This window comes from Pecten maximus, chromosome 9, assembly GCF_902652985.1.
Source record: "Pecten maximus chromosome 9, xPecMax1.1, whole genome shotgun sequence".
Classification (NCBI taxonomy): Eukaryota; Metazoa; Mollusca; class Bivalvia; order Pectinida; family Pectinidae; genus Pecten; species Pecten maximus.
This window is the reverse complement of record NC_047023.1, coordinates 38395263-38539441: the sequence shown is the minus strand read 5'-3', so window position 1 is coordinate 38539441 and position 144179 is coordinate 38395263. Positions and strand designations below refer to the sequence as shown.

Genomic DNA, 144179 nt, shown 5'->3' with positions numbered 1-144179 from the left:
TCTATACTGTATCGAGAAGTGTCGGGGTCGATCTACGGGATGTTATAGTGGTATATGTTGTCTATACTGTATCGAGAAGTGTCGGGGTCGATCTACGGGATGTTATAGTGGTATATGTTGTCTATACTGTATCGAGAAGTGTCGGGGTCGATCTACGGGATGTTATAGTGGTATATGTTGTCTATACTGTATCGAGAAGTGTCGGGGTCGATCTACGGGATGTTATAGTGGTATATGTTGTCTATACTGTATCGAGAAGTGTCGGGGTCGATCTACGGGATGTTATAGTGGTATATGTTGTCTATACTGTATCGAGAAGTGTCGGGGTCGATCTACGGGATGATCTAGTGGTATATGTTGTCTATACTGTATCGAGAAGTGTCGGGGTCGATCTACGGGATGATCTAGTGGTATATGTTGTCTATACTGTATCGAGAAGTGTCGGGGTCGATCTACGGGATGTTATAGTGGTATATGTTGTCTATACTGTATCGAGAAGTGTCGGGGTCGATCTACGGGATGTTCTAGTGGTATATGTTGTCTATACTGTATCGAGAAGTGTCGGGGTCGATCTACGGGATGTTATAGTGGTATATGTTGTCTATACTGTATCGAGAAGTGTCGGGGTCGATCTACGGGATGTTCTAGTGGTATATGTTGTCTATACTGTATCGAGAAGTGTCGGGGTCGATCTACGGGATGTTCTAGTGGTATATGTTGTCTATACTGTATCGAGAAGTGTCGGGGTCGATCTACGGGATGTTATAGTGGTATATGTTGTCTATACTGTATCGAGAAGTGTCGGGGTCGATCTACGGGATGTTCTAGTGGTATATGTTGTCTATACTGTATCGAGAAGTGTCGGGGTCGATCTACGGGATGTTATAGTGGTATATGTTGTCTATACTGTATCGAGAAGTGTCGGGGTCGATCTACGGGATGTTATAGTGGTATATGTTGTCTATACTGTATCGAGAAGTGTCGGGGTCGATCTACGGGATGTTATAGTGGTATATGTTGTCTATACTGTATCGAGAAGTGTCGGGGTCGATCTACGGGATGTTATAGTGGTATATGTTGTCTATACTGTATCGAGAAGTGTCGGGGTCGATCTACGGGATGTTATAGTGGTATATGTTGTCTATACTGTATCGAGAAGTGTCGGGGTCGATCTACGGGATGTTATAGTGGTATATGTTGTCTATACTGTATCGAGAAGTGTCGGGGTCGATCTACGGGATGTTATAGTGGTATATGTTGTCTATACTGTATCGAGAAGTGTCGGGGTCGATCTACGGGATGTTCTAGTGGTATATGTTGTCTATACTGTATCGAGAAGTGTCGGGGTCGATCTACGGGATGTTATAGTGGTATATGTTGTCTATACTGTATCGAGAAGTGTCGGGGTCGATCTACGGGATGTTATAGTGGTATATGTTGTCTATACTGTATCGAGAAGTGTCGGGGTCGATCTACGGGATGTTATAGTGGTATATGTTGTCTATACTGTATCGAGAAGTGTCGGGGTCGATCTACGGGATGTTATAGTGGTATATGTTGTCTATACTGTATCGAGAAGTGTCGGGGTCGATCTACGGGATGTTATAGTGGTATATGTTGTCTATACTGTATCGAGAAGTGTCGGGGTCGATCTACGGGATGTTATAGTGGTATATGTTGTCTATACTGTATCGAGAAGTGTCGGGGTCGATCTACGGGATGTTATAGTGGTATATGTTGTCTATACTGTATCGAGAAGTGTCGGGGTCGATCTACGGGATGTTATAGTGGTATATGTTGTCTATACTGTATCGAGAAGTGTCGGGGTCGATCTACGGGATGTTATAGTGGTATATGTTGTCTATACTGTATCGAGAAGTGTCGGGGTCGATCTACGGGATGTTATAGTGGTATATGTTGTCTATACTGTATCGAGAAGTGTCGGGGTCGATCTACGGGATGTTATAGTGGTATATGTTGTCTATACTGTATCGAGAAGTGTCGGGGTCGATCTACGGGATGTTATAGTGGTATATGTTGTCTATACTGTATCGAGAAGTGTCGGGGTCGATCTACGGGATGTTATAGTGGTATATGTTGTCTATACTGTATCGAGAAGTGTCGGGGTCGATCTACGGGATGTTATAGTGGTATATGTTGTCTATACTGTATCGAGAAGTGTCGGGGTCGATCTACGGGATGTTATAGTGGTATATGTTGTCTATACTGTATCGAGAAGTGTCGGGGTCGATCTACGGGATGTTATAGTGGTATATGTTGTCTATACTGTATCGAGAAGTGTCGGGGTCGATCTACGGGATGTTATAGTGGTATATGTTGTCTATACTGTATCGAGAAGTGTCGGGGTCGATCTACGGGATGTTATAGTGGTATATGTTGTCTATACTGTATCGAGAAGTGTCGGGGTCGATCTACGGGATGTTATAGTGGTATATGTTGTCTATACTGTATCGAGAAGTGTCGGGGTCGATCTACGGGATGTTATAGTGGTATATGTTGTCTATACTGTATCGAGAAGTGTCGGGGTCGATCTACGGGATGTTATAGTGGTATATGTTGTCTATGCTGTATCGAGAAGTGTCGGGGTCGATCTACGGGATGTTATAGTGGTATATGTTGTCTATACTGTATCGAGAAGTGTCGGGGTCGATCTACGGGATGTTATAGTGGTATATGTTGTCTATACTGTATCGAGAAGTGTCGGGGTCGATCTACGGGATGTTATAGTGGTATATGTTGTCTATACTGTATCGAGAAGTGTCGGGGTCGATCTACGGGATGTTATAGTGGTATATGTTGTCTATACTGTATCGAGAAGTGTCGGGGTCGATCTACGGGATGTTATAGTGGTATATGTTGTCTATACTGTATCGAGAAGTGTCGGGGTCGATCTACGGGATGTTATAGTGGTATATGTTGTCTATACTGTATCGAGAAGTGTCGGGGTCGATCTACGGGATGTTATAGTGGTATATGTTGTCTATACTGTATCGAGAAGTGTCGGGGTCGATCTACGGGATGTTATAGTGGTATATGTTGTCTATACTGTATCGAGAAGTGTCGGGGTCGATCTACGGGATGTTATAGTGGTATATGTTGTCTATACTGTATCGAGAAGTGTCGGGGTCGATCTACGGGATGTTATAGTGGTATATGTTGTCTATACTGTATCGAGAAGTGTCGGGGTCGATCTACGGGATGATCTAGTGGTATATGTTGTCTATACTGTATCGAGAAGTGTCGGGGTCGATCTACGGGATGTTATAGTGGTATATGTTGTCTATACTGTATCGAGAAGTGTCGGGGTCGATCTACGGGATGTTATAGTGGTATATGTTGTCTATACTGTATCGAGAAGTGTCGGGGTCGATCTACGGGATGTTATAGTGGTATATGTTGTCTATACTGTATCGAGAAGTGTCGGGGTCGATCTACGGGATGTTATAGTGGTATATGTTGTCTATACTGTATCGAGAAGTGTCGGGGTCGATCTACGGGATGTTATAGTGGTATATGTTGTCTATACTGTATCGAGAAGTGTCGGGGTCGATCTACGGGATGTTATAGTGGTATATGTTGTCTATACTGTATCGAGAAGTGTCGGGGTCGATCTACGGGATGATCTAGTGGTATATGTTGTCTATACTGTATCGAGAAGTGTCGGGGTCGATCTACGGGATGTTATAGTGGTATATGTTGTCTATACTGTATCGAGAAGTGTCGGGGTCGATCTACGGGATGTTATAGTGGTATATGTTGTCTATACTGTATCGAGAAGTGTCGGGGTCGATCTACGGGATGTTATAGTGGTATATGTTGTCTATACTGTATCGAGAAGTGTCGGGGTCGATCTACGGGATGTTATAGTGGTATATGTTGTCTATACTGTATCGAGAAGTGTCGGGGTCGATCTACGGGATGTTATAGTGGTATATGTTGTCTATACTGTATCGAGAAGTGTCGGGGTCGATCTACGGGATGTTATAGTGGTATATGTTGTCTATACTGTATCGAGAAGTGTCGGGGTCGATCTACGGGATGATCTAGTGGTATATGTTGTCTATACTGTATCGAGAAGTGTCGGGGTCGATCTACGGGATGTTATAGTGGTATATGTTGTCTATATTGTATCGAGAAGTGTCGGGGTCGATCTACGGGATGTTATAGTGGTATATGTTGTCTATGCTGTATCGAGAAGTGTCGGGGTCGATCTACGGGATGTTATAGTGGTATATGTTGTCTATACTGTATCGAGAAGTGTCGGGGTCGATCTACGGGATGTTATAGTGGTATATGTTGTCTATACTGTATCGAGAAGTGTCGGGGTCGATCTACGGGATGTTATAGTGGTATATGTTTTCTATACTGTATCGAGAAGTGTCGGGGTCGATCTACGGGATGTTATAGTGGTATATGTTGTCTATACTGTATCGAGAAGTGTCGGGGTCGATCTACGGGATGTTATAGTGGTATATGTTGTCTATACTGTATCGAGAAGTGTCGGGGTCGATCTACGGGATGTTATAGTGGTATATGTTGTCTATACTGTATCGAGAAGTGTCGGGGTCGATCTACGGGATGTTATAGTGGTATATGTTGTCTATACTGTATCGAGAAGTGTCGGGGTCGATCTACGGGATGTTATAGTGGTATATGTTGTCTATACTGTATCGAGAAGTGTCGGGGTCGATCTACGGGATGTTATAGTGGTATATGTTGTCTATACTGTATCGAGAAGTGTCGGGGTCGATCTACGGGATGTTATAGTGGTATATGTTGTCTATACTGTATCGAGAAGTGTCGGGGTCGATCTACGGGATGTTATAGTGGTATATGTTGTCTATACTGTATCGAGAAGTGTCGGGGTCGATCTACGGGATGTTCTAGTGGTATATGTTGTCTATACTGTATCGAGAAGTGTCGGGGTCGATCTACGGGATGTTCTAGTGGTATATGTTGTCTATACTGTATCGAGAAGTGTCGGGGTCGATCTACGGGATGTTATAGTGGTATATGTTGTCTATACTGTATCGAGAAGTGTCGGGGTCGATCTACGGGATGTTATAGTGGTATATGTTGTCTATACTGTATCGAGAAGTGTCGGGGTCGATCTACGGGATGTTCTAGTGGTATATGTTGTCTATACTGTATCGAGAAGTGTCGGGGTCGATCTACGGGATGTTATAGTGGTATATGTTGTCTATACTGTATCGAGAAGTGTCGGGGTCGATCTACGGGATGTTATAGTGGTATATGTTGTCTATACTGTATCGAGAAGTGTCGGGGTCGATCTACGGGATGTTATAGTGGTATATGTTGTCTATACTGTATCGAGAAGTGTCGGGGTCGATCTACGGGATGTTATAGTGGTATATGTTGTCTATACTGTATCGAGAAGTGTCGGGGTCGATCTACGGGATGTTATAGTGGTATATGTTGTCTATACTGTATCGAGAAGTGTCGGGGTCGATCTACGGGATGTTATAGTGGTATATGTTGTCTATACACTGTATCGAGAAGTGTCGGGGTCGATCTACGGGATGTTATAGTGGTATATGTTGTCTATACTGTATCGAGAAGTGTCGGGGTCGATCTACGGGATGTTATAGTGGTATATGTTGTCTATACTGTATCGAGAAGTGTCGGGGTCGATCTACGGGATGTTCTAGTGGTATATGTTGTCTATACTGTATCGAGAAGTGTCGGGGTCGATCTACGGGATGTTCTAGTGGTATATGTTGTCTATACTGTATCGAGAAGTGTCGGGGTCGATCTACGGGATGTTATAGTGGTATATGTTGTCTATACTGTATCGAGAAGTGTCGGGGTCGATCTACGGGATGTTATAGTGGTATATGTTGTCTATACTGTATCGAGAAGTGTCGGGGTCGATCTACGGGATGTTATAGTGGTATATGTTGTCTATACTGTATCGAGAAGTGTCGGGGTCGATCTACGGGATGTTATAGTGGTATATGTTGTCTATACTGTATCGAGAAGTGTCGGGGTCGATCTACGGGATGTTATAGTGGTATATGTTGTCTATACTGTATCGAGAAGTGTCGGGGTCGATCTACGGGATGTTATAGTGGTATATGTTGTCTATACTGTATCGAGAAGTGTCGGGGTCGATCTACGGGATGTTATAGTGGTATATGTTGTCTATACTGTATCGAGAAGTGTCGGGGTCGATCTACGGGATGTTATAGTGGTATATGTTGTCTATACTGTATCGAGAAGTGTCGGGGTCGATCTACGGGATGTTATAGTGGTATATGTTGTCTATACTGTATCGAGAAGTGTCGGGGTCGATCTACGGGATGTTATAGTGGTATATGTTGTCTATACTGTATCGAGAAGTGTCGGGGTCGATCTACGGGATGTTATAGTGGTATATGTTGTCTATACTGTATCGAGAAGTGTCGGGGTCGATCTACGGGATGTTATAGTGGTATATGTTGTCTATACTGTATCGAGAAGTGTCGGGGTCGATCTACGGGATGTTCTAGCTTTTGCAACTACAAGCTCTCATCGCCATACCTTCTAAGCAAAACGAAAATAGCTCACGAAAAGAAAGCTGGCGTTGCTAAGCGATTCGGACGCTCTAACCTCTTGCGGTTTAGGACGGTTATGGTGACGGCGAAGACGATGATGACGGGCACACCGACTGTAACAGCAATTGCGATTGGCCAGTAGGTGTCGTCATCCGCGTCACCCGTCTGATGTCTGATCTGGACGCCCGAGTCGCTAATAGATAAAGTCTCCGTGGACGCCTGGTCGGTATTTTGGGATGTATTTAAAGCCTTATTTTGCGTGGTTGTCTCCATTGATTTTGTCGTTTCAATGTCTGCAGTGTTTACCGTTAAGTTTGAAACGCTGCCTGTGACCGATACTGTGGTCAAACTTGTTCCATTTAAAGCTATTTGGTCCGTATTGCTGACTCGGTGAACCGTTGTCTTGTGTTCTTCGGTGGTTCTTTCGGTTGTTAACGAGTCGTTCACATGAGCACCCTTGGTTACAGGTAGTGTGTTATCGGTCGAATTCTGGGCTTCCGTCGAGACTTCGACGTTGGTTAAGTCAACATTAATGTTGGATGATGTCAATGTGATAGTAGACGTGGATTCAATATTAACTGTGTCTCTTGGATTTGTAGTAGTTACTATCCTGCTGACTTCTTGAGTGGCTGGTTTGCTTGTTCTACTGACTTCCGGCGTTGTTGTTTTGCTTGTTCTACTGACTTCCTGTGTTGTTGTTTTGCTTGTTCTACTAACTTCCGGCATTGTCGTTTTTCTTGTTCTACTAACTTCCGACGTTGTTGTTTTGGTTATTCTACTAACTTCCGGTATCATTGGTTTTTCTGTTCTATTGGCATTTTGTGTTATTTGCTCGTCTGTTAAATTGACTTCCGGCATTATTGGATTGTCTGTTCTGTTGAGGCCCTCCGCTGTTGTCGGCGTATCTGTTTGGGTGACGGTCTGCATTTGTGTTTCACCTGTTCTATTCACGGTCTCGAGACGTTCCTGTGTTATTGTTTTGCTTGTTCTACTAACTTCCGGCATTGTCGTTTTTCTTGTTCTACTAACTTCCGACGTTGTTGTTTTGGTTATTCTACTAACTTCCGGTATCATTGGTTTTTCTGTTCTATTGGCATTTTGTGTTATTTGCTCGTCTGTTAAATTGACTTCCGGCATTATTGGATTGTCTGTTCTGTTGAGGCCCTCCGCTGTTGTCGGCGTATCTGTTTGGGTGACGGTCTGCATTTGTGTTTCACCTGTTCTATTCACGGTCTCGAGACGCATCTCCGTTTTTGTTGTTACCCCCATTTCTGTTGTAAGTAAGTTGGTGTGTACGATGTCTGTTTTCGGAGGAATGTTTGTAGATTGGGACAAGTTGTGCATTTTTGTTATGGTGGTAGGTGTTAATTTGTGCAAATTATCTTTTGGTGCAGTCGAAGATGACTTTACTTCCGGCATATCTGGGTCTATAAAGGGCTTTTGCACACTATCGACATCCGGTTTGGTAGATGGTATAGACTTGTTCACGTCATTCATACCCGATGTGGTCGGTTTATACACACTATTCACACCCGGTGTGGTAGGTTTGTGTACACCATTCACACCCGGTGTGGTATGTTTGTGTACACCATTCACATCCGTTTTGGTAGGTTTGTGTACACCATTCACACCCGGTGTGGTAGGTTTGTCCACAGTTTTCACTGTGGTAGAAGCATCTATGCCAATGTTAATCACAGTTTTTCCTTCCGGTGGGGTAGATGTATACACATTTATCCCCTCTGATGTTGCAGAACTATCTTTGTCAATGTTAAACACACTTTTCACTTCCTGTGTTGTAGAATTATCTACTTCAATGCTAGGGTTTGTTTTCACTGTGGTTGGCGATGCCGTCTTTGTCGTAGTTGATGTTGCTATAATGTTGACTTTACCTGTTTGAAAAGTCGGTGATGATGCCGAAACTGAAGACGATAATGAAGATGATACAAATGGTGATGTGAATGACGTCGGCTGAGACGTGTAGTTTATTTCTGATGAGGCAGTAATGTTCCTTTGATCAGGATTGATGTCGGTGATATCGTTGTTTCTCACCGTATTATCATGGAAGTCTTTCTCGCGATCGAGATCTGTCGGCCAGGCTGTAAAATAATTCGATGATGAGTCAATACGGTCAAGTGTCGTAGGTGTCACTGTGTCCCAGTTGGTTTGAGTGGCCACCTAAAACATAAAACACATTCCTAAACATCTTACTAAACACTGAACACTTCAAGAGCGTTATCGATACATGTATACATATAAATCGTGTACCAGTACTTAAAATGAGAAAACATTGGCACCCACCTATACAGGTAGATAATGAAATATGGGAGACGGTTAAATACTGTTAAAGAAAGTCGTCGGGTCGGTAGGGGAGGGGAATATTCAATATCTATATACATTTATCCATTTGACAAGGATCGCCGAATAGAAATTTGATAAGAAATGCAAAGATGTAAATTTTAGTATTAGACACCACATACAGTCATGCGAAAGAAACACAGTACTTGTTCAATACGCTTACGTCATACATATTGTATGACACAAATGAAAAACACCTTATTGTGACGTCATTCAACCAATATTTACATTTGGCCTCACATTCTCCCATTGCCTCAATGTTAATCGGGGCTGCATCTATGAGCGGATAGATGCAGTTAAGGTCACATGACATGATTGTTACGTCATTTTGATCAACATCATGAAAATGCTTTGCTATGCGCTACGAATGAATCAAACGAAGCGAGGATGATGATTGAGAACAATGTTGACATGTACATTGTGTCAGATTGGTTGCAGTTCAATTACAGAAAGAAGTTGATTTTAAAATGCTATTCTTTCAAATGAACGTACATACAAGGAAATGGATGAAAATTAAAAAAAAAAGGATTTATTTAAGAAAAGCAGAGTTTAACAAAAGTATATGTAGGTATAACAATTAAACGCTGGTTAGATTGTATTTATTGTCAATATAGAATCTAAATACAGTATGGGCGACAGATAAATATTCTTATCTTTTACCCAGCTTGCATTTATATGGACAATAACTACAATCTAACAATCATTTAATTAGTAATTGAACGGTCTAAGTGATGGTAACTGACGCCATGAAGATTGCATTTTATTGACAATCAATATAAACTCACATTAACTGTTAACTATTGTATTTACATTTCATAGATTATCTTGAAATATTGTCATGTCTATTTTCTCTACAATTTGTATTTTACTGTAAGAGCTTCCTGAAATCATAACCATCTAATGATTGAAACAGACTATACTCTTTATCCGAGAAGACGTGTAAAGCACTAACATAAAGAGAAAATGGCGTCAAAATATAGTCGTAGTCATCTAAATGATTGATACAAATGTAATATGACCTGTGTAACTGAGGCGACGTTTCAAGCGTTCACACAATGTATTGTCGTCTTAACTGGAGGTTTTTTTTTTTTGCTTGTTTTTGTTTAACGTCCTATTAACAGCCAGGGTCATTTAAGGACGTGCCAGGTTTGGAGGTGGAGGAAAGCCGGAGTACCCGGAGAAAAACCACCGGCCTACGGTCAGTACCTGGCAACTGCCCCACGTAGGTTTCTTAACTGGAGACCACAAAGCAAGATGTAAATAATGGTGTACTAGTTTTTTTGGTTTTTTTTTTGGTACATTTTCTCGGGAGTAACAAATGATCAATATAATGAAAGAATTTGACAGTTTTCGATCGTGTTTTCATTCACATACATAAAATGTACATAATAAACAGAAGTATAGAAGTCAACATCTTGTTTACATGGACTTTATAAAACTAGCTAAACCATTTGATATGATCATAACTTATCAAATATTGAATAATTTAATAATTCATATTTCCTTGAGAACGTAAGACTCCTTTATTCTACATACTTGTGTTATTATTGTATGTCGATCATGATACTTTATAGAGTTTATGTTAGGTAGTTTATAAACTAGCGTGATATCATATAGTGTGACTCATCATGAAGTTGTCATAAATATTGAATACAACAGATAGAAAGCCAAAGTGTTTTATATAATACAGATATTTCCAAGATGATATTATTTGAGTCCTCTGTTCCTGCATTTCCTGGCAGACTCGCCCCAATTCTGATTACCCACATGATCTTGGGCTCGTCAATAATTTGAAATAGTGTTCTGGGCATGCTTGAAAAAATCCAACAAAAATTATTTCTATGTCATAAAAAGAATCTGTTTTATGTCCTCTTCATAAATGCTTGATACGAAATTGTAGTAAACCATTTTAAAGGACTTGCATGTGTAAAACTAAAAAGGTACCAAAAGGTTAGGTACTTGTTCTCGTTACATATAAATATAATTGTCCAGGTGTGAATACGTTAACCTACAATTAACTTTAATTTCCATCAGGCGGTACAGCGGATTGACATTAGTGGATTTAAGAAATCATTGCCTATATTTTATATACAGATATATGATACTATAGATGTAATGTATTATACATGTACTTACCAATTCCGAAAGTATAACAACCACCGCGGCCAGTCGGTAATACTGTTTACTGTCAAATTTCTTCATCATGAAGCACAGTCTTGGTTTAAATGATCAAATCTCCCATTATTGATATTACACTTTAAAACACTGTCATCGAATAGGAGCCATAGTTACTGTTTTAAATCAGGATTCTAGCCTCGGCTGTCAACAGAGAACTAGACGTAGACGATATATAATCCAGGCCGAGTGTTTTGGATTTAGCGGACTCGTGATGATTACATCGAGAGGAGGGCGCGCGTGCCAGGGTTGACCAGGACAGGGCAGGTGTTACGCATACCTATAATCGTTACACCTATAACATCAGACATGTCGACGGAAGTATCATCCCATCCTCCTCATTTATACAACCAACTAATGACCATATAGGGGTACAAAGGTGGGTAGATCTGGTATGTACGGTAGGTACGGCAGGTACGGTAGGTACGGCAGGTACGGAGGAGGGTAGATCTGGTATGTACGATAGGTACGGAGGAGGGTAGGTCTGGTATGTACGGTAGGTACGGTAGGTACGGCAGGTACGGTAGGTACGGCAGGTACGGAGGAGGGTAGGTCTGGTATGTACGATAGGTAGGGAGGAGGGTAGGTCTGGTATGTAGGGTAGGTACGGAGGAGGGTAGATCTGGTATGTACGGTAGGTACGGAGGAGGGTAGATCTGGTATGTACGGTAGGTACGGAGGAGGGTAGATCTGGTATGTACGATAGGTAGGGAGGAGGGTAGGTCTGGTATGTACGGTAGGTACGGAGGAGGGTAGATCTGGTATGTACGGTAGGTACGGAGGAGGGTAGATCTGGTATGTACGGTAGGTACGGAGGAGGGTAGATCTGGTATGTACGATAGGTACGGAGGAGGGTAGGTCTGGTATGTACGATAGGTACGGAGGAGGGTAGATCTAGTATGTACGGTATGTGCGGAGGAGGGTAGGTCTGGTATGTACGGTAGGTACGGAGGAGGGTAGATCTGGTATGTACGATAGGTACGGAGGAGGGTAGGTCTGGTATGTACGGTATGTACGGAGGGGGTAGATCTAGTATGTACGGTATGTACGGTAGGTACGGAGGAGGGTAGATCTGGTATGTACGGTAGGTATGGAGGAGGGTAGATCTGGTATGTACGGTAGGTACGGAGGAGGGTAGGTCTGGTATGTACGGTAGGTACGGAGGAGGGTAGGTCTGGTACATGTATGTACGGAGGAGGGTAGATCTGGTATGTACGGTATGTACGGTAGGTACGGAGGAGGGTAGATCTGGTATGTACGGTAGGTACGAAGGAGGGTAGGTCTGGTATGTACGGTAGGTACGGAGGAGGGTAGATCTGGTATGTACGATAGGTACGGAGGAGGGTAGACCTGGTATGTACGGTAGGTATGGAGGAGGGTAGGTCTGGTATGTACGGAGGAGGGTAGATCTGGTATGTACGGTAGGTACGGAGGAGGGTAGACCTGGTATGTACGGTATGTACGGAGGAGGGTAGGTCTGGTATGTACGGTAGGTATGGAGGAGGGTAGGTCTGGTATATACAGTTGATACGGAGGAGGGTAGATCTGGTATGTACGGTAGGTACGGAGGAGGGTAGATCTGGTATGTACGGTATGTACGGAGGAGGGTAGATCTGGTATGTACGCTTTGTACGGAGGAGGGTAGATCTGGTATGTACAGTAGGTACGGAGGAGGGTAGGTCTGGTATGTACGGTAGGTATGGAGGAGGGTAGGTCTGGTATGTACGGTAGGTATGGAGGAGGGTAGATCTGGTATGTACGGTAGGTACGGAGGAGGGTAGATCTGGTATGTACAGTAGGTACGGAGGAGGGTAGATCTGGTATGTACGGTAGGTACGGAGGAGGGTAGATCTGGTATGTACGGTATGTACGGAGGAGGGTAGGTCTGGTATGTACGGTAGGTACGGAGGAGGGTAGATCTGGTATGTACGGTAGGTACGGAGGAGGGTAGATCTGGTATGTACGGTAGGTACGGAGGAGGGTAGGTCTGGTATGTACGGTATGTACGGAGGAGGGTAGGTCTGGTATGTACGGTAGGTACGGAGGAGGGTAGGTCTGGTATGTACGGTAGGTACGGAGGATGGTAGATCTGGTATGTACGGTATGTACGGAGGATGGTAGATCTGGTATGTACGGTAGGTATGGAGGAGGGTAGATCTGGTATGTACGGTAGGTACGGAGGAGGGTAGGTCTGGTATGTACGGTATGTACGGAGGAGGGTAGATCTGGTATGTACGGTAGGTACGGTATGTACGGTAGGTACGGAGGATGGTAGATCTGGTATGTACGGTAGGTACGGAGGAGGGTAGGTCTGGTATGTACGGTAGGTATTGTGACGTTTACAAATGGGTTCGTCACTACCTCTAATAGATCCTGGTTAGTGACTAGTCTACAGATGCAAATATATACAAATATTACTACTATTTGGTAGCCTTTAACATTTAACGAGAACATAAAACACATAAAATATAAGTTTTATATATACAGTGTATATACAGTGGTCTGTCTGACCGCTGACACTTATAATCTTAATACTATAACTCGTCCCGTACCACTCACAACGGCTAGTTATAATTACTGGTCGCCGGTCTGTGTGTGACCGCTGACTATACGGCTACGGGGATTCAGTGACTAGCAATATGTGTAATCGAACATGATTATACGCTCTGACTGTTCCTATGTATTTTCATCGGCCACCTAACCCCTGGTGTTTGCTGCTGACCACCAACACTACTAAAGTATGGTCGCTGACATGCCCGCCGACTACCTTGTAGTTGCTGACTTGACCGTCGACTACCTGCTTGTAGTCGCCAACTAAATTGTAGTCGCTAACCTATCAGCCTCTGCCAAACACTCTGTGTTAAAACGATTAGTTGATGGATCAAGGAGAAGACCGTGGTCACATCTATCTTTCCATAACTAGCTACCTTTCTTAGGGTCTCCCCGCTTCTGTCTGTACAGTTTGGATGCCGAAATCAGAGTGTTTGTGTTCTGTCAGAGCCGGCTTTTATACCCTCCGATATAGACCATCTGAGTCATTCAAGTGTTTTACATGCAAGGGTAGGATTACATAATCAAGCGTGCGGGAGAATGCACGAGAATAGTTCAGGACCCGGATGAACACATGTAAACAATACACAACGATGCCTGATCGGTATGCGTTATCTATTTTCATTACACTACCCACGCCTTCGAGGTTGAAGCTTCCATGCTTCTTAATTATGTTAGAACGAAATCAAAGAACCAAAGGAAAACAATTATTTACAAAACAAATAAACTTTCTTTATTAATCCAGCAGTGTTGAAACACTAGTGTACGGACACTTCGTTTAAGTGAGGTCCGTCCAAATGTTGTGGGCATCTAGCCTATTCTCTATTTCCAGTGAAGGTATCCAAATAAAAGTAGGTTTCATCTACCGTGGTTTGTTTCACTTGCTTGCCTGCCTCATGATATCGACAAGTGGTCGTGACTGTCCGCTTAGTTTTGTTCATGGCGGGCTCCGTCTGGACTCCAACACTAACAAAACGTCGACTAACCGTACTCGTATGTCGCTTCGTGGGATGATCCAGAGTTACTGGTTTCGGGATGACATGTCGCAGATCTGTGGCACGTAGCCTTTTGCCTGGTTCACCACTTTGTTCTGCTAATCTCTTCTTATGAAATGGCAGTGTAGGTTTTGTTGATTTCCTGATCACCCGACCCATCAAAGAATCATCCGGGGGTACAGGATTTGTGGCCACTGCTGTAGCTGAGGTTGAAGGTCTGTTGTCAGATGGGACAACTGGCTCAGTAGTTTCTTTCTCCGACTCCTCGGACAGTAAGCTCCCAGGGTCCTGCTTTTGCCAATCTTCTGTTTCCTTAGGCGTAGGATAGGAATCATCATACGCTTCCTGACACTGAGGTGTCCAATCAAATTTCCGTCCCTTTTCTGTCAGCTTGTGTAGGCATTTCGCAATCACAGAAAAGTTCCTGACAAACTTTCTGTAATAACTACAGAACCCCAGGAATGACCGCAGTTGTTTGATGTTGACTGGGACTGGCCACTCCGCAACTTTCTTCACCTTATCTGGGTCGGTGGAGATACCTTCCTCCGAGATCTTGTGGCCAAGGTAAATGACTTCTTTGGCAAACAGACAACATTTTCTCGCCTTTAGCTTTAATCCAGCTTCTTGTAAGCGTTTGAACACTTGTTGCAGATTCTCAATCATGTCTTCAAATGTCTTCCCGGTCACGATTATATCGTGTAGGTAAATTAAACAGGTCTGCCACTGTAAACCTGCTAGTACCGTTTCCATCAGTCTCTCGAATGTCGCAGGAGCTGACGCTAGACCAAAAGGCATGACCGTGAACTCATAAAGACCTGTTCTTGTCGCAAATGCAGTCTTCTGGCGATCTTCAGGAGCCAAATCAAACTGCCAATAATCGGAGTTTAGGTCGAGTGTTGAGAACCACGAGCAACCTGACATTTGATCAAGAGCCTCGTCAATACGTGGAAGTGGATACGCATCCGGAATGCTAACAGCATTCAGCTGTCGATAATCCACGCAAAATCGTAAGCTCCCGTCTTTCTTTTTCACGAGGACGATCCCAGAACTCCATGGACTGGAGGATTTCTGTATGATCCCTCTGTCAAGCATATCCTTTACTTGTCTATCAATCTCGGGACCAAGATTGCCTGGCACTCTTCTTACTGGCTGTTTTATGGGTTTGGCACCCCCAGTGTTGATCTTATGTTGAATCAAGTCTGTTCTACCCAGATCGTCGTCAGTAACGGCAAACAGGTTCTGATATTTTAGCAGCAATTCATACCCAGCGTTGTATTGATCTGTTGTAAGATTATTTTTGGAGTCATTCAACAATGTTTGGATATCTGCCCTAAGTCCAGCTACTTTGTTAGGTGTCGGTTCGTCGACGGTTCCCATTACACCATCAATAGTGCTGACCTGAGCAATCGTTGTCCCTGGGTAAAATTGTTGACTCTCGTTGCCCAGATTCATTAATCTTACAGGCACCGTAGTATCATACTGCACAAGTGCCCTAGCGACTAATGCTCTCTCTGTCTTAAGAAAAGTCGCTGGTTTCTCAACTAGAAGTAGGCTGTTTCACCTTCTGGTAAACATACCTTCCCTTGGACCACGACCTCACTGTTGGCAGGAATGGTTACCTTCTCTGTAAGTGAAAGTCGGTAGCAACCCATAGCACCCTCGTAGAATGTCGGTACCGTTACATCATCAAGTGTGAGAACCCCTTTCTTGAAATCAAGAGACCCATTTCTCTCCTGCATTATGTCTAGACCCAGAATACCATCGGTATTAATCTTAGCAATAATTGCTTCCACATAAATGTCTTTTGTCTTATTAAGCCGGATGACAAAACTTCCTTTGCCCTTGACCTCAAGTTTCTCACCACTAGCTGTTAAAACATCTTGGTGAACTCTACTCAGGCGAGGTTTAGCCGATTCTGTAATTTTATCAAACACTCGCTCTGATATGATGGTGACTGTTGGCCCTGTGTCAACCAATAGGTTTACTTTAGTTCCATGAACTTCGGCAGTTATATACATGCCTGCTTCCTGCACGGCTGTAGACAACCCAATGCCAGCTCTTGGTTTCTTTTGTCTCTGTCGACGATGGGTGTTCACCTGCTGGGCCCCTGGTTGTTTCTGACTTTTATTAGGGTCATTCTTTTTGTCAGGCTTGGGACAATTTCTACGAAAATGTCCCTCCTCACCACAGTTAAAGCAGTTCTTGTTCCTGACCACATTAGACCTACTTCTAGACTTCATCTTTCCAACGTCCTTTTCCAGAGACTCTAGCTTTTTCTGCATGTCCTGGAGCAGTTTTAACATCTCTGACCCCTCAGATGTTTCAGTATTAGTATTTCTAAGATATGATTGGCCTTCCTTTGATTTCTTCTCACAGCGGTTGTATGCCTCTAATTCAACCGATAGTTGTATGGCCTCAGTCAAATTCTTAGGCCTCGACTGTTTGATTCTTATGCGCATCTCGGAGTCTGCAAGTGCTTCAATGAACTGTTGCATAGCCAATGTCTCCCTAACATCATTTGGCACTGTGCGATATGCCAAGTTCACAAGCCGTCTAATCGCTTGTCCCAGTTCTGGTAAACTTTCCGATGCTTTTTGACGCCTCTCCATTAACTGAACCCTATAAAGCTCAGTCTGGTTTGGGGGAGCAAACCTCTCCTCCAAGGCTTTGACTAGCGACTCATAATCCTGCTGCTTAGGAATGTCAAGGTCACCCAGTATCCCTTGAGCTTGGCCCCGCAATGCTACTGCTAAGTGGAGACCTTTCTCATTATCAGTCCATCGGTTTATTCGAGAACAAGCATCAAAATGTGATTTGAAGTCAACCCATGGAGATGTGCCGTCATATGTTGCCGCTTTCACGGTAACCATTTTACTTTTATATTTTGTCGACATGTCCCTGACTTCATCATCTGTTTCTTCAGCATCCCTCCTGCTGGCAACTCTACTCATTCTTTTTTTTCTGGTGGTTACATTGTCATATTTGTGACCATCTAGTCTGTGATCATTATCCACACCCAGCGGACATGGTACAGATGTCATTGGTTTAGTGCGAGACAATAGATTGTGACTGCTAGCCTGCATCTGTTTCATTTGTTCTCCGAGCTCTTTAATCTCTTGTTCAAACTTTTGTATACTTTCGTCCCTTAATCCAAGACTATAGTCTGGAGAGAACCTCTCCGGTTTTAGACGAGTATCTTTTTCTTTGGTTCCAAACCCAGAGTCGACAACTGCGTGCTTCCGCATCGGTATATTGGGTTGTGTGATAGGGGTTGAGAAATCAAAATGAATATGACTTGTGTTGTTAAAGTCAAGACCATTATCTGGTTCCCTGTCAGACTGGTCACTGGTATAGCCTTCTGCCATATTAAATCACAGAGAGAATATAAGTAACAAACAATTTTTTTTATTATTATTATTACATCAACAACAGTTTATAAACTGTAGACTACTAAAATGTCACAAACAAGTTGTCAAATAACCAGGATCCCGCCGCTGCCACCAAAATTTGTGACGTTTACAAATGGGTTCGTCACTACCTCTAATAGATCCTGGTTAGTGACTAGTCTACAGATGCAAATATATACAAATATTACTACTATTTGGTAGCCTTTAACATTTAACGAGAACATATAACACATAAAATATAAGTTTTATATATACAGTGTATATACAGTGGTCTGTCTGACCGCTGACACTTATAATCTTAATACTATAACTCGTCCCGTACCACTCACAACGGCTAGTTATAATTACTGGTCGCCGGTCTGTGTGTGACCGCTAACTATACGGCTACGGGGATTCAGTGACTAGCAATATGTGTAATCGAACATGATTATACGCTCTGACTGTTCCTATGTATTTTCATCGGCCACCTAACCCCTGGTGTTTGCTGCTGACCACCAACACTACTAAAGTATGGTCGCTGACATGCCCGCCGACTACCTTGTAGTTGCTGACTTGACCGTCGACTACCTGCTTGTAGTCGCCAACTAAATTGTAGTCGCTAACCTATCAGCCTCTGCCAAACACTCTGTGTTAAAACGATTAGTTGATGGATCAAGGAGAAGACCGTGGTCACATCTATCTTTCCATAACTAGCTACCTTTCTTAGGGTCTCCCCGCTTCTGTCTGTACAGTTTGGATGCCGAAATCAGAGTGTTTGTGTTGATTGATTGATTGATGGTTGATGGGGCTTAACGTCCTTGTTCCGGTTATAACCGAGCCTAGGACACGAGTGTTTGTGTTCTGTCAGAGCCGGCTTTTATACCCTCCGATATAGACCATCTGAGTCATTCAAGTGTTTTACATGCAAGGGTAGGATTACATAATCAAGCGTGCGGGAGAATGCACGAGAATAGTTCAGGACCCGGATGAACACATGTAAACAATACACAACGATGCCTGATCGGTATGTGTTATCTATTTTCATTACAGTATGGAGGAGGGTAGATCTGGTATGTACGGTAGGTACGGAGGAGAGTAGATTTGGTATGTACGGTAGGTACGGAGGAGGGTAGATCTGGTATGTACGGTAGGTACGGAGGAGGGTAGATCTGGTATGTACGGTAGGTACGGTAGGTACGGTAGGTATGGAGGAGGGTAGATCTGGTATGTACGGTAGGTACGGAGGAGTGTAGATCTGGTATGTACGGTAGGTACGGAGGAGGGTAGATCTGGTATGTACGGTAGGTACGGTAGGCACGGTAGGTATGGAGGAGGGTAGGTCTGGTATGTACGGTATGTACGGAGGAGGGTAGGTCTGGTATGTACGGTAGGTACGGAGGAGGGTAGATCTGGTATGTACGGTAGGTATGGAGGAGGGTAGATCTGGTATGTACGGTAGGTACGGAGGAGGGTAGATCTGGTATGTACGGTAGGTACGGAGGAGGGTAGATCTGGTATGTACGGTAGGTACGGAGGAGGGTAGATCTGGTATGTACGGTATGTACGGTAGGTATGGAGGAGGGTAGATCTGGTATGTACGGTAGGTACGGAGGAGGGTAGGTCTGGTATGTACGGTATGTACGGAGGAGGGTAGATCTGGTATGTACGATAGGTACGGAGGAGGGTAGGTCTGGTATGTACGGTATGTACGGAGGAGGGTAGGTCTGGTATGTACGATAGGTACGGAGGAGGGTAGATCTGGTATGTACGGTAGGTACGGAGGAGGGTAGACCTGGTATGTACGGTATGTACGGAGGAGGGTAGGTCTGGTATGTACGGTAGGTATGGAGGAGGGTAGGTCTGGTATATACAGTAGATACGGAGGAGGGTAGATCTGGTATGTACGGTAGGTACAGAGGAGGGTAGATCTGGTATGTACGGTATGTACGGAGGAGGGTAGATCTGGTATGTACGGTATGTACGGAGGAGGGTAGATCTGGTATGTACAGTAGGTACGGAGGAGGGTAGATCTGGTATGTACGGTATGTACGGAGGAGGGTAGATCTGGTATGTAGGGTAAGTAGATTTGGTATGTACGGTAGGTACGGAGGAGGGTAGATCTGGTATGTACGGTAGGTACGGAGGAGGGTAGATCTGGTATGTACGGTAGGTACGGTAGGTACGGAGGAGTGTAGATCTGGTATGTACGGTATGTACGGTAGGTATGGAGGAGGGTAGATCTGGTATGTACGGTAGGTACGGAGGAGGGTAGGTCTGGTATGTACGGTAGGTATTGAGGAGGGTAGATCTGGTATGTACGGTAGGTACGGAGGAGGGTAGGTCTGGTATGTACGGTAGGTACGGAGGAGGGTAGATCTGGTATGTACGGTAGGTACGGAGGAGGGTAGATCTGGTATGTAGGGTAAGTACGGAGGAGGGTAGATCTGGTATGTACGGTAGGTACGGAGGAGTGTAGATCTGGTATGTACGGTATGTACGGTAGGTACGGAGGAGGGTAGATCTGGTATGTACGGTAGGTATGGAGGAGGGTAGATCTGGTATGTACGGTAGGTACGGAGGAGTGTAGATCTGGTATGTACGGTAGGTACGGAGGAGGGTAGGTCTGGTATGTACGGTAGGTACGGAGGAGGGTAGATCTGGTATGTACGATAGGTACGGAGGAGGGTAGATCTGGTATGTACGGTAGGTACGGAGGAGGGTAGGTCTGGTATGTACGGTAGGTACGGAGGAGGGTAGATCTGGTATGTACGGTAGGTACGGAGGAGGGTAGATCTGGTATGTAGGGTAAGTACGGAGGAGGGTAGATCTGGTATGTACGGTAGGTACGGAGGAGTGTAGATCTGGTATGTACGGTATGTACGGTAGGTACGGAGGAGGGTAGATCTGGTATGTACGGTATGTACGGTAGGTACGGAGGAGTGTAGATCTGGTATGTACGGTATGTACGGTAGGTACGGAGGAGGGTAGATCTGGTATGTACGGTAGGTATGGAGGAGGGTAGATCTGGTATGTACGGTAGGTACGGAGGAGGGTAGATCTGGTATGTACGGTAGGTACGGAGGAGGGTAGGTATGGTATGTACGGTATGTACGGTAGGTACGGAGGAGGGTAGGTCTGGTATGTACGATAGGTACGGAGGAGTGTAGATCTGGTATGTATTGTATAGAGAGAAATGTGTATATATGCCAGGTACTCCGTTCCCCATGTTCCGAGCTAGCTATATCAAATAACTTCCATTAAAAGCATTGTCATTATTAAAACATTGTGTTTGACCTGATGGCCTTGACCTTTTGTCACATCATTTCCTGTTAAACTATTTGTTTAGACGGTTTTAGTTACAGATATGAAGCAGTTATTAGAAGGAAAAAATAACTTCCTTACTTGGCCTTTTTAACCCGATGGCCCCGATTTTTGTCTGTGTGTTTTCCCGTTTCCTGATTTTCAATCGAGTGTGGAGAAATTGTAAAAGTTGTACGAATAAGCATATAGGTGTGTTATTTCAGGGAAGTACATACATGTACAAATGTATGTACTTCCCTGTAGGCTATTTGATAACCATTCGGTTGTTTTTAAACTTCCTAACTGTCAAAAATTCGTGTTTTTGTTTGGGTTTTTTTTTTTTTTTTTTTTGGGGGGGGGGGGTATTTTATTTATTTATTTATATTCATAAATAGTATTACTATCGACTTTTATGAAACTTGTTGCAAATTTGTGTTGAAGACAAAGGGACTTGGTATGAATTCACAACCCACGATCCATACGTTTGTATGATAACATGTATGCTGCGGCGTCGGAAATTCGTGCAAAGTCCCTGTGCCTATGAGAGAGACCCTCAATATTGAGAAAAACAGGAATTCCTATTTGACCAATTCTATGTACACCTATTCCAAAATTAAAAGGGATTATTGGAAATGCATTTTTAAAATATTATACTATTATTTTTATTTATATTATTATTTTCATTATTTTACTAGAATTCTATTAATCAAGCAGTTCCGTATTTGTAATCGGTGTCCTTGTCGACTATTAGTATTTCCCGCAATAAACAATATGGCGACGTCAGCTGGTCGTGGGATAACCTCATTGCGGACACTATCAGGTAAATCACTAAAACTTGAACTAATATGAACATTTGTGCATAACTTGATGATTAAAATACACGAAATCATGGCGGTAAAAAGAAAAAAATAACTTAGACTTAGCCTACTAGAGGATTCAGATCAATAACTGTTTCACAGACACAGGGACGTTGGGGGATGCGAGTCGTTATATGCCAGCACCAGGGCAGTTGATGCAATATTTCACTTGATTTCCCCTTTATTTCTACTCTGTTTTGGTAAATGATATGAAACATCAAAAGACAACCAGGAAGTATTTAGTGACTAACGATGCATACTCGTAGAATGAAAACAAATGTGTTCTTGTGTAATGGACATCTTACGTAAGCATTAGAATAACCGTTAACGTTAGGGACGTTATACGTGTGTACCTAACGTTAGCTACAGTATCTGGGTCTTTTGCAATGCGCCTATGCTAGCAACAAATAGATTATTAGTTCAGTAAAGACTTCATACCTTGGATCAAAGCAAAACTTCTTGATTTGGCATACATTTAAAAAAAAAGTTTAATTCGATATTGTGTAAACAATGAAATAAATGTTAACAGTGCAGGGTCTTTGATTACTATACTTCTGTAGTGGGAAATTAAAGCATTGGATAACTTTGTCAGCTTTTCCGCAACAACAGTAGCTAGATTCATACGGACATGTACTGTATTGGGGGTGGACATTTTCTTCCTTTAACATAGGCGAGACATTTGCAATAGTCCATTCCTGAAGTATATCAGAACTGGACCGGGTTGATCATTGGTGACCACATGCACGTAACTCAATTGGCAGAACATCCAGCTAGTGTTCGGAGGTCCCAGGTTTGAACCTCGATCTTGCCGTACATTTCCCCACTCCTCTTACATTTAGTGCCTGTGACCAAACCTTACACTTGTTTCAAGTGAGGTGAATACTTGACAGTTCAGGGGATATCCTAACCTGGGTTGTGACTTGTTGGGTCTTTGGGGTCAAAGACTTCAAAAGGGAGGGAAGAATGTAACAGAACTGGATCCGGTTGATCATTGCTGACGTGTGTGAAAGAGAATCATTAAAAAGTTATTACCTGATATATGTTTAAATGAAATCAATCTAATATACTTCTCATCAATTTAAACAGGGAAGGTGCTAAATTTATTAAAAGGAAGAGAACTGTTGATCCCATCAAGCTCTTTCAACATCGTGTCAAGATCAAGTTCTGATGACAAAAAATCAACTCGCCGTAAGGGAAAGACACCTGCAGGCAAATTTGATGACAAATGGGAAACTGAAGTTGAGGAAACTGTATCACCATATGTAGAACAGGAACCATTAGAGCGTTTCCCTGATGACATTAATCCGTCCACAGGTGAGATCGGTGGACCAAGGGGACCAGAACCTACTCGCTATGGTGACTGGGAGAGGAAAGGACGATGTTCAGACTTCTGATATAAATAATATATATTACTATACCCCTGCCAATATTGTATAATTTACATTGTGTGTATAATGTTTATTGTTGCATTTGATTAAATGTTTTGATTATTACATGTATGTGAATTTAGTCATTTTTGCCAAAAAAAAAGTACAAGTCAAAGTTATTATTACTGGTATGCATGTTAGGGTATGAAATGTTAACTTGGGTGCCAAATTTTCTGTGTCAATATACGTGTACATATATATGCAGTAGGTCTCTGGACTGAATTCTTAGAATCATTGTCTACAAGTTCTTTATCCTGCCAAGAGTATGAGTAACATATATGTATTCACATGTTAAACTTAATTTTATAGATACATATCCATTTTACAATTTATGGAATCGTCGATCACAGATCTAGAGATGTCTATAGAGGCCAAGATTTTGGTCCGCAGAATGCAATGGTGAATCTGCTTCACAGTGCCTATTGAAACTCTTTAATATTGATGAAGTAATATACAAAAAATGTATAACCAAACTAATCTTTATTGGGGTTCATACCAAATACATATAGCTATTAACTAGAATTTGTAGCACTACATCCAATTGTGACAAAGTCAATTAATGAAAATTGGCAGACCCACTGTATCAACGATGGTCACTAAATTAAAGGAGCCCTTATCTTATGCATTAATGCATCATTTACTTAGATGTGTGCATCCTTTAAAACATTCGGCCATTCCCATGATGACCAGACCATAAGGTCTTCTGACAATCACCTGGGTCAGTACATTGTGAATATTTCTGATTAATTATGGTAAAATGACCAATTGTTTATCATGACTTTGATCTTGGGAACAGCAATATGAGTATACACAAGCAGATACATCTTTATAAGAGACCTCGGTAGTGAATTACAAGTTGGGGCTATTCCAGCAAAATATCTACCCAACAAGCCTAGGAGGACTCCAGGTTTATCAAAAAAGAAATACTAAAAGTGATTTAGTTTCAGCATATGTACAATATAAGACACTATTTCTCCAGAAATGTCACCATGCATAGAATTTCTTTATTTCTCGAGTGCTCCCATGAGATAAATATTTAATTGGAATAGCACTACAGTTTAGATCTGGACACAAGTTGAATGTACCAGGGGGGTTCGTATAAATAAGTCAAATATTGATAGAGTATTGTCTCCATTAAAATTTATTCATAATTCATATAATATTTACATTATTACAAAACAGAGATGATCGCTGTGTGATACATTCAGTGTGAAATTGAACAGCTAATGAAACAGGATGAACAATAGCTAATTATGCTTTTATACTGAAATCAATTCACACAATGTTTCAGTGTATTTGAGAGTTCTGTTGTTCAATATAACTTTCTCCAATTTCTTGGCATTACTGTTTATAGACATTTTAAAATGTACAAAACTTACGTGTCTTGAACACACCTGTAAATAAAATCTTTTCTCTATCTGCTACCATTGCTTTTTACACCACTGCAATCGTCTTATTCCTTTGCAAAAAAGCTGATAGTAATTACCAAGTGCTGTTCCATTAAAATATTTACTGCTTAGGATGGGCTCAATATTCGTCGAACTTTTCCACTAGAACCACCACCAGTATTTGTCCTATAGCCTTGTGTAGCATAGAAATTGAAAAGAACATTTTTATTCTTCAAGTCCATTCAAACTACAGAATGACCATGTTCAATAAGAAAAGGGCTCCACTTATAAAATAACTAGTGAATGCCATGACAATCTCCCTCCTTAGGACAGATAAGTTTTTCTAGTACAGCCCTGAATTTAACTAAAATGTATACTAAAGTATACCTGTCAAAGGGTTGTGATACCTTAAAATCATTTCTTAATCACTTAAGCTTTACACAACTAGCTGCCTGTCACATACAAGATTCCTGTATTCAATATAACCAGTTATTCCTTTTCCCACAGAAACAGGGAGACCCTGCCTCAAATTGACCCTGGCGGTTCACAGGACTATAAACCCAACAAACAAACATCACAGAAACACAGTATATAGTAAAGATTGTGTTAATGAGTCTGAACAGTAAGGTTAGTTTAATTACTATCTGTGATGATTTTATCAATCTGAATAATATACATGTAGTTAGCTTCACATAACTTTTAGATGCCATTTAAAAAAACTTGTACATGCTACCATAATTCATCCAGCAGTCACCCATGTCTTGTAATAAGCCCATCCATATATTGTTTTTAAGTAGAATTTCCTAAAAATGCTACATTACTGACCTGATATAAGCCCATCCCTACCCTGAAGTCTGAAGGTAAGTGTTGGCCTCCATGGATTATTACAAGATTTATATGTATGGTCACATTTTTTCCTTTACTTTGCTTTTAAATACTGAATTGTTTGTATAAGATTTAATATACATGTGATAAAATGCATCATGAAGAGAGAGTTACATTTTACACTCTTGTTAAGCGTTAATATTATTTTAGCATTCCTCTAACTTATGATTGTGTAATTTATCTACATTGGTATCTATGGTAATCATTGTTGGTGCATTAATTCATCATTCTGCTGATCTGTTTTATTTTAGTTTTTGTACTAAAATTTGATTGTGTTATGTATGTTTACAGTTTCATACAGTGTTTTCATGGTAGTACCATTAATAACAAATCTGCACCATTTATCTTATACATACCACATTGTAAAACATCAGCATGATTCTGCTACAAATCATCTTCTCTAGTGAAGTGAAGAGGAGTAGGCAGACCGTAACCCTTGACTAGCAAAGATGGCTACAAATCAACAGGTAAATATTTTCGGTAATGTTACTGTCATTGAACCCTATCTGTGGATAAAGTACTTCACTACATTGATGAGTGTTGAATGTATTGAATGTACAAATATAATCAGAAATCTGCATCCCACTCACGTTAGTTTTTGAAGTAGGCAGAGTTTTAATTAAATGTTGACATCATCAGAAAATGAAAAAATAACTTTTAATTCAGCAGATGGTTTTGTATTTGCACATATCCACTATGACCAAAATAGTGACAGAAATAGGGATGTGGAATATCCAGTAGAACAATAATCAGATTGGTGATCGGCTGGAACTGTTGCTATCCTGATGTGTTTGTGTACCATCATGATCAGGACACCGATCGTACTAGTACTATTGCTGTAAATCCAACATCTTCATCAGCATCATTGTTTAACTAAAGTTTGATTTAAGATTGTGGTTAACCTTTCGACCAGGACTGTTAAAATATGTTTATATGTAATTTCAGTATTTCTATAGCATTGAAGAGGGCCTGCTAGGTGTTGTTTACAAAAACTTTGTCCAACATGCTTACTTGAATCATTTCAGCCAAAGCGATGTTGTAAACAGGAATATTCTTTATATCTCCCTACAGACTCCCCCCCCACCCCTACCCTTGCGTACATATGAGCACAAGTCATTGTCGTTTAAAGGCCTGAAGCCCCGCCTACTTAAACTGTCCAATGAAAGTTTGTTTTACTTCCTGAAGCCACTGTTGATACTGTTCGTTGATGTGTTGCACTTTCCTTGTACTCAGATAGGGTTCAACGGTAGAAATAAGATGAAATGTTCACACACAGATCTAATCATTCTTTATAAAATTGCAAAATATGAACAGGTATATTTGACAATTTGGTTCAAGCCAAATCTAGTTATCAAAAGTATATACCCAGCCTTTATAAGTACTTATTCTTTTACAAATCTTGTGAGAAAAAGAAATTGGGGTGAGATGAATTTATGGTGAAATTGAGACATAGGTTGAACTATACTTTGCCCTCGGCACTGAACAGAGGTTTAACGGGCTGCTATAGCCAGTTCCTGATGTGCTTGCAGCACACACTCTGCATGTAAAATGTCTTGCGATATTAAAATTCTAAGTGTAGTTTTGTAAAACATAACTAACAAAAAATTCATTGCTTTGTCAAGAGTGAATACTCATTATCAATGATTGATATTTTCAAATTTTGTAAAAAAATATCTTTGAAATGCTGATTTCTCATTGAAAAACTTCATTAGATGATTCTTGAATGAAATTCGAAGTTCAAGGTTTCCACTCCACTTCTTTAGTCACTTGTGAGACTAACCATGTGGTCCAACTATTGCACTACCAGCAATATTAGGTTTCTCTAGTACAGACAAAAGGGATCTCAAGACCTAAGAGCACAAAACTGCTGGAATATTTCCAATATGTGGAAGTCAATATCACTAGTAAACAGAAGGCTCTCAAGTGTGCTGATGTACCGGTATACAAGCTCGTGGTGCTGTAACGAGATAAAACAAAACATTATTCAAAATACATAAACATATATATAACCTTGACACAGTCTAAATGTTAAGTTTTGTACAAAGTAAAACATCAACACCAGCTCTCTTTACAGGTATTTTTATCAAGTACCACAATAACATACAGCATAAAACTTGTTAGGTAATGAAACTCAATGTCATACTTCTACCTTCATAAATAAAATAACCTCTTGACAATACTAACGAAGAGCAATATCCGAGTTCAATGTCATATTACTACCGTTCACACGGAGATAAGTGACCCATTCCAACAACACTAACCAATAAAAATATCTGCTGTAGCCTCTCTATGACCCATTTGTACCAGGGTGTGTTGTAGTCGACTCCGCTTCCCTCGCATTTGGCCAAGTGATCCGTCAGTATCATGATGAACCTCTGCAATAAAAGCAAGGCTAAAATTGAGTAACAATTCACCGATGCATCAATCTATTGAATCGCAGAGTGGTGCATCAATGCATCGTCTATCCTTGATCACATTACCTGGAAATTTGTAGTTATCTCCCTTGACCAACATTAGCTTACGTTTTGCAGTAAACAACATGGCTGACAAGGCCGTTCCAGCAGCTTATAAAGCTGTCTGTTGGAGTGCTTTCAAATCCAAATTATCTGAATTCAAGAACGCTTTGAGGGAAACAAACAAAAACATGAATGGAATACAAGATATATGATAGGTCATCAGTTTCTCATATATCGTGATACTTATCATATCGTGACCCCTGTATCGCGATACAAATCATAACGCTATCCACCCTGCGATACACAGCACTTATATTGAGTGTTAAAAACGCATACTCCCAAATAACCTAAAATTCTAGTTACACACATTTATTAATGGCAATCCAAGATGCTCATGCATGCTCTTCTAACATTAAAATGACCATTGGACTGGACGCTTGACCGGGGGAATCCTCGCAACATCAGTGTATGAAAATAACTTGCCACATTTATTTTCATCGCGAGATTTGTCACGGAGCCGAGAATGAGGCTACAACAACGTACACTACACGTAAACAACACACATGGCCATTTGTTAACATATCAAATATATGTGAACTTTCCTAATAATGCTTTCATTTGAACATATTAGCAAAACATTCTCCTAATAACTGATCAAAAGAAATAAACTAACAACTAAATACTTCATTTTGAAATATAGCAATAAGCATACAACCAAACGTTGATAAAATTCAGATCTGTGAAGATGACAATGTTTAAGGAATACGGAAACAATTAACCAGCAATCCAATAGACATCAGTATTTGTGGCTATTCCTTCTCTTGTTAAGTACCAACGAATCAAATATTTTCCTAAGAAAATCCTTGAGTTTTGCCGATTCTAGTCCCTATTACGTTTCTTTTGGCAGAATCTGTCTACATTTTGGTAGGCCAATGCTGTCGACATTGCATTGTGGGACTATTTTGCATTGAAACTTGTTTTGTCAGACCAAGTTATTATTTTTGGGAATTTCCTGTATATTTCCATAAATACTAATTTTCCTCCAGTTTTTGATTCGCGATAATTTTCTAGGTATATATCAAGTCAGAAAACTGTAAAGAGGTCAAAATGTAAACATTTATATATATTTCTTTGGGAGTATGGGGCTTTAAACTAAGTGTAAGCTCTTACAACATGTTTTATGATAGTTTAACCTTTTCATAATTAAGTTTTCATTCTGACACTAAAGGAAATCTGTTAAGAAAGGCTAATATAGAAAGTTAAATCTGTTTTAAGGGTCTTAAAACATGTTCTATGTTTTCATTCCAACAACTACAATTTCCTATAAAAATCTTTAAAGGGGAATAACTTCAAGATAAATCATCAAATGCCAGCAGATGACTTCTTCCAATTGATATGCACCAAGATTCAAAATATTTGAAAATTGGTCAAGAGTAGGGAATTGGTCCAGACAAACTACAGGTAGACAGACGTCCTGATTACAGTATCTCCACTGGGACGTCATTATGACGGTATAATTAGTTATACAGAAACTGGTCGGGAGATACTGCAAGAACTTTATGTCAATATATTTCCCCAAACATTTTTGTTAATTTCCTTATATCCTATAGACATCCAAATATTGATTGTTGAATAAAAAGAAATTCAGTAACCTATCATAAGCATTTAAATATCAAGTATTATTTTTTATCTTTAGATGTAGCTTGTGATTTTAAACATTTGACAATACCTGAAATATGATGAGGAAAAGTCGTTTCTGTTGGTTCTGAGCTGTTTCCATCCTTTCCTCCATTCTTTCAATCATCTCATCTGTTGGCACATCATCTTCGCTGTAATCTTCGTCAAAATCAAGTCCATCTGCTCGCTGATAAACATATATTACACAAAATTACATACATCAAAATCAAGCCCATCTGCTCGCTGATAAACAAATATTACACATAATTATGTACATCCTTTAACTGTATTTATATTTATACACAATATGTATATGTAACCTGTTAAGTGTTTCACAGAACATTATTTTTGATATTCTGTAATACCTGTATTTTCATTAACATTGTCTTAGCCTTTATTTTTAGGTATTTCATCCTCATTATAAGAGAAATATGTAAGTAAAATAATTACATTTGTATGCTAAGTTACTGAAAAAAATTAGGTGTTATCTCAACCCCAGTATCTTAATCAATCACAAAAATATGACCTTAAAAAACAGGCAAAAACATTACCTTAAATAGCATAGAATACAAATCAGTCAAATAGTATTACCTTAAAGCTGACAGTGCAAGTTAAAAAGCATCCAATTGAGATTAAAAAAAAAAATACATGTACAGATTTCCAAAAATCGTTTCCGAGACATCCCCCAATTATGGTTGTGTCGTATCTAAGGACGGACAGACATTTTTGTTTTTTGTAATGCGTAGATACGAGCCGCTATAAAAGCGCTTGCGTTCATTGAGACAAGTATCAGTCTATCGATACACGCGCATAGTGACACATCTCTCCATTATACATAGTATACGTTCTCAATACAAACGCAAATGACTTTTTGTTCACATTACGGAACTTGAATATGGAATTTGAAGAGGTAACTTTATATATATACATATATATTTTATTTTACAATAAAAGAAAGAAAAGAAAGTATTGACAACACAAACTATTTGGGCCCCAACAAAACATGTACCTAATGAAATTATAAACAGAGTAAATATGAGTAAATTCCTACCGGAGTCTTTCCAGTGGGATATGCAGCAAGAACAACTTTACAACTGTTACATCATTATATCCATAGTTTCCATCGAAATATTTATCTTCGTACAAATGTATTATTTGTGCACGTGCCATAACGCAATTAAAACGTGATAAAACCGCACAACAGCCCTAGTGCAGTGTAGACAATAGGAAAACATCCGAGGAGTGCTAGTGTAGGATACGAGTAAAAATCGGAACTCCTCGGACTGTTTACTTGTTATGAAAATGTCTGCACCCACGAAAAACACGTGAGAAGATGGATAGAGTATTTGGGATTAATTCGTTATGCATTTTCAAGCATTTATTTGGAGACTTTATTTTCAACAAGATTTGAAAGATAATTGAGAGACACTGACCATCTTTCTTCTCAAGTTACAGGTAAGTGCTTCTGTTTGGTGTCGTTTGCGAATACAGTTGTAGGTCACGTGGTGTACAGATATAGTGTAGAAGATACAGGTGTGTCACCGTGAACACCTGAGGTTAGAGTGAATGCGAGTGTGACGAAGCACGATCTGTATCCACGCATAACAAAAAAGAAAAATGTCTGCCCGTCCTTAGATACGACAATACCATAACTGGGGATTGTCTCGGAAACGATTTTTGGAAATCTGTACAGGTATTTTTTTTTTTTTTAATTTCAATTGGATGCTTTTTAACTCTTTACGTACTCATTCAAATTTCGCGGTCGCTACCGGAAGTGAATGCTGGGTAGGTCCTTTGTGTATTGGAGCATATGGCTATCACATCAGACGTCGATAAAACGATCTTTTACTGATCTTTTACTGTTGTATAATGCTTAATATTAAATGAAGTTTATCATATGGAACAAGTACTGAGTACGGAAACTCTTTTACCCAATTTTTCCTTTAAAATACGGCGAAATCACCAGGCAGAATCGTGGGAAATGACATGTTAATCGGCACATGTGTCACACATGTGCAAGAAATCACGCAGCCAAAACATCGTTTTTTCGGTGTGTAAAAATATTTTACGTATTTCTTACTTATTTTGATGATAAACGTTACTCAATTATATATATATTATCGTTTTTAATTGTTTTATTGTGTTTAACACCTCAACAATCTCGCAGAAAACGAAAGTAAATTTGAGGCCGCCATTTTGTAGCTATGTAAACAGCTCGGCATGAACCGGCGGAATTCTTTGAAATAGACAATCTTAACGAATGAATTATGCTTCTGGTACGTAAAATATACCATCAATACAATATTTACATTGCTTTTTATTTCTTAAAAACATCATTTCCGTGTCAATTCCTTCGTATGACTATGCTAAACCAGCAAGTAATATCAACATCTTTCGCGATGTTTTACGACGATTTGAGTCGTCACAAAGGATGGAAGGCATGTTAATTGTGACGTGTGTAGTCGTCATGAAGGATACAAGAGCACATTTTTGTGACGTCTGTAGTCGTCGTGAGTACGGAAAGAGTTAACTTGCACTGTCAGCTTTAAAAATAAAAAATCAGTCAAAATCATGATTTTATAGAACCAAATTGAATATGCAAAAGACCTAGAAATCCAGAATCTAACATAAAAATGACTTTCAAAATCTAAAATTAGTAATAAAATGACATTTTGTATCCGTCAAGCAAGAGTTGTCAGAAGACTGCAAAGCTTGCAGAGTGGATTGAAATTCAGAAGCTTTTTTTCAAAAGTAGGTAAAAGGTCACAGTCAAGGTCAGAAGGTCTACAAATATTGTTGCAATAGAGAAGTCTTGTGACAAGGAACACATATATCAAATATGTTTCACACCAAATTTGGTTGTAATCCACCTAAGGGTTAAGATGGAGAAGGGTTTTTAAGCAAGAATTCTTCAAAGTTCCCCTTTTGGGGCCCCGCCCCTCGGGCCCCAGGGGTCAGACCAGCCTCATTTATATAAAATATTATTGCCCTCCCCCAATGATGCTTCAAACCAAATTTGGAAGTAATCCACCTAAGGGTTAGGAGGAGTAGCATTTTGAAATAAAAAGTCTAATACTGACCCTTTGGGTCAGATGACCTAACAATCTGATACCAGGGGTATCAGTCTGATAAATGCCTGCAAATCTTAAATAAGCTCGATACCAACCTTGCGTTTGTGGGCCTCAAGTTTGTCCTTTGCCTCCTCAACATCTTTCTGTAACTTGTCAACATGTTTACTCATCTTGCGTATTGTACTGTGCATCATCTCCCAAACATAGAACCTGTAAAATCAAGAAGAAGAGAATTAATGAAATTCTTTTTTGAAAGATGATATTTTTATTTCGGATCAGTCACAAAATTAGGAACCAATGGGAATGTTTATGTTGCTCAAGAAATAGATGCTGTAATACAGTACAAGGTATTTTGCTAGATTGTCATTTTTATCAAATGGCATTGAATATAGCTTAAATACTAGACTGTGAAGTTTTGTTGAAATTCTATTTTTGTATTTCCATTGGACAGACCTGATGAGTTTAAATACGGGCTGCATTGGTAAAAGGTTAAGCACTATTAAACATGGATATTGTTAAAGTGATGACAAAGAACAAAGAGTGCAACAGCATAATTCTAATCATTAGGAACTAAACCACCAATCACACAGGGGGCATAGTAATACAGATAAGAAGGTTGTTTTCTGTACATGTCTCATACTTCGTGAATTCTGGCTGCATTTCACTTGAGAACAACCAGTTAGCAACAGAGGATGGTTCTACAATCTGTGTCTTCAGGAGCTTGTCCACAAGTACAACCATCATCTGAAATGGTGAACAGATTATGATAAACGGTCAACAGACATTAAGAAAAAACAATATCATATAATCAAAATACAGTACAAGAACAGGCAGTATGTTAGTTTGACAGATTTTCTAGTAAAGAACATGAAAGCTTATTCAATGATACCACTCCTGAAGTTCAGATCTTACCACAACTTGCATACTACAGTGGAACTTCGTTAACTCGAACTCGGATAACTTGAATACCCCGCTTAACTCGAAGTACCTCGTCGGTCCCGGCCGAATTCTCTCTTTATCTTAGTAAAGAAAACTCAGAAAATTAGAACTCGAAGAACTCGGATAATACGAAGTGAAAATTTGGTCCCAACAATAAAAATCCTATTTGAAATGATTGAATAACTCGAAGTATAATTTTCGTTGACCGGTGGTAAACGCCGACATTTTTTAAGAGCTAAATTCTGTTTGTAATACTGAACATATCGGCACTACTAACCTACATGCTATTATAAGTGTTTCATAAATTCATAAAAGATATTGTCGGTTGAATCTTATAACAACATGTCTTGGTGATAAAAAGTACTGCTTTACTTAGATCAAGTAATTTCCTAAGGCGGTCGCTGATATTAGTACACACGATAGTCAACAACTCATCTACCCGTTCGCTCAAGCGGAACTAATCTCTGACACACCGGTAGATCTACCCGGCTGATGTTTTTACAGGTGTAGAAATGAAACAGTCACCGGCGCCTATTAAATCTTTAAACTGCTGAAACTATAGCGTAATTACTGCCAAGGTGTTCAACGTACAACTGTAACGGTCAGTGCTGTCTATTAAATCGGATAAAACGCCAGCTCAGTTACAGTAACATTTTATACGCACATGCGCAGCCTAACTTCCTGTGCTAATACACATGGAAATGGCGTGGTTATCAATAAAAAGTAAGTAGGCCGATCAAACCGTATTTTATATGTTCAATAAAAGGTAATGGTTCTGTTACGTTTTGCATGCAATCTGTGTTAAACTCAAACGGTTACCGGGTATTTGATTTGACATGAATAACTTGTTATTTTGTTGAATTCCATTTTATCGTTAACCTTTTGCAAACATGACTTGGACATCAGATCGTTCTTGAAGTGACTAAGTGAAAGAAACTTTATCGTGACTGTATATCGGCAAAACTACACCAAATTACAAGTAACATAACGAAACATTACATATATATTTACATGTATTGACCAGTCTTCACACTAAACTGATGAGCGACAGAGCGAAGTTATAATGATTATATTTAATGTTGACAAATATTGACCAAACTTTTCACCAAAAACGATAACTCGCTTAATTCGAACACTCGGATAACTCAAAGTTTTTTCGTGGTCCCGTCGACTTCGAGTTAACGAAGTTCCACTGTATGTCATCGAAAGGCAGCTACTAACTTCTACAATTACATTTTCAAACCGATAGAACACTACAATATTTATTCCCATTAGTCTGGAGATAAATGGTATGTGTAACAGACCTCCCACCCCACCTGTTTACCTGTTGTTGTGACCTCCAGACCCACAACACCTGTTGATGTGACCTCCAGATTCACAACACCTGTTTACCTGTTGATGTGACCTCCAGACCCACAACACCTGTTAACCTGTTGGTGTGACCTCCAGACCCACAACACCTGTTAACCTGTTGATGTGACCTCCAGACCCACAACACCTGTTAACCTGTTGATGTGACCTCCAGACCCACAACACCTGTTTACCTGTTGATGTGACCTCCAGACCCACAACACCTGTTAACCTGTTGGTGTGACCTCCAGACCCACAACACCTGTTAACCTGTTGATGTGACCTCCAGACCCACAACACCTGTTTACCTGTTGATGTGACCTCCACACTTCATACATGGTTCGTAATAACCAAATCTGTCCCTCCTCTGTATCTGCTAACATCTTAAGCAGGTTGTGGAATCTGAGATAAAGACAAAATTTTCTTGACTATGAGTTGAAAAAGGTTGTGGAATCTGAGATAAAGAAAAGATTTGGCTACAAGTTAAAAACAATGGCTAAATGAAATGAAGTAGCGATTCAGAAAGACTACTTGACTCCAGCTTCAATAGAAAGGAATGAGTAAATTACATGAAATGAGGCCAGCCTTACATGGCTATACAAGTAATCATTGGAGCTTATAATGGCAACAGAAAACTGACTACAGACAAAGCAATAAGAGGAGTCATGTAGGCAATAAAACAGTTACTTAGTTTGGAGCCGAGTTGAAGGAGTGAATGATTTGGAACAGAATAAGAGCAAGACTTACTTGGCTATGGCTGCAAAGGAATGACTAAATGATTTGCAGCCAAGATGGAGTAAAACGGAGACAAAGACATCAATCCTCAGTGGATGATATGTAGGATCACCTGAAAAACAAAGCAGACAGTGTAACTGACTCTTATAATATGTCTAACACCATCTGGTACAGAAGGGTCCTGATCCTTTACTACGCTTGCTCCAGATAGTGTGTGATTTTGTAATGGACTCCAATTACAAAATCATCTCTGACTGTACAGGGAGATAAATTTGGCATTAGTTTGAAAAAAAACCCAACTTACATACTATCTAAAATAGAAGTTAAAATAGTTTAAAGCCATAGTATCTAAGATATTCATGTGAAAAATACATGTCCTGTTTTCAAGGTTATGATTCTCGAGGTGAATGCATTCAATAAAGATAACACCTTTAATCATTTTGTTTTTTCACTGTCATGGTTTTTTTTCTGTCATAATGATCATTGTAATTAAGGAGATATGGACTATTGTTTCCTGCCAGCTCAATACCATTGTACCAATAATAATTACCTAGTTATTTTCAAAATACAAAAAAAACAGATTTCTTGCGTAATATTCGCGGTAAAAGAAAGTTATATGATACATTTTTTTCTTTACCCATCATAGTTATATCTATCAAAACAGACAATGATTTTGTGTTGAAACAATACACATATAAAAGGTAATTTTTAACTAACACAATTATAGCAGATAAAAATTTGACACAAATATTTCATTTCAAATTTTAAACAGCAGTTATAAAGTTTAGAACAAATTTTACAATTTATTACAAATTTAAACAAAAACAGGTGATAAAAAACTTAAAGGTAGACAAAACTAAACTAAAGAGAGCTGAAAACAACATTTTACCATCTTACACAACTAAACAGCGGATATAGTATATGAATAGCAGACTTTAGACTTGTGTTACCAAGATCTAGAGCAGATAGTGTATAAAAGAAAATATTACTATTCCTACAAAATAGGAAAATGTGCCTCCAATTTTATCAATATCATTTCAGGAACTCAGTTTTTCCCGGAAAAATTAATGCTGTGGTTAGATAAAGTGTTGTTGAAGTCAGTTTCAAACCAAGAAACATGTATCCTGAAAGTTACAAAATGAACACTCACTCTCCTCGTCACTGAGGGGGTTTGGAAGATCCTTGAGCAGTACCATGGCCTCTTCAGGGGTGCAGCGTCCCTTGATAGCCTGAATGAGTTGATGAGCAGTCATTGTTCCTGGTAAAGCCCCAGACCCTTCCTTTTCATACTTGAATTCTGACTCGGGTTTTAGGGGCATGAGAGGCATGAAAACCTCTGGCACAGTCTCAGTAATTCTCTGATGGTATGAAAGCCTGAAAATTGTTAACTTTTAGGTAATTAAACAATATTATGGCAAAGACTTCGTCGAATACAGCAGTATACTTAAAATATTTGTGAGATAAAAATTTCATGTGGTTAATATTTTCCAGGGTTTTATCTATGGGTTTCCCTAGAATTAGTCCTCATTTGTAATAGTTTAGTATTTCAAAATTAACGATTCTGCAAAAATGAAGAGAGGGCTTATTTGCAGATAATTACAGTACTTCCCAATGTCCTCAATCCTCTAATACGGCAGTACAATATACATACCGCAGGGCCTTGTGCAGGGCCTCACAAATAAACTTGGCCTTGGGCAGTTCATGGTCCGACTCCAGACAACTAGACCAGTCATCCCAGCTCCAACGGAACTGGAAATTACTGAGATGGTATGCAAACCAGGATACAAATCTAGGAATGAGAAAGGTTAGTTTTCAGATATTGATGATGATTTGGGAAATTGGAACAAACTTCTGATAAAAATAAGATTTATACACTATTAAACAGAGACTATTCATTATTGGTAATCTTAAATTAATTTATATTACTTATTTAATGTCTCTTTGGGCTTCTGTTACATTAATTTTCTTGGTGCTATCCTAACAAGATCTTGGGAGTGATACATGTAGCCAGGAATGAGAAATGATGCAATTTAAGTACTTAAGTACAGTTGTGGAAACTTGACCACAGAATGAATCAACATTTTAGACACAATTTAACTGGAACTGTTAATTTATTTATATATATTTATTTATGTATCAATCATTATACACTTCTGCTACTGGACCAGTTATTTTAACAATTTGCTGCCCATCAGTATGACCTCCATATGTAAGTTTTTTTAGACATTACAATATACAATATAGAATATAATTATGTATAGTTACTAATGAAAATTTATATATGGTAAGTTCCCTGATGGTGGCCTTACTAAAAGTGAAATTAACTAAAAAAAGTATAAAATACAGTAACTTTGGAATACATGATAAGTTTATTGTCTAACTGAAGCTTACCTTTCCATAGCTGTAGTGTTCATGGTATCGAGACGTTCATAAATCATTTCTGTTGCCTGGGCAAGCTGCTAAGAGTTAAGGACTAGGATGCAAAGTACTAATAACATCCATATAATTATAATTGTTGATGACACTCAAAATAAATATCTGTAGTTATTTCAAAACAGATTTTGACAGCCATTTAACATTTCTATATCTTCCTTAATTATCATGGCAAAGACTTTTTTAATACAGCAATAATTTTTTCGTTGGTTTACTTACAGGAAATTAGTATCTTATTGTTTTATGTATTCCCTTTCACAAATAACACATAGACCTCCTCCACCCAACACATAACATTCAAAATAACCACACAGGGGAAAAGTTCTATTAAAGGATTTTTATTTTACAACATGATGCACTATTTCCGGATTGACATTGAAAGTTTTTAGCTTTGTGATGTTTTCTTATAACAAACATATGAAAACAGAAAGGGTAACCCATGATGTTAAGCAAAACCCCCATCCCCTATTAATACAAAGGATACAACTTGTGGCATAGAGCCTGGCTGCAGTTTACACAGTTCTATAAGCAGAGATCCATAGAAAACTTCCAGGAACGGTGGCCTGGGCAGCTGGAGAAGCTGGCCAAAGAGGACCTATAAGTATATAAAAACTCCTGGTCAAATAGCATGTTGTATTGTTATCACAGAACATATAATGTCAAGATATACTATAAATGGGTACAAGGAAAGGTTAAAATAATCAAATGTGTACCTTTCTTGTTAGAAAATATTGTTTAAACCAATTTTTCCAGAATATTGTTAAGTCAGTTATGAAAAATAAAAAAATAAAATTCCAGCAAAACATTTACCTTGAAATTGAGATCAATATATTTATAAGCAGATCATAAACAGTTGGTAATGTGAAATTATGTAGAGGCCATTAGTCAAGAGAGAAAAAACATGGTCAAAGTGGAAATGGCTCAAGAATAATTCAGATTCATCCACAACTGTAAAGTTACCTCTACAATCATATAATTCAGTGGTATCTTGCTCTTTGATGGGAAACTAAGAAGTGTGGCAGCACTGAAACAAAAGAGTAAATTTTCCATTATTTTCCATTAAAGGAAATACTGACTACTCGCATCATTTACAGTGAATATCATATATGTATCAAAAGAAAGTACAATTTTGTGTAAAAAAAAAGACTGTTTAAATTTTGTTTCAAAAACATCAAAGTTCCTTCCCCTCTTGATAATATTACACATGATGGAAAGAAACATACAAAATTTTAGGTTATGAATATATACAGCAAAATTGAAATCACAAATCTAGTTAATTTGGCTATAGATATAAGATACATACAATTATAAAATCATAATAAGACTGAATAAGGGTGCAACAATTCCTTTTGGACAATGCTCCTTTGTAGTTAAATGGAAAAAGAGTTGGGTGTATCTAGAAGTAGTCTGATTGTTTCCGGTTTGAGGTGTGGTTGGAAGTTGAAATGGTACCGTCAGTACTTGTTTCCAGTTTGAGGTGTGGTTGGAAGTTGAAACGGTACTGCCAGTACTTGTTTCCAGTTTGAGGTGTGGTTGGAAGTTGAAACGGTACCGCCAGTACTTGTTTCCAGTTTGAGGTGTGGTTGGAAGTTGAAACGGTACTGCCAGTACTTGTTTCCAGTTTGAGGTGTGGTTGGAAGTTGAAACGGTACTGCCAGTACTTGTTTCCAGTTTGAGGTGTGGTTGGAAGTTGAAACGGTACTGCCAGTACTTGTTTCCAGTTTGAGGTGTGGTTGGAAGTTGAAACGGTACTGCCAGTACTTGTTTCCAGTTTGAGGTGTGGTTGGAAGTTGAAACGGTACTGCCAGTACTTGTTTCCAGTTTGAGGTGTGGTTGGAAGTTGAAACGGTACTGCCAGTACTTGTTTCCGGTTTGAGGTGTGGTTGGAAGTTGAAACGGTACCGTCAGTACTTGTTTCCAGTTTGAGGTGTGGTTGGAAGTTGAAATGGTACTGCCAGTACTTGGCTGTCTTTGTGTTTGATAGGAGTGGATGTTCATGAAACAGGAAACTAAGTTCAAGTTTAATTCCCCGATGTATTAGGCGTTAGGAGCAGATAAACGAGGATATTGAGAATGGAACAACTTCCAAGTCAGCATATGCACACAGATTTACAATAGTGTTTGCTGATGAAGCATTTACAATGTAGACTAGAGTAGGCTCTCTATAAAAACAATATGCCAGTAGCTGTATCCTGATCATGCTTAGTAAGCAGATTAAAGCTTCTTCATAGAGTGCCATAGCTTATTAAAAAGCTGGTCCACTTTGTTGTTTAACTGAGGGCACTGGTAGTTGCCAGCTTTGTGTTTTCGGTCACCAGTAAAGACCTGGGCAGATGGAACACCATGGGTCATCATCCACCACATTGCACCACCTTTTTTGTAGTACTTTTGAAATTAACTTTGGCCCTCTTCAAAATCACGTGTAATATACATGTAATTAAAATGTAATTGAAATGTAATTAAATGTAATTGGGCATTACAGGCACTTTGTAATGTAATGAATTACATTACCATTACATGTAATTAAATTTACCTTCAATTACAAATTACTTTCAATTACTTGAAAAATATAATGCATTACCATAACATTTATAATTACCCCACGCCTGTTATATAAAGGCTGCAGAGTCCGCTCACTTTACGTCTGAGGAGTTACGTCTAAGTAACAAAACCGGTCAGGTATAATAGTTACGACTTAGTAACGAAATCGGTCAGGTATAATAGTTACGACTTAGTAACGAAACCGGTCAGGTATAATAGTTACGACTTAGTAACAAAATCAGTCAGGTATAATAGTTACGACTTAGTAACAAAATCAGTCAGGTATAATAGTTACGACTAAGTAACAAAATCAGTCAGGTATAGTAGTTACGACTTAGTAACGAAATCGGTCAGGTATAATAGTTACGACTTAGTAACGAAACCTGTCAGGTATTATACTAAGTTGACGACATGGTTTCCTTCACAACACAAACAGCATTCCAGTGTCTTTTTCCCAGTCAGTTTACAATCATAAAATCATCTGCTACCCCTTAATGTCTGATTAGAAATGGACACTACTACATTAACATCAAAGTTAACTGATAACATATATATTTATCATGGTCGATCAGAAAATGACAGAACTTACCAGTCCTTTCTCTCTGTGTTATATGTGTGTATGATTCTGTTGAGTTGGTCTTCAATCAGGTATCGCTCTACAGAGTGACTTCCTGGTAACACCACACCCTATTCACATCAAATTATATCAATTAGTATATTACATTTAAAGACTGTATTTCAGTCTTAATTCTTATTGATATCAAAATACAACCATTTGCAATTCAATGATGGCAGGTACTTCCCTCGGTAATTTGACATTAGGAGTAGACATGAGTAAGACTAATCATTACCCAGTTTTAGACCAATATGTTGAAATTTCAAATAATAAAACATTTCTTATAGAAATCAATCTAAATATATAGTCTATATCTATAATAAGCACATAATTATATATACACATAATAATGTAAAATTACATTTTAATATCACAAACAGGAAATAATCCAAATCTCTTTCTGAGGATACTTTCTGTACTTGAAGTGTGATAGACAGAAAGTTGGAAAGGATGAATACTAGGTACACATAATATGTTTCTGATTGGTGTCTGAGACTAAACCCATTCTTACAAAATCAAAAGTAAGACACGTCTGTATAGTCAAACACTTACCTCGGGCACATCTGTATAGTCAAACACTTACCTCGGGCACATCTGTATAGTCAAACACTTACCTCGGGCACATCTGTATAGTCAAACACTTACCTCGGGCACATCTGTACAGTCAAACACTTACCTTGGGCACATCTGTACAGTCAAACACTTACCTCGGGCACATCTGTATAGTCAAACACTTACCTCGGGCACATCTGTATAGTCAAACACTTACCTCGGGCACGTCTGTACAGTCAAACACTTACCTTGGGCACATCTGTACAGTCAAACACTTACCTCGGGCACATCTGTATAGTCAAACACTTACCTCGGGCACATCTGTATAGTCAAACATTCTGAAGATAACACTGGGGAGAGGGTAGCCCTGTTCCTCATTGTGAGATGAGGGAATGATCTGGGGAAGGGTGTGCTGTAGTGCCTCACACAGGATACCATCAAAGGCAAGGTACGGCCGGATAATCTGTTTTTCCACCCATTTGTTGTTCCGTAGGTTCTTGATCTGGGCCCATAGGCATTCAATGTACTGAAATGACAAACTCCACACATATAAACATGGCAATATTGTTCAATGATACTTGCATATATTTCTGACAGAAAAGATTTTAAAAATCCATGATTGTTGGCGCAAATCTATAATTTACTGAACTTTGATAGTGACCTTTCTAATGTACATTAAATTTAAATTCAATACTGAAATTGCTTTTTTTTAACTGCTCCATATATCATTTTTATAGTGCTTAGTATGTGTTTTTATAACAGAATTACAGAGAATTCTTTAATTTCTTGCCTAATTTTGTTTTGTTCAGCAATTTCATTTGGAATATACTTCACTCTAATGCACAATTCACTAGTCTGTCACCAAGGTGTAAATTATCTATAATATAGATCAACAGGAAAAGGAACAATATTTGGTGGCTAATAATGCCACAAATTACCCTAACTATCTGACACCAAGTGTACCCAAGAATTTCCCACTTGAGACAGAAAGGTTGTACGGCATGAATGTATGTAACATGGTATTTAACATACTTCTTCCTGAGGGTGAGGAATGTCTGTTGACCAGATCCGTAATGCAGGCACATGGATCTTCTGCCTTTTGCTGCAATGAAAAAAAAACAACAACACATTTATCATTGGCTAGGAATTTTCATCATTGTCTGAACGATATAAAATTTAATTTCTCATCAGCAGGCTTGGTTTCAGACAAAACATTAAGATATTCTAAAAATTACTTTTGTTTTCCAATAGCCCATAGATTTATTTTGTAATGTTTCCCATCCTATAAATTACATAATAGATAATTTAAGGACATTCTATCTCCATATTGATGTGTCCACTAACAGATGCTTTATAATGTAATCTGTCTGAAACATCCCATCCTCCTCACATAATACTGACAATGTAAGTTCGATGATCACGTTGTTATTAGTCACTCGGAGAAGTTAATCTTCTTATTATAATGTATTTTTTTCAGAAAACCTTTATGTTTGGGGCTACAATTCACAATTTCTTATCTTGTCTCTGTCTGCAAATAGACCCCTTTCTCCACTAATACCTGACGTAATTGTCTATCAACATAAGTAGTTTGTTGAACTCTGCTTCTCTCTTCTCATGGAGTTCTTTACCAACCTGTGATATAGAAAGATAAACATAAAGATAAAGGACCGTATCCAGTATTCTCGGAAACACAGAGATTTATCTAGGCCATTTTTACCTCAGTTACATGTTATTCTCCCTTTTGATACCTTTTTAAAAAAAAACTTTTTTCCAACTCAAATTTTCTCCATTACATGTAGAAATATTTGAATACAGACCAGACATTTTTGTGAAATTCTGATTATATAACATCATGGACACTAAGATAAAAAAATCCTTCTCATATCTTAATTTAAATATATGGTTCATTAGGTATTTATTTTAATATGTGTGTCATTATGTATTTAATTCAATATGTGGTTCATTATGGTTTTTTTTTCAATATGTGTGTCATTATATCAACTTGTTTCAACAGGTATTTTCGAATTTTAAATTTCAATAATTCTGTAAAGTTATGATACTTATATTTTATGCAAAATTGACATGCGACACTTTAATAAAATAAATTGTATTGTATTTTTATATCTGTCTGTGATCAAGGATCTAACTTACCCAAGGTAATGACGACATCACAGCATAACAGAACCAGTCAGATCTCACCTACAAAACCACACAAATTCACCTATAAATCACAACAATGATTTCATGTATATGGAGCGTCACTTAAAAAATAATAAGATTCATTGTAATCCTTAACAGGTTTTATCTGTCAGAGGCCAGGTTGAGATTTTTTTTATTCTTTATCATTAATACTAGTTTTTACCTGTAGGAGTCTAAGTTGTCCTCGTTAACAAGTTTTTACCTTCAAAGGTTGCCCTGTATACCTGTTTCTATCTTTGGGATGTTGTCTTCATATATTAGATTTTACCTGTAGGGACCAATGGTGTCCTCATTAACTACTTTTTAACTGTCAAACGTTGTCCTTGTATACCAGGTTTTACTTGTAGGAACCCAGGATACCATCATTAACTAGATTTTACTTGTCAAAGGTTGTCCATGTATACAGTTTTTACCTGTGGGATGTTGTCCTCGAGTGTGACCTCAATGAAGTTGTCAAACATGGCAAGTAGGGATCCAGCAACCACAACATGACAGTTGACCAAGTCAGACAGGAATCGTACCTACAAATATAGCAGCATAAAAGTTCAATTCATCCCACATACAGAGATAAAGGTTTAACTAAATGGTCTCTCTGGTTATAACTGATAACTGATGATGAATTTCAAGCCAATGAAGTTAATATACATCCAGGATTTAGGTTTAGTCCTTTTACAAGTGATTGAGAATAGACTTTGGTATATCACAACCAGTACATGATTTATATAGTGTAAAATTTCAGTCACTATACTGTCACCTTCAACAAAGACCAGTGAAGAGTATAAACACTAAGATGTTAATACAGGGGGCCATCATCAGGTTCCAATGATGGCTACGCTATAGCCAAAACATGTCAACAACGTTCTCCAATAAATTGGACCATTGAATGAATCTCTGTGTTGACTAACCGTTTTTATGCACACATTACTAAGATGTTAAGATTATAGTGTAGATTAATAGAATACTACATGGGCGTGTTCCATGGACAGGGATCAACCCGAGTGTAGATTAATAGAATATTACATGGGCGTGTTCCATGGACAGGGATCAACCCGAGTGTAGATTAATAGAATATTACATGGGCGTGTTCCATGGACAGGGATCAACCCGAGTGTAGATTAATAGAATATTACATGGGCGTGTTCCATGGACAGGGATCAACCCGAGTGTAGATTAATAGAATATTACATGGGCGTGTTCCATGGACAGGGATCAACCCGAGTGTAGATTAATAGAATATTACATGGGCGTGTTCCATGGACAGGGATCAACCCGAGTGTAAGAGTTAGACTTGCAAGCAGGAGGCTTTCAAAGTGCTGGTCATCCAAACTCTTATATGAGGGTCGGGAAATCCCTGTCCATGGTACATTGTGCTTTCACTAACATCCCATGAAATTTGTGTTGTAACATAAAATGATGTTACACTATTGTAAGTAGCATTGTAGTGCCCAGTCCTGTGTCAGATCGATTTATCCCATCCCTAGCAGGATCACTCTGTGAAATATGTGAGAGAAAAATTCTTTCGTACATTTAACACTGGAGATCAGGACAGCAAGACATACTTACAATTAGTCGGGCATGTTCGTACTCCCCAGACTTCATGGTCTCCTTGAGATTTCTCACTAACAGTTCAACAAACTGAAAGTTAGAAGAATGTTTACAATCAGAGGGTTAGAATGCAATTATATGTATATAAGCTCAAAGTCCCAAGTCAATTCAGTATGGAACTGTCTGTTATAAATATATACATCCTACAAGGAGAAAGATTTCATCATAATCATGTAGATCTCATTCTGAAAAGGAGTAACCACACAGTATAAACGTATTAACTTGAATTTATGTATGGTTGGTTTTAGGAGATGTATTGATATGTTACAAGATGTAGGAATAAGGTATGAACAATTTGTAATTATATAAACAATGAAAAAATTATAAACCTCATATAATTAAAACCTGTTTTATCTTTTTATTTAACAGCCACAGCAGGACTGGGTATTACTGGCGCCACGTCTTACCTCCCCTCCACAGTTGTAGTTTTTGGCATTAAGGAGTCCTACTAGTGTGGAATACACCGCCATTTTCTCAGGCAGACGGGTTACACTACAACAAAACAATTACTAGAGTCAGACAGGTTCGACTACAATAAAACACAGTTACAACAGAGTCAACCAGACATCTTATTTCTTTTCTGTTGAAATCTGTTAATCAAAAACATATCAGAAGTTATCAAAACTTCATTCCATTCTCCTGGAGATCCAATTTAAACTCTCCTCAAACTTTTCATGTACATTGTATATGAACATTCAGACAAAGTATAGCATAATGTTATATATCAAATCTAAAAGAATGTATGGGTTATGTATTTATTTGTTGTATTTTCAAGGAATTCCAAGAGACACATTCAAAATGACGAGGAGTGTCTTGTCAAAACCAGATTTCAAGACAGGCAGGCATTCACCAAATATCACTGGGTACATTTTTGTGTTGCAAAAAAATTGATATTAAACATTTCAATTTTTAGTATGTTTACCATGTTTCAATGACAAAATATATACAATAGAATGTTTCTTACCATTCACAAAGAATGCGTATGATTTTGCCTTTATAGTTGGGTAAATCTGCCTCCAACACACTAGATAACCCTTCCAAGTTGCTTTCAAGTGATGAAGTACTCTGCAATGGACAAAGAAAACTTTGATCATATAATTTTTCTACACAAAGATTTTGTGTTGGAAACAACAGCTGTTTTAAAACAAAATCAAGATGCTAATAAAGATGTGAATTCTGTCTATAAAATTACATTAAGATATAATGACATATTTAACAGTGATTTCTATCATGTTCATTCTAAACACTAAACAGTGAGGCCATTTTTGATATAAGGTTGTGTTTGGTAGTTTGTCTGGTTTGGAAGAAAGCTTTGCCCATTTTTATTTCATATAAACAGCAATAAACCTTTGGATTTGGATTTCAGATTCTTCACCTACAGGGACCTAGCTAAGATATATATATTTAGTGCCTTTAGACTGAACATCTAACAGCTGGGTCTAGAATAGTGAGCCTAATTAAATATAATACATTTTATTGATTAATCACTACAATAACTGATTTATATTTAATCATAATGATATATTACTATGCTCCATTTTCCAAATGAGACTTTGAAAAAACCTTAAGACCTTTTCATGTTTATAATTAAAAGCATGTATTCTTAAAAACTGTTCTGCTTCTGTATGAAATACACATGTGTTTGTTATAGTTTTGCTGTTCGAGGGTTTTCAATAAAGTTTCCAAATCCTGTATGGTGTTGGGACCACAGTTTAGCTCTCCAGGCCAACCAGCTTTACAAAACAGGTGCATGTGATGCAGTCATTTGTGAAATCCATCATGACTTATGTTTTCAGGTTTTTAAAATTAGACCAAACCAAACTAACTTTAGGATGCATTTACATATTTCTGATTGAGAAAATCAAAATCAATTAATTAACTGATTCCACTAGAAAATTCACTCTGTAATGTGTCAATGTCATTCTTATAAACAATGAATAGGTACATAAATCTGAATTAGACAACAATCTCTGATTCGACAGAGACTCTTTCCCAGGATATTAAAGCTTGTGTACAGAGACACCTTAGACAGCATCCTTCACACACTAATTACAGATATTTTGTTCCAGGTTAAACCAGATGTTTCAAAGAGCACAACCCCTACGTATACTATACCTTCTCTCCAACTCTTGTGATAAGTGATTCCAGTCGGTCTTCAATGTCAATATTGTCTGATGCCCTTCTCCTCTTCCTTGAGGAATGGCCCACTGAAAATTAACCATATCAAAATAATGACAGATATATTTACAGTAATTTGTTTGTGTGACATTTCAATTTGAATTAATAATAGTGCCCTAAACAGAGATGCTTCAGAGTTTCAGTACACTGTTGAAAGTTTTTTTTTCTTATTTTTCTTGGTTTTTTTTTCAATCTCGGGTACCTTACATTTCAAGTGGTCATGACAACAGATCTGTAATAGGAAGGAGTTACGAAAAATACCCTGACCAGCTCTACCTGGCGACTTTTCTTTCTCAAGGGAGATTCCCACTAGCCTGAGCTAGTCTAGTAATTAGGCATCTTTATATTCTCTACTTTTATAATTTAAAATAAAATTTTATTTTTTGTTTTTATTCAAATTCCGAGTAATAAACAAAGTTTCACTAAAAATAATGGTTTAGTAAGCATGTAGATATCTAAATGATAAAAAGCCATTTCGTCCGGTTGTTGTTTAAAAGTACTTTAAATTATCACTGACTTATATATAATTACTACCTCGTGTGTCCGAGGTCAGAGGATTTTTCTCTTCTGTATTGGAGTGCCAACCTGTTGGTCACCTATAGAAAGTGTCGCGAATTATGTTTTATCCTAAGTACCGGTACCGAAACAGCTTTCATCTACTGTAACCACATAAATCTTATTAGACAATTCGATCATTGTTTGCCGGTAATTTTCCAAAATTTTGAGGCTGCAATAATAAAAAAAAGATGGATTGCATGTAAAGCACTTACTGTCCTCATCATCGCTGTATGATTCTGCTCGACGCCGACGTGATGCCATCTTAGCTTGTACGGAAAAAAAACCTGTTTCAATACAATATCACCAAAACCGCCACACGAGAATCGAGAAGAATCAAACTAAAGCGGAAGTTAAACAGAAGTACAATAGGCCCGCACTACTTATAAAACGGTAAATCGATTGGCTGAATTTACGAATACATAGAGTCCGTTCGAATGGTGGTAGAGAATTTGTGTATCCCGAGCCGAGCCCGAGCCTAAGACCCGAGCCCGAGCTTTGGATATCTTCGTTTTTCTCCTTCATTACTGAATGGATTAAAGTGATTTTTTCTACCAAGATTTGATTTCAGGTTTTAAATCAATCCGTGTAAGTGGATTTTCATGAAATGTATTTTAACGTCCTAAATCGACGATTTTCATTTTTTAGGGGGAGAATTTGTGTAGCCCGCAATCAAGCGTGACTATTCATGTTTTTTGCTAATTATTTCCGATACATGCTATTATTGAGAAATATTACTAGATACAAACAACAAGTAAATATAGCTGATTCTAAAAATATATATTTCAACATATATCTAATGTGACTTGGTGTCAAATTTTGACATTTTTGTAACCGCGCCGACGATCAATGAACTCGCCGTGTTTACCGAGCTTTCACCGAGCCCGTGCTAAGGGCAGATAACTCTACCGATCCCGAGCTTTGTAGAACTTTTAGCCATTCTGGTATAAGAATGTTTCCGGGCTCTGCGACGAGGACGAAGTTCTTCAAAGAGCCCATATCATTTTATTTTAATGATTTTATATATATTTACCCATCTTTTCATTATTGTTTATCACATTAAAATATCTTTATCAACATATGTACTTTTGTATTTTTTTTACGTAGAAAATAAAGTTTTCATTTGTGGTATAAACCAATTCACTGGTTTACTTTTTATCTGTTACTAAAGCTATTTCTTTTAGTAAAAAATATTTTCATCAATGCATGATTTTAATACAACTACAGTACTATTTTCTTATTGTATTCTAGTTTGAATTTTCGAACATTTAGTACAATGCCAAACGAAACTGTCTCTTGAAAAATGAGAATCTGACTAATCACAAACACATCTATTGTGAAACCACCTATCGCAACCAGCGTCACAACTTACCATATCATCAAAAACATTAGAACTATGACATCCATCTGACTCACAATCGATAAAAATATCATAAGTTAAGGCTTGAGAAACTTTCTTTTTTCTGTATTTACTAAGTTTTTTCTTTGGAAATTTAGAAAACCTACCATTTGAAATACAATTTACTAGATGCTGTCTCATATAATCTATGTCGAATTCTATTTCTTCACTATCTTTAAACCCATTAAAATAAAACTCTACTAAATTAGCGATGGCAAAAACCCCACAGTCAACCCCATTTGTTTGCTGTTGTATGCTAGGTAAAATTGTTTTTAAGATTTTCCTATTTTCCCCGTATGATGAACTTACCTGCATTTCTAAGGACGCTGACAAATGATCTTTCTGCTTAGTTATACCTATCAAACTATCAAGAATATAAACTTCGTTACCACTTACCTCCTGTACTGATACTACCCAATGCTCCTTACATGTATGACGGATTTGTGCTGCTGATGCTGTCGTCGGTTTCATTCGTAAAGCATAATCCCACTTACCGTTTCTCAAAACTGGAGCGTAGCCTGTATCTTGCATACCGTTTATATTAGGAAATTGTTTCTTTAAAATGTCCTGAACATAACACATAGTATTTCCGCATAATTTTCTATCCTTTAAAATATCATCTTTTTCTTTAAAACTTATTGTACTCTTACCGTTATCCATCCAAATACGTTTTGTTTCTACTGGCTTACAAATTGACGGTCTATCATCTGAAAGATCTAATATACCACTTACCTTTGGTTTGTGTCTTTTTGGCAACGAAAGTCGTTTTCTATTAGGTTTTACCTTAGGACTAGTGATAACAATAGGCTCGTTTATACTTACAACATCATCAGTCAGGGCAATTTCCTCTGGTTGATTTATACTCATGTGATCACCACTTATTGTATTTTCTTCTGACTGTTTAGTGTGGATATATCTTCCTTCTCTTCCATTATATTTGATAATCTCCTATTTGTTAAAGATAATCTGGACCTAGGTTTGGGCTTTTTAGGAGTACCGATGTCTGAAATATCATGGAGAGATTTAATCACAATCAATTCACATACATGTATATCACTAAAGGCTTTACTAATGTACAGTCACAAAGCTCGGGATCGGTAAAGTTATCTGCCCTTAGCACGGGCTCGGTGAAAGCTCGGTAAACACGGCGAGTTCATTGATCGTCGGCGCGGTTACAAAAATGTCAAAATTTGACACCAAGTCACATTAGATATATGTTGAAATTTATATTTTTAGAATCAGCTATATTTACTTGTTGTTTGTATCTAGTAATATTTCTCAATAATAGCATGTATCGGAAATAATTAGCAAAAAACATGAATAGTCACGCTTGATTGCGGGCTACACAAATTCTCCCCCTAAAAAATGAAAATCGTCGATTTAGGACGTTAAAATACATTTCATGAAAATCCACTTACACGGATTGATTTAAAACCTGAAATCAAATCTTGGTAGAAAAAATCACTTTAATCCATTCAGTAATGAAGGAGAAAAACGAAAATATCCAAAGCTCGGGCTCGGGTCTTAAGCTCGGGCTCGGCTCGGGATACACAAATTCTCTACCACCCGTTCGAATGCGGTAACGCGTGAATTGTTACTAAATATAGTGTAAACTTACTTTCTATTTAGTAAAGCATTCACAAAATATGTTTGAGCATTGCATGAATTAAAGATGAGACGTATATATTATGTACACACCTCTGATTAATGTAATTGGTTGTAATCTGAAATATTTTAGATTTTTAAAAGACAAATTGTTATCAGGATTATTTTGTCAAGATACAAGATACAAGAATTTTTATTTAACATCGCATATTTAAAACAGTAAACATTAGCGCTGAAGCGATATTCTTGCGACTAACATGAGATAAAATAACAAGTATAAACATCTATCTAGTTCACGATATACATGTAGCATGCAGGAATCACAGAAGGAACGATACTGAATTACAAACAGCTAAATCAAGAATATAGCATTACATAAATCACACAAGGCATATCAAAGCAATGAATGGAACAAACGAGTTATAAGGAAGCATACAAGATACAACAAACAAAGCAGCATATCAAGTAGTTAATTATCACAGAATAGGTATAGTGTTTAAAATATTCTAATATAAATTTCATAAGTTTCATAATATAGAAATAATATTGAACACCTGCATATCACACAAGTATTACTAACGAATCAGGTTAAAGCACTATGATAGTCTAATGTACATACAATGCTAATATAGCAAAGGGTAAAAATTGACATAATATACACGAATTATATAGTGTGAATTAAAACAAGAGACAATGAAGTCGGTTAAAATAGATTACTATGGTTATAATCATACTGTGAAAAGTTTGGTTAGGAAAATATGTTGCTGCTAAGTAAATAAAGTAAAAACAAACAAAGAAGCAAGAATAAAACACAGACACATTGAAATACACGTGTGCTGAGGTTGTTTTTTTTAAGTTAATTACAACACATTGAAATACACGTGTGCTGAGGTTGTTGTTTCAGTTAATTATAACACATTGAAAAACATGTGTGCTGAGGTTTTTTTAAGTTAATGACAACATCACACTGAAATACACATGTGCTAAGGATGTTGTTTAAGTTAATTTTAAAACATTGAAATACACATGTGCTAAGGATGTTGTTTAAGTTGATTATAAAACATTGAAATATACGTGCACTTATAGCATGTAAATTGTACTAAGAAGTAGGCCTACACTTTTGTCATTTTATTGGCGATGAGACTGGTTTTGATGATACTTTTAATCACGATACAGATCATAATTCTCTGACATTATATAAAGAATTAGTCGTATAATTATTGATAACTTTTTGATGAAATATTTGAATCGTGTCAAATCACATGGAGTATATTGAAATCGAAATGTTACCAAAATTACGATTTTATCGAATTAAGCTTATTTCTCATGCTGTATGCTGACGATTTAGTCTTGTTCTCTGAAACTGTCGAAGGCTTACAGGAATTATTAAATAATCTTGCAACTTATTGTGACAAATGGAAACTAACAGTCAATATTGAGAAAACAAAAGTTATGGTTTTCCGTAAAGGCGGGAAAATCCGTAACTGTGAAATATGGTCTTACCGCGAGGAGAAACTTGATTGTGTTGACGATTTCTCCTATCTTGGCGTAAACTTTAGATACAATAATAAATTCACGAATGTACAAAAAAAAAAAATTGTCTGACCAAGGACGTAAAGCTATGTTTGCTTTGTTTTCTAAATGTGTAAACATGAATCTAAATTGTAAAACCATGCTGAGTATGTTTGACACCTATGTAAGTAGTATTTTATTCTATTCATGTGAAGTTTGGGGGTCGACCAAAGGGTTAGATATTGAACAGGTCCATTTACATTTTTGTAAGAGATTACCTAAAGTTAAAAAATCTACAAATAATGCAATGGTATACTGGGAACTTGGTCGCTTCCCTTTAGAATACACAAGGAGATATAGGATAATAAAATACTGGTTCAAACTACTTGACACGAAAGTTTGTATTTTAAATACTGCGTACAATTTTTTGTTAACTAAGAACACTGGGTCATGTTTTAATTTGTTACAATGTGTAAAGGGTCTACTTTGCTCCTTAGGTTTTGGTGATGTATGGCTCTGCCAATCATCACATAATTCTAAAGCTAATTTATCTTGTATACGTCAAAGAATTTTTGATCAAGCTAGGCAATATTTAAGAGATCTCTTAGAAAACTCCTCGAAATGCTTTTTATATCAGTATATTGTGGACAATTTTCCATTCAATTTTTCTTAACAAAATATATACCTATGAATTACAGAATATGTTTATCGAAAATTCGTATGTCTGCGCATTCTTTAGCAATCGAAACCGGCCGCTACAAGAATATTGATCGACATAAGAGATCTTGTATAATTTGTAAGTCAACGACTGAAGTAGAGGATGAATACCATTTTATATTGAAATGTAACATGTACAAAAAAATATATAACTTAAGACGTCGTCTTATTAAAAAATATTACTGGAAGAAACCTTCAATGTTTAAATTGATACAGTTATTGAATGTAAATAATATCAAAGAGCTAACTCGTTTAGGCAAATTTATTTTCGAAGCTAATAAGATTCGAGCCGCATGTCTTTAACTTGTTCATTTTCCCCCCTATGTTCGCTCCATATATTTTAACTTGATACACATAAGTATTTCACCATACAATCAGATCTGCCTGATTTCAACGAGGGATGTGCGAGTTTCTGGTAGGGGTATCCCCAACCACTCTCGCATCTCCCTCACCGTTGGATCTCAGTATTTCATTTGGATCAAATATATAGCTTTTAATATACTGTTATTATATCAATATTATATGTAACCAATAGTACATGATTTGACTAAGTATAGACTTTTATATTTAATATAAGGTATTGAGTGTAACCTATGTCAGTGAATTGTATCATGCAAATCTTATTTTCGAAGCCAATAAGATCCTGGCTATATGTACAGACTCTTAACTCGTTCTCCACTTTGTATTTTGTATTGCTGTTCACGTATATTACGATTGTGTATATTATAATATGTTATAATGGGCAATATGGCCCACAGTTAATAAAGAAATTGAAAAAATATTGAATTTTAAACGAAATCAAATACAGCAGGTATAGATCTATTTTGTCTGCCTTCTGTGTACTCTAGAGCGTATAATGAGATTTCATGAAATGAACTCCTGGTGCTTCCCATTGGAGTTGTCCGTGGCCATCATGACTCCTGTCTATAAAATGCTGTAAAATCGATCCAAATAATCTTAGAGGTATCAGTCTATTTAGTTGTCATAGATAATTGTTCACGTCTTTTCTATATTCCAGGTTAATACAACATTGGTCATATTATTATACGATGTTATAGCAGATACACAGTTTGGTTTTCCCATTTGACATAGCACTGTAGATGCAATTTTCGCTCTACAATAAATTATAACTAAATCTTTTAGTGAAAATAAGCACGTGTTGCTGCTTTGTTGACATCCGGAAAGCGACTAAAACAGTAAACAGTAAAATCTATCAAAGTTAGAAGTTAGATGAAAGCTTCTGCATATCGTACAAAGGGGAAATTACGGCAAGGGAGTATTCTTTCTCCTTGGCTTTATTCTGTGTATATTAATGATTTGTTAAATGAATTATGTGCTTCTAAGTCTTCATTTTCTATTCAAGACGTTAACGTCACTTGTCCTACTCAAGCAGATGATATTGTTCTTCTCTCACTATCCAAACGTGATCTTGATAACTTAATGCATGCTTGCCATATATATAGCTGTAATTGGAGATTTGAATACAACGCTTCGAAATCTGTTGTTATTGTTTTTAATGAAAAAAGAAATGCTTTTGTAAATACGAAACGCAAGTGGTTCCTTGGGTCAAAAGAGGTACTAGAGTCCTCTTATACTACACATGTTGGTATTCACGTGGACAAGTTTCGACCTGGTCGTCCTGAAATAGACGAAATTGTGCATAAGCTGCGTGGACAAACCTTTGCGCTTATGCAGTGCAACTTACTTGGCACAGGAATTAATCCTCTTACAAATTTGAAACTTTACAAATCTATTGTTCTTTCTAGAGCTTTGTTTGGTTGTGAGCTTTGGTTCGCGCTTTCTTTAACTGATTTGCGGCGACTAGAGACTACACACCATCTATGCGCAAAACTTTTACAGAATTTTCCGATACGTACCAGGTCAGATATTGCATTGGGAATGTTAGGATTAGTATCTCTCTCTGTATATATTGAACAATGTAAGTTAAGATTTTTTGCTGCTATATGTAATGTTAAGTCTGTATGTACGGCGAAGCAGTTGTTTTTGTTACGTTTATACCATATGTATTTAGGTATATATAAGTCAAAAACAGGTTTTATTTTCGACGTGTGGAAGATTTTTCATAAATACGATTTGCAGTCATTTGTGTACGATTACTTAGAGTCAACATGCATACCAAGCAAATACACATGGAAACATACTGTTAAAAATGTTTTACTTCTTGAGGAAAGTAATCAATGGAAACAGCGTTTGTCTTTAAATTGTGAGTTGCGCAGGTTTAGGAATATTCACATGGAATTTTCTCCGTCGATTTTGTGGTCCATTTCCAAAGTCTCTCCATTTTTATCTGGTATTTGTAAACGCGTTTCCAAATTATGGATTACTCCCCCTGACTGTGAGCTGCACTGTGCTAAATGCAATTTATCTGTCCCAGATGCTGTTGCCCATTGTATTTTAGATTGTAGAAATATAGATATTGTCACAATTAGAGATGCATTTTTTACAAAAGTTGTGAATATTTATCCTGTCCTTGTATATGTTCTGTTAGACCAAGCGGACAGGGAAGAACAAATCAATATCATTCTTGGCCGTCCAAATGATAACATTGTTCTTGCTCTTGGTGAGGATGACGTCGTATATTCTTTCGTTCAAGATTGTCTTTATTTCGCAGATAAAGTATCTGCCCTGACCTTTCAGTAATCACATTATTATATACTCTGTAACATTTCCTGTATTGGTGTAAATTTATATCTGCACTTATACCTGTACTTATACAATAGATATACTGAAATATAATTGTTGGTAGCCAACAAATAAGCTTACGCTTCCCTGTAAATTAACATGTGTCTATAATTTGACTAATGGTAGTATCTCGTGAACATTTTTGTCCATCAATTTATTTATTTATCATATATTTATTTATCTTGTTTTCTCCCTTGTCTCTAAAATATGTCCGCTCACCTTTTTGTCATTACTTTGCACCTATTATTGTTTGTATTCTTATTTGTTCATGTAACTCTTCACTTATGGAGGAAATAAAGATATGAATGAATGAATAGCACTGTAGATGCAATTTTCGCTCTACAATAAATTATAACTAAATCTTTTAGTGAAAATAAGCACGTGTTGCTGCTTTGTTGACATCCGGAAAGCGACTAAAACAGTAAACAGTAAAAACTATCAAAGTTAGAAGTTAGATGAAAGCTTCTGCATATCGTACAAAGGGGAAATTACGTCTCCTGTACATTTTTAAAGCATGTTAACAACTTTGGGTCTTTCTCAAAATATAACAAACGATGCGATTTTGAAGAATAAATTCAGTATATTCCCTATGTTATATGCTGACGATTTGCTTGTTTTCGGTAACTATTGGAAATACTGGATACTCTTGCTATTCTTAGTAAGCAACGAAAATTGACTGTTAATAGAGGAAAAACGAAAGCTTTTTTGGGTATTCCTTAAGTAAAATATAAGCCTGTCATTGTATGGTAGAGGAGCGGAAATAACAAGCCTAATTTTAAGAAGATTGAGGAAAACACAACTCTCGGGAAGTCTTCGTGACTGACATACAGACACCAACAGTAGAGGGAAACTCAACACTCAGGTGGTCTATATGACACCAACAGTAGAGGGAAACTCAACACTCAGGTGGTCTATATGACACCAACAGTAGAGGGAAACTCAACACTCAGATGGTCTATATGACACCAACAGTAGAGGGAAACTCAACACTCAGGTGGTCTATATGACACTAACAATAGAGGGAAACTCAACACTCAGGTGGTCTATATGACTGACGTTCTATCTGTCCTACAGACACCAACAGTAGAGGGAAACTCAACTCTCAGGTGGTCTATATGACTGACGTTCTATCTGTCCTACAGACACCAACAGTAGAGGGAAACTCAACACTCAGGTGGTCTATATGACATCAACAGTAGAGGGAAACTAAACACTCAGATGGTCTATATGACATCAACAGTAGAGGGAAACTCAACACTCAGGTGGTCTATATGACACCAACAGTAGAGGGAAACACAACACTCAGGTGGTCTATATGACACCAACAGTAGAGGGAAACTCTACACTCAGGTGGTCTATATGACATCAACAGTAGAGGGAAACTCAACACTCAGGTGGTCTATATGACTGACGTTCTATCTGTCCTACAGACGCCAACAGTAGAGGGAAACTCTACACTCAGGTGGTCTATATGACTGACGTTCTATGTGTGCAACACACAGAAACATGCAGGAACCACACTCTCAAATTATAGACAGAGAAATTCTGGATACACAAGATAGCCAGGAAAAGAAGTCAGCCATAGACAGATGATTATTACCATGTACATATATCTCCATAAGACACCTTGGCTACAGGTTATCACTGGGTGCCAAGGTCAACACAAAAATTGTCTTCTAAATAAGGTCTAAAACAAACCATTATTATCTAAATGTAAATAAAGCTGAATTGTATATCAGCCACAACATGTCATCAGTATTGTTTTCTTCTTATTCTGAGCTCAACCCACAGGGGATTATAAAATTTAACTTTTATATCTATAAACAAAAACAGAGAGGCATTAAGCATCAGTGATGTACTGGGTTTTCCTGCACTCTCAAAGCTTACAGGGATCTGTCAGAAGAACTGTCCATTAAAAGGGAAAAAAAGAAAAGACAAAGTCTTTGATTTTCTACATGATTTATTATTCGTTAGATTTTTCTTTGAAACTAATATATAAACTAATCAATTCTTCATTTAATTGTTATCAAAGAGAGCATAAGTACACGCCAGTGATACAGAGTGTATTACAATAGACTTTAATTAATTAACACTAGTACTATTTAACTATTTCAAAAAGAATAGCAACAAAACTAACATTAATATTACGTGACTAAGGTCCAGTGATCCCCACTGAACATACCCATACAGGAATGGAATGTCCAGGGATTCATTACCATAGAGAGCCATACAGGAATGGAATGTCCAGGGATTCATTACCAAAGAGAGCCATACAGGAATGGAATGTCCAGGGATTCATTACCATAGAGAGCCATACAGGAATGGAATGTCCAGGGATTCATTACCAAAGAGAGCCAGGCAGGAATGGAATGTCAAGGGATTCATTACCATAGAGAGACAGGCAGGAATGGAATGTCCAGGGATTTATTACCATAGAGAGCCAGGCAGGAATGGAATGTCCAGGGATTCATTACCATAGAGAGACAGGCAGGAATGGAATGTCCAGGGATTTATTACCATAGACAGACAGGCAGGAATGGAATGTCCAGGGATTTATTACCAAAGAGAGCCAGGCAGGAATGGAATGTCAAGGGATTCATTACCATAGAGAGCCAGGCAGGAATGGAATGTCAAGGGATTCATTACCATAGAGAGCCAGGCAGGAATGGAATGTCAAGGGATTCATTACTATAGACAGACAGGCAGGAATGGAATGTCCAGGGATTCATTACTATAGACAGACAGGCAGGAATGTAATGTCAAGGGATTCATTACCATAGAGAGCCAGGCAGGAATGGAATGTCCAGGGATTCATTACTATAGACAGACAGGCAGGAATGGAATGTCAAGGGATTTATTACTATAGAGAGCCAGGCAGGAATGGAATGCTCAGGAATTCATTAGCATAGAGAGCCAGGCAGGAATGGAATGTCCAGGGATTTATTACTATAGACAGACAGGCAGGAATGGAATGTCCAGGGATTCATTACTATAGACAGACAGGCAGGAATGGAATGTCCAGGGATTTATTACTATAGACAGACAGGCAGGAATGGAATGTCCAGGGATTCATTACTATAGACAGACAGGCAGGAATGGAATGTCCAGGGATTCATTACTATAGACAGACAGGCAGGAATGGAATGTCCAGGGATTCATTACTATAGACAGACAGGCAGGAATGGAATGTCACGGGATTCATTACCATAGACAGACAGGCAGGAATGGAATGATCACGGATTCATTACCATAGAGAGCCAGGTAGGAATGGAATGTCCAGGGATTCATTACCATAGAGAGCCAGGCAGGAATGGAATGATCACGAATTCATTAGCATAGAGAGACAGACAGGAATGGAATGTCCAGGGATTTATTAGCATAGAGAGCCAGGCAGGAATGGAATGTCAAGGGATTCATTACTATAGACAGACAGGCAGGAATGGAATGTCCAGGGATTCATTACTATAGACAGACAGGCAGGAATGGAATGTCAAGGGATTCATTAGCATAGAGAGACAGGCAGGAATGGAATGTCCAGGGATTCATTAGCATAGAGAGCCAGGCAGGAATGGAATGTCAAGGGATTCATTAGCATAGAGAGCCAGGCAGGAATGGAATGTCAAGGGATTCATTAGCATAGAGAGCCAGGCAGGAATGGAATGTCCAAGGATTCATTAGCATAGAGAGCCAGGCAGGAATGGAATGTCCAAGGATTCATTAGCATAGAGAGCCAGGCAGGAATGGAATGTCCAAGGATTCATTAGCATAGAGAGCCAGGCAGGAATGGAATGATCACGAATTCATTACCATAGAGAGACAGACAGGAATGGAATGTCCAGGGATTCATTACCATAGAGAGACAGGCAGGAATGGAATGTCCAGGGATTCATTACCAAAGAGAGCCAGGCAGGAATGGAATGTCCAGGGATTCATTACCATAGAGAGCCAGGCAGGAATGGAATGTCCAGGGATTCATTACCATAGAGATACAGACAGGAATGGAATGTCCAGGGATTCATTACCATAGAGAGCCAGGCAGGAATGGAATGTCCAGGGATTCATTACCATAGAGAGACAGACAGGAATGGAATGTCCAGGGATTCATTACCATAGAGAGCCAGGCAGGAATGGAATGTCCAGGGATTCATTACCATAGAGAGCCAGACAGGAATGGAATGTCCAGGGATTCATTACCATAGAGAGCCAGGCAGGAATGGAATGTCCAGGAATATTGATCAATTCTATCCTTTTATAACAAATATTTGCTATAAAATCAAATAAAATTGACAGGGATATGGAAGTTGTTGTAGTTTTTGTATACAGTATTTATAACCACAAAAATAAATAAATACAAAACACAAATTTCCCACTGGTCTCTTCTAATATATATATATTAAGTTTCTATTTTAATTAATTATTGCTATGGTCAACATAGGAGGGAGTATAAACCCTCTAACCTCCATCTGGGAGGGAGTATAGACCCTCTAACCTCCATCTGGGAGGGAGTATAGACCCTCTAACCTCCATCTGGGATGGAGTATAGACCATCTAACCTCCATCTAGGAGGGAGTATAGACCCTCTAACCTCAATCTGGGAGGGAGTATAGACCCTCTAACCTCCATCTAGGAGGGAGTATAGACCCTCTAACCTTCACATGGGAGGGAGTATAAACCCTCTAACATCCATCTGGGACGGAGTATAGACCCTCTAACCTCCATCTAGGAGGGAGTATAGACCCTCTAACATCCATCTGGGAGGGAGTAAAGACCCTCTAACCTCCATCTGGGACGGAGTGTAAACCCTCTAACCTCCATCTGGGACGGAGTATAGAGCCTCTAACCTCCATCTGGGACAGAGTATAGAGCCTCGAACCTCAATCTGGGAGGGAGTATAGAGCCTCTAACCTCCATCTGGGAGGGAGTATAGACCCTCTAACCTCCATCTGGGACGGAGTATAGACCCTCTAACCTCAATCTGGGAGGGAGTATAGACCCTCTAACCTTCACATGGGAGGGAGTATAGACCCTCTAACCTCCATCTGGGACGGAGTATAGAGCCTCTAACCTCAACCTGGGAGGGAGTATAGAGCCTCTAACCTTCACATGGGAGGGAGTATAGACCCTCTAACCTCCATCTGGGATGGAGTATAGACCCTCTAACCTTCACATGGGAGGGAGTATAGAGCCTCTAACCTCAATCTGGGAGGGAGTATAGAGCCTCTAACCTCCATCTGGGAGGGAGTATAGACCCTCTAACCTTCACATGGGAGGGAGTATAGACCCTCTAACCTCCATCTGGGAGGGAGTATAGACCCTCTAACCCCCATCTAGGAGGGAGTATAGACCCTCTAACCTTCACATGGGAGGGAGTATAAACCCTCTAACATGCATCTGGGACGGAGTATAGACCCTCTAACCTCCATCTAGGAGGGAGTATAGACCCTCTAACCTCCATCTGGGAGGGAGTATAGACCCTCTAACCTCCATCTGGGACGGAGTATAGACCCTCTAACCTCCATCTGGAATGAAGTATAGAGCCTCTAACCTCCATCTGGGACAGAGTATAGACCCTCTAACCTCAATCTGGGAGGGAGTATAGAGCCTCTAACCTCCATCTGGGAGGGAGTATAGACCCTCTAACCTCCATCTGGGAGGGAGTATAGACCCTCTAACCTTCACATGGGAGGGAGTATAGACCCTCTAACCTCCATCTGGGACGGAGTATAGAGCCTCTAACCTCAACCTGGGAGGGAGTATAAAGCCTCTAACCTTCACATGGGAGGGAGTATAGACCCTCTAACCTCCATCTGGGATGGAGTATAGACCCTCTAACCTCCATCTGGGAGGGAGTATAAACCCTCTAACATACATCTGGGATGGAGTATAAACCCTCTAACATACATCTGGGATGGAGTATAGACCCTCTAACCTCCATCTGGGAGGGAGTATAGACCCTCTAACCTCCATCTGGGAGGGAGTATAGACCCTCTAACCTCCATCTGGGATGAAGTATAGAGCCTCTAACCTCCATCTGGGAGGGAGTATAGAGCCTCTAACCTCCATCTGGGACGGAGTATAGACCCTCTAACCTCCATCTCCTTGTACTACCCACATTACACCAACTTTGAACCCTTCGTTGTCTCTTAAAACAGGCTTAACTCATACTGACTGAAGTTCATCAGGTATTAGTAGTATACAACAATAAAATACCATTTCCAGTTATCATTGCTCTGTCTCAATATCATCATAAAAACAATACAGGTTCAAAAAATTCTAAATAAGTGACCAACACAATAAAATATCACAGATGCATTCACAACATACAGATGTTAATGATGAATGTAAACTGTAATGTTATATTGTACTGTTTAAGGGGAGGACTTCATCAGTTTGGAAATTATTTGGATAATTTTTGGTTATCTTCAATAAAAAATGTTTCAATCAAAATGTTACTCTCTCTCAGCTTGGCTTTATTTGCGACAACAATATGTTCATTTGCAAAATAAAATAATTAATATTGCCAGCAACAGTATGAGATATATATTTGTTTGTTATTCATATGATCATTGATTTATTTAAATATTTTTAAATATTTAAATATTAAATCTATCTAATGAGAAATTATATTGAAATGTAGTTATATGATCAATGACCCAAAAGGTCAAGGTATAGAACGTTTCCAAAACCATTGATAGTTATCATTTTGTTTTAATCAATTACTTTTCCTGTTTTGAGTTCCAATCCTCCCAAGTGTCTCCAGCAATCAAAGCATAGTCTGGGAAATAAATATCTATGGAAGTTTATAAATTATAATATGCAATGGATACCAGTAATTAAATTGTAAATAATCAAGCATGTAATTACCAACAATTATGGGCAATAAATCATATAAAAATTATTTCATTTATCGTACAAAAAATGTAAAAATATATCAAATTGAGTTTTCAAGAAAGTAAATCGTAAATCTGAGAAAAAGATTTTAAGATGGATATTTAGAGTGACTTCATCAAATCAGATGGTTCTAGTCTTAAAAGAGAAGTGAAGTATTTCAGGTGGGATAAACTCACAGGACGGACAGAGTTAACAGGATATACATACATTTGTACCGTATACAATGTACATGTATATGTACATGTACAAGTATATACAGTTTAATATTATATAAGACTAGACAAATTATAAAGTCAACATGATATCTAGAACAATTAAATAATTTACAATAAATATATTATGGATCTAGAGACTGAGAATAAATTAAAATGATCAAACATTGACAATATTATACAACATTCCTGTCGCAATGAGACAGAATATAAACAGTGACATATATATGTCTCTGATATAAAGCACTAAATTAAAATTATCAAACATTGACAGCACACAGTGTAAAAGGCACTGATATCTTAATGTTAAGTGAGTTATGTTGATGTAAATGCAAATGAAAATGTTTAACCTACATAATGTATTTAACACTTCTTTTAATGCTTTAAAATAAATCTGGTTCAGACTGACTTTCCATCTTAATTGTCCATATATATACACATAATAAGTATCATAAAACATAGATCAATCGTTTGGAATTAGTACCAAGTCCCCGTATACCTGGTATAATACCTGTATATATCAAAACAGAAAGCTTGTTAGCTATTGTCCTTTCAAAAGGAAATGACAGGCTTCAACCAATTTAAAATCCTTTTCATTCCCTTACATTTATAAATTTAACCCAATGTAAGATACTGGTGCAAATTAACAAGAAATCCTAGGTCGAGTTGATGCCATCATGAGTTTGATGGTGGATTGGCAGGTTTGATAAAAGTTTCCCTGTCACTTGTTTGGCTATTCCAAAAGTATACAGGGCAGTAGGAAATTCAGGGGAAAGTAACAACCTTATCATGGACTAGAAACTGGTTTTCTTGTGTTTACTGGGTAGTGGCGTGATTAACTATTGATATCTCAAAATAAGGTTAATAAGAGTAAAACATCCAAAACCTACATATACATGTATATAGGTGATCTTGGGTGTATCTATAGTAACAGAACTTGTGTGATCTTAGGTGTATCTATAGTAACAGAGCTTGTGTGATCTTGGATGTATCTATAGTAACAGAACTTGTGTGATCTTGGGTGTATCTATAGTAACAGAACGTGTGTGATCTTGGGTGTATCTATAGTAACAGAACTTGTGTGATCTCGGGTGTATCTAAAGTAACAGAACTTGTGTGATCTCGGGTGTATCTATAGTAACAGAACTTGTGTGATCTTGGGTGTATCTATAGTAACAGAACTTGTTAGGTTTATAGTGAGATAAATGGACAGAATGAATCCTACCACTCATTCCCAGTGTGTTTAGTATAAACTAGCGTCTAAACCATATGTTAATTAATCTACATCCAGTACAGAAAGTACCTTAATACGGCAACATTGTATATTGAGTAAAATCTTACTTTTAAGTCTGCAATGATTACAATATAAATATAATTTTCAAAATTCAATCATTTGAATTGTATGCAATGTAGATACAAGCATACACGTTTGACACTTTACATGAAAATACGAAAAACCCAAATCATATATGTATATTACAGTAAATGGCATTAAAATAATATCTATGATCACATGTTGATTTACCCTAGGACAGAATGGAAGTTGAAATGGCAGTAAAAAATATGACTTTGTGTCTACACGACCTCTATCACAGACTGAATAGCAGTTTAATACAGAATATACAAAAAAAATAGCAACATGAAATATGTAATAATGTATCTAAATATGAAGTATCTAATACATACAATACAATGTGTATAATAAAAAAAATAAAATAAGTTATTAGACAAAGAGCTTAAACGTTTATTCTGTACATAAAACATAAATTGTGTCTGGTGTTTTAAATATATGCACAGTGAATAAATTGATTGAACATTGATTTCACTCTACAAAACATCTATTTCATACAAAAAAAATATGGATATACATGTATATTTATCCAAAAATGGTAAAAATCTAAGTTGGGCCTCCGGGCCGATCGAGGCTTAAATTATTACAGTATAAATATGGTACCTGCTCATTTGTGAAGGCCATGTATATATGACACATTTTTCAAGATCATGTTTATACAATACACATTTATCAAGGTCATGTATATACAATTCACATTTATCAAGGTCATGTATATATACAATTCACATTTGTCAAGGTCATGTATATACAATTCACATTTATCAAGGTCATGTATATACAATTCACATTTATCAAGGTCATGTATATACAATTCACGTTTATCAAGGTCATTCATATACAATACACATTTGTCAAGGTCATGTATATACAATACACATTTATCAAGGTCATGTATATACAATACACATTTGTCAAGGTCATGTAATAACGCAGCCTTGGTACTTTAAAATTCTCATACAAATCATGTCCTATTATTATTATGTACAAATCTCAAATACTGCCAAGGCTGATATCTTTGAAGAGTTGTTATTTTCATTGATTTGTTAGGACATTGTATAAGATAAAACTGCAAAAACAGATTCCTTGGATATACATGTAGCTTAATTTGTTTCACTGTTTCTATGAAAAATAAACCTCTTTTCCTTACTTTATATTAATGAAACCATTTAAATTTTGAACCATGGAAAAAACGATCCTTTACTGTATATAGATATATGTTATGCTCATACCTCTCAGCCTGAAATTATTTTGTTTTTGTTTTCCCAACCTGATAAAGACTTACCAGATAAAAACACCATGATGTGATACTATTCATCAACAATTACAAGCACTAGCATAAAGAACTCTTACTAAATGAATCATATAGTACTTCATAAACTGTAGATTTAAAATAGAGCAGGAACCATCCAGAATATAACAGTTTCATTCTTTTTGTTGGTTATCAAAGTAAATGTGACGATTGAAATTCTTATTGCATAGCTATCAATGATAGGTTCCTTCAAAATAAACCATACAAATATTTTGTGACTGTCTACAATATTATACAGGCGTTGTTTTTCTCTACAGGTTTTGTGACTGTCTACAATATTACACAGGCTTTGCTTTTCTCTACAGGTTTTGTGACTCTCTACAATATTACACAGGCTTTGCTTTTCTCTACAGGTTTTGTGACTGTCTACAATATAATACAGGTGTTGTTTTTCTCTACAGGTTTTGTAACTGTCTACAATATTACACAGGCTTTGCTTTTCTCTACAGGTTTTGTGACTGTCTACAATATAATACAGGCTTTGCTTTTCTCTACAGGTTTTGTGACTGTCTACAATATAATACAGGCTTTGCTTTTCTCTACAGGTTTTGTGACTGTCTACAATATAATACAGGCTTTGCTTTTCTCTACAGGTTTTGTGACTGTCTACAATATAACACAGGCTTTGCTTTTCTCTACAGGTTTTGTGACTGTCTACAATATAACACAGGCTTTGCTTTTCTCTACAGGTTTTGTGACTGTCTACAATATAACACAGGCTTTGCTTTTCTCTACAGGTTTTGACACAGATTGTTGATCATTCCCTTGGGGCTTGGCTGGTCGCGTTTTATCCCCAGATTGTGAGATGGAGGGAGAACCTTGTGGGTCTGACTTTGGGTTGTTCTCCTTTTGGGGAGATGTAGGAGTGGTGTTGTTCTGTTTGGTTTCTGGTGATGGAGCAAGTCTGCTCTCTTTGTTCTGTGGGGTAGAGGCAGGATCAATATCTTTGGCCTCTGGGATGGGGACTGCCTGATTAGCCTCTTTGGCCTCTGGGGTAGGGGCAGGATTAATCTCTTTGGCCTCTGGGGTTGGGGAAGGTGTTACTTCCTTTTTAGCATCTTTTGATTCTTCTTCATTCTGTTTTTCTTTCTTATCTACTTCTTTTCCTTCCTTCCTTCCCTTTTCCTGATCCTCATCCTGTAAATCTCCTGAATGTTGAGATGACATTTCCTGTTTATTCAGGTCCTCCGTACTTGTAGACGGGTCTGAAGCAAAGCCAACAGACTTTTTGCCACCTGTTGATTTCTTCTTCATTGCAGATTCCTTTGGTTGTTGTTCCTCTTGGTTTATCTCCTTAAGTGCCTCTTTCAAGGCCGCCTTGTGTGCCCCCTTGCCCAAGGTAGATGCACTGCGGGACATGGTGCGTCTCATTGAATCTTTTTCAACATCATCCACATTCAAATCTATGAGAAACAGAAAAATGAAATCATATCAATATTTATCAACTCATGTATCCAACATTTTACGAGCACATTTAACATCTTACCTGTAATTTGGCAAAGAAATAAGATGGATAGATTTTACCTATACCTGTACATGGGTGATTTCCTTTCAGACTTGTGATATGAGGACAAACCTTTAGATTTTGTTTTGAAAAAGCAAAAGCCAACATTATGCTGAAAAGAAATTAACATCAACAAAAAAAATAAAAATAAAAATAATGTACCTTTCAGAATTCTTTTGGCTTTTTTCATGGATCTGAACTTAAATGGATATTTTTGCTCCATTCTCAGACAATCCAGCATAGCTTCTAGCCATGGTTGGTTGGTGACCTTGTGTTTCACCTCGGTCACCTTGTCACTCAAAATCGTGGCCTTCATATCCTTGCAATGTTTCTCACACAACCAAAATGTCTTTCCACTAGGCATTCGGCACCTGTATTAATATACAGTTAAAACTTAATTAGATACGAACAAAGAAATCATATTTACACAGTATGAGTCCATATAATAGTTAGTAACTTATACCATTAGTTATCATTTAACTTTTAATAATCACCTGTCCTTTGTACCTTTGAAATTTTGCATTATTTTAATTAACTAAGTGACAACTCATTATGCCATGTTATTCAGTTTATTAGTGACATACCTGGTAGTTTTCAACACCAATGTTTGTCAGATACTTTCGGAAAGAGATTTTGAAGTTAATTTTACAGGTAATGCCTGTAAAGAGATCTTTTTGAAGTCTCTTACCTGTGTAGCTTTCCCTTTTCTTTCTTTGTGTCCAAATCAAACACTAACTGGCGTAAGTTATGGTAACTTGTCTGGAAATCGTTTGTGTTTTTCATGGCCAGCTGTGATGTAAAATACAATACAAATATGATACATGTACTGTATATGTACAGTGTAAAAAATGGTAAAATTGGCTTTGTATTTCAGTTGAAATTTATCAGAGACAAACTGCTAAATACATGATGTGAAGAAATAGAACAAATTTTACTCTTATCTTAGTGTAATCTGTACAGCAGAGGTCACTCTAGACAGTGAGACACTGACTGTCCACAATACAGAGGTAGTCACTATATACTGTTATCTGTATAGCAGTGGTCACTCTAGACAATAAGACATTGACTGTCCACAATACAGAGGTAGTCACTATATACTGTTATCTGTATAGCAGTGGTCACTCTAGACAATAAGACATTGACTGTCCACAATACAGAGGTAGTCACTATATACTGTTATCTGTATAGCAGTGGTCAATATAGACAATAAGACACTGTCTGTCCATAATACAGAGGTAGTCACTATATACTGTTATCTGTATAGCAGTGGTCACTATAGACAATAAGACACTGTCTGTCCACAATACAGAGGTAGTCACTATATACTGTCATCTGTATAGCAGTGGTCACTATAGACAATAAGACACTGTCTGTCCACAATACAAAGGTAGTCACTGTATACTGTTATCTGTATAGCAGTGGTCACTATAGACAATAAGACACTGTCTGTCCACAATACAGAGGTAGTCACTGTATACTGTTATCTGTATAGCAGTGGTCACTATAGACAGTGAGACACTGTCTGTCCACAATACATAGGTAGTCTCTGTATACTGTTATCTGTATAGCAGTGGTCACTATAGACAGTGAGACCTTGACTGTCCACAATACAGAGGTGGTACGTTTTATTTGTAACTACATTTACATAATGTACTGTATATAGGTGATGACACTAGCTTACCTCTTGTGTCATCTTGAGGTAGTGTTGGCCCGAGTTAGTGCTGTATAGGCTCAGAGTAAAGGTAGGGTCGTGTCTCATCACCATGGTAATACGAGCAAGGTAGGATGCATATTCCTCAATTTGTTCAGCGGAAAATCTGAACCTCATTTCAATTGGATCACACACACTGTGCCAACCCTGAAATGAACATACAATTATCAATACATTCACTTGCCTAATTCACCTTAAAATTGGTAATTTTTTCTTTTCAAAACAGTCATAAATTTTGTCTCATTTATATGACTGATGTCTTAATTTCTGACAAAAACATGACAGGACGGTTCACAGTAGTGATTTAATACTGTAATTAACTAGCAATAAGCCCATGTCTGGAAATAAGCTCACCCCTATCTAATATACTTCATTAGAAATACCAACACATGTAGTTGCATTGTCCTATAATATAGCCCCGGCCCTCCGATTACTTTGAGTCAGTGATTATGTGTTGGCCGCTGGGCTTGTAATAGGATAGATATGGTATGCTTTTATTAGAAAATGTAAGTACCAGGTACTTTTAATACCTCGGTGGGATTCCCTGTCAACCATATTGGACAACAAGACCAGTGATGTAGAGAGTATTTCTCTCTGACTATTATACAGTAGTTAGTAGTCAGTATTAAGTAATGATCCCAACGATATAATACATTTTTAATTCCAGTTACATATTTACCTGTTCATGTTCACACATGGTATATACGTTCACCATGAACCCTTTATTCTTGACAGAGTCAAAATCAAGCTCTCTTTCAACTTCTTCTTCATTTTCTGTAACTGAAGTTAAAATCTCTTCATTTAACTCTTCATAAATTATATTCAAATAAAATCACCACCAGAGAATGCTTGTAATTCTTATCATATCCTCCTCCTGCTTTGATTTCAGCTTACATTATGTTTCATTTCTTGAGGTGTTGGTCAAGTACACTTATTCAAGATTAAATGTCTTATGACATGACTGTACACATTCTTTCTACACAACCATTTCACTGATGAAGGGGTCATATTTGACCTTTGATCCTTTAACCCTGACCAATCACCACCAGAACCTGATCAGGTGTTAAACTGGATGCTTTCAATAATTCTAAAGTGTGTATATTAATTGAATCATAAAATATCTAGTACACAAGCTAATTATCGCAGAATGAATTTTGACTGATGACTAACAAGAATATGACTATGTATAGAAGCTGATGTTATGCTACTCTTGTGTAATATCAACAAGAATATGACTATGTATAGAACCTGATGTTATACTACTCTTGTGTAATATTAACAAGAATATGATTATGTATAGAACCTGATGTTATGCTACTCTTGTGTAATATTAACCAGATCTGTTGAAGTGTTCTCAAGAAAAGACAACAATTGGCAACGGGACGGGACACATTGCACCATTTGCAATATGAGTTAAATGTGACCCTTAACCTTAACTCTCAACCTTGACCTGTAATCACAAGAATATGATCAAATGTAGAACATAAGGTTGTGATTATTATGAGAAAATATAAATCAAATATGTTAAAGGGTTTCCAAGACAAGGCAGGAGAAAAAAAAAAGGTTTTGTTTTTTTCAAGTATCAATCATTAAATACCCAACAACAGTAACATGTGTAGGAATACTTACTTGTAGTTTTCTTTTTTGACTGAATGACATCTATCACAAACAGTCGCGGGTAGTTACCAATGTCCTGGTTACTAGCATAGCTGGCTATCTGTCTGAGGAACTTCCTCTGGGCCAATTCGTACATTTCCTGTAAAGATGAAGGAATTCATTACATAATTTTGAATATATAACTGATATTTCAACATGACATCAGATTTGATATTTCCTGTCGCATTTTTACAACAAAATTCTCTTGCAAATTATTGGAACCAGTGTAATATTCTGTAAAATGTTTAGCACTTCATAAACACTTCAATTTTGAATTATCATTCTTTAACTTTTATATGGAGTTAACAACATGTCACCTGTGATATGGAGTTAGTAATATGTCCTACTTGATATGGAGTTAGTAACATGTCCTACTTGATATGGAGTTAGTAACATGTCCTACTTGATATGGAGTTAGTGACATGTCCTACTTGATATGGAGTTAGTGACATGTCCTACTTGATATGGAGTTAGTAACATATCCTACTTGATATGGAGTTAGTAACATGTCCTACTTGATATGGAGTTAGTAACATGTCCTACTTGATATGGAGTTAGTAACATGTCCTACTTGATATGGAGTTAGTAACATGTCCAACTTGATATGGAGTTAGTAACATGTCATCTGTGATATGGAGTTAGTAACATGTCTTACTTGATATGGAGTTAGTAACATGTCCTACTTGATATGGAGTTAGTGACATGTCCTACTTGATATGGAGTTAGTGACATGTCCTACTTGATATGGAGTAAGTAACATGTCCAACTTGATATGGAGTTAGTAACATGTCCTACTTGATATGGAGTTAGTGACATGTCCTACTTGATATGGAGTTAGTGACATGTCCAACTTGATATGGAGTTAGTGACATGTCCTACTTGATATGGAGTTAGTAACATGTCCTACTTGATATGGAGTTAGTAATATGTCCTACTTGATATGGAGTTAGTAACATGTCCTACTTGATATGGAGTTAGTAACATGTCCTACTTGATATGGAGTTAGTAACATGTCCTACTTGATATGGAGTTAGTAACATGTCCTACTTGATATGGAGTTAGTAACATGTCCTACTTGATATGGAGTTAGTAATATGTCCTACTTGATATGGAGTTAGTAACATGTCATCTGTGATATGGAGTTAGTAACATGTCCTACTTGATATGGAGTTAGTAACATGTCATCTGTGATATGGAGTTAGTAACATGTCCAACTTGATATGGAGTTAGTAACATGTCATCTGTGATATGGAGTTAGTAACATGTCCTACTTGATATGGAGTTAGTAACATGTCCTACTTGATATGGAGTTAGTAACATGTCCAACTTGATATGGAGTTAGTAACATGTCCAACTTGATATGGAGTTAGTAACATGTCCTACTTGATATGGAGTTAGTAACATGTCCTACTTGATATGGAGTTAGTAACATGTCCTACTTGATATGGAGTTAGTAACATGTCCAACTTGATATGGAGTTAGTAATATGTCCTACTTGATATGGAGTTAGTAACATGTCATCTGTGATATGGAGTTAGTAACATGTCCTACTTGATATGGAGTTAGTAACATGTCCTACTTGATATGGAGTTAGTAACATGTCATCTGTGATATGGAGTTAGTAACATGTCCAACTTGATATGGAGTTAGTAACATGTCATCTGTGATATGGAGTTAGTAACATGTCCTACTTGATATGGAGTTAGTAACATGTCCTACTTGATATGGAGTTAGTAACATGTCCTACTTGATATGGAGTTAGTAACATGTCCTACTTGATATGGAGTTAGTAACATGTCCTACTTGATATGGAGTTAGTAACATGTCCTACTTGATATGGAGTTAGTAACATGTCCAACTTGATATGGAGTTAGTAATATGTCCTACTTGATATGGAGTTAGTAACATGTCATCTGTGATATGGAGTTAGTAACATGTCCTACTTGATATGGAGTTAGTAACATGTCATCTGTGATATGGAGTTAGTAACATGTCCAACTTGATATGGAGTTAGTAACATGTCATCTGTGATATGGAGTTAGTAACATGTCCTACTTGATATGGAGTTAGTAACATGTCCTACTTGATATGGAGTTAGTAACATGTCCAACTTGATATGGAGTTAGTAACATGTCCAACTTGATATGGAGTTAGTAACATGTCCAACTTGATATGGAGTTAGTAACATGTCCTACTTGATATGGAGTTAGTAACATGTCCTACTTGATATGGAGTTAGTAACATGTCCAACTTGATATGGAGTTAGTAATATGTCCTACTTGATATGGAGTTAGTAACATGTCATCTGTGATATGGAGTTAGTAACATGTCCTACTTGATATGGAGTTAGTAACATGTCATCTGTGATATGGAGTTAGTAACATGTCCAACTTGATATGGAGTTAGTAACATGTCATCTGTGATATGGAGTTAGTAACATGTCCTACTTGATATGGAGTTAGTAACATGTCCTACTTGATATGGAGTTAGTAACATGTCCTACTTGATATGGAGTTAGTAACATGTCCTACTTGATATGGAGTTAGTAACATGTCCTATGGAGTAAGTAACATGTCCAACTTGATATGGAGTTAATAACATGTCCAACTTGACATGGAGTTAGTAACACATCCTACTTGATATGGAGTTAGTAACATGTCCTACTTAATATGGAGTTAGTAACATGTCCAACTTGATATGGAGTTAGTAACATGTCCTACTTGATATGGAGTTAGTGACATGTCCTACTTGATATGGAGTTAGTAACATGTCCTACTTGATATGGAGTTAGTGACATGTCCTACTTGATATGGAGTTAGTAACATGTCCAACTTGATATGGAGTTAGTAACATGTCCTACTTGATATGGAGTTAGTAACACGTCCTACTTGACATGGAGTTAGTAACATGTCCTTATATAATCATCATACTTTACAGATAGATATACATGTACCTGAAATGATCTGTTTGCCTTCTCCTCGTTAGATTTGTCTTTCTTCTTCTTCTTTTCCTCTGCATCATCCTTGCGCTCTGACAGCATGTTTTTCTGTACAAGCTTCAACAGATCTTCACAAGCGTTATTATTGTGCTGCTGAAAGCTGACTGTAGGAAATGACAAGGAGTGGAAACCAATCTGAAATTTCAATTTTTTCATTCAATTTGCACCATTCTGTAGAAATTCAGAAAATATATCATATACAATGTACATGTAGTTACATGTGTGAGTGTTTTTATATAGATGCAAATTAGTTACTATTCAAGTTGTCAGTTGGAGATCACACATGTCACGATTTCCTCAGAAAAAGTACATACTGTATATAGACCTCAGAATAAGTACATACTGTATATAGACCTCAGAATAAGTACATACTGTATATAGACCTCAGAATAAGTACATACTGTATATAGACCTCAGAAAACAAAATGGTGAGAAGAAATAGCCCACCTCTGTACGTTTCCAACGTTCACCTGTCCCAACAATTGCTATCACAACTGGTAAACCAAGCTGCAGGGCAAAGCGAAGTTCTTTACAGCAAGTCTTTGACTCCGCATATTCATCCGACACACAGGCGACCACTATCCGGGCCTCTGACATTCCTTTTGCGATTCTGCTAAACAGCTGGTCATTCTGTTAACAAAAATTTTTTTCAGAACCAATGAATTTCATGATGTTTTACATTATGTATAGTATTTTGAAAAAATGCTTTTGTAATGTAAAATTATTCCACACAAACTCTATGTCTCTATTATAGGTTACCATATTAATCTATAAATAAACCTCTGCCAACCAATAAGCCCCTACCCTCTTCATTTTGCAGTACAGCCGTATCTTCAGATTTAAAATATTTAAGCTAAACATAGTTCACAAGTAAGCCTTCTGCAAAATTTAATATTAAGCTTTTACACTAGAAAATTGGGTTTATTTGAGAATAAATATGGTAAAAGATATGCCCCAGAACAAATGACACATAGTGAACTGAGGGCAATAACTCTGCATAAAATTAAGCCACAGACATAACTTGAAAGAAACATGACCTCTGACATTCTATGATGTATTCACATGTAAGGTTGTCTAAATGACAGGTGGACAGGCTACAAGGATGTCAGATATGGACAAAACACATCGACTGATGGAGAAACAAACAGATGGATTGCTCCCCTACCCCACAAGGATATAAGATAAGGCCCAAACTCACAGAATGATGGACTGACTGACAGGTGGAGTGTCTCCCAACCCCACATGGATGTAAGCTATGGCCCAGACACAGACTGATGGACTGACTGACAGATGGAGTGTTTCCCAACCCCATATGGATGTAAGATATGGCCCAGACACAGAATGATGAACTGACTGACAGGTGGAGTGTCTCCCAACCCCACAAGGATATAAGCTATGACCCAGACAAAGACTGATGGACAAATGGACAGACCCCCTACCCCACAAGGATGTAAGATATGACCATGTCATACAGACTGATGAACAAGCGAACAAACTCCATACCTGACAAAGATGTATGGCCCAGCCACAGACTGGTGGATCAACTGACAGATGGACTGACTCCCTACCTCACAATGATGCAAGATATGGCCATGTTGTACAGACTGATGGAAGGACATGCAAGGACGGATATTATGTCTTCCTACAGTACAAGCATTTTATTTGTATTTTGAGTATATATTTGAAAATGACTCACCACATTGACTTGTTCAATATCAATCCAGCATCCTACACCATGCTCCTCTAAGTAATTCTTCAGTTCCCTAGGGTCCCCTGGGCCTATAGCTCCAGACAGCTCCCTATGTAAACAAAAATATGATGAGTGGCTAAACTGAAATATATAGGGTTCACAGCAGCTGGTTTTCCCAGTCAGAAAGATAAAAGTCATCTTTCCAGTAGTTCTGAGCTTTGCAAAAACAAAAGCAAAGAAAAAATTATGAATGTACCTTGTGCCCGAGTCCACAGCACTGCGAGAATTGACCCAGGAGTAACTGATGAAGCAAGAGTTGGACGTCTCCGGCCTCGTCAGACTCAGCTGCTCGTTCTTCTGTAGAGTGGTCAGCAGTTCAGCAAACTTGGTTTTGTACACATCCTTCTTAGAGTTGATCATGTTCACAAAAACCTACAACAGACATTGCATAGTGAACTACCACATTCCACTTATAGCTGATCGCTGTACACTGTACACTGTAGGATCTGTTACCAGATGTTAAGAGTTCAATATCAGAATTAGGAAAACCTGCTAACACAAGTGTAAGTCTTTGTATAATCTGTGGGTCATATCGAGAACATTTACTGTACTTCATAATTAACAAATCTAATTACACAGGTACAAACAGGTACAGGCCTTATAACAATGTATGTACCAGAGCAGTGTACATACCAGATCAGTGTACCTACCAGATCAGTGTACCTACCATATCAGTGTACCTACCAGATCAGTGTACCTACTAGATCAGTGTACCTACCAGATTAGTGTACCTACCAGATTAGTGTACCTACCGGATTAGTGTACCTACCAGATTAGTGTACCCACCATATCAGTGTACCCACCATATCAGTGTACCTACCATATCAGTGTACCTACTAGATCAGTGTACCTACCAGATCAGTGTACCCACCAGATCAGTGTACCTACCAGATCAGTGTACCTACCAGATCAGTATACGTACCAGATCAGTGTACCTACCAGATCAGTGTACCTACCAGATTAGTGTACCTACCAGATCAGTGTACCTACCAATCAGTGTACCTACCAGATCAGTATACGTACCAGATCAGTGTACATACCAGATCAGTGTACCTACCAGATCAGCGTACATACCAGATCAGTGTACCTACCAGATCAGTGTACCTACCAGATCAGTGTACCTACCAGATCAGTGTACATACCAGATCAGTGTTCCTACCAGATCAGTGTACCTACCATATCAGTGTACATACCAGATCAGTGTACCTACCAGATCAGTGTACCTACCAGATCAGTGTACCTACCAGATCAGTGTACCTACCAATCAGTGTACCTACCATATCAGTGTACCTACCAGATCAGTGTACCTACCAATCAGTGTACCTACTAATCAGTGTACCTACCATATCAGTGTACCTACCAGATCAGTGTACCTACCATATCAGTGTACCTACCAGATCAGTGTACCTACCAGATCAGTGTACCTACCAGATCAGTGTACCTACCATATCAGTGTACCTACCAGATCAGTGTACCTACCAGATCAGTGTACCTACCAGATCAGCGTACCTACCAGATCAGTGTACCTACCAGATCAGTGTACCTACCAGATCAGTGTACCTACCAGATCAGTGTATGTACCAGATCAGTGTACATACCATATCAGTGTACCTACCAGATCAGTGTATGTACCAGATCAGTGTACCTACCAGATCAGTGTACCTACCAGATCAGTGTACCTACCAGATCAGTGTACCTACTAATCAGTGTACCTACCAGATCAGTGTACCTACCAGATCAGTGTACCTACTAATCAGTGTACCTACTAATCAGTGTACCTACCAGATCAGTGTACCTACCAGATCAGTGTACCTACCAGATCAGTGTACCTACCAGATCAGTGTACCTACCAGATCAGTGTATGTACCACATCAGTGTACCTACCACATCAGTTACCTACCAGATCCGTCACAAACACTCCTAATGTAGGGCTCTGTTTCCAGTCAAAGTTCTCTCCCACAGCCACAACAATTGTTGGCTTCCTCATGGTGTTAATGACGTACTTGAACATGTCACAGCAGATGTCATTTGCTGCATAATTGTTGGAGATAAACACGAGAAACACTGATGCGTGTACAATTTTTTTTGCCATTTCCTCACGAGAGATGAGTTCTTTGCCTTCCGGAAAGTAACTGTAACATTATATGAAGGATATATCATGAGATATCCTAATAATTTTAACAATCTAATTATTGTTTAAGAGGGAACTAGGTAGAATATCAAGGAATATATTTCAATAATTAATTTTCCATTGTCTGTACGCAGAATGCAGCTTTCTGATTGGTTGAGACTTTCTTTCTATACGATCGGGAGACGGGGCAGGGAGTCTGGAATCGGGAAATTCCCGACTAAATCGGGAAAGTTGGCAAGTATGCTTTATGAAAAGAAATCCGAAAATGGCGCAAAAAATGTGACGTCACAATATATGGCCATTGACATAAAACATGTTTAAAGTTTGAAAATCGATTTCAAAAATTAATTTTAAGTGTTGATTTCTATTATTTTTTAGTTTCATGGGGGTATACAAAAATTTTGTTTACAAACTTTTGTAAGAATCTGCTACGTATATTCATACAGTTTGCAAATGCAATTTTTTTCATACCCCAATGAAAATAAAAACAAGTGCAATCAATGATTGCGAAGTTCCGGCAGCAGCAATCACACTATGAACTCATTTTATAAGCATGTAACTTTGAAATTGTATGTCACATAACATCACTCCTAGACCCCTAATGAATGCTTAAACCAAATTAGAAGGGTGTGACATGTATACTTTTGGACTTACAAGCTTTCCAAAAACTTACCCCAAAAACTATAAAGCCTAGGGGTGGGACGTGCACGCCAACGCGGACGCTGGGGGTACAGCATTAGCTCATGGTTACTCGTAACCAGTGAGCTAAAAAATGACATCAATGCTTAAACAAGGATGGATAGTATTGCAACAGCAATACAAAGTCCCCTGCCTGAACCAGGAGTGCAACTATTTATTTTCCATTTTTTAAGCTACGTGTTATACTGATCACGTATACCAAGTTTCGTTAAAATCGGAGTAGTACTTTAGGATTGTCCGGACACGCCTCAACCAATGAGAAGTCGGCGGCCATTTTGAAAATTGGTTTTTCAAAAAAAAAATGTAGGATGCACAACTACATGTTATACTGATCATGAATACCAAGTTTCGTTAAAATCGGAGTAGTACTTTAGGAGGAGTTGTCCGGGCAAGCCTCAGCCAATGAGAAGCCAGCATCCATTTTGAAAATTGGTTTTTCGAGAAAACAATGTGGGATGCACAACCACATGTTATACTGATCATGTATACCAAGTTTCGTTAAAATCGGAGTAGTACTTTAGGAGGAGTTGTCCGGACAAGTCTCAACCAATGAGAAGTCGGCGGCCATTTTGAAAATTGGTTTTTCGAAAAAAAAAAGTGGGATGCACAACTACATGTTATACTGATCATGTATACCAAGTTTCGTTAAAATCGGAGTAGTACTTTAGGAGGAGTTGTCCGGACAAGCCTCAACCAATGAGAAGCCGGCAGCCATTTTGAAAAATGAATTTTTGAAAAAAAAATGTGGGATGCACAACTACATGTTATACTGATCATGTATACCAAGTTTCGTTAAAATCGGAGTAGTACTTTAGGAGGAGTTGTCCGGACAAGTCTCAACCAATGAGAAGTCGGCGGCCATTTTGAAAATTGGTTTTTCGAAAAAAAAAAATGTGGGATGCACAACTACATGTTATACTGATCATGTATACCAAGTTTCGTTAAAATCGGAGTAATACTTTAGGAGGAGTTGTCCGGACAAGTCTCAACCAATGAGAAGTCGGCGGCCATTTTGAAAATTGGTTTTTCGAAAAAAAAAATGTGGGATGCACAACTACATGTTATACTGATCATGTATACCAAGTTTCATTAAAATCGGAGCAGTACTTTAGAAGGAGTTGTCCGGACAACTATTGCGTGACAGACAGACAGACGGACGGACGGACGGACGGACGGAGGGTAAACCTATAGTCCCCCCGTTTTTCAAACGGCAGGGGACTAATAATTACCATGAGTAGCCCTCCTTTTCAAGGTCAGCGTAGACAGTCGCTGGATGAATCACCTTTGACCTATCGCCTGGTGCGTCTTTGATGCAGTACGACAGGAAGATATCTGGAAAAATATAAGAAAAGGTGGCTTTAAAAGCTTGATATGAAAATATACCATATTTTTCTGCAAACATGTCCATGTCCTCAAACATAAAAGAGACCATCTGGCTTCATTCCATTATCCACAAATTAGTCTCTGGAGGAAACTGAAATTGGTTCACAAATATTAAGCACTCCCTAAACTGAAACACTCAACTTTCACAATTTGGGGCTTATGCTTAACAGGTCATATATCTCATGTCTATACAGTGACTATTTTATTGTTTTCCTTTCAAACTTTCCATAAGTTAAAGATACCACAATATTTAATAGTGAAAATTTAAATCAATCATTGATGGAGCATGGAATGTGCAACACAATTGATTGAGTAATACTCGGTTGTGATATGGCTTTACTTCGTAATGCGATGATAACATTCAATTGTGAGTCGTGACATTTTTAGAATAAAGGCCCTATTAAGTTGTCGTTTAGTACGAAGGAAAAGACAGATTTAACTTTTCCTACAAAAAGCAGATAATAATTTCCTACGAAGTGTAGGTTACACCAATAACAGTAACAATGTACAGGACACTTGGGATCAGATCACCTCTCTAGTCCTCAAGGCCTAGGTAACACCAATAACAGTAACAATGTACAGGACACTTGGGATCAGATCACCTCTCTAGTCCTCAAGGCCTAGGTAACACCAATAACAGTAACAATGTACACTTGGGATCAGATCACCTCTCTAGTCCTCAAGGCCTAGGTAACACCAATAACAGTAACAATGTACACTTGGGATCAGATCACCTCTCTAGTCCTCAAGGCCTAGGTAACACCAATAACAGTAACAATGTACAGGACACTTGGGATCAGATCACCTCTCTAGTCCTCAAGGCCTAGGTAACACCAATAACAGTAACAATGTACAGGACACTTGGGATCAGATCACCTCTATAGTCCTCAAGGCCTAGGTAACACCAATAACAGTAACAATGTACAGGACACTTGGGATCAGATCACCTCTCTAGTCCTCAAGGCCTAGGTAACACCAATAACAGTAACAATGTACACTTGGGATCAGATCACCTCTCTAGTCCTCAAGGCCTAGGTAACACCAATAACAGTAACAATGTACAGGACACTTGGGATCAGATCACCTCTATAGTCCTCAAGGCCTAGGTAACACCAATAACAGTAACAATGTACAGGACACTTGGGATCAGATCACCTCTATAGTCCTCAAGGCCTAGGTAACACCAATAACAGTAACAATGTACAGGACACTTGGGATCAGATCACCTCTCTAGTCCTCAAGGCCTAGGTAACACCAATAACAGTAACAATGTACACTTGGGATCAGATCACCTCTCTAGTCCTCAAGGCCTAGGTAACACCAATAACAGTAACAATGTACACTTGGGATCAGATCACCTCTATAGTCCTCAAGGCCTAGGTAACACCAATAACAGTAACAATGTACACTTGGGATCAGATCACCTCTATAGTCCTCATCCTGATTTAGATATTCTTACTAGTACTTACCAACTGACATTTCATTCTGCATCTGTTGTAGATTGTTGACGTCCTGATCGAGATGAACTTCAAAATCGCTGTTGGTGTCAGGGGCTAAGATACCCTGGAGATTGAGAACTGGGGCGGTGTGGAAATATGACTGACATTGGAGGAATGGGGCTTTCAGTTCGAGGGCACGACGAATACCAGACGCCTTGAACATGTGGGGGTCATTCACATACTGTAAATATACCAATTAATTATTTAAGTATTGTTTCAACTCTTGGAAGAACTTAAAACAGATGAACAACCTCTTATACTAATACAATGAGAATAATGGCAGTATGGGACTGTTGTGTGTCTTATGGTAACTATGCATGTTGATCATATTGAATCATATCATCATTATTACTTACTATATTTCACACATAAAAGTTAGCAGTGTATCATAATGTATTTTTATTATACATCTTCCCCAGATCTATTTTTAGAAAAGTTGTCCTTGACTCAGACCTTAGGATAAGACTCACTAGGTAATTCCCAGAAGTGTTGAGGGATAAACCTTATCATACGTGCAGGATTTGGACAGATAATTCTTAAACTTCAGTATATCAAAATAACCTATATGGGTAAATTAATATTAATAATAGCCTTATAAAGAAGTGGGATGGAGATTTGTATCACTGACCTGTTTGGTACAGTCTGGACAGGGTATCTCATAATCATAGGTAACGCCGTAGAAGGACTCGTTAATCAGACCTTCAAACACCTCATGGATAAAGAGCAGCAGATTGTCTGGCTTTCATTCCCTGAACTCTTACATTTAACTCAGAGTCCCTGAAGGAAAAACAAGTAAACCTAAACAAAGAACCTTCGGGAGAAATAGATAACTTTATTGTAAACTGGAATTATCACAACCACTTCGATTTTAACTTGATATTTGTATTTTATATGGACTGGTCCATTCAAAATTATATTAAATAATTTACTTCCATTAAATGACGGGTGCCTGACAGATATACTTACTTAATCTGCTGTATCAAGGCGATCTGGCCGTTTTTCGTCAGAAATGATCCTTTCTTCCAGATCACAGAGTCGTCCGAGTACCCATGAAGCCTCACCTGTATTTGGTAAATAATCTGTAATAGTTTCTTTCTATACTTATTGAATAGCTTTATACCCATTAAAGAAATGTCTCTGTAGTAAACAACACATACAGAAAATTAACTAATTACAATGACTTAGTATATACCTACACATTGTACATGAAGCAATCACTGAGAGTCCATCTTGGATGTTTATATTTGCAAATTCACAAGAAATCGTTCTAATTTTAGTCATAAATCACCAGAAACAATGAGAAGTTGCATGTAGAATACAAATACAAGCTTAAAATCTTATTATTGAAAATACAGAACTACAGAAAATAAAAGATTGAAAGGACATGTGACAGAGCTGGCAGAGTTGTCTCCCTTCTTCAATACATTCATAACATCATGCCTATCTAGCAACTTTAGACAAAATTCTCATGTCATTGTCTTTATGTAGCTTGTTACCTGTCCTCTGTTGAAAAGGCCAGCTGGCAGATAGTCAAACTTGTAGATCATCATGGTCTCATAAACGCCGTCATTTTTGCTCATCACTGGCCATTCAAACTATGAATTAAACAAAACAAGTAAGATTAACATCAATGGGAGAGAAACGATACCTATAACTACCAAGAAAGAGAAACCCAGTGATATAAATAAGACATGTCTTTCAAGCTGATATGTATAATCATTCTTTAAGGTTATATACACAACCTAACTTTTTATAAGGGCCTGTATATAAAATCTAAAATGGCACCAAAATTTAAAGCCTGCAATTTTTCTAGATTTTTCCAAGACAATAACATTAACAAAACTATTGTCAAGCTGGGATTTTGTGACGTTAGAAAGGTGCCTCTTGAGTACCAATGATATGCTGTACATATATGTAATGTGAGACTTATTACCTCTGGACGTTTTTCTGGAAGTAGACATGGTACAATGTTACATTTCTGTCCTTCCAACTGGAATGTCAGGTCAAACTGTTCTGTCAATTTCAGGAGCCAGTCACACATCTTTGGATAATCTTCCCAAACTTTGTCAATGTCAGAATGTTTCAGATGGCCATCCTGAAATTTTAACAAGCAGAAATTACTCCAGTTGTGCCACTATCCACCTACCTCACACCTACAGCTGTCAAACAAGGCTCAAATCAATGGATACCTAATATATAGATGTACAGATGTGAGGGGTTTAATGTTTTATATGTTGGAGGTTAGCACAATAATTATGATACAGAACAGCTACCTCAAAACTAAAATGAATGAGTGAAATTATGGTCTGTTTTATAATTTCTATGAAAAAGATATTCTCCTTCCTTCATGAATTTTGTATTTGAACCATTGAAAAAAGAGGCTCATGTGCCTCATTGGTCATCTGGCTTTAAAGACCCTATTACTAATCAAGGATACATACCACAGTACTCTTTTTTTTTAATTGATATTTTAATTGCATCAATCACATAGTTAAGGTGCAATTTTGACAAAGGTTGTTGATGAAAACACACATTATAGACAAAATATCAAAGTTCATTCTAAAATAAGTTTGATACTTTCCCATTTTTGCCGGATCTTGTTCGCTGCGTTTTGGGTCAACATATAGGTCGAATAGAGATCAAGATTTCTGTAATTTCGAATAAATGTCTTACATGTTTCCCAGTTTGGAATTTTTTTATATTGTCGCATCAACGATATATATTTCTTAATGAGCAATATGCATATATTTAAACCTATCACTTGAACATCATCATTTATGCCAAATAGGAAAGTAGCAGGTTTTCTTTCTAAAACAACATTATATTTAATAAAAACTGCATTTATAAAACATGTCCAGAGTGATTGACTATGTGTACAATCCCAAAAAAGGTGGTATATTGTTTCTGGTGCACCACTACAAAAACTACATTCCTGATGTTCTAATAACTTTCGTTTTAATAGCATAGCGTTTGTAAAAAAAATTCTATGGGTGATTCTGTATTGTAAACTTTGTAATTTTGAATCCTTTGTCTCACAAAATGGAAGTGCATGGATATTTTCCCAGTTATCTTGGCTAAGAGAGATATTCAGAATAGTGTGCCACCTTTCATGGGATTGTTGTGGAAATATTAATACAGTAGACAGTAATTTCTGATAGAAAAACTTATTTGGCTTTTCAATATTTTTCAGTTGCCTCAAATTATCATGCAAAACATTTTCAATATTTTTTCCATAATTGGTGATCATTCTCTTCCAGCCTCTCGGTATTGCACTAATAAGGCTATTGTAGGTCATAAAGTTCATATCTACTCGGTATTTCTGAATAAGACTATCTAGAGACATAATGTTACCATGCTCATCTACTAAGTCTTTAACAAACAAGAGATCCCAGAGGGATCTTGGCGCCCACCATTGAATGATCTTTATAGGTTCCATGTCAGATTGATCTTTTCTCTACTTTTCCCTTCTTCTAAGTCTTACTAATCTGTGTAAATTCAGAAACAGCCCTCTAGATCTAGTACTTTTCAAACAAGGGGAAGCTATATATAAAATTTAAGATTTAGCGATAATGGCTGTCTGTCGGCCATGTTGTTTTCCGATTGGTCCCAAAATGCAATACCTGGTAAGGGACCAAGGGGAACCTACCTATGGAATTTGAGAAAAATCCCTTCAGTACCTTCTGTACAATAGCGATAACAAACTTCAATTTTCAAAATACAAGATGGCTGCCTGTCAGCCAGGTTGTTTTCTGACTGGTCTCAAAATCCAATATGTATAACTAGACACAGAGGGCAACCTACAAATGAAATTCAGAAAGATCCTTTCAGCAATTTCTGATAAATAGCGATAACAATCTTCAATTGTCAAAATCCAAGATGGCTGCCTGTCGGCCATGTTGTTTTTCGATTGGTCTCAAAATGCAATATGCATAACTACGCACTGAGGGAAACCTACATATGAAATTTGAGAAAGATCCCTTCAGTACTTTCTCAGAAATAGCGATAACAAACTTCAATTGTCAAAATCCAAGATGACTGCCTGTCGGCCATGTTGTTTTCCGAATAGTCTCAAAATGCAATATGCATAACTAGGCACAGAGGGGAACCTACATATGAAATTTCAGAAAGATCCCTTCAGTACTTTCTCAGAAATAGCGATAACAAACTTCAATTGTCAAAATCCAAGATGGCTGCCTGTCGGCCATGTTGTTTTCCAATTGGTCTCAAAACGCAATATGCATAACTAGGCACTAAGAGGAACCTTTATATGAAATTTCAGAAAGATCCCTTCATAAGTTTCTGAGAAATAGCGATAACAAACTTCAATTGTCAAAATTCAAGATGGCTGCCTGTCGGCCATGTTGTTTTCCGATTGGTCTCAAAATGCAATATGCATAACTATAGGCACCAAGGGGAATCTACATATGAAATTTGAGAAAGATCCCTTCAGTACTTTCTCAGAAATAGCGATAACAAACTTCAATTGTCAAAATCCAAGATGGCTGCATGTCGGCCATGTTGTTTTCCGATTGGTCTCAAAATGCAATATGCATAACTAAGCACCAAGGGGAACCTACATATGAAATTTGAGAAAGATCCATTCAGTACTTTCTCAGAAATAGCGATAACAAACTTCAATTATCAAAATCCAATATGGCTGCCTGTCGGCCATGTTGTTTTCCGATTGGTCTCAAAATGCAATATGCATAACTAGGCACCAAGGGGAGCCTACATATGAAATTTGAGAAAGATCCCTTCAGTACTTTCTCAGAAATAGCGATAACAAACTTCAATTATCAAAATCCAAGATGGCTGCCTGTCGGCCATGTTGTTTTCCGATTGGTCTCAAAATGCAATATGCATAACTAGGCACCAAGGGAAGCCTACATGTGAAATTTGAGAAAGATCCCTTCAGTACTTTCTCAGAAATAGCGATAACAAACTTCAATTATCAAAATCCAAGATGGCTGCCTGTCGGCCATGTTGTTTTCCGATTGGTCTCAAAATTCAATATGCATAACTAGGCACCAAGGGAAGCCTACATATGAAATTTGAGAAAGATCCCTTCAGTACTTTCTCAGAAATAGCGATAACAAACTTCAATTGCCAAAATCCAAGATGGCTGCCTGTCGGCCATGTTGTTTTCCGATTGGTCTAAAAATGCAATATGCATAACTAGGCACCAAGGGGAACCCACATATGAAATTTGGGAAAGATCCCTTCAGTACTTTCTGAGGATTAGCGATAACAAGAATTGTTTACGGACGGACGGACGGACGGACGGACGGAGGGACGGAGGGACGGAGGGACGGACGGACGGACGACGGACCACGGACGCAGGGTGATTTGAATAGCCCACCATCTGATGATGGTGGGCTAAAAATATGCCTTCATTACACAGATTTTTGAAGAAGATGGTTCGTCTATTAACTTTTATTTCTTTATTAAACCATAGAGGCTGAGAGAGAACATATTCCGGGGCTGTCGGGAGGAGTTCGTACAGATTTCCCCAAATAGACATAATTTCCTTCCAAAATTTCCCAAAACTATACTTCTTAACAACTTCCTCTAGTCCATGTTTTGTTAAACTCCATATTTTATTTCCTCCAACATGTTCTATATCATCAATTAATAACCTTTTCCAATCTGCATGATTACTAGAATCCAAACATTTCTTTATCCATATAAGTTTTAAAGATTTACAGTAAGAAAAAATATCCGGAACTTTCAAACCTCCATCTTTATAATCACCAATTAAAAGGTTCCTTTTCAATTTATCAACTTTACTATTCCATATAAAATGAAAAAATAATCTTTGAAAGTTTTTTAGGATCTTAATATGTGGACTAGGGATAACAGTTAGTATTTGCACAATAATAGGAAAGACTAATGTTTTGATAACAGTCACTTTTCCAATGATGGAAAGATTCCTAAAAGACCAGTCTGAGAGAAGTGACTCCACTGATTTTAATTTTTCGACAAAATTATCTTCATAAATATCATCTTTAGATAAATCGTATCTTATCCCTAACAACTTAAATTTCCCTTGCTGATTCCAGGTTAAATTTTGCTCCGTTTCAATCTCCTCTCCGCAGCCCCGTTTTACCCCAATCCATACAGCTTGAGACTTATCGAAATTGGTTTTTAGACCAGAACATTCTCCATAGATGTCGATCAAAAATAAAGATTTTGCTAAGGACCTTGCATCATCATCAAGTATTAATGTTGAGTCATCTGCGTACTGACTTATAAGATATTCAGAATTATTTAAAATTATGCCCTTGACATCAGGGTCATATTTGATTGCTGCACTCAATAATTCAATACAAATAATAAACAAATATGGAGACAAAGGATCTCCTTGTCGCACTCCGCGTGTAACTTGAAAAAAAGTGGAGAGGTGACCATTGTTTTCAACACAGGCAGATATATGTGAGTATAAAGTTTTAAAACAGTTTACAATGAAGTCGTTAAAACCAAAAAAAACGTAAAGTTCTTTCTATGAATGGCCACTCAAGGGAGTCAAATGCCTTTTCAAAATCTAACATTAGCAAAATACCCGATTGATTATTAACTTCCGTCTTTTCAATAATATCATTAATTATCCTTGTACCTTCCCCTATGTAACGACCTTTGACAAATCCCGCCTGACTCGGACTTATAATATCAACTAGAGTTTGTTTAATTTTATTGGCAATACACGACGATGCAATTTTATAATCGACATTTAATAAAGTAATAGGTCTCCAATTTTTTAAATACAATTTTGATTTCCCTTGTTTCGGAATACATTTAATTAATCCCCGTCTCTGACTAATTGACATTTCCTGATCTCTTAATGATTGATTAATGGATCTTAGCAGAAAATGTTTTAGATCTGTCCAGAAAAATTTATAAAACTCTACGGTGAATCCATCTAAACCTGGAGATTTTCCATTACTCATATTTTTTATTGTTCTTAAACATTCTTCAACCGTGAGTGGACCATTCATAGAATCACTTTGCTCATCCGTGAGTTTAGTTATAAACGGATTATTATCATTAAAAAAATATTCTTGGTGAACTTCATTAAACAATGTTCCTTTCGTATTGTAAAGATTGGAATAAAATGCTGATTGTTCATTAAGTATTTCATTTAAATTGTGTATTTCATTTCCGTTGTCATTAATTAGTTTAGGAATCATTTTTTCATTGTATTGTCGTTTTTCAAGATTGCAGAAGTATTTAGTGCTTTTTTCCCCTTCGACCTTCCACCTTACCTTTGCTCTTGTGATTATCCCTTTAATTTTCTTATCCCTTAAAGTTTTTAATTTTCCCTCTGTTTCTGAGATATCCTGCAGTAATTGTGCATTTTGTTCTGAATGGTATTTATCATACAAATTTTTTAGTTCACTGTCCAAATCGTTCTCCTGTTTTTCTCGTTCCCTTTTCTTAAATGAAGAATAGCTAATTGTCTTTCCCCGTATCATTAGTTTTAAGGTTTCCCAAAATAATTTGTCACTTATGTTGAATTCTGCGTTTTCTAAGTCATTATTGTCATCTACTCTGTATTGTGCTATAACTTCTGTGATAATATTCTTGACTTTATTTACATATTCCGGATCCCCGAGCAGACTATTATTGAATTTCCATGTACCTCGCCCACGCTGCTGTTTAATAAATTCCAATTCAATATGAACAGGCGAGTGGTCAGATTTGTAAGCGTAGTCCATACCTACTGCAGGAATATTATTATGTAAATCAGAGGATATCAAAAAATAATCAAGGCGACTTTTTTTCCCATTTGGACCAAACCACGTGTATTTTCTATCATCTGGATTAAATTCCCTCCAAACATCAATTAGATCTAAATTTTGCATCATGTTATGGATTTCAATATTTGCTCTGGTATTATTGCGATGACGATAATTGAAAGTGTCTACTTCATATTCAAGTGCGACGTTCCAGTCCCCCGCTATGATTATAGTATCATTACCAATAGCTTCTATTCTATTTTGTAGATTACTAAAAAATGCTGGCTTATCATCATTTGGACCGTATATTCCACAAAGTGTTAATTTAACATTTTGTATAATCATATTTAATAATAAAAAATTCCCGTCTGGGTCGTTGTACTCACCAACCACACTGTAATCGAAAGAATTTTTAAAAAGTATTGCAATACCCCTACAGTTTGATGAAAACGACGCAAATTTCATATCACCTCCCCATTCATTCCTCCACAATGTTTCTGAATTAGTATGGCCGTGTGTATCCGTTAAAATTGTGATATTGTATTTTGATCGGCATCTATGAAAAACGTCCCGCCTCTTAACTAAATCACTAGCAAGACCTCGGCAATTCAAACTTCCGATTTGTATTTTACCCATTTTCAAATGGTATATTGATTATGACAATAAGGTATATTTTCAACAATTTGACCTTAGATTTGGATAATAAAGTGAATGACGCATTTGAAACAAACAATGAAAACTCCCCGTTCCCCAATCCCCATAGATAAACTTCCCTTTCAAACATTCTCCCTATTTTCCCGAATAAGGAGCCTGAGGATTCTCCGATATTCTACATTTTTAGTCATTAAAAAAAAATTTTTTTTTACTGAGCCAACACTAACAGAATGTAGTCATATGTAATTTTTAGGATTATTATTCTAATTATATGGCATGCCCAGCTTAAGTATATATTGTACATACATGTATATAATATATAAGCGTTGTAACTTCATTAATTCAATCTAAAATAGCTAACACAAAAACGTTTAGTAATCGATTATATTGATAGGGATGAGTCCCGTGTTGTCGACCTTTACCAGGAACGACAACTCCGTACAGAAAACTACATGTACATGTAGGCAGACAACATATATATATATACCTGCATTTCAAATAATAAATGAGTTTAAAAAAAATCGTTATATATGCAATCCTTTAAATGTACCAGTGATTGACAAACTACAGTACTCAGTAGCAAGTGTAGTATACTGTTGGCCATGGAAACCATCTTGGATTTTAATACCAACCTTGGTCAGGACCATTTCAGGATCATTTCAGGCAAGTTCAGCTGAATCTCATTGGTGAAACCTTGAGAACTTTGAAATGTGTTTTTCAAGATGATGGCAATCTTGAATTTATGACCAACTTGAGAAACAACATTTAGTCAGGAATATTTCAGAATCATTTCAGTCAAATTTTTGCTGAATCTCCCTGATGAAACTTGAGAAGAAGTTCCAGATGATTTTTTCAAGAGATTAGATATTGGACTGACCAAATGTATAACAACACTTGGTCAGGACTATCTCAGAATCATTTCAGGCGATTTATTTGGAGCTGAATCCCACTTGTGAAACTTAAAAGTACCTTTGGACCAATGACCTAAAAAGAGATCCAAGACAGATCTTGGCACTTTCTTGAAAGACTATGTCTTTTCTACTTTTCCCTTATTTTCCCTCTTCCTCTTAATCATTTCATAACATGAAGAACCTTCATATGAAGTCTAAAAAGATTGGACAAGAATTTTCTGTAACATATCAATAAAATATCAATTGTTAAAATCCCAGATGGCCGCCTGTCAGCAATTTTGTTTTTCCAATCAGACCCAAAATTTTATGGCTAAAACTAAGGACAAAGGGGAACCTTCATGTGAAGTTTTAGAAATATTTCTCCAGTTCTCAAGAAATACCAACAACAAACTTCAAAGGTCAAAATCCAAGATGGCCACCTGTCAGCCATTTTGTTTCTTTATCAGACTTAAATTTAAATGTGCACCACAAGTATTTCTCCAGAAATGGCGATAACAATGATTGTTTAAAGATGGCAACAGACAACAGATGCAGGGTGATTTTAATTCAGGTGGAGGGCTAAAAGGAAATTTGTTTAGACAAGATTTCAAAATTTATCTTTACTGTACACATTTCTTATTAGACTTGACAGTGTGTAATCCGAAGTCTCTGATAAAGGTATCATTAGTGAGTATCTACTGGCTTTGTACCTGAATGGAGGACTGTTTAACAGACACTACACAAGCCATCACATCCACGATCCACTGTGGGTTGATCACCACATGTTTGTGTAAATGTTCATTCTGGAAGTGTTGTACGGACCCGAGGTCATGCAGGAACTGGATAGCTTGAGCCAACTAAAGGAAAGAAATAAAAACCACTCATCACCACGATTATATTTACATTATTTTAAAACTGCATAAATGATGTCAAGCAAAACACAAGAGGCCCAATGGGACTGCATTGCTCACCTGTATTTAGTGCTTTGATGATTCTCTGCCATTCAATTAATCAACAGAAGTGGTTTAAGCATTTAAGAAAATATACCACATACCTCAACAGCATCCACGATTCCAGCCTCTGTAGCTAAGTTCTCCACCTGTTGGTAGGACAACACATCACTCTTTTTTGTCACCTTTTCCCTGTCAATATAGAAACATTCCACTTACTAATAATGTGATTTACAACTGAGTTTTAACTCTAGAAAATATATAAACAAGGCAAAAATGTCAGGAACTATTGGTGTTTGTATTTGGTGAAGGGTTACAATAAACTGTCAGGAACTATTGATGTTTGTATTTGGTGAAGGGTTACAATAAACTGTTAGGAACTAGTGGTGTATGTGTTTGGTGAAGGGTTACAATAAATTGTCAGGAACTATTGATGTTTGTATTTGGTGAAGGGTTACAATAAATTGTCAGGAAATATTGATGTTTGTATTTGGTGAAGGGTTACAATAAATTGTTAGGAACTAGTGGTGTATGTGTTTGGTGAAGGGTTACAATAAATTGTTAGGAACTAGTGGTGTATGTGTTTGGTGAAGGGTTACAATAAATTGTCAGGAACTATTGATGTTTGTATTTGGTGAAGGGTTACAATAAATTGTTAGGAACTAGTGGTGTATGTGTTTGGTGAAGGGTTACAATAAATTGTCAGGAACTATTGATGTTTGTATTTGGTGAAGGGTTACAATAAATTGTCAGGAACTATTGATGTTTGTATTTGGTGAAGGGTTACAATAAATTGTCAGGAACTATTGATGTTTGTATTTGGTGAAGGGTTACAATAAATTGTTAGGAACTATTGATGTTTGTATTTGGTGAAGGGTTAATTACAACAAATTGTCAGGAACTAGATTATAAGTAGAGTTTGTATTTGGCGAAGGGTTACAATATAATTAAATGCTAATATGCCCTCATATCTGTATCTCTTTTCCCAGGAGAATTACAGTCAGGTACTTAACCATTAAAATGCCTTCCTTGGAAAGTCATTGTGCTATAAATCTCGCCGGATAGCATACAGATAGAATAATGTGTGTTAGCATGTTATGATTAATCTATCTGTAATCCTGTAAGCATTATTGGACCATAACTTTCCAATGAAGGCAGTTAAATACTTATATTTCTCCAAAGTCAAATTTTGTGCTATCAGTCGAGCTTATTCTTATTATGTCACAAGTCCATGCAACATTCTCAGCCAACAAATATATTTCAGGGATATACTCAGGATTGCTCCACAAGCCAACTCGAGGAAATCCTACGTTGCACCCTTAGTGCACGCATATAACGCCACGAGGAACGAGTCTACGGGATACTCGCCCTTTTATCTCATGTACGGGAGAGAGCCACGATTACCTGTAGACCTTGCCTTCGGAATCGAGTCGGACAATTCGAGGGGATCATTACACTCCTATGTGGAGTCGATGCGAAGACGACTTAAGGATTCCTACACTATTGCCCTCACCAGGAGTAACGCAGCTAAAGCTAGACAGAAAACCGGATACGATGTACGGATTCGTGGAGCCTTTGTCCGCGCCGGAGATCGGGTCTTGGTTAAAACAGTTGCTTTTGAGGGGAAGCATAAGCTTGCGGACAAGTGGGAGGAGGAAATATATGTTGTTCTAGACCAACCCAACCCAGATATACCTGTCTATGTTGTACAGAAGGAGGATGGTGGAGGGAGAAAGCGTACTCTACACAGAAACCTTCTCCTTCCCGTCGGTTCCCTGGCAACCGATACTGATGACAGGAATGATGATACCCTTACACCACGGAAAACCCCAACCCCAGCACCAAGATTGACACGACGGAGTGTGAAGGAACTACGGAGGGAGTCTCAGGCCAAACCTGAGGACACAATGGAAGTTTCCTCCATTGCCAACTCCGATGACAGCGATACGGAACTCTTTGTGTCAGTGCCCTCTATGCCAGCTGTTGGTGACGCCCAGGCAGGTGCCACGGATACAGCAGCTGAGCAGCCTGTAAACGACCATCAGTCGACAATGGTCCCTGCTGAAGAGGATGCAGACTCCGTTATTGATAGGACCAATAGGGAGGATGTTGATGCACTGGGAGGACAGGAAGAGGATGATACAGCCGGGGTAGAGTCTCCAACAATTCCGAGACGTTCGGGGAGAGTCCGTCGACCACCTAAGAAGTTCACCAGTGGTGATTATGTGATGACAGCAGGTACAGCCCCAGATCTGTCATGGATGCGGAAGGCGGATTATCTTCGCTCCATGGTCTCTGGCGATATTCTGGCTCCAGGAGCAGAACGGATTTTGGAGGCTGTATTGTCAGTGATACAGACATCAACCTGATTTGTTTTAACCATGTATTATCATTTGTCCTATTTTATTCATTCTGCAACGTCATATTTCCATGTAGTTGTATAGATACTATATTATTGTAACAGAGCGCATGATAAATTAAATTTAAATCACTGCCTCCGCTAGGGATCGAACCCGGGACCTCTGGCTTACTAGTCTTACGCTCAACCGATCGAGCTAAAGAGAAGATCTCTCTAGCCGAGCGGTATATTGCGGCTAGTATTTACCAGGGTTACATACTCCCCCTCCAGGAAAGAACTCGTCCTCGAGTTTCCAGGGGTAACAGCGATGCTTTCGCAAGCAGCGATGAGTATCATTCCCGAGTCCCTACATGGGCGCCAATGTAACAGAGCGCATGATTAATTAAAATTTAAATCACTGCCTCCGCTAGGGATCGAACCCGGGACCTCTGGCTTACTAGTCTTACGCTCAACCGATCGAGCTAAAGAGAAGATCTCTCTAGCCGAGCGGTATATTGCGGCTAGTATTTACCAGGGTCGGATTTTCAGTTGGGAGGGGCCTTGGCAATAGATAATAAACGGCAGGAGCTTCTGTTCACATGTTTACTTGGCAATAGATAATAAACGGCAGGAGCTTCTGTTCACATGTTTACTTGCACATATTGATAAGTACAGGTAGAAAAGTCCCTGCAATCAAGCAAATAGCTTCTGTCAATATACATATACATTCGAAACTAACGCGCCCAACTTTACAACAACAGCGCGTAATTTGAAAACAGTTAAAATTACACATACTCAGATTAGACCACATTCAGTTAACGTATTCGGAGTTAAAATTATTAGGATATGCTTTTAAAATATAGACAGATACCTGATTCGATACAAGTTAACTTAATTTAGAATTATAAACGTCGGTGGAAGTACCGATCACCTGTAACACAGTAGATAATGAATTAATAAATAATAATAATTAATAATAACAATTTCACTACTTACTTGGCATGTGGTGCCCAGGACGTATTTACAAAATGTATGAAAAGTTGGCATAAGAATGACCGTCTTCTCTGACCAATGTACAGAGTGGAACTGGGGAAAGAGCGCCAAAAAGGGATAGAAAGAAAGAAGAAGAAACGCATTGCGCATGTCCTGCCCTGTCCTGTCCGTCAGTGGTCAAACCAGTTTATTACAAACATACATCACACGAACATACTCTCCGGACATTCACGAACCACACATACAAAGCACATAACTGACAGCTACCTGTAACACAGCATAGGATACACACTGCGTGACAATCACACGACGAGTACAGAACATTTACCTAACAGCCACAAACACGACGTGGGATACGAACAGCACAAATACAACACAACGAGCAGTTATAAAAGTGATTCAGTTAAAATAACCAAAATTAACAGGGTGCCACATAAACATAAAATCATCAATTCAATTTCAACATCAATATATTCCACTGTGAGGATATTTTACCTTTAATTATACCTCACTTTTATTTACACTGATATGACTAAACGTTAATACGAGACATGATGTCATGACGTCATAGAACCGGAGTTAGAAGGCGACAACCCAGGGGTGATCTCTAAAATTGTTGAAAAATGTTGATTTTTTATGTTTCTATATGTACATGTAGATTAAATTATCAGTCAAATTTATATTTGTACAGTTTTGTTCAGTATTATAGAATAATGGTGGCCCTCTGTGTTGGGATCCATCTAGAACTGCCCTCGGAAAAATAACACTGCCCATGCAGGGAGACGATTCTAGATGGACCCTTCCACAGAGGGCCATAATTGTATATTATACAACAGAGCTATAACATATTATATTGTTGCAATTAAAGTTGATTGATCATGCAATCAGGTTTTTTAATCCTGTACAAAAATGTTTGTGACATAAAAAATACACTTACTTTATTGACACTAGACAAAACAACATCATTTAGTGACTACATCATGAACATTGTTCTTCACATCACCAGACAAATGGGAATTATGTGAGAAATACGATATGATAACTTTCTATTTTGCTTGATTAGGTTATAAATTGATAATTTAGAGCAAAAAAAATATATGTAAACTCTTTCCCCCTTCCCCTAAGGATGTTCCTGACCAAATTTGGTTAAAATCCACTTAGAACTTTATGACTAGTACATTGTAGTGATTTGAAGACTAATCTCGAATTCTCCCTATTCTGCCCTGCCCCTAAGGCCCCTGAGGGGTCAGAGTCAATATTTATACAAACTCTGTTCTCCTTACCCCAAGGATGTTCCTGACCAAATTTGGTGAAAATCCATTCAATACTTTAGGACTAGTAGCAATTTAAAGAAAATGTTGACGGACTACGGATGACGGACACCGTGCCAAGGCATAAGATCACAGGCCCTTCGTGCCAGGTGAGCTAAAAATTTTAATAAACATGAATGAATGAATGAATGAATGAATGAGGTCAGATGAGGAAGCTGGTCTTACTTTGCGATGATGGATTCAAACTGAAGCCAAGCCTGAGGAATTTTTTCTCCCATGTACTCCTGTTGTAGAGTCACTTTAAACAAGGCCTCCTTCAGGTCAGAGATACCCTGTTGTAGTAAATATTATAGTAATGTATTAAACAATGTCTCCTTCAGGTGAGAGATACCATGTTGAATTAATCCTGGAGGAACAAATATCATTTAAGTACAAAGTACTCCCTACCTTTACATATTATTATGTAGGTGTTGATTACAATGTTACTTACATTTCCATTTTTGGAGCTGACAAAGTGAAAACCCTCTATCTGGTGATAAGATAGACTCATTTCGTCCATTGGTAGCTCCACTTTAGTCATCTGCAACCAAAAACAATTAACATTCTTAAAGAACAAATCCATAAGAATAGATCAAATTCAATTTTCAGGTATTTTATACATAAAACAATAAAATTGTTTTTATTAGGTCATGAAGTATATAAAATCATACTGATGCATCATGTCTTTCAAGTATAGAAACCCTAACTCCTCCCCTCCAAAACCTCACCTGGTCAGTGTGGGTGTCCACCACACAGATGGGGGCCTTAGGAGTGTGAACTGTGATGGTACCTCACCTGGTCAGTGTGGGTGTCCACCACAAAGATAGGGGCCTTAGGAGTGTGAACTGTGATGGTACCTCACCTGGTCAGTGTCCACCACAAAGATGGGGGCCTTAGGAGTGTGAACTGTGATGGTACCTCACCTGGTCAGTGTGGGTGTCCACCACACAGATGGGGGCCTTAGGAGTGTGAACTGTGATGGTACCTCACCTGGTCAGTGTGGGTGTCCACCACACAGATGGGGGCCTTAGGAGTGTGAACTGTGATGGTACCTCACCTGGTCAGTGTCCACCACAAAGATGGGGGCCTTAGGAGTGTGAACTGTGATGGTACCTCACCTGGTCAGTGTCCACCACAAAGATGGGAGCCTTAGGAGTGTGAACTGTGATGGTACCTCACCTGGTCAGTGTGGGTGTCCACCACAAAGATAGGGGCCTTAGGAGTGTGAACTGTGATGGTACCTCACCTGGTCAGTGTGGGTGTCCACCACAAAGATGGGAGCCTTAGGAGTGTGAACTGTGATGGTACCTCACCTGGTCAGTGTGGGTGTCCACCACAAAGACGGGGGCCTTAGGAGTGTGAACTGTGATGGTACCTCACCTGGTCAGTGTGGGTGTCCACCACAAAGATGGGAGCCTTAGGAGCGTGAACTGTGATGGTACGTCACCTGGTCAGTGTGGGTGTCCACCACAAAGATGGGGCCTTAGGAGTGTGAACAGTGATGGTACCTCACCTGGTCAGTGTGGGTGTCCACCACAAAGATGGGGGCCTTAGGAGTGTGAACTGTGATGGTACCTCACCTGGTCAGTGTGGGTGTCCACCACAAAGATGGGAGCCTTAGGAGTGTGAACTGTGATGGTACCTCACCTGGTCAGTGTGGGTGTCCACCACAAAGACGGGGGTCTTAGGAGTGTGAACTGTGATGGTACCTCACATGGTCAGTGTGGGTGTCCACCACAAAGATGGGGGCCTTAGGAGTGTGAACTGTGATGGTACCTCACCTGGTCAGTGTGGGTGTCCACCACAAAGATGGGGGTCCTTAGGAGTGTGAACTGTGATGGTACCTCACCTGGTCAGTGTGGGTGTCCACCACAAAGATGGGGGCCTTAGGAGTGTGAACTGTGATGGTACCTCACCTGGTCAGTGTGGGTGTCCACCACAAAGATGGGGGCCTTAGGAGTGTGAACTGTGATGGTACCTCACCTGGTCAGTGGGTGTCCACCACAAAGATGGGGGCCTTAGGAGTGTGAACTGTGATGGTACCTCACCTGGTCAGTGTCCACCACAAAGATGGGAGCCTTAGGAGTGTGAACTGTGATGGTACCTCACCTGGTCAGTGTGGGTGTCCACCACAAAGATGGGGGCCTTAGGAGTGTGAACTGTGATGGTACCTCACCTGGTCAGTGTGGGTGTCCACCACAAAGATGGGGGCCTTAGGAGTGTGAACTGTGATGGTACCTCACCTGGTCAGTGTGGGTGTCCACCACAAAGATGGGGGCCTTAGGAGTGTGAACTGTGATGGTACCTCACCTGGTCAGTGTGGGTGTCCACCACAAAGATGGGGGCCTTAGGAGTGTGAACTGTGATGGTACCTCACCTGGTCAGTGTGGGTGTCCACCACAAAGATGGGGGCCTTAGGAGTGTGAACTGTGATGGTACCTCACCTGGTCAGTGTGGGTGTCCACTACAAAGATGGGGGCCTTAGGAGTGTGAACTGTGATGGTACCTCACCTGGTCAGTGTGGGTGTCCACCACAAAGATGGGGGCCTTAGGAGTGTGAACTGTGATGGTACCTCACCTGGTCAGTGTGGGTGTCCACCACAAAGATGGGGGCCTTAGGAGTGTGAACTCTGATGATACATGTACCTCACCTGGTCAGTGTGGGTGTCCACCACAAAGATGGGGGCCTTAGGAGTGTGAACTGTGATGGTACCTCACCTGGTCAGTGTGGGTGTCCACCACAAAGATGGGGGCCTTAGGAGTGTGAACTGTCATGGTATCTCACCTGGTCAGTGTGGGTGTCCACCACAAAGATGGGGGCCTTAGGAGTGTGAACTGTCATGGTATCTCACCTGGTCAGTGTGGGTGTCCACCACAAAGATGGGGGCCTTAGGAGTGTGAACTGTGATGGTACCTCACCTGGTCAGTGTGGGTGTCCACCACAAAGATGGGGGCCTTAGGAGTGTGAACTGTGATGGTAACTCACCTGGTCAGTGTGGGTGTCCACCACACAGATGGGGGCCTTAGGAGTGTGAACTGTGTTGGTACCTCACCTGGTCAGTGTCAGTGTCCACTACAAAGATGGGGGCCTTAGGAGTGTGAACTGTGATGGTACCTCACCTGGTCAGTGTGGGTGTCCACCACAAAGACGGGGGCCTTAGGAGTGTGAACTGTGATGGTACCTCACCTGGTCAGTGTGGGTGTCCACCACAAAGATGGGGGCCTTAGGAGTGTGAACTGTGATGGTACCTCACCTGGTCAGTGTGGGTGTCCACCACAAAGATGGGGGCCTTAGGAGTGTGAACTGTGATGGTACCTCACCTGGTCAGTGTGGGTGTCCACCACAAAGATGGGGGCCTTAGGAGTGTGAACTGTGATGGTACCTCACCTGGTCAGTGTGGGTGTCCACCACAAAGATGGGGGCCTTAGGAGTGTGAACTGTGATGGTACCTCACCTGGTCAGTGTGGGTGTCCACCACAAAGATGGGGGCCTTAGGAGTGTGAACTGTGATGGTACCTCACCTGGGCAGTGTGGGTGTCCACCACAAAGATGGGGGCCTTAGGAGTGTGAACTGTGATGGTACCTCACCTGGTCAGTGTGGGTGTCCACCACAAAGATGGGGGCCTTAGGAGTGTGAACTGTGATGGTACCTCACCTGGTCAGTGTGGGTGTCCACCACAAAGATGGGGGCCTTAGGAGTGTGAACTGTGATGGTACCTCACCTGGTCAGTGTGGGTGTCCACCACAAAGATGGGGGCCTTAGGAGTGTGAACTGTGATGGTACCTCACCTGGTCAGTGTGGGTGTCCACCACAAAGATGGGGGCCTTAGGAGTGTGAACTGTGATGGTACCTCACCTGGTCAGTGTGGGTGTCCACCACAAAGATGGGGGCCTTAGGAGTGTGAACTGTGATGGTACCTCACCTGGTCAGTGTGGGTGTCCACCACAAAGATGGGGGCCTTAGGAGTGTGAACTGTGATGGTACCTCACCTGGTCAGTGTGGGTGTCCACCACAAAGATGGGGGCCTTAGGAGTGTGAACTGTGATGGTACCTCACCTGGTCAGTGTGGGTGTCCACCACAAAGATGGGGGCCTTAGGAGTGTGAACTGTGATGGTACCTCACCTGGTCAGTGTGGGTGTCCACCACAAAGATGGGGGCCTTAGGAGTGTGAACTGTGATGGTACCTCACCTGGTCAGTGTGGGTGTCCACCACAAAGATGGGGGCCTTAGGAGTGTGAACTGTGATGGTACCTCACCTGGTCAGTGTGGGTGTCCACCACAAAGATGGGGCCTTAGGAGTGTGAACAGTGATGGTACCTCACCTGGTCAGTGTCCACCACAAAGATGGGAGCCTTAGGAGTGTGAACTGTGATGGTACCTCACCTGGTCAGTGTGGGTGTCCACCACAAAGATGGGGGCCTTAGGAGTGTGAACTGTGATGGTACCTCACCTGGTCAGTGTGGGTTCCGACCACAAAGATGGGGGCATTAGGAGTCTGAACTGTGATGGTACCTCACATGGTCAGTGTGGGTGTCCACCACAAAGATGGGGGCCTTAGGAGTGTGAACTGTGTTGGTACCTCACCTGGTCAGTGTGGGTTCCGACCACAAAGATGGGAGCTTTAGGAGCGTGAACTGTGATGGAGTTGAGCCAGAAATTCAGACCAGCATGTTCATGTCCAAGTCTTATATTCCATAACAACAGGTACACAGCTCGGTCTGATAGGAAAAACTGAAAAATGACAGTAAAGAATGAATTCAATTGACAAACATAATGATGATTTAAGAACATCCCACAAAATCTTAATACTACACTGAGTTTGGTCCAGGTAATCATTTTACAGTTGGATTGTATTATAGTAGTCCTCATGAAAAGTCAGGACAGCCAATTCTTGATGTGTTATGATAAACTATGTTATACCCACTAAAGTTTGACATTGACAGCCATTTTAAGCAGCTAGCTGTATAACTATGATATGCTCCCCCAGTTTGATATCTGTCTTCTATAACCTAACGCATGCAACATTACCAGGGGTGTACTGTATTACCCTGTGAGATGCCCCCTAAGTATGACCCTTGACAGACATTACCAAATATGTAGTACCCTGTGATATGCCCCCATAAATATGACCCTTGACAGACATTACCAAATATGTAGTACCCTGTGAGATGCCCCCTAAGTATGACCCTTGACAGACATTACCAAATATGTAGTACCCTATGAGATGCCCCCTAGTATGACCCTTGACAGACATTACCAAATATGTAGTACCCTATGAGATGCCCCCTAAGTATGACCCTTGACAGACATTACCAAATATGTAGTACCCTATGAGATGCCCCCTAAGTATGACCCTTGACAGACATTACCAAATATGTAGTACCCTATGAGATGCCCCCTAAGTATGACCCTTGACAGTCATTACCAAATATGTAGTACCCTGTGAGATGGCCTCTCAGTTTGACTCTCGACTTCCATTACCTTATGTGTGAAATACTTGTCAAATGTCAAATGTTGGCAAACTTGAGATATCCATTTGATTACCTTTCTCAAGATTTCTACAGATTTTAATCAAACTCAGGACCTTTGTGTTTCACCAACAGTCTTGACATTTGTACATTTTATTCAAACTTGTGGGAGTCTCCAGTTGTACACGAGACTTACCAGGTAACAGGTATGTGTGCTGAATTACCCTATGAGATGTCCCCTAATTTTGACTCTAGACAGACATTACCTGTATTGTTCTGTATTACACTGTGAGATGGACCCTAATTTAGTCTCTGGATAGCCATTACCTGATGTGTGTTGTAGTAGATAGTCTGGCCAGCGAAGTCCCACACACTGTAGGACACTGTCTCTCCCTTGTAATCCACATCCCAGGTACAGATGTCAATACCTGCAGTAAACATTAACAGGATAGTGTTAAGTGGAAATTAGCCCTCAATTCAACTTTAAGGTAACATAACGAATAGAATAAAAAATATTGTACTGACCATCAGTGATAGCGTCTGCTCCAGTCAGATTCACTTCCTCATGCATGCTAGACATAAGAGCTCTCACTAAGCTGAAACATTAAAGGACAAAGCACATTTTAAAAGCAGGAACAGGCAAGTAAAAGGTCTGTGAACATTGCTTTGTGACAAAAGACTCCTCCCCTTCAAGTGTGAATTATACCCACTGAAATATTCTACAATAAGTCTTGAGGCCAACTCATCTAAGGTTTTTTTCATACTTGACCAATTTATTAATTATGGAAATAACTAGGGCACTGACAAAGATTTTCTATAGTAACAGTGATATTGATTGTCCTTGACCTTGACCTTTGAAACATGATCTTGAATTTTGATATATTTTGGCAGATTTGATTTCTGTGACCTTGAATTTGAGGTCAATGTGTTCAGCCCATCATGCTACAGGCCTAATATAAGGTTTCAGAGTATGTTTGTCCTACGTACAGAAGACATTTAAAAGATTCTAACATATTTGAGCCTGGTGGCCTTGAATGAAGGTCAAGGTCATGCTCATTTATTTAAACAATCACTACAGCCCATTACCCCAACATGCTTTAGGCCAAATATAGGGTCTTTGGGCCTCTTGGTATTGAGAAAATGGTATCTCTGACCTCAATGAATAATTCAACTAATTTGACCTCCACCTCAATGAATAATTTATCCAATTTGACCTCTACCTCAAAGAATGAATTAATGTTTTACCTTTCCTATGAAAAATCAATTATCCAATTCAACTCCCCTCCCCCTTCATGAATAAGTCACCCAGTTTTACTTTTCCCTCCATACATAAATACCAGATTGAATCTCCCCCTTCATGAATGAATTAACTCGTCTGACCTCTCCCTCCATGAATACATCACACAGTTTGACTTCCTCTATGAATAAATTACCTAGTTTGACCTTCCCCTCCATGAATAAATTACCTGGATTGACCTCCCCCACATGAATAAATTACCTAGTTTGACCTCCCCCACATGAATAAATTACCTGGATTGACCTCCCCTCCATGAATACATTACATGGATTGACCTCCCCTCCATGAATAAATTACCTGGTTTTACCAGCTCCTCCCAGACCCACCAACATCAGTTTTGTACGTTTACAGTCGACAGATCCTGTCAGCAGACGTTTAAGGTAGGCATGGGTTGTTGTAAATCCTCGCTCTCTGATCTCTTTTGGAGGAGTTTTCAGCAACGGGCAGTCATCCAAGATTAACCCTGATAAACAAACCATACATCTATTGATTCTGATTCAAAATTATAATTTTTTCATCACATGTTCTTAACTCAGATTACTTTCCTTACATCTGCCTCATACCAGCTCTCACACTTATGTCACCACCATAGATATCAGACAATATTATCAAACTTTTTTTTTAAGAAATGTAATCAATCCCCCACCCTGTATGACAACACTAAACTATTTAAGGTATATCCTATAATCTCCTGGCAACAATGTTCCAAACAATGCTAGTGTTCTTCGTTCCTATCGTTCAAGAATTCATTCATTAACATTATTTAAAATTCTTAATCAATTTGCCTTAAAACACTTTCAACAAGAACCGAAAGTAACTCCTCTTGTTCAATTGATGACACATTTTTTCATGAATAATGACCAAATACATTTTGTATATTATATAAAGCTGATGAGTACTTACTTCTCAGTGGACAACGACCAGCCTCTGCAGCAATGGACAAGAGGTTGGGGTTGTAGGCCAGTGTTACATTTTCCAGCTTCTCAAGGTTCTGAATGCCTGCCGGTATATGGACAATACCCTGGTACTGGAGATTGAGGTAGGTCAGATTCTTCAGTGCTAGAATCTCCTCAGGGAATCCACTTGGGGTGTTATCCTCTGTGAAATATTTACAGTACAATATGCATGTATGTTTCAACAGGAAAAAGAGTAGACTGGGTTATCTTATAAAGGACAGTCAAAGTTAAAAAGTTTCCAATAAATATTAAAAAACAACAAAAAAAACAACAACATATAATTATATACAAAGTTTCAAAATGTAAGTTGTGTCACTTTGCACATATATTGAATGAGTAATACTTGTTTGACCACTCACAGGCCTATAATATAGGGGTCAGATCCAGGTATGTCTCCACGCAGAGCACAAACTAACATTTTCTGAATACAGAAACTTTTTTGTTAAAATCTCAATTGGAAGCTTTTCAACACTGTAATAGCTTTAAGCCTCTTTCTTTAAAAGATATGACAATTGATAGTTTTTACCTGGTGGGTCTATGCCTTTGTAGCCAAACCTTGGGAAGAGGGAGAAGAGGATAGCATTCAACTTAGCTATCTGTTTTGTATCCAGAGTCCCGCTACTGTCTATATTAAACAACTTGAACACATCTTCGTCATCCACTCTCTGTAAAACAAGGCACATTGTTGGAAGCATTCTTAATCTATAAAATTAAAAAATGAGCAAGGAAATTTTCTCAGAAATGAAAGTGTAAATGAAGAGATAAAAGGGACACAGCAAAAACTTTAACAGATAAGGCACCCAATGAAACCTTCGAAAATGGACACAAGATCACAATTAGATGTGTCATAGTGAAACAAATGCCCTTGAAAGAAATTTGGTGCAAAAAGAAGCTTGTATTATTAGCTTCAAGAAGTGTTCTCAATGACTTTTGAGAACAAGCACAGAGTGACAAAATAGGAGGATTGGAACAATATATTGTAAACGAGAGATTCTACGATCTGGTATACAGCTTTTAAGTCTGTGCATTTTTTAAAAACTTCCTGTTGGAGTTAGAAGGCTTTCAAATTCTGGTCATTTTTGTGAAAATTTTGATTAAAATTCTTAAAGTTAAATGGTCTTTACAGAAAAAAAAATTGACTAAACTTCACCAGTGTTATATATATATATATACATATATAGATAATAAATTGTTTTTATTCGAATTTTTTTATCCGGACGAATTATAAAAGTAAAATAAAAAAACCAACTCTCCGTTAGCGCGAAACCATAGGACTGGTCAAACGACCAAGTTTCGTCAGTGGTTCGTATCCTATGATGGCCATAGGAACAACATTTGTGTAGGCCAGGAGACATTTGTTAGGCCAGGAGAACTTTTCTGAGATATCTATATATATGCAGTGTAAATACCATTTGAGTGAGTGAAAGAGTTGTGTGTGTAATGGGTAGAGTGTATATTGTGTATATTTGTAGTAAATAAATTGTAAATATTGTAAGTGATTATCTCCCTTGTTTATTTTGAGATTCACCGCTGTTCTCCTACACTACAATTTTTGGTTATGGCGACTCTTCAGAATCGCCGAAGAGTCGCCATGACGCGACGAAAGCGCTAACGGAGAGTTGGTTTTTTTATTTTACTTTTATACATATATATATATATATATATATATGTGTGTTATATATATATACAGTTCTATATCTGTATCCATCAAAGAGAGCATAAACAAATTATGACGAATGATTACCAAAGGTAGCATTATATGCTCCCAACCATAAGATGGCACAGGACCAGAATTCAGCTAAGTAATATTGAATTGATTTTTTTATAAACTACCACAAACCTCTGCTTCAGGCAATGCTCTCATCCAACGTTTGATTCCTCTTCCTTCCAGAAAGTTCTCAAAGAAGGCCTTTGATTGAAACTGATTAGCTTTGTTTTTCAGCCACATTACACCTGGCAGAGAAAGCTCGGTCAATTTTTGTAGTTTAGCAAAGCTCTTTGGGAGTTTTGTTAGGCAGTTCCCATTGATGTACAAGACATCAAGGCTGGGCATGTCACCAATATTTTCTGGTAGGCTTGTCCACATCAGATCATTCGCAATCAGCCTTTTCAATCCTGGCATCTTTAGAAGTACTGGCGGCATGAACTCCATTCTATTGTGACTGATGTCTACTCTACACACAAGTTTACAGTTACTCAATGTGGTGGGCAGGTCCAGCAAGTTATTCTCCGCCAGGTCCAAATAGTGCAAATTCAAACACTGTCCTAGACTTTCAGGCAGAATATCCAGGTAGTTCTCGCTGACGTCCAGTTTCAACAGATGAGGAAGATTCAAGAGCACTTCTTCTGGGATTGAAGTCAAACGATTGTTTGGCAGTTTGATGGAGGTAATGAAGTTGGAGTATCCTTGGAATGTGTCCACAGGAATTTCTGAGAGCACTGTTCCAATCTGCCAACTCGCAGCATGTCCAGGACAGATGTACAGCATGCGACCAGGCATCATAGAGCTCATTGTTGATGTTAGCCCAGAACTATCCAGGTTCTTTTCAAAAGAAAGTTGAAGTTCCTGCAAAAGACATATAGACAAATTAGCCACCTGGTAAAGATATAGGAAAGCTGTCAGTCAAGCAACTTTAGATAATAATCACTAATATAATAATAAATGATTGTTTTTCCATCAAACAATTGTATTTCCCTCAAAACCTGTATTTTCCTCATACAACTGTATTTCCTTTATACCGTTTTACTTCCCTCACACAAAAAGTATTCCCTCTACTGTAACAATGGTATTTTCAAAATGTATTTGTTTTTCCCTCATACAATTTCTTCTCCTTTCTACCACAGCATCTACATGTACCTCAAAAAATTGTATATTCCTCCCCCCTCCTCCCCCCCCCTCCCCAACCCCAACCCCAACCACCGGACACAAAGACACTTATGCATTAAACAACCATTGCATTTCCCTGTCACATATGTATCTATCTAAAACTGTGTTTTCCTTACATAATGGTATGTGTTTTGCACACCAAATTTTATAAATGTGACACACCATCTTCCTAATATGTATCCTCACTCTAGAGTTTGATAATTCTGTACACAAGAAATGTGTGGATATTTTCATGAAATTCACAAATGTAAAAAATGAGCACATACTCTATCTGTATATAAGGTAAACCTCCGGTTAGTTTGAACAAAATTAAATAAATATTGACGGACCTATTCAAATTATTTGAAATTATGCTTCACAAAATAAGCGTGAGTTCGAGCTATCCTAGTCGATATCGGCAAAAATCTTGACAGAGTAAAATCATTAGCTATATAGACACAAACACATCCATCGTAAATCTGATGCGTAACAACAGTGGTCTGAACAATGGCACATTAATAAAGAAGTAAAATGATAGTATTTTATTTGATTCAATGTTAATTGATCGTTAAACGCTCTTCATTTCGCGATAATTATGATGGTTATTGTGCGAAGCTGCTCGGGCAATGCGTAGCTACAGTAGGCCCCAAAACAGTACAGTACACGTTTCATTTGTGACACAAAAGTTAAACATTTGTACAGTATAATCTTTGCATGGTTATATTTTTTATCTGAATCAGAAATTATCGCTTTATTATTGTAATAAATGGTTTCTTTAATACATCAAAAGCGTAGACTACATACATAAACTTTTGCGTTTACGAAAGCACTGCTGAAAAAATAGGCGATATATGTTGATAAAATTCGGTCAGAACATCAACATGTCTGCTTTTAAATATGTCCAGTCGCATTATCTACCAAACATATTTGATACCTGCAAAATTATCCATCACTAATTGGGACACCTGTGGATTGTTTTGACTAGATATGAATGCTTTTCACGTCACTCAGCACGACCGGGCAGCCGATCCTTTCAACTTTACCGCAAGCGACACCTCTCATGGCCTGCTTACCTAGCGTGAGGTCGCAGGTTTTCAGGTAATACCTTGATTGGCAATACTTAAGAGATGTCCAGTCACAAATAAATAATCATAATGCTAAGTTGACACTAGTTATATGTGAAAATACACGGACGATTTCTTAGTTTGCCATACAGCGCGAATACAAATATCGCATGTTATTTATACATTGTCTGGGCCTAAATTTGCAATCAGCTGTCTCGTGCGTGGTGTATTTTGCAATGCAAAAAAACAGAATTAACGCTAAAATATGTGGCATATATTAAATCACAGACACATTCTAATGACCACGCATACAATCTAACAACCTAAATGTGCCTGTTGATCAAATTTAAGTCTTGGCATTTTTTCTGGGCTGGTCGTCGGGGCCAGGTCGTCGCGAGCTTTCAGTGGAGTTTGCCGAAAAAAATCTTACTTTACGTTCTTCATTTGACAAGTTTGACAAGATGAACTATCTGCGTGTTTGAACTAATCAGAGGTTTACTGTAAGCTCCTTTATCAACACACTCACCATAGCACTCTCATCTAACACAGTGCTCTTTGGGAATACTGTCATGCCAAATGTATTTTCATCAAAATTGGCAACCATGTCTATTGCAGCGATTTTTAGCATTTCCTGTAATCCATTCCCAACCTTTAATGAAAAATCAAACATTAAGTTATAGAAAAATTTTTTCTTATGGAAATAAAATCCTTGCAGCACATCATGTCTGCAAATCTGGGGGGACACTTCTAATATAACTGATAATTTCATAACAAAAAAATCAATAGCAAAAACTTCTTTTATTGTATGTATACTTTAAAATTTCATTAGATCATCAGAAAGAACATGTTTAAATATGTGTTTAAAATTTCAGTCAATCAAGAAGAAGTTATATAATTACATGCTCTTCTGAGGCTTAGAGTTTTGAATACACACAACCTCTCCACAGAGATTTTTAAAAGTTGGCTAATATGTACGACATTTCGAGATTAGAAATACACTTCAAGAAAAGGTAGCTGAGTTTTACAGATACCTCCTGTAGATTTAAGGACTTACCCGTAAGTTGTTGTACCTCTGGTCTGGATTAGACGCCAGCTCTGGTAGTAGATGTTCATAGGGAGGCAGGTCCAACTGTGTAAACAGCATAACAGTGATATTATCAAAAATCTGCTTCAAAGTGTAGCAACTTACACACTTTTTACAATCCTAGCCTATATAAGCTATGGTATAATGGAAAAGACCTGTTGATCTGATTTAAAGTGTAAAGTGACTTTCACACCTGTCTGATGAATCACATATCGAATCCAATACTTATAATAGTTATTCACAAGAGATGTGACATGCTTCATACCGATATTTCATAATACATGTATCAAACTGCTGAATTACATATCTGTTTTTTTATCTATTGTAAAATTAAATGCAAATGGGCTTTGACATGATGTGTCAATTTTTTTGGAAAACAGAAAGAAGGTATGATGGGTATTCTATTTCATAGTTTGTACAAATTTTTCACACCAAAATTCGAGCACTTTTCAAGCACTTTTCCATCACCTTTTCTCAATTATATAGATGCATATTTTATCGAAACTTTTCGGAAATTGAGGTAATTGTTTTCTTCAACATGATAAAAGTTGAAAGGTTCAAGTGTATCTATGAGTATGTGTCATCATTTCCTGTGTATATACCAGTAGATGTGATGTCATTGGTTCAAGTGTATCTAAGAGTGTACAGTCATCATTTCCTGTGTATATACCAGTAGATGTGATGTCATTGGTTCAAGTGTATCTATGAATGTAGTCATCATTTCCTGTGTATATATACCAGTAGATGTGATGTCATTGGTTCAAGTGTATCTATGAGTATGTGTCATCATTTCCTGTGTATATACCAGTAGATGTGATGTCATTGGTTCAAGTGTATCTAAGAGTGTACAGTCATCATTTCCTGTGTATATACCAGTAGATGTGATGTCATTGGTTCAAGTGTATCTATGAATGTAGTCATCATTTCCTGTGTATATATACCAGTAGATGTGATGTCATTGGTTCAAGTGTATCTATGAATGTACAGTCATCATTTCCTGTGTATATACCAGTAGATGTGATGTCATTGGTTCAAGTGTATCTATGAATGTACAGTCATCATTTCCTGTGTATATACCAGTAGATGTGATGTCATTGGTTCAAGTGTATCTATGAATATACAGTCATCATTTCCTGTGTATATACCATGGCCAGTAGATGTGATGTCATTGGTTCAAGTGTATCTATGAATGTACAGTCATCATTTCCTGTGTATATACCAGTAGATGTGATGTCATTGGTTCAAGTGTATCTATGAATGTACAAGTTATCATTTCCTGTGTTAATGAGGGTATGAATGTCGCTGGTTTTTGTGTTTCTATGAGTGTAATGTCATCAGTGTACCTGTGGGTAGTGTATGAGCAGGCAGTGCCATCCCCAGATGAGAAAGGCCCCAAACTTTGCTGTCTCTGAATCAAGCTTGTAGCCACTGGCGTTTACAAGATGAACCAGGTTTTTTCTCAGCCATATATCATGGTTGTCCTCTATCTCCATACCAGTGTTTGCTGTGGAAAGGATTAAAATACATTAAAGCAAAGTGTGTGAGGTTCCAAATAAGTAAATGCTATTTTTTTGTAGCTATTTATAGGAAAATGGAACATTTATATCTGATGATAGTGGACTAAAAAAAAAGGATGAAAAAATAAACAAGAGCCCAAGAGGGCCATGGCCCTCATGGTCATCTGACAATTGAACCATTATTATATATAATATGGAAAACAAAATAACAGCAAAGTTCCCCTTTAGAGGCCCTACCACTCGGGTCTAATGGGTCACACCAGCTTTATTTATTTGAAATATGATTGCAAGGTCTCTCCAAATGATGTTTCACACCAAATTTGGTTTTAATCATCTTAAAGTTTAAGAAAGAGTAGGGTTTTAAAGCAAATTTCAACAAAGTTCACAATTTTGGACCCTACCCCTCTGGCCCCAGGGGTCAGACCAGCCTCATATATATAAAATATGATTGTCCTCCCCCAAAAATATTTCACACAAAATTTGTTGCAATCCACCCAATGGTAAAAATGGAGTAGAATTTTAAAGAAAAATTTCAGCAAAGTTCCCCTTTTGAAGCTTCACCTCACTGGCCCCAGGGATCACACCAACCTCATTTATAAAAAATATGACTGCCTTCCTTAAATGATGTTTCACTCAAAATTTTGATGTAATCCATCAAAGGGTTTTAAAGCAAAAAATTCACCAAAGTTCCCCTTTTTGGGTCCCTCCCCTCTGTCCCCAGGGGTCTCACCAGTCTCATTTATATGAAATATGGGCCCCACCCCTCTGTCCCTTGGGGTCGGACCAGCCTCATTTACATAAAATATGATCCCTCTCCCCCAATGATGCTTCAAACCAAATTTGGATGTAATCTGCATTGGAGTTTTGAAATAAAAAGTTTTGTGCGCTGCACACGGTCCGCGACGATGACAACATGATGTCTATAGCTCTGACCTTTTGGGGTATGATACATGTAGATAATTAAGATAGTTTGATAGGAGAAAAATAATCAACACCTATACCATGGAGATGTGATAGAGAATTCTTCAACCCTCTGGACAATATTTTTGATTGTGGAACCAGAGGCTCATCCCATGAGAACATCGATCATCCCTAGCTTAAGTTGGAGATTTCTATCACACCCTCAAGGTAGGAGACGATTCTATTTATCACTTGGCTATAAAACTAGCCTACTTACATGAACATTATAATCTATACAGCATCACAATATCTTGATTTTAAAATTAAAGACTGTTTATAGAAAACTGTAGTTGATGAAAACAATATCAAAAATTTGTAAAAGGACTTTGTTTTGTATGGGAGCGCAAGCTTGCAATCATAGACATCATATTGGTGTACAAATATTGAGGAAACAATCATAGCAGGGGTTAATATAATTAAAATTAGACTTGTTATTTCCACTTCTCTACGATACTCTACAATACACTTCAATACCAGATCTAACGACGCCCCGTAGGAGGTAATCTCATCATTACCTTTAAGCTCAGACAATCAAAGCGCCGCCTATGAAATTGGATCACCAAGAAACTTCAACGAATTTGTAATTTAACAAATGTGTGCTGTTCATGTGGGTTTTCCTTCATCATTTCAGAGATAGACAGTGAAGGCAACAGTGTTGTGAAAAAATTAGCTTGAAAGGGGATATAATTATAACGTGTACGGTAGATCTAACGATTTTCGAAATCCACTTGGCAACACAATCCATCCTGCCAACGAGTTATTGTTTAATCGTTTTCTGTTCTTCTTTCGATGTAACGTCCAGAGGATTAGCAATTTTTTATAATTGTGGCCATTAAGAATAAATAACAAGGAGCCGCAAAGCTTGGCATTATCCCCCGCGCCCCGCAGTTGTTATGAAAACCCAAATACATGTATATATCAAGCTCAAAGTAAGAGTTATTAAGGAAACAGTAATTTGGTATTTTTGATTAAGTTTCCATGGTGACAGAAAAAATACCGAAAATGGAAGGTCCGCAATAGCAAAAGGCACAACTAGGACACTAGTCTGATATATACAGAAATTTTCAAGGAGCTGCGTCGAACGGTTTTTGAGTTATAGCCCGGAAACAAAAGGAAACAGTAATTTGGTATTTTTGATTTAGTTTCCATGGTGACAGAAAAAATACCGAAAATGGAAGGTCCGCAATAGCAAAAGGCACAACTAGGGCACTAGTCTGATATATACAGAAAGTTTCAAGGAGCTGCGTTGAACGGTTATGGAGTTATAGCCCGGAAACAAAAGGAAACAGTAATTTGGTATTTTTGATTTAGTTTCCATGGTGACAGAAAAAATACCGAAAATGGAAGGTCCGCAATAGCAAAAGGCACAACTAGGGCACTAGTCTGATATATACAGAAAGTTTCAAGGAGCTGCGTTGAACGGTTATGGAGTTATAGCCCGGAAACAAAAGGAAACAGTAATTTGGTATTTTTGACTAAGTTTCCATGGTGACAGAAAAAATACCAAAAATGGAAGGTCCGCAATAGCAAAAGGCACAACTAAGGCACTAGTCTGATATATACAGAAATTTTCAAGGAGCTGCGTTGAACGGTTATGGAGTTATAGCCCGGAAAAGAATCTCGGACGGACACACGGACGGACGGACGGACAACCTGATTCCAGTATACCCCCCTAACTTTGTTGCGAGGGTATAACTACAAGTCTAATTCTAAGCAATTAAGCAATTGAAAACAGTAAGGTTTCTGAACTAACCAGCTGTATATTGTGCAATTGTACACTTGTGGAGGTAGTGGTGGTACACTTAGGTTTGTGGAGGTAGTGGTGGTACACTTAGGTTTGTGGAGGTAGTGGTGGTACACTTAGGTTGTGGAGGTAGTGGTGGTACACTTAGGTTTGTGGAGGTAGTGGTGGTACACTTAGGTTTGTGGAGGTAGTGGTGGTACACTTAGGTTTGTGGAGGTGGTGGTGGTACACTGAGGTTTGTAGAGGTAGTGGTGGTACACTTAGGTTTGTGGAGGTAGTGGTGGTACACTTAGGTTTGTGGAGGTAGTGGTGGTACACTTAGGTTTGTGGAGGTAGTGGTGGTACACTTAGGTTTGTGAAGGTAGTGGTGGTACACTGAGGTTTGTGGAGGTAGTGGTGGTACACTTAGGTTTGTGGAGGTAGTGGTGGTACACTTAGGTTTGTGGAGGTAGTGGTGGTGGTACACTTAGGTTTGTGGTGGTAGTGGTGGCACACTTAGGTTTGTGGAGGTAGTGGTGGTACACTGAGGTTTGTGGAGGTAGTGGTGGTACACTGAGGTTTGTAGAGGTAGTGGTGGTACACTGAGGTTTGTGGAGGTAGTGGTGGTGGTACACTGAGGTTTGTGGAGGTAGTGGTGGTACACTTAGGTTTGTGGAGGTAGTGGTGGTACACTTAGGTTTGTGGAGGTAGTGGTGGTACACTGAGGTTTGTGGAGGTAGTGGTGGTACACTTAGGTTTGTGGAGGTTGTGGTGGTACACTTAGGTATGTGGAGGTAGTGGTGGTACACTTAGGTTTGTGGAGGTAGTGGTGGTACACTTAGGTTTGTGGAGGTAGTGGTGGTACACTTAGGTTTGTGGAGGTAGTGGTGGTACACTTAGGTTTGTGGAGGTAGTGGTGGTACACTTAGGTTTGTGGAGGTAGTGGTGGTACACTTAGGTTTGTGGAGGTAGTGGTGGTACACTTAGGTTTGTGGAGGTAGTGGTGGTACACTGAGGTTTGTGGAGGTAGTGGTGGTACACTTAGGTTTGTGGAGGTAGTGGTGGTACACTGAGGTTTGTGGAGGTAGTGGTGGTGGTACACTGAGGTTTGTGGAGGTAGTGGTGGTACACTTAGGTTTGTGGAGGTAGTGGTGGTACACTTAGGTTTGTGGAGGTAGTGGTGGTACACTGAGGTTTGTGGAGGTAGTGGTGGTACACTAGGTTTGTGGAGGTAGTGTGGTGGTACACTGAGGTTTGTGGAGGTAGTGGTGGTACACTTAGGTTTGTGGAGGTAGTGGTGGTACACTTAGGTATGTGGAGGTAGTGGTGGTACACTAGGTTTGTGGAGGTAGTGGTGGTACACTTAGGTTTGTGGAGGTAGTGGTGGTACACTAAGGTTTGTGGAGGTAGTGGTGGTACACTTAGGTTTGTGGAGGTAGTGGTGGTACACTTAGGTTTGTGGAGGTAGTGGTGGTACACTGAGGTTTGTGGAGGTAGTGGTGGTACACTTAGGTTTGTGGAGGTAGTGGTGGTACACTAAGGTTTGTGGAGGTAGTGGTGGTACACTTAGGTTTGTGGAGGTAGTGGTGGTACACTTAGGTTTGTGGAGGTAGTGGTGGTACACTTAGGTTTGTGGAGGTAGTGGTGGTACACTTAGGTTTGTGGAGGTGGTGGTGGTACACTTAGGTTTGTGGAGGTAGTGGTGGTACACTTAGGTTGTGGAGGTGTGGTGTACACATAGGTTGTAGAGGTAGTGGTGGTGGTACACTTAGGTTTGTGGAGGTAGGTGGTGGTACACTTAGGTTTGTTGAGCGTAGTGGTGGTACACTGAGGTTGTGGAGGTATTGGTGGTACACTTAGGTTTGTGGAGGTAGTGGTGGTACACTTAGGTTTGTGGATGGGTAGTGGTGGTACACTTAGGTTGTGGGGAGGTGGTGGTGGTACACTTAGGTTTGTGGAGGTAGTGGTGGTGGTACACTTACGTTTTGTGGAGGTAGTGTTGTACCACTGAGGTTTGTTGAGGTAGGTGGTGGTACACTGAGGTTTGTGGAGGTAGTGGTGGTACACTTAGGTTTGGTGGAGGTAGTGGTGGTACACTTAGGTTTGTGGAGGTAGTGGTGGTACACTTAGGTTTGTGGAGGTGGTGGTGGTGGTACACTTACGTTTGTGGAGGTAGTGGTGGTACACTTAGGTTTGTGGAGGTAGTGGTGGTACACTTAGGTTTGTGGAGGTAGTGGTGGTACACTAAGGTTTGTGGAGGTACGTAGTGGTGGTACACTGAGGTTTGTTGAGGTAGTGGTGGTACACTAAGGTTTGTGGAGGTAGTGGTGGTACACTTAGGTTTGTGGAGGTAGTGGTGGTACACTTAGGTATGTGGAGGTAGTGGTGGTACACTTAGGTTTGTAGAGGTAGTGGTGGTACACTAAGGTTTGTGGAGGTAGTGGTGGTACACTGAGGTTTGTGGAGGTAGTGGTGGTACACTGAGGTTTGTGGAGGTAGTGGTGGTACACTTAGGTTTGTGGAGGTAGTGGTGGTACACTTAGGTTTGTGGAGGTAGTGGTGGTACACTTAGGTTTGTGGAGGTAGTGGTGGTACACTGAGGTTTGTGGAGGTAGTGGTGGTACACTTAGGTTTGTGGAGGTTGTGGTGGTACACTTAGGTATGTGGAGGTAGTGGTGGTACACTGAGGTTTGTGGAGGTAGTGGTGGTACACTTAGGTTTGTGGAGGTAGTGGTGGTACACTAAGGTTTGTGGAGGTAGTGGTGGTATACTGAGGTATTGTGGAGGTAGTGGTGGTACACTTAGGTTTGTGGAGGTAGTGGTGGTATACTTAGGTTTGTGGAGGTAGTGGTGGTATACTTAGGTATGTGGAGGTAGTGGTGGTACACTGAGGTTTGTGGAGGTAGTGGTGGTACACTTAGGTTTGTGGAGGTAGTGGTGGTACACTAAGGGTATGTGGAGGTAGTGGTGGTACACTGAGGTTTGTGGAGGTAGTGGTGGTACACTTAGGTTTGTGGAGGTAGTGGTGGTACACTAAGGTTTGTGGAGGTAGTGGTGGTATACTTAGGTTTGTGGAGGTAGTGGTGGTACACTTAGGTTTGTGGAGGTAGTGGTGGTGGTACACTAAGGTTTGTGGAGGTGGTGGTGGTACACTTAGGTTTGTGGAGGTAGTGGTGGTACACTTAGGTTTGTGGAGGTAGTGGTGGTACACTTAGGTTTGTGGAGGTAGTGGTGGTACACTAAGGTTTGTGGAGGTAGTGTTGGTGGTACACTTAGGTTTGTGGAGGTAGTGGTGGTACACTTAGGTTTGTGGAGGTAGTGGTGGTACACTAAGGTTTGTGGAGGTAGTGGTGGTACACTTAGGTTTGTAGAGGTAGTGGTGGCACACTTAGGTTTGTGGAGGTAGTGGTGGTGGTACACTTAGGTTTGTGGAGGTGGTGGTGGTACACTTAGGTTTGTAGAGGTAGTGGTGGTACACACTTAGGTTTGTGGAGGTAGTGGTGGTACACACTTAGGTTTGTGGAGGTAGTGGTGGTACACATAGGTTTGTAGAGGTAGTGTTGGTGGTACACTTACGTTTGTGGAGGTAGTGGTGGTACACTGAGGTTTGTGGAGGTAGTGGTGGTACACTTAGGTTTGTGGAGGTAGTGGTGGTACACTTAGGTTTGTGGAGGTAGTGGTGGTACACTTAGGTTTGTGGAGGTGGTGGTGGTGGTACACTTACGTTTGTGGAGGTAGTGGTGGTACACTTAGGTTTGTGGAGGTAGTGGTGGTACACTTAGGTTTGTGGAGGTAGTGGTGGTGGTACACTTACGTTTGTGGAGGTAGTGGTGGTACACTGAGGTTTGTTGAGGTAGTGGTGGTACACTGAGGTTTGTGGAGGTAGTGGTGGTACACTTACGTTTGTGGAGGTAGTGGTGGTACACTTAGGTTTGTGGAGGTAGTGGTGGTACACTTAGGTTTGTGGAGGTAGTGGTGGTACACTAAGGTTTGTGGAGGTACGTAGTGGTGGTACACTGAGGTTTGTTGAGGTAGTGGTGGTACACTAAGGTTTGTGGAGGTAGTGGTGGTACACTGAGGTTTGTGGAGGTAGTGTTGGTGGTACACTGAGGTTTGTGGAGGTAGTGGTGGTACACTGAGGTTTGTGGAGGTAGTGGTGGTACACTTAGGTTTGTGGAGGTAGTGGTGGTACACTTAGGTTTGTGGAGGTAGTGGTGGTACACTTAGGTTTGTGGAGGTAGTGGTGGTACACTGAGGTTTGTGGAGGAAGTGGTGGTACACTAAGGTTTGTGGAGGTACGTAGTGGTACACTAAGGTTTGTGGAGGTAGTGGTGGTACACTTAGGTTTGTGGAGGTAGTGGTGGTACACTTAGGTTTGTGGAGGTAGTGGTGGTACACTAAGGTTTGTGGAGGTAGTGGTGGTACACACTTAGGTTTGTGGAGGTAGTGGTGGTACACATAGGTTTGTGGAGGTAGTGGTGGTACACTAAGGTTTGTGGAGGTACGTAGTGGTGGTACACTGAGGTTTGTAGAGGTAGTGGTGGTACACTGAGGTTTGTTGAGGTAGTGGTGGTACACTAAGGTTTGTGGAGGTACGTAGGGGTGGTACACTTAGGTTTGTAGAGGTAGTGGTGGTACACTGAGGTTTGTTGAGGTAGTGGTGGTACACTAAGGTTTGTGGAGGTACGTAGTGGTGGTACACTTAGGTTTGTGGAGGTAGTGGTGGTACACTTAGGTTTGTTGAGGTAGTGGTGGTACACTGAGGTTTGTGGAGGTAGTGGTGGTACACTTAGGTTTGTGGAGGTAGTGGTGGTACACTTAGGTTTGTGGAGGTAGTGGTGGTACACTGAGGTTTGTGGAGGTAGTGGTGGTACACTTAGGTTTGTGGAGGTAGTGGTGGTACACTTAGGTTTGTGGAGGTAGTGGTGGTACATTTAGGTTTGTGGAGGTTGTGGTGGTACACCTAGGTCTGTGGAGGTAGTGGTGGTACACTAAGGTTTGTGGAGGTAGTGTTGGTGGTGCACTTAGGTTTGTGGAGGTAGTGGTGGTACACTTAGGTTTGTGGAGGTACGTAGTGGTGGTATACTGAGGTTTGAAGAGGTGATGGTTTTACTTACATCTTGTCATACATAGAGGATGGTAGATCTGTGTTCCTGCCAGTGCTCCTAGGGAGGGATACAATACCTGTTTCCAGGTCACTGTCTCAGGTAACATCACACCTGTGGATCCTAGTAATGATAAACAACAGGTTATTGTTTCTTTGCTATTGTACTAGATCTGATCTTTACACTTAAGCTTGTTTTCCTCTGAAAGTCTGTGAGGTTGATGGTAAATATACACCTACTGGTTCCAATTCAGGAAATTAATGAAATTAGTCCATTAATTTTTCAACTCAGTAAACTTCTGACATTGCTAAATATAACAGACATTGTGATGAGTTCATGCAAAATGGAAACATATAATATGATTCTGTCTAACAAAGTTATGCAAAAGTTTGTAAATAAAATTTTCAGGATGATTTGAAATGTAGAAGTATTGAGCTTGCAAACATAAATATGTGATGAAATCAAAATACGACTGGCAATTTGTTTACAATTCAATATGATATTATGAAATAAGAATTAACACAAATGGACATATATATATATAGCTACAATCAATCACATTTCTGTAAACATGTTTAAACTTACCAGTAAAAAACAGCCAATCACAGTTCTATAAACATGTTTAAACTTACCAGTAAAAAACAGCCAATCACAGTTCTGTAAACATGTTTAAACTTACCAGTAAAAAACAGCCAATCACAGTTCTGTAAACATGTTTAAACTTACCAGTAAAGTCCACAACATGGTTCTTGAAAAGCATGTTCTCAACTGCTGGATACATGATGGACATCTGTCTCTCTATCACTACAAAAGTATAAGTACAGCATTTTAATTTATAACAATACTGAGCAGACATATCTGTCTATAATGGTCACTCAAAGGACCAGGCAAAATTGACCTTAGTAAGTTAATAGTTGCCGTTTTAATATAGAAGTCCACATACAATGAATTCTGTTACCTTGGGAACAAAAATATGTGGCCTTTATAAACAATTTTTGCTATATACAGGTGGTCTTAATAGACAGGTTTTTGCTATAAACAGGTGGCCTTTATTAACAGGTTTTTGTTACCTGAATGAGGAAAATAATGCCTTAGGAATATATGTGACAGTGAAATCATGCTATTAATCAACAATCCCATGTATCTTTCAAATGTAGCATAGATTATAACTGAGTCTTGTGTTAATTAAAATTGCCTCTTCAGGAAATTGTTATTAATCAACAATTCTCTAAGTTTTAAATGTGATACCGTTTTAAATCGTAATGAGTCCATATTATACTCTAGTGATGAAAAAATATATAGAGGTTTCATGCTCCGTTAAATACTTTGTAGATCACCAGATACCTGTCGGGAAAGGACCACAACATTTCAGTACTCCGTCATGGAAGCTTTCTTCTCCTGTTGTGTTTAACTCCTCCATTCTCTGTCGATAAAATGGCACAATATAATATAGAGGGATGTAGTTGTAATTTGTTCTGAAGTATCAAGTAGAATATCAATATACTTCATAATATGGAATAGAGGATCCTACATGAGTGGCTATGTAATATGGAATTTATTAAACAACTTCAATAATTTGATATGCCACAAGCCTTAAGGTAAATGACATATGAAATCATTTATTTAACATGATTAATAAATCCATATTATCTATAGCCACAAGAGTAAGAATCTGTTTATCACTCATATTGATATATTTCTATTATGACAGTTTCGACTCGGACAGTATACTTGTGTTTCTACAATCGTGTGAAGATATATTATGTTAATTTTGATGTCAAATTATTTATGACATCACAAAAGTGTTGTTACACATGTGTCTTACAATATTTATGACATACGTGTAGCTGAATTACATGGTCTGAGAAGCCATTTATATGATAAGAAATATTATTATGTTATTAGATTCACATCAGATACAATCTGATTGGTCTACATCCAATCACATGTTTTTCCATCTAACATCGATTAGCACTCTGTGACGGTGATAAAACATTGTATTGCATGCTCTTGTGAGTGTTCTGTGACATCACGTAATTTCAGCCAATCAGATTCTTTACACACATTCTATCAAGTTGAGTGAGAGTGCAATACAATGTTTTATCAAAGAAGTGGTATTCATGATGTTGTGGCAAATATCATAGAGTAGGATGCAGTTTAAATGGCACGGAATTATACCTTTAGTATTCTGTGTTCTGGTTTTGATACCAAAGTGTAATAAACTGTTATGGCACTATATTTCAATCAAGATGATTTATGGAGCTCAGATAAACAATATTGACCTTAGTCAATTCTTATCTTCGCTCCATAAATCAACTGCTTAGGTGTATCTTTCTTGTTGTGAGTTAAACTTATTATATAATATTGTAAGTAGTTTTGATGTAATTCAGTGTAGGAATGAGCAGCCCCTAAGAATGCCAACAGTTTAAGTATTTAAGCCTGAACAAGTTATAGGTTAATTCAATAATTATTTGAATTTCAATCATCACATTAATAGAAACACAGTGCCATAATTATGCATTGTTCTCATGACTGCCTTAGAAACCATGAGTTTTAGAAACAGAAATCAGAATGGATTTAGTGTAATAATTCATCAAGAGGTAAAGTGAGCAGAGTTTGTTGTGTATTGATTAGTTAGACATAACTCTCTTACCATAAGATTCGGTGTATATACAATGATATTGCCTGGTTTGTTTGGGGAGATAGTAACTGTAGCGTTACTGTCTGCGTGGTCAATCCAGTATATCATCTCTGAGTTTCTGCTGATCTTCAGTACCTGGACTATGGTGTCTTTTCTCTGTCAAGATCAACGAAAGAATATTTGTTATTAATCTGAAAAATATATAGTGTAACATTTTTTATGAACCAAGCTATGTATTCAACCTATATAATCAGTCTGATTTGATGGAAGCAGAGGTCTTAAAGTGGGAAGGCACCAATTTGAAAGTATTTAGGGCAATGACCACACATACATGTATAGGTAAAGTCACACCTCATCATCTCTGATCAGGGAATACCCACATAAAAGGTGATGTCATACCTCTGATCAGGGAATACCCACATAGAAGGTAAAGTCACACCTCATCATCTCTGACCAGAGAATACCCACATAAAAGGTGATGTCATACCTCTGATCAGGGAATACCCACATAAAAGGTGATGTCACACCCCATCACCTCTGATCAGGGAATACCCACATATAGGTAAAGTCACACATCATCATCTCTGACCAGGGAATACCCACATAAAAGGTGATGTCACACCCCATCACCTCTGATCAGGGAATACCCACATATAGGTAAAGTCACACATCATCATCTCTGACCAGAGAATACCCACATAAAAGGTGATGTCACACCCCATCACCTCTGATCAGGGAATACCCACATATAGGTAAAGTCACACATCATCATCTCTGACCAGAGAATACCCACATAAAAGGTGATGTCATACCTCTGATCAGGGAATACCCACATAGAAGGTGATGTCATACCTCTGATCAGGGAATACCCACATATAGGTAAAGTCACACCTCATCATCTCTGATCAGGGAATACCCACATAAAAGGTGATGTCATACCTCTGATCAGGGAATACCCACATAGAAAGTGATGTCATACCTCTGATCAGGGAATACCCACATAGAAGGTGATGTCATACCTCTGATCAGGGAATACCCACATAGAAGGTGATGTCACACCACATCAACTCTGATCAGGGAATACCCACATAGAAGGTGGTGTCATACCTCTGATCAGGGAATACCCACATAGAAGGTGATGTCACACCTCTGATCAGGGAATACCCACATAGAAGGTGATGTCATACCTCTGATCAGGGAATACCCACATAGAAGGTGATGTCATACCTCTGATCAGGGAATACCCACATAGAAGGTGATGTCATACCTCTGATCAGGGAATACCCACATAGAAGGTGATGTCATACCTCTGATCAGGGAATACCCACATAGAAGGTGATGTCATACCTCTGATCAGGGAATACCCACATAGAAGGTGATGTCACACCTCATCAACTCTGATCAGGGAATACCCACATAGAAGGTGATGTCACACCACATCAACTCTGATCAGGGAATACCCACATAGAAGGTGATGTCACACCTCATCAACTCTGATCAGGGAATACCCACATAGAAGGTGATGTCACACCACATCAACTCTGATCAGGGAATACCCACATAGAAGGTGGTGTCACACCTCTGATCAGGGAATACCCACATAGAAGGTGATGTCATACCTCTGATCAGGGAATACCCACATAGAAGGTGATGTCACACCTCTGATCAGGGAATACCCACATAGAAGGTGATGTCACACCTCATCAACTCTGATCAGGGAATACCCACATAGAAGGTGATGTCATAACTCATCACCTCTGATCAGGGAATACCCACATAGAAGGTGATGTCACACCTCTGATCAGGGAATACCCACATAGAAGGTGATGTCATACCTCTGATCAGGGAATACCCACATAGAAGGTGATGTCATACCTCATCACCTCTGATCAGGGAATACCCACATAGAAGGTGATGTCACACCTCTGATCAGGGAATACCCACATAGAAGGTGATGTCACACCTCATCACCTCTGATCAGGGAATACCCACATAGAAGGTGATGTCACACCTCATCACCTCTGATCAGGGAATACCCACATAGAAGGTGATGTCATAACTCATCACCTCTGATCAGGGAATACCCACATAGAAGGTGATGTCACACCTCTGATCAGGGAATACCCACATAGAAGGTGATGTCATACCTCTGATCAGGGAATACCCACATAGAAGGTGATGTCATACCTCTGATCAGGGAATACCCACATAGAAGGTGATGTCATACCTCTGATCAGGGAATACCCACATAGAAGGTGATGTCACACCTCTGATCAGGGAATACCCACATAGAAGGTGATGTCATACCTCTGATCAGGGAATACCCACATAGAAGGTGATGTCATACCTCTGATCAGGGAATACCCACATAGAAGGTGATGTCATACCTCTGATCAGGGAATACCTACATAGAAGGTGATGTCATAACTCATCACCTCTGATCAGGGAATACCCACATAGAAGGTGATGTCACACCTCTGATCAGGGAATACCCACATAGAAGGTGATGTCACATCTCTGATCAGGGAATACCCACATAGAAGGTGATGTCATACCTCATCACCTCTGATCAGGGAATACCCACATAGAAGGTGATGTCACACCCCTGATCAGGGAATACCAACATAGAAGGTGATGTCACATCTCTGATCAGGGAATACCCACATAGAAGGTGATGTAACACCTCTGATCAGGGAATACCCACATAGAAGGTGATGTCATACCTCTGATCAGGGAATACCCACATAGAAGGTGATGTCATACCTCTGATCAGGGAATACCCACATAGAAGGTGATGTCATACCTCTGATCAGGGAATACCCACATAGAAGGTGATGTCACATCTCTGATCAGGGAATACCCACATAGAAGGTGATGTAACACCTCTGATCAGGGAATACCCACATAGAAGGTGATGTCATACCTCTGATCAGGGAATACCCACATAGAAGGTGATGTCATACCTCATCACCTCTGATCAGGGAATACCCACATAGAAGGTGATGTCACACCCCTGATCAGGGAATACCAACATAGAAGGTGATGTCATACCTCTGATCAGGGAATACCCACATAGAAGGTGATGTCATACCTCATCACCTCTGATCAGGGAATACCCACATAGAAGGTGATGTCACACCCCTGATCAGGGAATACCTACATAGAAGGTGATGTCACACCTCTGATCAGGGAATACCCACATAGAAGGTGATGTCACACCTCTGATCAGGGAATACCCACATAGAAGGTGATGTCATACCTCATTTCTGAGAAAAATCGATAACAAACAAGCTGTTATTATCAAAGACGGCTGCCTGTCATCCATTTTGTTTCCCTGATCAGGTTCAAAATTGAAATATTCCTCTAGTGGTATTTAATCTCCAATTCTCTAAATCCAAGAATGGTTGCCTATCGACATACAGACGACAGATGAACAGATGACAGACCAAAAATGTAATGGCATTTTGCATATCCCCCCCCCCCCCCCCCCCCCCCCCCCATCCCCATCTGATGATGGTTGACTAATAAAAGTCGTTTAATTATAGGGCTCAGTCTGGATCTACATTTCAGACAGAGGATGTATTACAGAAGTGAGAACTGCCTCATATTTGAGATGTTAGACTTACTTCAAGCAAGAGAAGTTCAAAGTCCAGGATGTCACTCATTTTACAATCCAATTTGTCTTTCACATTTTCTTTTTGTTCACCATCAACAAAGATCTTTCCCTCTCCTGTATCATATTCCAGTTTATTGTTAGGACTGCAAATATCAAAATCCATAAGTGAGCATGTTATCTGACAGAGAGCAATGGTGTTAGAGGATTAAAGTATTTTGAGTGCTTTAGATAGCATCAGTGGACTGTATTCATAAGACTTATCTAAATATAGATATTATAGATGTTAGAATTCACATTATTATTTTTCTACATACTGTAAAATTACATATTCTGTGGTTTTAATTTTCATTGATTTTGTCCATGAAGGATTAATTTTCAATAGTAATGTGGATTTTATGGGCACTGTAAATCCAGAAAGGATAACTAGTGCCCGCAAAGTATATTTTTTAATTCACAAAATTTGAGCTCAACACGAATATAAGAATATAAAACTAACAATTTCAAGATAACTGAACTGACAAATTACCCAGCAATAGTGATAATGTAGTGACATCCTCTGTTGAGACAGATACCCAGTACATTACAGTGTAGCAAGTTTAGACAATCTGGGAACACATATTCGGCTTTCTCCTGAGAAAAACTTAGATTACTTCCTGCTCGCTTAACAGATGCCACAGTATTAAGTTTTGCTCTGAAACAAGGTTGAATTGTGGCATGGGCAATCTGAAAGTGAAATATAATAAATCGCTGTTATTGTAAGTAAACAGTGTAATTATTGGTGGTAGTACTTACAGGTAGTAATTATATAACACAGACCATACAATGTATTCAGATATTACATTTAAACTCTCCAATCTTGTATTCAATAGTCAACAGTAAAATGAATATTGAAAGTTAATTTAATACTTTACCAATTAAATTTATTAGCTCTGAACAGAACTGAATTACACTTTTTCTTTGGTTAGTTGGTGAGAATGTTAGTTGATAATATCTTGGGTAATAAGTTACCGAGAGTGTTTGTAGACAGTCCCTACACACTCCACAGTATGCACACAGCTCCATTTCATTATTACAGCTACAATGTCTGAAAAATAAAAAAAATATTTGTAGGTTTCAACAATGAAAACAATAGTACAATTGTACTATAGAGTAGGACATGAAAATGTGTCCTTTTAAATGTCTAACTGCATATCTGATTCTGAATTATTACAGACCAACACATATTATCACCCTTAATGCAAGTCTTAGGAAGCTGTTTTTGTGAGATTTTCATACTGTTGAGCCCTGTGACTTTGAAAGTAGGTCAAGGTAATTTATATGACGAAACCTAAAACTACTCCTTTATACATGCATGGGGGACACTTCCCTGCCATGAAATGATATTTCTATGGATTAAGATGAACCAAAGTCACATGGGACATATTCAGACACTGTCAAATTAAAATAAGAATAAATAAACTTACTTGCTGCTGATGCCATTGCGTAGATTGTTCTTGCAGTTCATGCCTTTGAGGCTACAGTTGTTACACAAGTAACACCGAGCAGATGTTGACATTTTACTGTTTTCGTTGGACGTCAACAGGTCTGTATCACTGTGGTTTGGGACATGCTCCTGAAGGGGTCAGATCTGAAGTAGATAATATAGAATATGTAAGGTGCTACATTTCTGAAAAAGAGGAATTCTGATCGACTGAAAATATGAATAAACTGTTGAATATATTTATACAATATACCAAAATACTAATGAAATACAGAACATGAAGCTTCTTAAAAATTGGCTGAGAAGGTAAGAAAGTCTATCTGTAAGGCTGTGGGGTTGTAGGTTGGTGGGGGTAGAATTAGAACAGATTCTTCATCAAGGAGTAAAACAATAGTAAATGCCATACATCCTTAAACTAATTTTGTAATAACCTTGTTGACTGAGAATTGAAATCTAATCTCATAAAAAGAAAGCCTACCAGATCCAACAAACTCCTGTTTTGTAATCACGACATTCTTTTCTTTCTTTTTACACATGATTGACTTCTCGTTGGTTTTGATAGTCATTTCTGTGACATGACAACAGTTGTGTTGAGCACTCAGAGCATGTCTCCTGTTCCTGGTCGGGTTACACACCTTACAGCAAATCGTTTTCTGTGGAAGGAATATAAACCATTACAATTACACTCATCTTCATGCATAATATATGATGAACAAGAAAGTATTTAAATAATTGTCACATATCAAATTCTGCATTTAAACTATTTTTTTCCCCTGTTGCTTTTTATTAAAAAGTTGAGTCACAGATTTTATAGACTAAATTAAAATCCTGTTGAAAATTTGATTTCATTAGAATTATTATTTTAAAAATCGAAATTCTAAAATTCCCTTTTCATTATTTCTATACCTTAACAAACAAAGAGCAATAAAGATACTCATTATCATCAAACAATATCTGAACTGGTTAAGATTTCATCTTGGAAATAAATGTGAAGGTTACATAATTATTTTGTATATTTACTGTTTTTGTTGGTTAATATACTTCAGGACAAAGTTAAAACAATATCCTTAATATTTTCTTAGTTACTTACCACTGCAAACACCCTTCTTGTTTGCATTATGGCTGCCAAAATTGCCTTGACATTGTTGAAGGTGATAAAGAGAGTATCAAACAGTTTGGAGTTAGACACTCGAGCAGTGATAACAATGGCTGGCAGATCTGTAAGTATCAAATACAGAAAGGTATAGTTAACATATAATCATGCCACAATGACAAATACCGACCACCAACTGATATTCTATTTAAAGTGTTAGTGTATTGGTGGACAATTACAAGAGGCCCATGGGCCTTAACTGTCAACTGAGTTCTGGAATATATGCATTTTTGTTTTGTTTTTAAAACATGAACAAAATATCATTCAAAGTCTCAAAAAACATTAAAACTGCCTGATCTAATATCTAGTTTACAGATTTAAGATTGTTAAGTATATGATTCTAGCAACTCTCGGTTTAAACCAGGACCATTTTGGGCCCCTACTGGAGACGATGATATGTCCTGTCAATCAAACATGTAAAGCAGCACTCACCTTGGTTAATTTCATTTGTAAGGAGTTCCACCAACACCATGACAGGGCCCTGACGGAGGACTAGGCCTGACTTCCACATCAACACCATCTTGGAGGTCTCCTGAAGCTTTCTAGAATGATTACAGAAGAAAGTGAAAAGTTCAGTACATTCAACTTATTTTGTGATAATATTGAAATACAAAATTATTTTCACTTCTTTGTACAATATTTTTTTTCTATTCAAATTTCATTTAAATAACCTGTAAACTTAATTTATACTATCCATTATCTTACCTTAAACTCTTCATCACAAATAAAATATTTACAGATTTTCATAATACTGTACATCTAATAACTTACCTTAGAAAGCATGGGAAAAGCCACTGGGGGAGACAAGGGAATGTCATGTAAATGTCTCTCTGTAGATATCCTGCTGGTAAATCTGCAGGCCAGATTTCATCCTGACAAATTGATGACACAAACACAATGAGAATGATATATTTGACCTCAAGCTTTTAAAGGTAGGTAAGGTCTTTAATATGAGGACATTTCATATATGACACAGAAAAGCGCTGCCGTTTTAAGTCAAATACAAAGTGTACAGGAATGTCTGGACAATGAGGAGAGATAATCATAGATCACCACTATCACGACATTCAAGGTAGATAATTACAGATCACCACCATTATTAACACCACGGGAATGTCCGAACATTCAAGGGAGATAATCACAGATCACCACTATTAACACCAAAGGAATGTCTTGACATTCAAGGGAGATAATCATAAATCACCACTATTAACACTAAAGGAATGTCTTGACATTCAAGGGAGATAATCAAATATTACCACTATTAACCAAAGGAATGTCCAGAAAATCATAGATCATCGCTATTAACTGCAGGAATATCTGGACATTCAAGGGAGATAATCATAGTTCAACATCCTTAATAACATCACAGGAATGTCTGGATAATGAGAAGAGATAATTATAGATCACCACTATTAACCACAGGAATGTTTGGACAATCAAGGGAGGTAATTATAGATCACCACTATTAACCACAGGAATGTCTGGAAAATCAAAGGAGATAATTATAGATCACCACTATTAACCACAGGAACGTCTGGAAAATCAAGGGAGATAATTATAAATCACCACTATTAACCACAGGAATGTCTGGAAAATCAAGGGAGATAATTATAGATCACTACTATTAACCACAGGAATGTCTGGAAAATCAAGGCAGATAATCATAGATCACCACTATTAACCACAGGAATGTCTGGAAAATCATGGGAGATAATTATAAATCACAACTGTTAACCACAGGAATGTCTGGAAAATCAAGGGAGATAATTATAGATCACCTCTATTAATCACAGGAATGTCAAAACAATCAAGGGAGATCATTAAAGATCATCACAATCGGAACAACCAGGAGAGATCATATGGTTGGGGTTGAAAAATTTGATTGACATATCTGTTACAATATTTTCAGAAAACCTTTTTGATCAGGTGACCAGCAGCACTACCAGATATTGTTTTTAGGTGGTCCTTCTCAATTTCATGTGATCCTTCCTTATTGACTAGATTAAGAAATAAGAATGAAAATGATTTTTTGTTAAAAGTCAAGTTAAATTTTTAAACATATATTATGACTGATTAACTAATTTTATCAAATAAATTTTGTGATTTTTTAGCTTGATGTAGGTCTCATTCTATCTATATTTGTTTATTGCTTAGAATTTGAATGAAAAGACCTAGCACACCAGACCGTTTTGATTACCATATTATACCTTATCAGATCAAGAAATAACTTATTTATAATTCCTTCAAGGATTTTGTGAGTTTTAAATCAAATGAACAAGTGCAATTTCAATGTATTTGTATTAACAGGGACACTTAATATTGGCAACTCAAGCATCAACAGTAAACCTTTGTCCAGTTTGAAGAAAATCAAATAAATCTAAAATTTATTAAATGAACCTGTTTGAATTATACAAAATTATGATTCAGAAAATAAGCAAAAGTTTGAACTATTAGAGTCGATATTAGCAAAAATCTTAAAAAGACAACCATGTATACCCGACATCTCCAATGTAAGGTCAAATTTAAACATAGCAAAAGCGAACAATGGCACATTTATAATTGAGTAAATGATACTATTTTATTTAATTCAATGTTAATCGATCATTGAACATTATTTCTTTCGTGATTCGTTTAAGTGCAAAGCAGAGGCCATTGTGTAGGCCCAAAAACAGTATACATTTAATTTATGACACTAAACTACTTCAGATCTATATATTGAGGTATATATGCCACATTCTAGCGCTTTCACAGCTATTGATGCTCCTCAGGAAAGTTTATCTTTGAGGAGCAGCAATAGTTGTGAAAGTGCTAGAAAGTTTATCGCTAGGTATTGTTTTTTTTTTTTTTTTTACAACTCTACATGGACACAAACTTTTTTCTCGATAGATTTATACATATATATATGTATATAGTAAAATTAGGTCAAACATGTGCATGTTTAATTTCAAATTGAAACTAATTTGATAACTTATTTGACTCCTTCTAAATTACCCATTGCTGATAGTGGATTGTTTTGACTGGACCTGAATGCTAATCGTATCACTCACCAACTACTAACCAGATCCTGTATGTCAGGATCATCAGGGGAGGTAATTATAATTCACTTCTAACCAGATATGTCTGGATCATCGGTGGAGGTAATTACAATTGACTACTAACCAGATACTGTCTGGATCATCAGGGGAGGTAATTATAACTCACTTCCAACCAGATATGTCTGGATCATCGGTGGAGGTAATTACAATTGACTACTAACCAGATATGTCTGGATTATCAGGGGAGGTAATTATAATTCACAACTAACCAGATATGTCTGGATCATCAGGGGAGGTAATTATAATTCACAACTAACCAGATATGTCTGGATCATCGGTGGAGGTAATTACAATTCACATCTAACCAGATATGTCTGGATCATCAGAGGAGGTAATTATAATTCACAACTATAACCAGATATGTCTGGATCATCGGTGGAGGTAATTACAATTCACATCTAACCAGACATATCTGGATCAATAGGGGAGGTAATTACAATTCACTTCTAACCAGATATGTCTGGATCAACAGGGGAGGTAATTACAATTCACTTCTAACCAGATATGTCTGGATCAACAGGGGAGGTAATTACAATTCACTTCTAACCAGACATATCTGGATCAACAGGGGAGGTAATTACAATTCAAATCTAACCAGATATGTCTGGATCATCAGTGGAGGTAATTATAATTGACTACTAACCAGATATATCTGGATCATCAGAGGAGGTAATTACAGTTAACTGTCTGGGTTGTCAAAGGAGATACGGTAAACCTCCGATTAATTCGAACACGCGGATAGTTCGAACACTATTTTTTTTCTAGAAAAACAATAATTTTTTAGCTAGTAATAGTTCGAACTCTGGCTGTTTATAACTGACACCATTTCGGATAGTTCGAACTTGTCAAATGAAGAACGTAAAGTAAGATTCCCCCCCCCCCCCCCTAAGCACGTTTAGCGCTAGCTATTAGATTGTATGCGTGATCATTAGAATGCGTCTGTGATTTGATATATGCCACATATTTTAGCGTTAATTCAGTTTTTTTACATTCCAAAATAAACCACGCACGAAACAGCTGATTGCAAATTTAGGCCCCGACAATGTATAAATAACATGCGATATTTGTATTCGCGCTGTGTATGGCAAACTAAGAAATTGTCCGTGTATTTTCACATATAAATAGTGTTAACTTAGCATTATGATTATTTAATTGTGACTGGACATCTCTTAAGTATTGCCAATCAAGGTATTACCTGAAAACCTGCGACCTCACGCTAGGTAAGCAGGCCACGCCAGGTGTCGCTTGCGGTAAAGTTGAAAGGATCGGCTGCCCGATCGTGCCGAGTGACGTGAAGAGCATTCATATCCAGTCAAAACAATCCACAGGTGTCCCATTTAGTGTGGATAATTTTGCAGGTATCAACTATGTTTGGTAGATAATACGACTGGGCATATTTAAAAGCAGACATGTTGATGTTCTGACCTAATTTTACCAACATATATCGCCTATTTTTACAGTAGTGCTTTCGTAACCGCAACAGGTTATGTAGACTGCTTTTGATGTATTAAATAGACCATTTATTACAATAATATAGCGATAGTTTCTGATTCAGATAAAAAATATAACCATGCAATGATTATACTGTACAAATATTTAACTTTTGTGTCACAAATGAAACGTGTACTGTACTGTTTTTGGGCCTACTGTAGCTACGCATTAGGCCTAACCGAGCGGCTTCGCGCAATAGCCATCATAATTATCGCGAAATGAAGAACGTTTAATGATCAAGTAACATTGAATTAATAAAATACTATCATTTTACCAACTTAAAAATGTGCCATTGTTCAGACCGCCGTTGTTACGTATCAGATTTACGATGGATGTGTTTGTGTCTAATGATTTTACTCTGCCGAGATTTTCGCCGATATTGACTCGAATAGTTCGAACTCACGCTTATTTTCTGAAGCATAATTACGAATAATTCGAACTGGTTCGTCAATATTTATTTAATTTTGTTCGAACTAACCGGAGGTTTACCGTAATCATTATTCACTACTGACAAGATTTGGGGTGGGGGGTGGGGGTGGGGTTGCTATTACAGTTAACTGTCTGGGTTGCCAGGGGAGATAATCACTATTCACTACTTACCAGATTTGGGGGGGGGGGGGGTCTGGGTTGCCAGGGGAGATAATCCCTATTCACTACTTACCACTGGTATATCTGGATCCTTTGGAAAATGCTCATACATCACATAAACAAGGGCGTCTGTTAACTTGGGATCTTTGAGAGAACATGGGAACCTGAACACCAAACCCTGTTCTGTCAGAACGTCCAGGAATAGGTTGATCTGGTCCTAGTATAACAAACAAGGTTCAAACACTACCTGGATTTTCTTATGTCATTCTTGGGTATTCAAAATATCAATACGTGGTATTGACAGAATAGATTATTTCTAACTAGTATAAACACAATACTAGGTAAGGATTAACATGAATACATTTTTTTATGTTTTGGAGGTTTAACACCAAAAAACAGAGTGTATTCTAACTACAGTGGTTTATGATGAGAGTACACTTTGTTTTTGTGTTAAACCTCAATATATTTAAGTTAATCTGTATTATTTAATCTAATTATTATTACTCCTCCAAAATTCATTACGTTGCTCCATGTGCCAATCAAAAACAATGTACGTTATAAACCGCGACATCATTTTTATGTTATGGACTGATAACAAAATTTCTAAGCCAATGAAAAATTATTACATAGATCTGACAGTTTTACAAGAGATATCAGAGAAATCTTGGCGGCATCATTGAGAGCTCTTAATTGATTCTTTTTAAGGTTTATCTTTTTTCTTCTTTTCTTGACATATATACTCTTGGAATATATATCAAACTGACAAAAATTACTGTAATTTAGTTCTTCAGTCTCACTACTGAACATTACAACTAGCTACAAAGAAGAAACAAATGATGTTGACAATGATGTTGACAATGATGTTGACAATGATGTTGACAATGCAGATTAAAAACTTCATCTGTCAAAACTCTAAATGGCCATCTGTTGGCCATTCTGTCTTCCAGCCTGTCTCAAAATTTAACATGCACACTAAGAGACCAAATGGAACCTACACATGATCCATGTAGTCCTATCTGAGAAATAGCAGTAACAAAGGATTGATTTCTGGCTGGTGGTATGTATGGACCATGGACCACAGACAAAGTGTGATTCATCAACAGCCCATCCTCTGTAAATGGTAGGCTAATAAAACATCAGACCACAATTTACAACTGATGCTAACATACTTTTAACATGTCTTTGTAGAAGACTTTGAAGTCATCTCTCCTCCAGCATGGTGTTTCTGGTCCCAGCCCAGGTATGTCACCATGGTGAGGCATTACACCCCCAAGCCTCACTAGATTCACCAAGTTGTCAATATTCTGCACAGCTGGTTTGCGGTTGATATGTGGAAAGAACACAACAGAACCCTGAAACAAACCAGATGATGGAATAGTAAGTCATACTTATAATTACTAATACCGTCAGACTTATAATTACTAATACCATCATACTTATAATTACTAATACCATCATACTTATAATTACTAATACCAACTAATACCGTCATACTTATAATTACTAATACCGTCATACTTATAATTACTAATACCATCATACTTATAATTACTAATACCAACTAATACCGTCATACTTATAATTACTAATACCGTCATACTTATAATCACTAATACCATCATACTTATAATCACTAATACAATCATACTTATAATTACTAATACCGTCATACTTATAATCACTAATACCGTCATACATATAATTACTAATACCGTCATACTTATAATCACTAATACCATCATACTTATAATTACTAATACCATCATACTTATAATCACTAATACCAACTAATACCATCATACTTATAATCACTAATACCGTCATACTTATAATTACTAATACCGTCATACTTATAATCACTAATACCATCATACTTATAATCACTAATACCATCATACTTATAATCACTAATACCAACTAATACCATCATACTTATAATTACTAATACCGTCATACTTAAAATCACTAATACCAACTAATACCATCATACTTATAATTACTAATACCGTCATACTTATAATTACTAATACTGTCATACTTATAATTACTAATACCGTCATACTTATAATTACTAATACCGTCATACTTATAATTACTAATACCGTCATACTTATAATCACTAATACCGTCATACTTATAATCACTAATACCGTCATACTTATAATCACTAATACTGTCATACTTATAATCACTAATACCAACTAATACCATCATACTTATAATCACTAATACCAACTAATACCGTCATACTTATAATCACTAATACCATCATACTTATAATTACTAATACCGTCATACTTATAATCACTAATACCGTCATACTTATAATCACTTATACCGTCATACTTATAATTACTAATACCAACTAATACCATCATACTTATAATCACTAATACCAACTAATACCGTCATACTTATAATCACTAATACCATCATACTTATAATCACTAATACCATCATACTTATAATTACTAATACCATCATACTTATAATCACTAATACCAACTAATACCGTCATACTTATAATTACTAATACCATCATACTTATAATCACTAATACCATATTCACACATAACACTTTATATTTTATGATTTACCTGAACCTCTGTCTCTGTAAGCCCATTTGCTTTGTGACCACCTTAATTTAGAATTTTGTCACTTGAAGCATTACAAGGACATAAATTACACACTGTATAGAGCTGCTGGTTGTTTTAACCTTATTTTATCATTTATGTCCACATGATTTATACAGGGATATATATAATATATATATATATATTTTATTTCACAGCTATAAAACTACCAGCAACATGTATGCTACTTTGTGTTATGCTTCAATTCAGCACCACATACCTACTGCTAAATTCCATTCCCAAATTGATATAGTCTTTGATTTAACTCTTTATATTTAAGCATTAAATTCAACTTCACATACTTAGTGATAAATTAAACTCCATATACTTCATACTCAATTGTATATACATAAAACCAACATGAAATTCTAAAATTCAATCCATAACCCTAGTGCTAAATTCACCCAAAAGAAACCTAATGCTAAATTCACCTCCACAGATAACTAGTTCTGAATTCAACACACATACCTTGTGCTAAATTCACCTCAACAGATGAGTACCTAGTGCTAAATTCAATGCACATACCTAGTGATGAATTGACCTCCATGGATAAGGTACCTAGTGCTAAATTGACCTCCACCGATACCTAGTGCTAAAAAGACCTCCACCGATACCTAGTGCTAAATTGACCTCCACCAATACCTAGTGCTAAACTGACCTCCACCAATACCTAGTGCTAAACAGACCTCCACAGATACCTAGTGCTAAACAGACCTCCACAGATACCTAGTGCTAAACTGACCTCCACCGATACCTAGTGCTAAAATGACCTCCACATATACCAAGTGCTAAACTGACCTCCACCGATACCTAGTGCTAAAATGACCTCCACATATACCAAGTGCTAAACTGACCTCCACCGATACCTAGTGCTAAAATGACCTCCACATATACCAAGTGCTAAACTGACCTCCACCGATACCTAGTGCTAAAATGACCTCCACATATACCTAATGCTAAAATGACCTCCACATATACCTAGTGCTAAACTGACCTCCACCGATACCTAGTGCTAAAATGACCTCCACATATACCTAGTGCTAAAATGACCTCCACATATACCAAGTGCTAAATTCATTTCCACAGAAACCTAGTGCTAAACTGACCTCCACCGATAACAAGTGCTAAATTCACCCTAAAGAAACCTTATGCTAAATTCACCTCCACAGATACCTAGTGCTATAATGACCTCCACAGATACTTAGCATTAAATTCACCTCCATAGATACTTAGCATTAAATTCACCTCCACACATACCTAGTGCTAAATTCACCTCCACACATACCTAGTGCTAAATTCACCTCCACACATACCTAGTGCTAAATTCACCTCCACAGATACAGTAAAACCTCCATGATTTGAACTTCGTTGATTCAAATTTCTCGCTGTATCAACCTTTTTGCTTGGTCCCGAATTTTCTCACTATATATATAACGCTACTAACGAACCTATGTATGATTCAAATTTTTATAAATCAAGTTTTCAATGTATCGAACTTTTTTCATGGCCCGTTAGCTATGATATTATAGGTAATTGACATCTCATGATTCGAACAAAAAGTTTACCTGTACTGACCACTGGACAAGTGTCTGTCGTGACCCCACGGAAAGATTTCACACCTCTCCCACAAATGCCCTGACTGACAATATGGATAACGATAGCGTGTGTTGTCACTCCCAATCATGGGGTTAATTAATAATCAGAGACCCAATTGATAGATAAATGGTGTATTTAGAAGCCATGGCATTTAATCACTCCGGTAAACCATAGTCGTAAAAGTCAGTAAAACAAGCGGATCAATTTAAAAAAAAAACAATTAGCCATGTCTTCACTCATATTCAAATTGTCACGTTTCAAACTTATACATAAATATCCATGTAAATCGGTTAATTGTCATTATATATATATATGTCTCTGATTCTCCAACTGATCGGCATTCCGTATTTTATATGCACATAACGTAAACACATGTGCCTTTAGCAGAAAAACGTTTACGTAAGTGTGCATTGTACTTTTGCTTTATCTATTAGACGGGATATAAGTGTTTTGTAACAGATACATAGTTTGTTTGATTAAAAAATGCTTAGGTATAATTGATGAAAAGTATTTTTATGGGTTTGGGGTAAATTGACTAGGCGACGATCAACACGAAGACACCAAGGACATGTAACGTTAACAGATATGGTCATTATCAAGAAAACATCGATCTATTGTCAACCATAAATAATTTGAAGTCCCGCTGTTTTGAAGTTTTTCTGTTAGTCCCTTGAACTTCGAAACATCGAAGTTTGACTGTACTTAGCATTAAATTCACCTCAACACATACCTAGTGCTAAATTCACCTCCACATATATATATCATTGGGCTGAATTTAATTCCACATACTTTGAGCTAAGTTGAGCACACCTACCCTGTCATGGAGGATCTCTAGAGCCATGCCAATCTCACTATATCCTGACCGGGGGTTGAAGGTAAACTTTGTATCATCTGGGCAGGCTTTCTTGATGTCTGCCAAAGCAGAAACCAGTGGCATTGTTTTTCCTTTCTTCATGATAACTTCGAATGCCCTTACTGTCAAATCAAGAAACTTTGTCTGATGCCAAGGAAACACAGCTCCTAAAGATTCTACAGCTGTCTTCAGAAATGAGTGCTTAGGGTCTTTTGCCTAGAAAATGATAATAATAGATTTGTGGTAATAAAACACAATATGCATTGTTATGACTTGAAAACGTTAATTTCAAATGCCTATTTTGCAATCAGTTATTATAGGTTTTTTTGTGTGTCTTCAGTACAGCTGCTGTAGGTTGGCACTTCAGATTTTCTTCATTAACATTTGAGCAATTTGAGCAATTTCTTAACTTCACATAATTTAATTCTATTGTTTAATTTCTTTATTATCTTCCCTAATGACGAAGTTCATGTATTGAGCTATCAAGTAAATCCCAAGAATTTGTGATCATTGTGATCAACGTAATACAAATTTTCCTAAATCTTATGATGTCTTTCTTAGTTGACAATACTTTGTAGCATTCCTTCATTTTACTCTCTGAAATAAATTAAATCCACATAATTTGTGATCATTGCAGCTAAATATTTAACTTAGACCATTGCTAACTAATTACCAAGCTGACTGTGCTGAGCAGAGTCTGGTTTGTTAACACTTGATTGAGTGACTCTAGAAGTGCATGACTCAGACCCATCTGTATCTGGTCATCAAAGTTGTGTTCTGTCAAAACCCACTTATCTTCCTGACTGAAAATTAAAACAAAAACAATAATAAAATGTCTTTGTCAAAGACTTCCAACACTGTTATAAAACATTGCTCATATAAAGTTTCATCACATCACTTTCCAGAAATTTACAAGCTAGAGTGATGATATAAAAATGGTTGATTTTCTTATTAAAAAATTCCTGTAAGACATGAACATCCCTTCTCATCAACAAAGAAATTGGTGTTATGATACTATGGTGTAAACATGAACTGAAAAATGTGTTGATATGACGTTGATTGGGAAAGGGAACAGGACACACTGTGTCCCATGCAGAAGAGGTCAAATGTGACCTCTGACCCTTTCATCCTGACTGATGACCACCAGAACAGGGTCAAATGTACAACCTGATGTGATGATACTATAGTGTAAATATGAACTAAATATGTTAAGGGGTTCTCAAGATATGTCAATGAGTGGAAAGGGGACAGGACACATGGTGTTTTATGCAGAAAAGGTCAAATGTGACCTTTGACCCTTTAACCTTGATTGAGGGCTTCTCAAGTTTTATCTGATTTAGTATGGGACAAACAGGTGTGTCCCTCCTCCCTCAGTCCCCCTCCCAAGTAGTGGGGTATCAAAATAGCAACTATGACCTGTCAGTTAATGATGGAACGCTGAAATCTATACTCAATAATGATTGCTATTGTCATATGACCTTTTCAATCAGTTAGAAATAAAATAACAAAGCAACGATCATGAATGAGACGTAAGTATGTTAATTGATATATTCTCTAGAGATCACAGAGAAATCTGGAGCGAAGCACTTGGAATTTGAGAAAGATACATGAAGGACTTTCTGAAAAATTTCAACTGTCAAAATAGTAGCCTGCCTGCCACTTTGTTTTTCCTATCAGTCTCAAAATTGATTACCAGGGATAAATTGGGGAAACTACATAACAAACAGCACTAACAAGAATTGTTTCAGGACACAAGACAGACAAGAGAAAGAGGTCATTTAAAGTACATGTATGTGTCTGGTTTTAGAGGAAGGCAGGAGTACCCAGAGAAAAACCACCAGCCTACGGTCAGTACCTGGCAACTGCCCCAAGTGGGTTTTCGAACTCACGACCCAGAGGTGGAGGGCTAGTGATCAAGTGTCATGACACCTAAACCACTCGGCCACCCAAGGACTAGCATGGACGAATGACCACAGATGATGGGGGATTTGAACAACATCATAAGATGATGGCCTTAAACAGATTGTTTTATAGTATGCTTCTATCCTATTTTATCCATTACCTACCTAGATAAACAGTACCATCCCTCACCTTTGGTATGTTCGTGAGTTAGCTGTGTAGTCTGCCCAACCTTTCAGGATTTTTTTTACTTTGTCTAGCATCGTTGACTGAGTGTCATCGCTGGCAGGTGAAAGATCAGCCAAAATAAATGCATTCTCTGGATACTGTAAAGGAGACATTGACATCTTGGAGATTATTTCATTTAATACTAACACAGATATGTCTACCAGGATATAACTTACACTAGTAATACATATATTGCCAAGTTTTAGGATGAAGTCATTTCCACAGGCCACATTTACATGATGCTGAGTGAAAATTTCAAACATACAACATGGACATTCCAACAAAACACCAACACAGTTAGGTTTATAACATCACTACTCAGTAAACCTGCCTAAGGAGACCATATTATTGAATGATCTTCTACCTTATAAAATCACTACTCAGAAAAAACCTGTCTAAAAGACCACTTAATTAAGTGATCTTCTACCTTATAAAATAACTTCTCAGTAAAAACCTGTCTAGAGAGACCACTTAATTGAGTGATCACCTAGCTTATAACATCACTATTTAGTAAAAACCTGTCTAGAGAGATCACTTAATTAAGTGATCACATAGCTTATAACATCACTATTTAGTAAAAACCTGTCTAGAGAGACCACTTAATTGAGTGATCACCTAGCTTATAACATCACTAATTAGTAAAAGCCTGTCTAGAGAGACCACTTATTTGAGTGATCACCTAGCTTATAACATCACTATTTAGTAAAAACCTGTCTAGAGAGACCACTTAATTGAGTGATCACCTAGCTTATAACATCACTAATTAGTAAAAACCTGTCTAGAGAGACCACTTAATTGAGTGATCACCTAGCTTATAACATCACTATTTAGTAAAAACCTGTCTAGAGAGACCACTTAATTGAGTGATCACCTAGCTTATAACATCACTATTTAGTAAAAACCTGCCTAGAGAGACCACTTTGTTGAGTGATCACCTAGCTCAAACCATTACTACTAAGTAACAAGAGGCAATTGGGCCTTACTTAGTAAAGGTCATGTGACTCTAAAAATCCTTTTACTTTTGTAGTATACATATTCAGTAGTAAGTATAGTGGCACTGTAGGCCATGGTGGCCATCTTGGATTTTGAGCTGACCCAAAATATAACAACACTTGGTCAGGACCATCAAAGGATTATTTCAGGTAAGATACAGCTGAAGTTTTTATGAGGATGAAAAATAACAGTAATTCATTGGCTCCTCTTCCTTAACATCCTCACCAATTTCCAGCTCAATGGCATTATTGAAACTGTAGAGTAGTTTAAAAAGTGTGTTTTTCAAGATGGCTGATATTTGGTCAGGACCATCAAAGGATTATTTCAGGTAAGTTAGAGCTGAATCTCATAGGTGGAACTTAAGAAGTTTGAAATAGGTGTTGATCAGGAAAACCATAATTATACATTCATGTTACAAAATGGCCACCTAAAAACCTGTTTAGATACACTACTAAATTGTGCAATCATCTACATTTTGAAATAACTGCTAAGTAAAAACCTGTCTTAAGTGGCCACTTCGTGGAATGATCAATCGCCTATAACACCTTTTATAAGTAAAACCTGTCAAGAGAGACCAGTAGAATCACTACCAAAGTACCAAGAGAAAATCCCAATGGTAGAGCAGGCAGTCCCATCACTTAGCAGTCTTAGTAAAAGGAGTGAAATATCTATATCAGAACAGTATAAAAACTGTATGTATTATCAGATTTCATTTCTTTTTTAAAAGAATTGACTTACCTGGCCAATGATGGATATGATCTGTGTTGCTATTTTCCTAGCCATCTTGTCATCAGTGTTAGAGAATGGTAGTACAACAACACAGCCATTACTCAGAATCCAGTTCTCACAACCCTAAAGGACAAATGTGAATCATGATAAACATATGTACTAAGTATTACTAAATACAATACATGACCCTGCTAGTTATTGCACTGTTACAGTAATGATTTATAACGATGCTTCTCCTACCGACCCCACTAGTTATTACACTGTAATGATTTATAAAGATGGTTCCCCTACCGACCCCACTAGTTATTACACTGTAATGATTTATAAAGATGGTCAACTACTGACCCTGCTAGTTATTACACTGTAATGATTTATAAAGATGGTGGTATAAAGATGGTTCCCTAATGGCCCCTGTTAATTATTAAACTGTAATTATATTTATAAAGATGGTCAACTACTGACCCCGCTAGTTATTACACTGTAATGATTTAAAACGATGCTTCTCCTACCCGCTCCCTAGTTTTTACACTGTAATGATTTATAAAGATGGTTCCCCTACCGGCCCCTCTAGCTATTATACTGTAATGATTTATAAAGATCATGTCCTCTACCAGGCCCCGCTAGTTATTACACTGTAATGATTTATAACGATGCTTCTCCTACCCGCTCCCTAGTTTTTACACTGTAATGATTTATAAAGATGGTTCCCCTACCGGCCCCTCTAGCTATTATACTGTAATGATTTATAAAGATCATGTCCTCTACCAGGCCCCGCTAGTTATTACACTGTAATGATTTATAACGATGCTTCTCCTACCCGCTCCCTAGTTTTTACACTGTAATGATTTATAATGATGGTCCCCTACCGACCCCACTAGTTATTACACTGTAATGATTTATAAAGATGGTGCCATTTAAAAGACAAGTATACATTCAATTGGACTGTAAAGGATCTAAATGTAATAATACAAGAAATGGTAACGTTAGTATTTTGACTGACAAATTATATCAAACTAGAACTATCACCAGGATGGCTGACTAATACCCCCGCAATCTACACGAGTCAATGGTGAATTGGAATTGTTAATTAGAGGCCAACTAAAATAACCCAGTAATAAAGTTACCAGTTGCCATAGCAACCATCATTTTGAGAAAAAGAAAGTGAGATACACATCTGCACATGGTCCTCTATATTTGTGTGAAGTTTCATTGAAATCGGCCCATCGGTTTAGGAGGAGTTGTCCGGACAAACTTGAAGTTATGGTTCTAATCAGAAAACCTGTTTATAGTGACCAGTTGCCATAGTAACCATCATTTTGAGAAAAAGAAAGTGGCATGCACATCTACACCTAAACTTCGTTGCGGGGGTATAATAAAACTGGATTTTCTAAAAATAGTAGCAGTGACCATGACCTTACAACCTTGAAACTCACACTTGTTCAAGACATTAAGGTCCCTCATATTGTTTAAAATTTTGCCCAAATTCCTCAAGGAATGAAGCCACTAAAACGTTGACATGGATTTTCTAAAAAATAGTTATGGCGACATTTACCTAACAACCCAAAATCTGAATTCATGGTCCTGAATGAATTAGTGTGTTAAGTTTGATGAGAATGGAGCCACTGACAATGAGTTTACTAAAAACAATAATGGTGACCTTGAATATGACCCAACAACCCTGAAACTCAAACTTGTCCCAGATATTATGATAACAGTCTGAAATTTAGACGAAAATACCTTTAGGAATGAAGCTGATAGACTGATGGAAAAATGTTCTAAAAATAGCAACAATGACCTTGACCTTGATATTATACTCCTTTTTGGTTGTGTGCAGCTTGATCAAACTCTTCATGGAATGAAGATGCTAGAGCACTGACAACGATTTTCTAACAAGTGCAATCAATGATTGCGAAAGCTCACCGGTGGCAGCAATCACAATATGCTTTCATTTTTTATGTATGTATAAGCATGTCATTTTGAAATTGTATGTCACATAATATCGCTCCTAGACCTCTAATGGATGTATAAACCAAATAAGAAGGGTGTGGACTTCCAAGCTTTTCAAAACTAACCCCCAAAATCTTTAAAGTGAGTTTTTGTGTCAAAAAAAGTAAGTCCACTAAATAGTAAAATGCCAAACTGCCAATTTTGTTTCTGTATGATTTGCCACAGCATCACACCTGGATCTTTAATGAATGTATAAACCAATTAGAAGGGTGATAGGTGTATACTTTTTGACTTACCCCCAAAACTTTGAAGTGAGTTCTACCCCCAAAACTTTGAAGTGAGTTTTGGTGCAAAAAAAGTTAAGTCCACATAATGGTAAAATGCGAAAAAATCACAATTTTTTCCCGCATGATATTGCCATAACATCACTCCTAGACCTCTAATGAATTCATAAACTAACTTAGAAGGGCCTGAGGTGTATACTTTTGGA

The 144179-nt window shown here is 38.3% G+C and overlaps 4 protein-coding genes and 2 long non-coding RNA genes across 10 annotated transcripts in view; 1 reads left to right on the top strand and 5 right to left on the bottom strand.

Annotated features, from left to right (window-relative positions):
* Positions 1-11299, bottom strand: part of LOC117334994 (serine-rich adhesin for platelets-like) — a 14768-nt gene extending 3469 nt beyond the window's left edge. Inside the window, exons 1-4 of one of the 4 annotated variants that reach the window (XM_033894884.1) lie at positions 11067-11298; positions 8172-8750; positions 7538-8105; positions 6589-7258 (exon numbers count right to left, since the gene is read on the bottom strand). In XM_033894884.1, the coding sequence (XP_033750775.1) occupies positions 6589-7258; positions 7538-8105; positions 8172-8750; positions 11067-11135 (1886 nt within the window). In that variant the 5' untranslated portion in view covers positions 11136-11298. Of the gene's footprint in view, positions 1-6561; positions 7259-7537; positions 8751-11066 lie in introns of all 4 variants that reach the window. The other 3 variants (XM_033894883.1, XM_033894881.1, XM_033894882.1) reach the window with 3 other exon arrangements.
* A 7582-nt stretch (positions 11300-18881) lies between these two features.
* LOC117334074 lies at positions 18882-23690 on the top strand. Its single transcript, XM_033893512.1, has 3 exons — positions 18882-19060; positions 22032-22156; positions 23280-23690. Exons 1-3 carry the CDS (start codon positions 19023-19025, stop codon positions 23585-23587), a joined length of 471 nt encoding a protein of 156 aa, XP_033749403.1. The 5' UTR covers positions 18882-19022; the 3' UTR covers positions 23588-23690.
* A 1050-nt stretch (positions 23691-24740) lies between these two features.
* Positions 24741-49178, bottom strand: LOC117334073 (nuclear cap-binding protein subunit 1-like). Its single transcript, XM_033893511.1, has 23 exons — positions 49016-49178; positions 48183-48274; positions 47032-47132; positions 46475-46559; positions 46026-46097; positions 44876-44983; positions 44415-44462; positions 43822-43895; positions 43296-43365; positions 42574-42789; positions 41685-41782; positions 39515-39578; positions 39039-39149; positions 38513-38577; positions 37773-37910; positions 37272-37495; positions 36134-36233; positions 35695-35788; positions 33738-33841; positions 33193-33307; positions 30079-30213; positions 28155-28268; positions 24741-27850 (listed from the first exon to the last, which is right to left on the bottom strand). Exons 1-23 carry the CDS (start codon positions 49062-49064, stop codon positions 27737-27739), a joined length of 2391 nt encoding a protein of 796 aa, XP_033749402.1. The 5' UTR covers positions 49065-49178; the 3' UTR covers positions 24741-27736.
* A 9500-nt stretch (positions 49179-58678) lies between these two features.
* LOC117334140 lies at positions 58679-62473 on the bottom strand. Of its 2 annotated transcripts, none has more exons than XR_004534043.1 (2): positions 61930-62473; positions 58679-61737 (listed from the first exon to the last, which is right to left on the bottom strand). It is a non-coding gene; the product is annotated as an uncharacterized LOC117334140 (long non-coding RNA). The 2 variants fall into 2 exon arrangements; XR_004534044.1 differs by having other exon boundaries at positions 62026-62473.
* A 4650-nt stretch (positions 62474-67123) lies between these two features.
* Positions 67124-127067, bottom strand: LOC117334139. Its single transcript, XM_033893607.1, is given in 41 exon segments — positions 67124-67905; positions 68169-68377; positions 68695-68795; positions 69688-69864; positions 70397-70497; positions 71347-71473; positions 74327-74506; positions 74819-75001; positions 76068-76170; positions 76318-76493; positions 78022-78253; positions 80181-80283; positions 81804-82014; positions 82462-82575; positions 82577-82610; positions 82800-82894; positions 83330-83428; positions 83767-83928; positions 91821-91967; positions 92165-92252; positions 96888-96994; positions 97153-97242; positions 101289-101435; positions 102500-102600; positions 102698-102768; positions 103767-103932; positions 104373-104567; positions 104952-105090; positions 106266-106991; positions 108882-109004; positions 109410-109484; positions 110783-110943; positions 118757-118867; positions 119471-119548; positions 120089-120167; positions 121398-121541; positions 125012-125144; positions 125528-125724; positions 126010-126085; positions 126465-126628; positions 126960-127067. Coding segments are annotated over 40 exon segments (6354 nt in total). The 5' UTR covers positions 126557-126628; positions 126960-127067; the 3' UTR covers positions 67124-67204.
* LOC117334141 lies at positions 98185-101053 on the bottom strand. Its single transcript, XR_004534045.1, has 4 exons — positions 101027-101053; positions 99353-99754; positions 98811-99279; positions 98185-98684 (listed from the first exon to the last, which is right to left on the bottom strand). It is a non-coding gene; the product is annotated as an uncharacterized LOC117334141 (long non-coding RNA).
* Positions 127068-144179: the final 17112 nt, after the last annotated feature.

Coding starts and splice junctions, on each gene's coding strand:
- LOC117334074 (XM_033893512.1), top strand. CDS start 19,023: ATGAACACATGTAAACAATACACAACGATGCCTGATCG. Junction 19,061..22,031: donor TACACAACGATGCCTGATCG/GTATGTGTTATC, acceptor TTATTTTACTAG/AATTCTATTAATCAAGCAGT. Junction 22,157..23,279: donor CTCATTGCGGACACTATCAG/GTAAATCACTAA, acceptor CAATTTAAACAG/GGAAGGTGCTAAATTTATTA.
- LOC117334073 (XM_033893511.1), bottom strand. CDS start 49,064: ATGGCATCACGTCGGCGTCGAGCAGAATCATACAGCGATGATGAGGAC. Junction 46,560..47,031: donor ATACGCATTCTTTGTGAATG/GTAAGAAACATT, acceptor GTTTTGTTGTAG/TGTAACCCGTCTGCCTGAGA. Junction 43,896..44,414: donor TGATGTCGTCATTACCTTGG/GTAAGTTAGATC, acceptor TCTATATCACAG/GTTGGTAAAGAACTCCATGA.